The 144179-nt window shown below is 40.4% G+C and overlaps 5 protein-coding genes and 1 long non-coding RNA gene across 9 annotated transcripts; 2 read left to right on the plus strand and 4 right to left on the minus strand.

Moving 5' to 3' along the window:
* The first annotated feature begins 8061 nt into the window (after positions 1 to 8061).
* Positions 8062 to 65703, plus strand: LOC119731705 (agrin-like). Of its 3 annotated transcripts, none has more exons than XM_038204926.1 (31): positions 8062 to 8380; positions 9572 to 9607; positions 16945 to 17154; positions 25030 to 25254; positions 25637 to 25861; positions 26966 to 27172; positions 31681 to 31902; positions 33478 to 33684; positions 34831 to 35031; positions 35542 to 35835; positions 36757 to 36906; positions 39057 to 39065; positions 43041 to 43136; positions 43562 to 43723; positions 43852 to 43995; positions 44517 to 44750; positions 45120 to 45248; positions 45380 to 46372; positions 46635 to 46772; positions 47058 to 47259; positions 50128 to 50343; positions 51997 to 52226; positions 52994 to 53131; positions 54105 to 54351; positions 58041 to 58152; positions 58693 to 58809; positions 59399 to 59615; positions 60625 to 60730; positions 61489 to 61713; positions 62126 to 62229; positions 63058 to 65703. In XM_038204926.1, the coding sequence occupies exons 1-31, from the start codon at positions 8254 to 8256 to the stop codon at positions 63213 to 63215; spliced, it is 6081 nt and encodes a 2026-aa protein (XP_038060854.1). In that variant the 5' UTR covers positions 8062 to 8253; the 3' UTR covers positions 63216 to 65703. The 3 variants fall into 3 exon arrangements, with proteins under 3 accessions (XP_038060854.1, XP_038060852.1, XP_038060853.1); XM_038204924.1 differs by having other exon boundaries at positions 8063 to 8380; positions 47058 to 47277; XM_038204925.1 differs by lacking the exon at positions 39057 to 39065 and having other exon boundaries at positions 8064 to 8380; positions 47058 to 47277; positions 63058 to 63215.
* On the minus strand, positions 64574 to 81425 carry LOC119731706 (UDP-glucuronosyltransferase 2C1-like). Of its 2 annotated transcripts, none has more exons than XM_038204928.1 (4): positions 80392 to 81425; positions 69137 to 69359; positions 68469 to 68688; positions 64574 to 66240 (listed from the first exon to the last, which is right to left on the minus strand). In XM_038204928.1, exons 1-4 carry the CDS (start codon positions 81295 to 81297, stop codon positions 65979 to 65981), a joined length of 1611 nt encoding a protein of 536 aa, XP_038060856.1. In that variant the 5' UTR covers positions 81298 to 81425; the 3' UTR covers positions 64574 to 65978. The 2 variants fall into 2 exon arrangements, with proteins under 2 accessions (XP_038060856.1, XP_038060855.1); XM_038204927.1 differs by lacking the exon at positions 80392 to 81425 and adding an exon at positions 75237 to 76439.
* LOC119731711 lies at positions 69316 to 73577 on the plus strand. Its single transcript, XR_005271483.1, has 3 exons — positions 69316 to 69403; positions 72122 to 72182; positions 73499 to 73577. It is a non-coding gene; the product is annotated as an uncharacterized LOC119731711 (long non-coding RNA).
* A 1639-nt stretch (positions 81426 to 83064) lies between the features above and the next one.
* LOC119731707 (2-hydroxyacylsphingosine 1-beta-galactosyltransferase-like) lies at positions 83065 to 84195 on the minus strand. Its single transcript, XM_038204929.1, has one exon. It carries the CDS (start codon positions 84001 to 84003, stop codon positions 83080 to 83082), a length of 924 nt encoding a protein of 307 aa, XP_038060857.1. The 5' UTR covers positions 84004 to 84195; the 3' UTR covers positions 83065 to 83079.
* A 1458-nt stretch (positions 84196 to 85653) lies between these two features.
* On the minus strand, positions 85654 to 92640 carry LOC119731708. The gene is made up of 6 exons (XM_038204930.1): positions 92495 to 92640; positions 91370 to 91539; positions 90627 to 90686; positions 89900 to 90007; positions 89273 to 89404; positions 85654 to 87612 (listed from the first exon to the last, which is right to left on the minus strand). Exons 2-6 carry the CDS (start codon positions 91523 to 91525, stop codon positions 87352 to 87354), a joined length of 717 nt encoding a protein of 238 aa, XP_038060858.1. The 5' UTR covers positions 91526 to 91539; positions 92495 to 92640; the 3' UTR covers positions 85654 to 87351.
* Positions 92641 to 140506: 47866 nt separating this feature from the next.
* LOC119732352 (galectin-3-like) lies at positions 140507 to 142773 on the minus strand. The gene is made up of 3 exons (XM_038205810.1): positions 142675 to 142773; positions 141535 to 141666; positions 140507 to 141046 (listed from the first exon to the last, which is right to left on the minus strand). The coding sequence occupies exons 1-3, from the start codon at positions 142771 to 142773 to the stop codon at positions 140699 to 140701; spliced, it is 579 nt and encodes a 192-aa protein (XP_038061738.1). The 3' UTR covers positions 140507 to 140698.
* Positions 142774 to 144179: the final 1406 nt, after the last annotated feature.

The raw sequence follows: 144179 nt of genomic DNA on the forward strand, positions 1-144179 counted from the left end.
TGTCAAAAAAAAGAGAGGAGATTTGTGAAACTTACATGTACCATTTACACAACCATATTTTAATTCATTCATTCTATGTCCCGCCCCAACAACAAATTCACAAAAGTGTTTTTTTTTATCCGACAGATAGGCTGTTTGACTTCTTTTTTCTTTAAGTTCAAGGGCACATGGAGTGCAGTATTTTGTAGACCTGCTTTTTGGCAGTGCTCAAGGTTTTAAAAATAGTGCCTTTGAAGGGAAAGATATTTAGAATTTGGTGCCTAGTAGAAGATGCCTTTGCCTATGGTAGTATCGAAAACGAAGACCCCTAAAACGAAGACCAAAGACCCATGTTTTTGAGTGGGTCTTTGGTCGAGTGGAATTGGAAAAGTTTGGAAATGCTTCCCTATACTCTTTTGGGCAAAAAAAATATACAGTTTGCTTGGAGAGTAGAAATTGATTAAAAAAAAAAGCGTATCTGCATCTTTAATTTTAGTTTGTCTTCCATTCCTACAGGAAAGTTCCCATTTGTGGCTCGAATAGCAGTTGTGATATTGGGGTGAAAATAGTGCAAGGCCTACTTTTCATATGAGAGAAACCGAATCGAATACCCATAAATGGGTAGAGTTTGAAGTCATGGGGTTGATACATGTACATGCATCGTAATCCAATTTTGTTGGGCTATCCCCTGAGTGCCCACGTCCTAACAAGCCCACATTCTGACACGTGAACCTTCCAGATGGAGTAGGCGTTGAAATCTAACCTAGTTAGCCCGTTACCCAGCCCATTTTTTTACCCCACAGGACAGGCACTTGAACCCTTAGTAATTGTCCACAGAGTCCCACTCTGTCGCCCCTGAGTCCCACTTTGTCGCCCCTGTTTTGATTACAACCCCATGCCACAGTGTCCGGGCGAGCCCGTATTAAAAACCTCTCTAAGCGTTTGACGTCTTGATCTGATACAACTTTTCAGTCTTGACAGAGTCTGGAGTTGGCGTGATTCCTGTCTCGGCATTTGCCGCCTGTTGGCCTCTTCACCCCTGCATAAAAGAGTATTTGGTGTTACAGAAAATCGGTCCTTAAGAAACTTTAATTTGTTGGAATGTTGGTGATAAGGACATGCTAGGTTTCAGGTGGGCCGTAAGAACGAGGCTATTGTAGGAGCCTTACATGTTCATTCTCACACCTGTTCATTGTGATAGGTTGGACAATTGCAATCGATTCACTTCGGGTGAGAACAAACTTCATTTGAGGGTCCATACAAATATGTGTAGATCTGCACTTTTACATGTATCTGGAAATTCTGCCTGGGCTACTGCAGATAGTGGATTTCAATTGAAAAATAATATATGCTTTTGTAAAAGTAAAGTAAAGGGGACGAACCTGTGTTAACAGGAACGGAGTGCCCATCTGTCTTTCGTTAGCGATTGGGCCAGACTCATATGCTGCTGTGGGAGGATCACCACACCTCCTCCACAGCGAGTCTGTTACCTTCCCAGCATTGAATAATGCCGGTACCCATAACACCTGGGTTGAGAGGAGTAATTGAGGTAAAGCGCCTTACTCATGGGCACAACACGCATGGCCATGGCGGGGTTCGAACCCACAACCTCACAATCATGAATCCTGTGCTCCACTGCTAGATCACATGTGCCCTTTTGGACTGCTGTATTTTACATAAAAAAGGTCTGAAAACAGAGGCAATTAAACTATTATCTGAAGAAAAATAACCCTTCAAACCAGATTGTGTTATTTTTAAGTTGTATTCCCCGTGCTATGTCGAGTGTCACCCTGAAAAATAGTTTTGTTTTTCAGTAGCTATTTTCCTAGCAATATAAAAGTTATTCACTTAGAATGAGACATTGCACGAAAATGTAGAATTGTTTCTTTGCAAAATTTGAATTATCTGCAGTTCTTTCAAGATGGCTTCATATCTGCGTAAATCATGGGGCCAGGATGGGGCAAGGGAGGGCGCTTGCCCTCCCCGGGGGGGGGGGGGGGGGGGGGGGAACAAGGAAGGATATAAAGGGGGAAAAAGAGGTGTGAAGTCATATTTGCTATTAATTTATTGCACATTAACAAAATGGGCGTCTGCAGGGGTGTCAATGGGGGGTGGGATGGGAGTAAGTGACCCCGCCCACCCTCGAAAAAATGAGAAATTGAGAATATGCCAGAGAAAGTACAAGGATATTGGGGAAAAAACGTGCTTTAAGTTTATCCCCCCCCCCAAAAAAAAAACAAATCCTGGCGACGCCCATGACGTAAATGAAGCCATTTTCAGGAAGGTCGCAAACATCTATAATTGGAAAAAGTGGGTTTTTTTTCTTTTCATTAAAACAAAACATACAAATTGAAAATTGGTTTGGAGAAAAAAAAAAACAACTATTTTTTTTGGTAAGAGCACATGGTATTCAACTTTAAAGAGAAATTAGAAGGAAATATGTTTTGTGTCTCATGTGATTTCAGTCAAGTTTTTGGTCTCTTTTTTCCTCTTTGTCTTTCTGTGTTTTATTTATTCTGCAAATGACCGGCTGAAATTATCGCGTGTTGCTCACATGTGCACAACACGGAGATTAACCCTGCCGTGTTTATCTTGTATCGATCTTGAAGGAGCGGTCACTAAAAAATTCACAAACACTCCAAGTCAGTTATTCAAATACTCGCTGGTAAGCGTTAAACACTAAGCACGATGCAAACAAGACAGATCACGCTCCGCCGTGCATGGTGTGCGTGCATTCCAGCCTTAGTCTGGTCACAAAAACAAGTAGTGTCAGAACGCTGGTTCCATAAGTCCGAGTACTAGGACCAATATTGACATTGCGTGCGACACCCAATCCGTCGGGCATGTGTAGGTTGAGCTGAACAGAGCTGCGCTAATGGCACTTTGGCATGTTGAATGTTGTCATTATTCAGGGACCCTATAGGGTGCAAATGTTGTGCACTGAATGCCTATTTGAAATGCTCAGTAAAGCAGAAAGATTGAAAACGAGTGGTGTTTGACTCACGTTTTGATAAAACATGCTTGTACATGAATCACTATGTACATGTACAGTGGATGTGTATGCACTTGGGGATACACATGTACAATTCCAAAGTGTGCAATCAGTGGTGGGATTTAAATCCTGATTTTCTTTTTAAAGTCGGATTGAATTCTACTTAATATTCTATTTCGATTTTGGAAACCGGATGTTCGAAACCAACCTTAAAAAAATTAAGCCTTCGTATTTTTGTGACACAGACTAATTAAGTAAGCAACTGGAATGTCCATACATGTAGTCGCAATCTCTGATTGTAACTTGCTAGTGATCTATTGATTATATAACTCAGAGTAGCTGATTCAATGACTCCAAACTCGAGAATGATGTTTAATAAATGATGATCTTTTCCTAAAAAAATATCGGTTTAAGTGGTCAGAAATCGCCTCAAATCGTACCACAGAGCACCTAGAATCAACAAATTTTTGGGGCCCTTAAGCGGCCGGCCCCGAACCCCAAGCCGTTAGCAATTATTTGGCTTTGTGCTAACATTAGTTCTGATCAAGGTATGTCCCCCTCGTTGGTGTGAAATAAAAATAAAACCCACCACAAAATAAAGTTGTGGTAACTACTTTTTATAAAATATGTGTTTGTGTGTGTGTGTGTGAAAATATATACCATCCTGCAAGTCCCTTTAAGTCTTCAGTTTGATAGTTCATATCCCTTTAAGTTGCTTTGTCAATGGGAACTGATTTTTAAGCTGTGTGTGGTTTGTGGATTAAATCCAAAAATAAAACATTCCTATGGAGTTAATGGTGCCATACATCCAGTGCCGAGCTTTGTGGGCGAGTTGTCTGGTGTGTCACAAGGCAAAGGCCAAGGGTCTTGGAAAATAAGCAAAGCTTTTTCATGCTTTTGAATAACACATTTCTTTTCCGGTTTCTAAAATAATAATTGAAACTGATTTATCTCCCGTTTTGCACTACATACAGAGATAGTATGGAGATATCTATAAATTGTTTTGTCTTTGGTTTTTACATTTGGGTCATTCTATAAATTCGGGGTCTACTTTCATTTTCCTGTCGTTTTGATGTATATCTGACATCTACGATAATTCTCCTATGCAAACATACATTCTGTGCCAAGTTGTCCTTTCAGTCAAAATCAAAGTGGCTGTTTTCAACAGTTGAGAATTCTCAGCCTACATAAAGCAGGACCGACTGGCCGTGACTGCCAATGTAACTTGACTATACAACTTTGCTTTGACTGTGGGTGATTGATAAGCCAGCTGCATGCACCTAACTTGCCTGTTTTGTCTGTTCATGGTCTGTTGACTGCTTTTGACTATTCACAGTGCTTGCTTGACATACAATGATGATCTGACTGCTGGTGACTAGCATTAAAAGTATAGCAGGGGAAGTGGATGGAAATTTTGACTGTCTGTGACTGTTTAAAGCAGCGTAAATGCAGACATCCTTCAAAAATGATTGTGAATAGCTAGCTACATTACCCAATAAAAAATTGTTTGAAGTCGTTCTTAATGAAACTTGAATGACAAGGTAACAGGTACAGGAAAGATATGTCACACTTTAGACCCTAAATGTAGGATGACCCAAGTACGTTTTTGAAGGTCCAGAAAAATACAGGAAGTACCAATACAATAATTATGTACTCATTCTTAAGATCTTATTTAAAAGTCCTATGCTATTTTCAAGGGAATACTTTATGTTAAAATTTAATGTACATGTACACCATGTATCTATCGATGGAAAACTTATCTTTGCTGTTTAAAAGCATTTTTCAAATTGTCTAACTACAGAACTTTAATACGAGTCTTGCATCTACATAGTTCTCTGTTCTCTACAGGGCTGATGGAACTTTGGAATGAATTGTTGAGGGAAATTAGGAAATGAATCGATTCGCGTCTATCTTGTCTGTGATTTATCATTATCTTTTATGTCAGCAGAGACTTCAATTTTTTGTGAATGCAGATTTTTTTATGAATGGAATCTTCTGGTTGACTTAATGGTGAAGTGTAATGGCGCCCTCTTGTGGTGAAGATATGCTGAATAATGTGTAACGTCTGCAGAAATCAATGTGTGCACTACCTCTCACTAGCTTTATGAGCAGTAAAAATGAAATACCGCCCTCTGTGGTTTGAGTGGTTGTTGAAACAAATAAACTTGTTACTTTTCTTTGTGGCATTTGAGAAAAGTTCTTTAAGATTTGAAACGTAAAGCCCTTTGTCGCTTCTTGAGGTTTTCACCGGAAGCAATTTAATTGGAATGATGATGTCGTCACCAGACAAATCACAATTATGTGTAAATTTTTACAGACAATAAGTTCAAGGGAAACTTAGCCATTTCCAAACATATTCAAAAATAACTGGAACTTTGAAACATTTGACCATTCAAAACTTTCCATGGTACATCATTTTAGATCACAATTTATTTATACAGTAAATTTATACAGACAATAAGTTCAAGGGAGAACTTAGCCATTTCCAAACATATTCAAAAATAAACAGAACTTTGAAACATTTGACCATTCAAAACTGTCCATGGTACACCCTTTTAAACCTAGTCCCTGAAGCGCCCAGAACTACCCTGCCTATCACTCACTGTAAAATACCCCAGCTCTCAATGATTTTATAGACTCTTCAGTGAATTAATGTAATACAATGTACTATAGGTGCTAATATAGGTTTTCCCGGCCAATTTCCTGAAATGTTCATTCAATTCTGAAAGTCTGTCGTTAATTTTCGTCTGAATTTGAATGCCATTTCAATTCAACGAAAGTTCAATCGTTTTCATTGTCCGTGCATTCGGTTTTGAGAAACAGATGGCCAATTACGTTACCTGTGCATTCATTTACGCAAGCATACCTTTTCTAAATTGATTTCAGGTACAGCTAATTTGATTGACGGTTAATGAAAAAGAAATCCCTAATTGTATCTGGTGCCGATGGCATTCAACTAAAAGTGAAATAGAATGCTGAATGTGATTATATGTTTGAAATTGCCCTCTAAAAGTGCAAAAAGAAGTCTTGTAAACAAGTCTGAATGGACATAAACGAAAGGTGCTGCTCAATCACTTAATTGATTGAACTGAAATGGAATCGAATGCTCTGGTAGCGAAAATGAAATGTGTGTTCAGAGCGATTCTCAAATTCAGTCGAAAATGAATGACCGATTTTCACAAGTGAATGAATGTTGTAGGAAATTGGCCGGGAAACCATAGTTAAATAGACCAGGGAAAGATTACTTTGTTTTTTTACAAGTACAGATACGGCAATACATCGGAACAATATGTGGCAGGATACTTCTGTCATAAATTTGGTGTCCTTTGAGAATGCATCGATCATTTTCATCATTTTCCCAAATCATTCTCGGATACAAAACAAAACGTGGAAAGTGCATTATGTGTTTATGAAGTGAACTTTTTTTAGGAACATTTATTTTGGCAACGTCCTACTCCTCTTCAATATATGGAAAATATTTGACATCCCTTTTTGATTAATTTGATTAAAAAGTGAATTTCTTTAATCATTTATAATCAATTCCATACTTTTTCCGGACAACTGAGGGCGCTGTACTGAAAATATGCTTACTGAAAATAGTTTTTGAGAAAAGTTTGCTCATTGGCTTACTGCCATGTACTGACACACAACAAGGAATCACCAAAGAAAAAAACATTTTCAAAATTCTGGCAAATTTTGTTACTAAAACTACCTGTAACATGGAGGTTTTGCCTGAAATGACATCACACTTTTGCTCATGAATATGGAAATTCACATAAGCATAAAACAAAAAAGGCACAAAAATGCCCTTGAAATGGCAAAATGAAAATTGAAAATAGGTTTAAATGGGACGAAAAGTGCATTTAAAAGGATTGCATTAAGAACATTACATTGCGTTAGCGCCCTTTAAGATAACCAATATAAAGGCTGTTTGATGGCCTCCTTGGAAATGCTGTTCTATCCCAAGTAACACGTTTATTACCTCCGCTAAGGAGGTTATGTTTTTATCGGATTTGGTTAATTTGTTGGTTGGTTGCTTGGTTTGTCTGTTAACAAGATAGCTCAAAAAGTTATGGACGGATTTACATGGAAATTTCTTTAGGAAGTGATTCGGATCTGGGTCTGGATCCTTGATTTTTTTAAAGGATTCTTCACCATTTATGCGAGTATTTCTTTTGGGTGTACAGACAATATAGCAGGGAATTGTGTAGCCTTGGCTGAATTTTGCGCTCTCTGAGTGCTTTCGAGTTTCACCTGTCAAATTCCATCGAAAAATCCAATCACTCTTGCAGGATGTTTTGAAAAGAAGTCAAATTCAGTGAGTCCGTCTGAATATGGACGGCAAATCATTGCTGACGACTGTTAGTTTGGTCGTCCACCCATAGTCCACCCAAGTCTTAATAGTCGCCTTTCTCAGTACTTGTCCAGTCACGCTATCTTCCGCTTTCCGACAGCGGCCAACAATAACTCTGCCTAATATCCCACCGGTTTCCGTCACCTCATGAGTGCCTGCCTGGAGCCAGGATCAAGCTACGCCAAATAATAAATTTTTAAAAAGGAAGCGACCCCATGAACTTGATCAAAGAAAAAAAAATTGGGGGGGGGTGGGGTATTATAGAAAGCACCTATTGAAGATTTGTGCTGAGTCGTTAAGGATTACCAAAGTGCCTTAGTTACTGGGAACAGGCATTCAACAAATCAAATCCAATCTGAAGGTTATCAATAGAAGTTGGAACTTGGCCATATATGCACATTGTACTCTGGAAAATCTACCTGCCTTTTTGCAGGACAACTGGTATTAAACTTCAATACCGCGCTTTCACATGCCCGTGATAAGTCATATCTGAAGCTGTAGTTGACAGAAGTTTTCTTTTCTTTTATGTAAATTGGACTTGTTGACTTTGATAGATGGTGCTTTTACTCGCAGTTAGAAGACCCTGGGATTGATAGAACTGGTTTGTTTGTTACAGCACAAGGTTTTGGTTTTGTGAGCACCCCTGTTGAGCTGAATGGTATGATCCTTTAGCCGGGGCTCGCTGATCAGTCAACTTTTATCCCCATTGTGTCAATAGCTGATCCTGAACTTGCCATGGAAGCTTGCACAGTGTCATCAGCCCTGGATCGAAACTCGGTACGTTCGGGATTTACACAAGCATTATTACCATGGAAAACCCGGCACGTTTAAAATGTCCCTGCGAGTTACCCGGCCTTCACCCGACGCCTCAGCGGCTACCATTTGAGGACAGAATACCAGCGCTTTGTCGGAACCCACCCCCTCTACAATGGATGAGATAAAATGCGAGACGGTCGCCATTTACCGGCCAAGACAGGGCCCTCGGAGGATCCACATTCTGATCTTGGCGGTAGCTTGCCTCAGCGTTGTTTTTTCCCTGGTCATTCTTATCAGATGTATGTTTGTGTTCGCCTCTTTTTTTTTGTCTGTTCTCTCTGACTCTGTCAATTTGCTTTGGAGTGTTGTTTGTGCAAGATTCTATTAATATAAATCAAATCTTTTCTGACAGGGACTACAGCTGGGGAGTTTTAAGATCGACTATTAAGAGGTGATTCGGTGGCACGCATTTGTAAAAGTTGTTTGCGTAGGCTTACATACATGTATGCGGGAGCATCATTTTTAGGAGAATAATGAATGGGGAATTTGGACACAATGTTTTAAACACTGTGCACGACTTTTCTATGGAGGATGGAGATGGGAGAGTCTTTTTTAATATTAAACTGATTTGAAACTTGCCGGACTATCTCAGAGGAAATTTTTTTTTTGACAGTACGTTATAAACCCTACCCCAAAGTAAAGTTTTAATTACATACTTGTAGCATAACTAACCGCCCTGAATCCTTCAAATCCTCTTTGCCAAAGTGGAGGCATTTGGAGGATTGAAGTTACAATGTACATGGCAAAAGTGCGTTTTCGGAGAATGGACTTTGTCAAGGTCTTGGGCCAGACCTTGTATTGATTTTGCTCAGCCATGCATAAATATAGGTCTGGATTATCGCTACTGCTCCAGGATGTCACTGGCCAGGCCTCAATATATGGACAGTCAGTACCGCAGAATTTTGCAGGATTCAGGCAGTGGTCACCCCTCCACAGACCATATTCAAGAAATAATTGAGGAATTTGCAGGATTGAGGCTACATCCTAGCAAAAAGGCCGAGGGAGTTAGAGTTAGGCTAAAACATTGCAGCACCTGTTTCTAAAGATGAAGACAACATTATAGTAATTGATAAGTTGCAAAGTAGAACTCTTGAAGTATTTCTGCTGAGTTTCTGAAAGATTCAGAGATTTTTCTGTGGAGGGTATTCTGTTGTTAATCTGAAGTGATTGTATAGGATTTACAATCTGAATTTGTCAAATAGGAAATCGTTCCTGTTTGTTGCACGGTAATGGAAGTCAAGTGCCAGATACATGTACCGGTACATCTCATTTCGCAAGTTCCATTATTCTTACCATTTTTTACAGGTTCTTTTGTAAGAAAGTTATTTTTTCAAGCCAGAATTTGAGGTTGATTTCTTTTATGAAACACGGATAATTTTTATGGAGAACGATAGTAATGGATGAACTTTCTTCTCTTCACTTTTCTACAGATGTCCCATATGTAACAAGAGAACCGATTTCAGAAGGTAAGAGATTGACTTATTTCTCCTGTCTTAGTTTCTTAGAAAATTAACTGATACCGTATACTCATGAGGCTCTTTTCAATGGAGATACCATTCTCACGCTATTGTACAAAGCAACTGTCCCATAACGGATTATCTGGCCAATATAGCACAATGCTTTCCGCCATTGAATTATTATTGTTATTAATATTAATCATTTCTGGTAATGAAACCAAGGATTCCTCAAAAGCGACCTAGGCACTGTAGCTCACAAGCCTAAAGAAACCTATAGAGAGAAGACAGTGAGAAGAAATTACAGTTTTAGAGGTGGGAGGAAAAGCCTGGGATAATATTCTGAGGAAGACCCACGGAATCAGGCAGGGACTGAAAACCCAATCCACATATTGGCCCGGCCGGGATTCGAACCCGGGTCACAGCAGTGGAAGGTGAGGAAAGTACTGCTACGCCAACCCGACTCCTCTGAAGGGGGCCTTCATGATAGATTTGGGATTGGTCTGTATTTTAAACACCTTTTTTATGTTTATACAATGTACTTGAAGTTTATTGAAATATCCACATTCAAGTTTTTTCCTGTTGTCTCAAAAAAAAAAACAAAAAAAAATTGCTTTTAAACAAAATTTAATGAGGAAAAAAATAATGTGCTTGGCTGGTTTTAAACAAGTACATTTAAAACTGGCTTGGCATGCTTGGGGTCGGGACGTCGGCAACCAGGCCCGAAGCTGATTTTAATCGTACTTGTTTAATACTGTCCAAAACTACTTTAATCAAAATAACGTGACACACAGACATTAGACAGACAGACATCAGACAGACAGACAGACAGACAGTGTTGGATCTTTTAATGTAGGATGCTTTTTTTTAAACACCATGCACTCTCTAGCTGTGTTATGGTATGTGCCTCGCGCAAGCAACCGTAATCAACTCCTTATATGAAGATTGGCGCGTATTGCGCGATGTGGTGTAGAATGCGGCGGTGCCGGTGTAGTGTGAATTTAGGACTTTATGAAATACTGACTCATTGATAGTATTGCTCATGCTTTAGTAAAAGGATAAAAGGATACAGATTTCAAGAGTCCAAACTTCATGTGAGACCGGAAGCCCGTGTTTAACAACTGTTTAAAACCACCCGAGTGACAGGCTTTAGGAATGGGTAAACTGTCTTACGTATTGTGCATTCAAGATAATAAGCAAGGAAAGTAGGTCGAATGTATGGTATATTTTGTCCTTATTCTGCAATCAACCCATTTTGTGAGACTTTTTGCAGATTTGATTGAAATAGGTTACAGATCTCTGCGTTCCGTTTTGAGAGCATCCTGCCATGATAAATCAAGAAAAGATGTACACGTATCGCACGTTTCCTTTGAACCATGATGAAATGTGCATTAATAAAGTTGAGTTGCACTTTGCAGATCAGAATCCTATATTGCCTGATAAGTCTACTTTGTCAGTCAGTTTTAAACTTTGGAATCGTGACTTTTGCCAGCCGGACTTTAGTCGCCGAGCGGGGACGTTTCTTGCGTGCGTTAGGCAAAGAGGTCAATGTCTACCAAACTGACAGATAGACGGGGCCCTATCTTACAATGATTCCATGGGTCACAACGCAAACTTAATGACACACGAAATGTACACATTTTCCATTTAAAACTGTGTGGTCTTTGCAATGTATATTACCCCCCACAAAACAAAGATAAATTGAGAAACGCACAGAGGTCTTGAAGTCCGCACATTCCATTCTGGGCAATAATAACATTTAGAACTCGATCATTGCAACATGGTTTACTTTGCCGACCACAAAAGACTCCTTAAAGACTGAAAAATTAATCATTAAAACTCTGGAATGTTTCTGCGTAACAGGTTGTCAGTTGCTCGCCTATTTTTGTCCTTAAACCCTAATATGCAGGTCATGACATAGAGGTGCCATGGTGTCAGTATTTCAAAGTCCAACTGCTCCAGCACACCTCATATTCTAAAACATGTTCATTTTGTGAGCAGTTAAAAAACAAATACATGGAAACTGTTGAATAAAGTCTAGCATAAATTGCATTTTCTGGTGGAGCGCTGTGGCCTCATGGTCTGCAGCCGATTTCACGAAACTTTACGCAATGGTATAAGTCCACTTGCGCCACAATTTATTGCGCAAGTTGTGCAACAAATTATGGCGTAACTTGTGCAGTCATTGTAGGTGGCGTAATTGTGGCATAGCAAAGTTGAAAGTGAACTATTTTACCAGCCAATTGTGATCGTTGTGAAGCCTGTTATTGCACAACTTATCAACTTCAATACAAGATTCTAACAAGTTTGTGTTTGAAGTAAAATAATTACGATTTTACTCGTGACAGACGATTTCAAAGAAAGTCGGACAAAAACATTTTCAAAATGGCAAGTCGAGGTGCTTCCATGACTGTTTCATGAACAAACAAAATCATACACAAACAGCCGTCGTAAATGCCATTATCATCCTCGTCCAGTCGTCCAAGATGTTTAGATTATTTAAAACGTTGCGCAGCTACGCCAAGTTTTGTGAAATCTATTGTAAGTGCATTACGCCGCTTTGCAATAAATCTGCTGCATACAAAGTCCTATGCATGGCGTAAGTTACACACTGTTTCGTGAAATCGGCTGCTGGTGCAATGAATTCAAGATCTGTGGGTAATTCTGCAGGTTGTGGGTTCGAATCCAGCCTGGGGTCATGGTGCTTGTTTCCTTGAGCAAGGCACTTTGTTGCACATTGCTTCTCCCCACCAGGCATGCCAGGAGAAATGATTGGTACCTGTGTTGGCAGAGATGGTCATTGTGTTTGAATGAGCCATTTGCACAGTAGAAAATGGCTGCATCTGCAGGGAGCTGAGATGCTATAACTATAAGGAATGTTTTAAGGGCCCAGTGAGCTGTGGCAATAAGTAAAGCATTTTGATCTTTATTGAAAGTTATAGAATTACTTTTTAATATTCTAAGTTTCTGAGACATTGAAATCAAGTTTTGAGATGTAGTCTTGCATTAAACACAATTTGGTACACATTGACACCGCTGACAGAAATTGAACAGATTTGTTTGAGGAATATCTGCAGTCCGATTTCCCAGAGTTCACTTTCCACCTGTCCTGCCATACAATAACCCATCACCGTTGCTTTGCCCATGGTGACGTCGTTATGTCACCCTTTCCAAACAATGCCTAGCCACCATCCATGCCCCAGAATCAACACCATTGGAGTGATTCGACCTGGAAAAGCCAACTTTTTGCATGCCATGGGAACTCAGGTCTAACAGACCTACAACTCTCGGACATGAAAATAATTTTTTTATTCCCAGAGAGGGGTTCAAAGTTCCCTTTCGAATTCACTGACAGATGGTTGCAATATAAAAGCAGAGATTTGTACTGTGGAGTCATTCTCAATATCACTGTACACCATTTGCCATTTTTTGATTTTCATAAGAATTGCTTTCTATAAAAGTTTAAAACACATTACCGACAGCTGGTTGCAATAAAGATGTTTGCCGTGCAGTTGAAACTCCACTGTCGGCTTTATTCTCAATATATCATTGTTCACATCTGGCCATTTTATTTTAACTCCAAAAATTGGTTTTGGCACAAATCTTTAAAAACATTCCCGTAATCGATGCAATAACATACCGGTAATTGTTGAACCATTAAAAACTGGTTCCTTAGGATCTACATGTACATGTACATGTATATGAGTATCTACCTAGTTTATGCATAAAAATTTACATCAGTTAGACAAAACTCTATAAATTGTTCAAGGGAAGTTCTTTTTCCTAAAGACGGGCGTCCAAAGTTCACATAGAAATGACAAGAGGCATATGGTTGCAATACAAAAAAAAAAACAGAGTGGTGCTTGACATTAAAATATTATTATTTGTTAAATCACTAACAACTGGTGAGTCTGTACTATCGCTGAAGTTTAAAAACATGTATCAACGTAGTTTGTGCATTGAAGAATTTACATTTTATGGTAAAAATCGATATGCATGTGTACCATGCCAGTGAACATTTTGATGCAAGTTTTCAGGAATACAATTTGAATCATGTAGGTTTTCAATTTTTATTTGAAGTGACAGTCGTCGTTAATCAGCAATTGGTCTAGGCCCAATATAAAGTGAATGTAGTGACCTATTCCATTTTTGGTACCCCTACCCACCCCACCCCATACCACCCCCACCCCACCCCACCCCACCCCATACCACCCCCACCCCACCCCACCCCACCCCACCCCACCCTCCACTTCCCTTCCTGCAGCAACAAGAAAATATCAGTCTACTTTATACTCATACATTGTACAAGAACGTATGCATTTATCTTATTCCGATTCTACTGCAGAAAACTCTTCGATTCCTTCCAATTTCAAATTTTTACCCAATTAGCTCACGCATCACAAGTCGACCTATATTTCCACCTTTATCCAAGTGCCAAGTATTGAGACCGAAAAAGAAACTGCAGCGGAAACGAAAAAGAAACTCTGAAACCTCAACTATGGCTTTCGACATTTTCACAGCTTTGCTTTGCAGACCGCCACACGGAGAAGTACAACTTCTCAACCAAAGTGTCGCAAGCCAAACAGTGTAATGTGTGAATGCTAGCGACTCCATCTTCAAAAGACGTGTTGGGAAAGTGTCGGGAAAGGTTCCCCGTGGCGAGAGCCGACAGGAGAAAAGAAAATAGTCTTTTTCCCAAGCCGAATAAAAAGCCAAATTTTCACCGATCCAGTTTGTTCTCCAAAACGGCCCCCAACCGAACCGTGAAAAATCTGCGAAATCAGTTAAGTCAATACTTGGGACACAATGCACAAGTCGATCGCAAATCTTTTGACAAAATGACCTCAGAAAAAGAAAAAAAAAACGACGGAAGAAAAAATTCAAATCAACTTTACCAATATTGGTTCCCTATTCAGGAGTCTTAAGTTCCCCGCCCATTTTAAAGAACTTGTAGTTGAATAAAAAATTACCAATAAAAGCCCAATTTGAAGGAAAAACGACTTGAGCTGGATTTAGGCCCTTTTCAAATTAGAGGCTATTTAGCACGCCTGATTTGAGTTCTATAGCTTGGGGTTCTTTCAAGCCTTTTGGGGCAGAAGTAATCAGGGTTTTGAGGCATTGACCAGGGCACCGGTCGTGAATGGTCCCCTAAAGTTCCTGAAAAGCGCTGGGCTGCTTTTGACTCTTTGACAATTGTACTGTTCATAATATGGCTACGTATTTCTCACCTTGCAGTTTCTGCTACCTAATTGCACAATATTCTGTTAGGATTGCACATTGGTATATCCTGCAAATTTTAAATTCAAGGAAACGTCTGTGACATGACGGTCTCTGACATTTATCATTGAAAGACCCATGAAGGACAAAAGAAGTTACATTGTAGCTGAAAATACGTATGTCCTTGACTCCTTTGTCATAACAAAACGAAATATACAAAATAACAAAAAGATCACCTGCATGTATAAAATGGATACATGTACATGTACATGTACACAGTTAGTTGTTCCGTAGTTGTAGGGACCACAATCCTGATGAGCAATAGTTATATGTACATTGTAGAGTCCAAAAAAGCCAAACCCAAATGTCAGGACTATTGTTTTAGTGAAATTCTGCATGTAGCACTTTAAAAATTTAGGATATGAAAGCCCAATTCATAAGCTTTCTTTTAGTACAAGAATCATTCAAATCACTTATGTACTTTTGAAGTCACGAAATTTTAAACACAACCACCATATTAAAGTTCTGTCCACGGATCACAAGAAGGTAAGTATTCTTTCAGCAAAACGAAAACAAATCACATAGGGATGTGTGTAAATTGTTTTCGTTTTGCTTTAAAGAAAGCACCCTTTTTTGTGATCCGTGGACAGAACTTTAAAATGGTGGTTGTTTTTAAAATTCCGTAACTTGGAAAGTACATGAGTGATTTGAATGATTCTTGTACTAAAAGAAAGCTTATGAATTGGGCTTTCATATCCTAGATTTTGAAAGTACTACGTGCAGAACTTCACTAAAACAATAGTCCCGACATCTGGGTTTCGCTTTTTTTTGACTGGCCCTGTAGAGGAAGTTACGCCCAAACTTGCTGTTGGTCGTAAAAAGTACCGGGTAGACCAATGTTGTGTGGACCCATCAGCACTTGGGAAAAGTTCATTCTTTGCAGTGATCAGGTTCAACTTACAACCAACTCAGTTTGAACTTCAGTGAAAGCACTTTTCTAACAAACAGCAAAATGCAGGGGTGACACGAGGGAGTAGTGGTGGTTTTAGTGTTGTATGCCACCAACTCATACATCTGTATCAATGAGTGATTTATTACAGACTTTACTTGTTAGTCAAATAACGACCGAAAAAGTTAACTTCATCTTTAGCGAAGAAAACGTTAAATTAATCTTTTGTGTTTCAATAGAATTGAGTCCGTCCAGTTCAAACAAATGAATTGCAAACTTGATCCAAACAAGATGTGTTGTATGTCAGATGCTGGTAGATTTGTATCAAAGAGTGATATATTTCAGACTTAATCTGTTAGACAAAATAGGACCGAAACAGTTAAGTTCGTCTTTTACGATCATTGTTCCTTGCGAGTGTTGACATTTCTGAACCCATTTCCTGTCGGAATTCAAATGACTGGCCATCGCTTACCGAGCTTTGTTCAGGCGTTTGGCGGTTTACCCATTTACAGCAATGGAAAAGTGCAACCAGGGTTGTATGATCTTTGATGAAGAGCGACAGTTTTTTTTTCGTGATTTAGAAAACCTTTTCATGCATAGCGCAGTTGAATTGTCATTCTATTTTCAGATTTTTTTCAAAAAGTTTATCCTTACTCAACTGTTTGACCTAAAAATGTGACCTGAAACTATGTAATATCCCCTTGCACAGCAAGGGTCTATGATATTCACACAGATTCGGCGATACATTATGCAAAACAAGACTGCGTCTTGACCTAGAGTTTCTGCCCTTTCAGCGAGCGTCTTCAATCAGGTCTTCCGTAACCCGTTGTTGTATTACAAAAAGTCGGCAGCCAATTGACCAATCAACAGCTTAGTCCACATTTCTGATTGAAATGATGTCACAGCTTCAAAAGTCGACGCCAATTGGCTGACAACTTTGCGAATATGCAGCTTGAAAACTTACTGTGGCATCGCAAATTTGTGTCCCCATTCACTTTCGCGTCGAGTATAAACCGGTCTTCATAGTCCATCTATTGTCACTTGTTGCTGGACTTGTGACTGGACTTTATAACCAGACTTGTGACAGACTGGACTTCAATATTGGACCGCAATAAACAAAAATAATGGTGTAAATATTACTCATATTAAATTTTGGACTTGTCTTTCTCTTATCATTATCTAGGTCCCTGCGCTACGATCCTCTGCGCGTACGGATCAGTGTGTCGCGAGACGAACAATCAGGAAGCAGAGTGTTTTTGTTCCGAGGAATGCCCCGACCTTTTCTCTCCCGTTTGCGGTACGGACGGCGTCACCTACAACAATGATTGCTACATGAAATCATCGTCATGTCGACTGAGGAAGAAGATTACAGTAGCCTCATCTGGGCCTTGTGGTACGTATCATTATTGTGAGAGGGCACTATAACAATTAAAAAGTTACATACGCCTTGCTTTTCCAAAAAGTGTATTTTATTCTAGTTAACAAATTTTCGGTTTGTTTGTTTCAATTAAATGAATACTTAATTCTGGGCATCTGCAACCCTCTTAAAAATTGCTTTCAGTTGTTGCCTAATGAACCAGCCCTGCGAGAGACGAGTTGCTGTTGGGTCACAAATATTTGGTTTCTCTCAATTTTGTAAAGAAATATTTGAGTAAAACCAACGTTAGTGGATTATCTCATTTGATGTCTCATTCAAAGTGAATATTTTTGTTTAAATTGCTAGGAAATTGGAATTAAAAAAAAGGTACAAGTGATTGACTGAGTGATTCGGTGAGTGAAGTCGGTCAATCATGTGTACTTCATGCTTCCCCTGCCCATTCAAACGTGAGGCGGCCCACCTCGCTACTTTTATTGACCACCTCGCTCAATTTTTGCCAATATCACCACCTCGCTGCGAAGATTTGCAATAAAGAAAATACTAGTTGAACATTTATCATTTTGTGCAATTTATGAGCGTTTTCCTTGACCTTTATGTATCAAGAACTCACAATTTGAATGTGTAGATTGAATCATCGCCCATTCTTGTGAGCACTGCATTCTTGTCAGTTTGCAGAGTGCGTAAGTTTTGTTTCAATCATCAGTTTGAATTTTTACCACCTCACTCAGTTCATTAGCCAGGGGAAACACTGGTGAACTTCATGATGCTAGTGTTCACTAAAAGATGCCTATATTTTTTTGGAAGATGATAAATTTCTGTCTCAAAATTGTGACTGAAAACCTTCCTTCACTGTGCAACCAACTCAAAATTGTACAAGAACTGCATACAAGTCAACTTGATTGACACAGCCTGAGGTTAACCTTCCATTTGAGTTATATTACCCTTTTGCCCTTGGGGAATAACTTCATATTATTTTGACAGTGTTGAAATAATCCACTTAATTCCCTCACCCATTGATCTCGGCGTCGTAAATAAGAAAATTGGAAAATTGCTTTTGGCAAAGGTCAGGAATCCAAACAAGAGAATCACTTTCGCTACTTGAAGTTTCTTCAGGAGGGTAGGATGAAGACTCTTAAGATTTTTAGGGTTGGAAGGGGAAGGGCTGGCTTTGGGGTAAGGGGGCTTAGCATCTGCTCCTTTTTTTGAATATATTTTCTCTCTGCCCGCCCATTTTCAGATCTCCAACTGAGCCCCCATTTTCAGCCCCCCATTTTCATAAACATTCCACTGTAATTTCTGGAAAGTAAATGTTAGATACAGTTTATGTCATCTGGTCTCTGAACATCAACATTTGGAGAAGAGAGGAGTGTTTGAAGTCTTGATTTTGTTCTTTATTTGTTCTCTGAACTTGTTGGAGCGCAGGGTGTAGAATACCCCTGACCCTCCTCAATTCTCCTAAGTTCCAGGCACTTTTAGAGGATTTTGGGGATTGAGGGCACATGGACGTTTAGGACCGGTTGATTTTGGAGGATTGAGGATGAATGGTGTTTGAAGAGGAGCATTTTGGAGGATTGAGGCTGAGTGCATTTTGAGAGGCAGGACTGTCGGAGGATTTTGAAGGATTGAGGTACATGTAGTGGGTATCCTTCATTTGAACATAAGTCAAAATCTTAAAGGATTTTTGAGGATTGAGGATGGTTCCTAGCAGAAAGGGCCTGGGAGGAATTAGGGCTAACCTGCAAACACATTTTTTCTTTCAAGAGACAGAGAGATTATTATTTTATGTTTACCCAGATGCAGGGCCTAGAATACACTATTTGGGACCTGCCAAGAGAGGGGGGTGTCTATGCCTCCCCTGTCCCCCCCCCCCCTTGTTTGAATGTAAGCATCTCATCACATGATTCTCTGTTAAAAGAATCAAGTGCTGTTGTTGGTTTTGCCAAAAATGCCTATGGACCAGGAAAGTTTTCAACGTGATACATTAAGTGCCTGTAAAAGAGGTCATGACCTCTATCTTGATAGAGTTGTTGGCTAAGTCCATCACTGGTTCCCTTTATCCTTGATTGATCAGTGCAGTAATCCAGGGTTAAAATCAGAAAATCCTGTGTCTTACCAGCTGAAAAAGGAATGTTTACAAGGGTTTGCAGCCTTACGGTAGCAGGCTAGTGTGTCACTATTTTCCTGGATTTTAAGGTGATTTTTAGGGTCAATTTCAGGGACAAATGAACCGCCTTGAGGTATAGGTCATACAAGGTTAGCTATAGAGCCTTAAAAAAAACGCCCTTATGTCTGCACGGATTTAGACTGGAACTTTTAATGGAGTTCTAAAGTGCTTTGCAATTCAAAGGTCGGCCTGCAAACTTCAGTTCAGAAAAAAAAGTATGATTACTCCTATTTTTTTAACAGCTTGCCATTTCACATTTGTAGTATCCATTACGCAAAGTGCATGTTGCAGTACATGTACTTTTGTGCGTTTATTGATATCCCCGATCATGTGCAGTGCACTGTGTTTAAACCAGAAGTCTGCCCTAAAAAGTTTTGGCCTCTTCCATTATGTTAAGAGGGGTGGGCAGGTACATTTTTCTGTGGTTGAGGGGCTGTCAGTTCCTTTTGCTTTCTCAACTAAAGACATTCAATAGCACATTGTGTGAAATATTTTTTTATGCACATTGATTACTATAAAATTTGCAAGTAGTAACTCTTTTTTTTACCTATTTAATAACGCCTTTGTTACATTTTATTACATGTTATTTATTCATAAAACTCTAAGGGTGGTAGAGGGAGTAAAAAGTTCGGCAGTTTGGGGTGGTACAGAGATTATGGGTGTACCTGTTGCTCAAAGTTTAGCTGAATTTTGTTTTTAAGAAAGCAGTTCATTAATTCTGCCCTTTGTTCTCTACATGTACATGTAAAATGGAATTATAAGTCTGGCTTATAATTGACTGATTGAATAAGAGAATAAATATATGCTGGGCAGGTTTTAAAAAGTGTTAATGTGACCAGCTTTCATAGGAGTCAAAATTTCTTGTGACATGTGTGATACCAGAAAAGTGTTTAAGACCAGCCAGCAGTTGCAGCGTGCATTTTCGAATATCCGAATATTCGGTCAAACGCAGCTTCGAGTAATTGAATACTAAATTATTCGAAAATGGGCAGCCCTACAAAGCTAACAAAATGGCATTCATCACCTTTTTGGAAATAAATCTTCAAATATTAAATCACTGAGTTACATGTAACTCTACTTTATGTAATGGATTTTAGACATGTCATTTCAATAAGTTCTCCCATGTCATGTTCATGTACAAAGAAGCCGTTCTCTTTTTTGGTGGTTATAGCGTGCGAATCACCTGGTTTTCCATTAGATAGCCATGTCAGCTTTACTGTAGAAGTGTCGATAATACATAATTAATGACACGGAGATAACAACATGCAGCTAGGCATGCACGTACATGTTCATTGTCATGCACTGTATAACACTTTGAACTTTTCCCTTTTATGTACATTGCACGTTTAAAGGAACAAAAATGGACACGAAGTGCATGGTCGAGGAGTTACTGTTTGAAAAGGAATGAAATCTTTAAAGGGTTCATCTTAAAATCGAGGGGGAAAAATATAGAATTACATATTTTCCATCCTTAACATTTCGCAAAAGGCAAAATTTTCTAGCAACTTCTGATATACAGCCAAATGCCACAAATACTGATTCGCAAGAGTCATTTCAACAGTATTTGTACGATATTTCTTGCTGAAACCTCATATGTTTCAATATTCTGGGGTGTGCACTGGAATTGTGCACATACATACATGTACATGTAAATTGTAGAACAATAGGCCGTGCACAACGGCCAATTCAAGATCAACACATGGTCAGCCTCCACAGACTTCACAGAGTTTGTGTGTGTGTACAGAATACACGAGGGATTAGCTTGTTTAGATGTCACTGGGAGGCGAGTCCAGGCAATGTTTTAAGCCACCAGCAGTGCCAGTGTATAAAAACAGCCAGTGTGTGTTATCACGTCCTCCTCTGACGCGAACTGGTCAAGGGTCCATGAAGTGAATTTTTCTTAGGAACATATTTTGTGCAACTTTCTACTCCTCTTAAATGTATGAAAATATATGACAACCCTTTTTAGTTAATTTGGTTAAAAAGTGCACGTCTTTAAACATTTGAAATTGTCCATGCTTTTCCAGACAACTGAGGGCGCTGCTGCTGTAATCATTTTAGGAAGAGACTGTTCAGTTTTCGGGTTTTCTGTTGAAATTGTGAACCCAAAAATTTGTGAGAAAGCGTGCTCATTGGCTTACTGCCATGTACTGACACAACAGCGTACATGTATCACCAAAAAAATGGACATTTACGACATTGAAATATCCAAAATTCTGGCAACTTTTTGTGCTAAAATAGCTGTAACATTGAGATTTCTGTCTGAAATGACATCACACTTTTGCTCATGAATATGGAAATTTGCATTAGCACAAAAACAAAAATGGCACGAAAATACTCTTGAAAAATGGCAAAACGAAAATTGAAAATAGGGTAAAATGGGACACAAAGTTGCATTTCCAAGGATGGCATTAAACAAATTACATTGCATGGGCCCTTTAAAAAACTTGTATTCATGTTTATTGTTTTTTGGTAAAAGGATCAATGTGGTATAAGAATCATGTTCAGTGTTCTTTTGAAACTACCGCTTTGTCGGTTTTTCTGACTTCCTAACTTCATTCCCCAAAGCGGTTTATCAAATGAACAAATGATTCTGTGCATGTGCGCATGGTGTATGACTTAAGGTCTTAATACATGTACATTGTACATGTACATGTACTTCGTCTTATTAATGTGCAGTATTACATGTACTATAACTAAAGAGTACATTTGGTAAACCAGACTTGGGTGACTCAAATATTTCTTGAAAGCGCATTGAATAAAAAATTCTCCAAAAATTTCTAATGGTACTCAAACTTTGGGCAAAAGGAAGGTCATTTTCAAATTCCGAGCAGAATTTTTAGGAAAATTGAATAATGAACTAAAGAAAGGGAAAACGTTTTGAGTAAATTTTGTTACTTAATACAGCAGATTTTGGACAAAAGGGAATTTAAACTCGAGGCTTTTTTTCTTAAACTCCCACGCTGTTTTTGGTGTGTCGCAATCAAGCACCATTTGTACAAGAATTGGTGCTTTGTCCACCATTGTTACACTTTCTTCTTAACGTTTTGAGCTTTTTTTTTTTTTTGGGTAGTAGTGTGGGATACATGTCGTGTTGAAAAAAGAAAAGCCGGAGGTTTTCAAGCATTGTAAAGAATCTGGCAAAATAGTCAGGATCAGAGGTGACTTTGCCGCGATGAAACTCAAGCCCGGTGGTTTGAATCGCTGGCCACGGACCGCTGGGCATGGGTAGCGCCTTGACAATGACCGAACAGTAGGCGGCATTTGCCCACACACCTGACACAAGAAAAAGCACCCAGCGCGACGTGAAAGCAATTCCTTTTCTGCCCACCTTGAATCAGCTACCGTTTTTTTTAACACTTCCTTGTCTACAGGGTACAGATTATTACCGACATTGTCGGTGTACCTGACATTGTTCACTGGATCGGTGTTTAGAATACCAGCTATTGAATGGCAAAGTGCCAGCGTGTTTGGATAATTCCGAAACTTGAATATAACAACTCGTTTGTGGTTTTTCTTTTCTTTAGGAGTTTAACTGTTCGTTTTTTTCTGTTGCAGTCTAGTTTCGCTTTTAAGTCATCTAGTACCGGGACTTTATGCGTACATGTATACATGTATAGGGACAAAACATGCAGATGGCTCTTAGTTTATTCTCGAGTCTGATGCCATTGAATCTGGCTGTGGGATGAGTTTACTAGTGAGATCAGTGTCAGGGATTCATGAGGGATCGCATTTGGAGTTGAGAATGCAGACGGTCTGAGGGTGAACCGGCAGTGATGAAAGTTGCACGGCTACACGCATGACCTAGGCAGCGCAGTGTGGTATACAGTGACAGAATTGGATTTTCAAGTTGATGAATCTAACGACATGTCTGCTTGATCCTCCCGAACACATATGCGTTTCTAATCATCGGGGGAGAGAGAATAAGTCCACATCGGAATTCTGTCTGGAAGTAATTTTGTATCTCCGGACCGCGTTCGTTTCTCCTCATTCCTGAAATGGCGTTGTGATTCATCATTCAAACATCTTTGAACCATCTTCAGTTTTGGCTGAACTCTTAGTAGTTGTCATAAAAAGCAAACACTCAGACGTGTCGGCTTCGTATAAACTTTTCAGAATTTCCCATTATACACCAATAAATACACTTTTGGAAAATCCCAGTACCCCAAAACGACATCTTTTTCTTTGCAAGACGAATTTGGACTTAAACCTTTACATTGAAGTAACTTCTGCATTTGTTTTTGAATTCCATGTTGGAAACAATGAATTCTTTGTGAAATATAACCTCAACAGTTGATAAATTTGCTGCATGCCACATTTTGTTCTTTGTTTTGTTTCAAAATACTTCTCAGTGCAGTTTCAACGATTGTTATAGGTTGCTTTTGCATTCAAATATCTTTATGGTCGAGACATCGTGGCTGTATTTGCACAGCAGATATTAACCCTTATCACTTTACTGTGTAATGTGTGTATTTTGGAATATCGTCACTTCTCTAGTTTTTTATTTTACTTCTTCGCTTGTTGGAGTCAGTTTGCCGTTGTTGACCCAATGACAAACATTCGACGCCAGCGTGGGATCAAGTTTACAAGTACCCAGTTGGACTTTGTCTCTCTTTAAACTGTGAAAGGTTTTTGTTGCCCCACGTGCTACGAGACGGATTCGACTTTAGATTACCGTACACCTGGCGAATACACCTGTCCGGAAAACCCCACCCAGCGTAGTTTCGGTGTGGTCTTGATACAGGAGTTTCATTCTTCATCTGTTAAGGCTTCCAAAGGTTCGATACTAAAAGATTAGTATGCCCAACAAACAACGGAACTACCACAAGTGTGTGTTTTCCGTCACAACTTCCACTGCCAGCTGCCTATCAGGATCTTGCCATTCGAAAAAGAGATTTGAAGATTAAAATAGAAAATTCAACGGCTGGGTTGTGCATTTAAGGGTGTAGAAACCGGACCTTTTTCATAACATTGGCTTTGTTCAAAGGTACGGCCATCCTGTTTGCTACTTCAAATCTCCATGATATAAAATCTACATGATTTTGTTTTGTGGGTGTGTATTTCAACTCGCAAGCGGACAATTGACTTTCTTTCCTCGGTGGAAACTGGCAAGTTCATGGGATTAATAGGACGTAATTGAAACTGAGATTGTCTGAGTTGAACGGAGCACTTTTAACCTTTTGCAGCGGTGAAGGGTATGTCAAGCCTTTTCCCCTTGGTCGCTTTGCTCTTCTCTTCAGGCTTGCTCTCCCTGGAGAAAGACCCTCAAGGGAGTCTGGATTGTCGCTTCTCCGTCATCATCTTCATCTGGTGAAAGAAATCTTGCTTCCAGCATCTCAGAGATTGAAACATTGCTCAATCACACTGTCTCCAAGATTTTGGCAAGATACTGTACTCTTGTGTTGCCAGATTGTTTTGGAAGCAACCCTAATACTTTGCTAGTTAACATCAAGTGTTTCTCGTGTGATTCCTGGAATTTTGTTAAACCTGTACTTTGCATTGCCTCCTTATTGATAGGACGTCTTTAACTTCAATGTCCAAGACATTATAACATTGTGATCAATCTACAGTGAAGGATACAGGCAAATTTCTGCCCAGCTGTTATTTTGCCGTATACAGGCCAGACGTCTAGGAATTTCCTCGGCCGGTATTGGACAGCGATAGACGCGTAACCATGGAGACCCTAGCCACCACCGTTTTCACCACCCTCTGTCTTTTGAACCTAGATTCCACGAGCCTGTGCCAGAACAAGCAGTGCCCGTTTGGCGCCGAGTGCATGATCACCCCGGACGGCGCGTCGGCAAAGTGCGTGTGCTCGCAGGAGTGCGACGCGCTGGAGTACAACCCCGTGTGCGGAGGCGACGGGGTGGACTATCCCAACGAGTGCGAGATGAAACGGGCTAGCTGTCTGCAACGGAGAGAGATCCGAATCATCTTCCAAGGGAAATGCAGTAAGTTGGACAAAATTTCCATTTTTCCTTTTTTTTTTTTTTTTGATACAAAAGATTAAAAAAGTTTGTCGATTTCTATAAATTTGGGGTTCATTTTTCCCGTCCTGTTACATTTGTTTACAGGACAAATGTCACACTTTGGACCTATAAATCTATACAATGGCCCATATGGTACATGTATGTATAAAAAAATGTTAATGTTTCAGTAAAAAATTATACCTCATATTTAAAGTTGCTTGTGTTTTTTTGTCAGGAGTTTACATCCATTATGCATGTACATGTACAAGCTTCCATAAAATGCATGTACATAGTCAGGAGTGAATTAAGTTGTCCGTTATAAAGTTTGCCAGTAAATTGTTTGTTTTACAACTTTCTCTTTTAGATCCTTGCGCAACGGCCAACTTTGATCGTAACGTCGCTTGCAAACTGAACAGGAACCGTCAGCCAATCGCGGGCTGCGTCTTCGACTGCGAGGAGTTGCCAGGCAACCCTGTCTGCGCTTCGGATGGTCAGATGTACGAGTCGGAGTGCCTGATGAGGAGAGTTGCTTGCCAGTCTCGGTTTGAGCTGTCTGTCCATGAAGAAAGCTACTGCATGCCTGGAACATGTGAGTCTCATATCGAACACATTTTTCAGAATCAAATCATTGATTTTTTTCAGGGAAATAAGTTATCAAAAAGTGTGTGAAATAAGATATTATTATCATTTGTAATCCAGATATGGTTTTTGAGGTTAACTTCCAAAACATTTTCTAAGTACTACATATTCTGGGACCTTTTTCTATCTAGTTAAAATGCAGTAACAGCGACATGCATACATTAACAATTATGTTTTTTGGGAGTATTTCAGTCCAATGTTGAACAAATTTGAAACACTGGATTTGATTTTCACTGAATGCTGTGGAAATAGTCGATCACTATTCAAGCACGAGTCAAACACAAATCATCCAGTCTCTAGTCACGAGCTATTGAAATGAACTACATTGTATGTGACATTTCTTATTTTCCTTTGTTCATCCTGTTACTTACATTTGTATTAATTGACTTGTGATTGACCGGTTACTGACTTGTGACTGACAGGTGACTGACATGTGATCGTTTTATGACTGACTTGTGACTGACTTGTAACTGAGTTGTGACTGGCTTGTGAGTGACTTGTGATTGACTTGGGATTGACTTGTGATTGACTTGTGACTGACTTGTGATTGACTTGTGACTGACTTGTGATTGACTTGTGATTGACTTGTGACTGACTTGTCTCTGACTTGTCTCTGACTTGTGATTATCTTGTGACTGACTTTTCTCTGACTTGTGATTGACTTGTGATTTGACTTGTGATTTGACTTGTGATTTGACTTGTGTGATTAACTTATGACTGACTTGTGATTGACTTACCATGGACTGAATTAAACTTTCACTGGAAACTGTCTTTGAAAATTCCAAAATATAAGGCTAGACACAATATGAACAAACATTTTTACAGTCGCATTTTACTTAAGGATTTCTTTTACATACATGTACATGTACATATACAGGTACATGCAGCTTTTTGAGTACAGTACTAGATATTTTATTTTATTTTATTTCATGACGTCACATTTTTGGTGTCAATCAGTCATACATGTACCTGATTTTTAATCAGTGCATTGCTAATAATTTAACATAGTGATTTAGATGCAATGATTATGGCATCATTTTTCTCCAATTCTTAGCCCCGTGTAACAGCTTCCAGTGTGAGTTTGGCAAGTGTATCTTGAATCTGGAGGGTAGCCCCACCTGCGCATGTATCAGTAGCTGTCCTGACATCTACGTGCCTGTCTGCGGCGGTGACGGGGTCACATATTACAGTATCTGTCACCTTCAGAAGGAGCAATGCCTGAGAAGTGAAGCCATTCATGTGATTGCTAATGGACCATGCTGTAAGTATTCATATTTAAAAATGTGCACCTGTATATACATGTAGCTCCTCCATGTAGGTTTCCCAGCTATTTTAAAATGTTTATCATTCTAATTCACTGTTTCTAATATTCAAATTTGTTCATCACCATCGTTTGATTGCACTTGCATCAATGTTTAATTACCAGACAATTTGCCAGACAATTTCAAATTCAGTTCAAGCAAATTTAAACAATGAGCACACCTTTTCGTCCCAGAGTATTCGATTTTGTCTCGTCTATGCCAAACCTTGTTATTCAGAAATCAAAATCATCTAATTGATTTTTGATCTCTGAATGCTGCCATTCGGCACCAGCTTAGACAAATTTGATCTGTAATGACGAATATTCTCGACTCGGTGACTAAAGAGGGTGACCAAACTTTGAAATTGAATGGTAAATGACAATTGGTTTCGTTAAAAGCATATGAAATTTTCTTGGACGAAATTGAATGTTGGAGTTCGCGAATTTGAATGAAAAATGTTTTAACCCTAAAGGGGCCGGGGGGGGGGGGGGGGTGGATTCCGCCCCCCCTCAACATTTTCCGTGATAGCCTCTAAAAAAATTTTTTTCGCGACCCGAGCTGTTATGACTTTTTAGCCTCGAGCTTTGCGCATACCAAAAACATAAAAATCGGACCACGGGTTGCCGCGTAGCGAAAAAATTTCCGGCGCTACGCGCCGTGAAATCTGAATTTTCGCATATATGTCGTGTACACAGAGCAGAATTGCCATTCGTACATATGAATAATTAATTAGCCATAATTCAAAAACCCTTTGACCTATAGTCATGAAATTTCTTGGGTATGTTTAGGAAGAGTTGCTCTATGCATGTGCCGAGTTTCAAAATTTTTCGTCACTCGATGGCCGAGATCTTAGGGGGGGGGGGGGCGGAATCCCCCCCCCCCCAGCCCTGGCTGAGAGATGGTCAAAATAACCCAACCTACCGTATATTAGACACATGTAGGCCACATTTTTGAGCCAGTGAGGATGCTGTACAATGTAGCCATGCCATATTAGAGATACAGACGTGAATTCAAGGTTACGGCCCAAACTATAAAAGTTCAAAAATTACATTGGTGTAATCGCGAAGATCTAAATAAATTGACCAACAACTACGTTAGTGTTTTAAATCTTAGTAAGTGTACATGCAGCTCCGTGTGTATTGGATAGGCTATATTTCTGAGCAAGTGAGGTTTAACCGGCCTAACATTTTTATAATCTTTAATCTCGTGATTATAATGGACCATTTGTTTAGTAGAAACAAACTTTGTATTTTGAAGCTTTGTAGTGTACATGTTGCAAACCCTTAATGTCAATTTGGTTTACAAACTTTGCAAAATTGGCAATTTTAATTAGCTGTTTTTCCCTTCAAAATTAAGAAATGAATAAAATGGAGCACATTTTATGACAGGCATGCAACATTTCCTCAGATCCACTGATTTCCTCGTTTTTTTACATCACATGAATGCCATTGCAAATTGAAAAATACTGTACAAAGTCTTTTGTGGTATGTAATTTTCTCCTTTTTTTCTAAATTCCCAGTTGCATGCCTGTTATGATATCTGACTCATTTTGAGTCACATGTGTATAATTAGAGTCCTGAAGAAACAGGGTTTGTTATTATTCCATCCACCCTTTTGTCCATGGTTTACAACTTTAACCTTGTGGCAAAACCCTATTAAAATCTGTGGTTTTGGGCCATTAAAAGGTTCCAAAAGTGAAAGTATAACTTTGGAATATCCATTGAAACTATCAAGCTTTGTGCATTGTTGCATTAAAAATATCCCTAGGTGTTGAAATGGATGGAATACAGTGTAAAATGTTGTGGTTAAATCAATTAGGCATGAGATTTTTTACAAAAGTTATGAGTCGATAAAAAATTAGATTTTAAAAAGCCTGCAGTAGAAATACTAGATTTGAAGGTAGTTTTCTGAAAATTGAACATTATTACCATCAAAGAGTTTTCAAAGATTGTGTCCCATTGAACAAGCACAAAACAATATTTTTCATAAATACTTATATAATATTGATTGGCTTTGAGGTCGATACAAGAATATATTGCACGAGCTATGACAATATTGCACAAGTCAAAAACGAGTGTAATAATATTGTCATAGCGAGTGCAATATATTTTTGTATCCCCTCTCGAAAAAAACAAACATCCAATATTACTTTTTATCTATATCAGGCTGATTTGATTCGCAAGAAATACAATTCAAGACCCTGTCTTCTTTTCTCCTATTTAGTCAAACTATTTGAAGCTACCATTGTGATTATTGACAACAGTGCGAGTACACCTGGCCTGCGGCGCGCTGCGTGGGCATCCGTGTTCGACAGTACAGCGCGCTGTGCTTTGTTGACTGGTTGACAACTATTAGTTTCTACGCTCTTGATCGTGCGGAAACTTTCGAAAATGCCAGGAAGAAGCTTTTGAGGGCACCCAGACAATATCAAAAGTAACATTGTCTGCAATCCGGTACTTTTACTGACAATATTGCTGTCATCCGGGTACGTTTTACAAAAGCATGCAATACGTTGATTTATTTCAACCGCTGGAAGCCTGATATAAATAATAATGTCAAATATAACAATACGTCAGTGGATTGTGTAGGTTTGTACATTACTGGGAAGGAAGGGGATGGACAGATTTTGTGAGCACTATAATTATACCGAAGTCTTATATAGTGCACATATCTACCAACAATTAGGTACTCAAGGCGCTGGAAATTATGTCTATTATTAGAGACGGGTAAATGAAGTACATGAGAAATAATGAGAACCATTATGTAGCACCTTTATAAGGGTTTAACAAGGTGTTTCGGCGCATTAAGCCCTGAGCCACTGCCAGAAACACTGGGGCAAACCCCTTCTCTTAGCGATAAGTGTTACTGGGTTCTTTAACCTACGTTACACAACACACGGGACCTACGGCTTTATGTGCCATCCGAAGGACAATCAATAATGGTAAAGTGCCTTGCTCAAGAGCACAGGCACCATGTTCCCACGGTCAGGATTCGAACCCATGTACCACAGCACATGAGTCGTACACCGTAACCATTGGACCACAGCACCCCACTATAGGACCTTCACTGTCTCCATGTCCATGAACATTTGACCAGGTTGCAAATGACAAAACCATTCCACACAACTGTCATTCCAGATGTTATGGTTGACCTCAGTGACCCGACCTTTGACCTTATAACTCCCCAGCCACCTCACTTCCTGTACTCTAATTTGGTGTTGAAAGAGTTTCCGGTGTCTGTCTCTCTGGAGACCCATGATCTTGAAATAGTAGTTAATCCTGACTATTTAGAGAAACATTGACGCACTGTCCCTTGAGAAATGCTAGTAAAAGTCTTGGAAATTTTTGTGGCCATTTTACATCTGTTACTACTAATTGCAAGCTAAACAAGGAATTTGAACTTTTAAGATTGATGACTTTGTGAAAGAAATGGTAAAATTGGAAAACCGATTGACCTGTCCAAGTTTGTTTGGCTGCTTTCAATAGATTTAAATTTAGATTTAATGCAATGCCCCTGGAGAACTATTCCACTTTGGTTGATATTTTTCATGCAAATTTCCAGTCACTTTTGAAGTGAATTCTTAAACTCTATCCCTGTCACATTTTAAAGGTAGGGTAGATCTTTTTTTTTCATTTGAAGCAACCAAAGTGCTCATAGTCTATAGACAGGTGCTTAAGTAAACAACTAACTCGATGAAGTTTTAGCTCTGTGAATGCTGTATATTCCAAGAAAGACAATATTCTAGGATCTCGTTTTCAATTCAAAATTTGCAGGATTGAGGCAGTGGTGCACCCCTCCAAGGACCACATTCAAGAAATAATGGATGATTTTTGAGGATTGAGGCTGCATTCTAGCAAAAATGCCTGGGGAGTTAGGGTTAACAAATGCTCAATTAAGCCTTTCCTCTGTCTAGTAAAATTTGTTTGGAGTGCTGTGGCCTCGTGGTTAAGGGCTTTGGATTTGTGGTCTGCGGGTAATTCTGCTGGTTGTGGGTTCGAGTCGTGCCTGGGGTCATGGTGCGTGTGCCTTTGGGCAAGGCACTTTGCCACTCATTGCTTCTCTCCACCCAGGAGTAAATGGGTACCTGTGAGGGCAGAGATGGTTAAATTGTGTTTGAATTAGCTTCCTTGCGCCTAGTAACAGGCAGCATCAAGCTGTATAGACCTTTATCATGCTGCCACCATTTTAGTCATGTTCTTTGTATCCAATAACAGTACTGAATGATAATGCTTTCGTGCACAAAGGAACTAGACTATTTCTCTTTCCAGCCTCGCTTTGGTTACGTTGATTTGAATGGGGAAAAAATCATGATGGCTGCAACATGATTAGGGAGCTGAGATGGTATTTGGAATGTTTCATGGGCCCATGGAGCAGGGGTAATAATGATGTAGCGCCTTGAGCACAGTCCTGGTGGATACATGTGCTTTATAAATAACCACTATTATTATTCTTCATTTCTATGTGGCAGTAAACCAATCAGAAGGCTTGTGCAGTTCTGTCCGTTGCGCCTATGGTGCCATATGCCTGGTAGTCGATGGTAGCCCTACGTGCTCATGCGATAGGATGTGTACAGATGAGGACAGCCCGGTTTGTGGCACCGACAAAATGACGTACGGTAATGCGTGCTTACTGAAACAGGCTGCGTGTGAACAACAGAAGGATATTCAAGTCGAGCTAGAGGGTCTCTGCAGTAAGTATTGATATTTTCATTTTTAAAATAATAATTAAAGCAGAATATTTGTATAACGGATGTGAGATTTAATTTTCAAGATTTTTCCAGATTTGAAAAACAAGTTGTCAGGATTTTTCCCGATTTCAGGATTTTTTTTCTGATTGAAGGACGTTTCTAATCCCTTTTGAAATCTGGAATACCTGATGTTTTATCATAAGAGTTTTTTTAAAGGGTTCATGCAGAGTAATTGTTTGAAGGAAATCTTTGAAAAAGCACCTTGGTTTTCCTTTTAACTTTATTTTCAATTTTTGTTTTGCCATTTTCAAGGGTAGTTTGGTGTCTTTTTAGTTTTTATGCAAATACAAATTGCCGTATTCATGAGCAAAAGTGTGATGTCATTTCAGGCAGAAACCTCAATGTTACAGCTATTTCAGCACCAAAAGTTGCCAGAATTTCGGATATTTCGCTGTTGTTAAAAAAATATTTTCTGTGATGATTTGTTGTGTCAGTACATGGCTGTAAGCCAATGAGAAACATTTCTCTCAGATGTTTTCAATGAGCAAATTTTTTGGGTTCACAATTTGAACTGAAACCCCGTAAATTGAACAGTGTCTTTCTGAAATGACATCACAGCAACAGCGCCTCAGTTGTCCTGAAAAGCATGGAAAATGTTTAAAAAAGTGCACTTTCAATAAAATAAATCAAAAAAGGATGTAAAATAAAAAAAGAAAGTTAGTAGAGAATTGCACAAAATTTGTTCACGAGAAAAATTCATTTCATGGGCCCTTTAAAGGGAAGATACAAATTTGCAAACATCAAAAAACGAAATGACCAAATTATCATGAAATATCTTACTGGATTGGTAAGGAATGACGGTCTAAAGAACCTGTAAATTCGTGGCTCCTGGTGTGCTGACATTTTCAAGAAAACTTGTATTTTTCCAACGCTGGTCGGCCAACCAGCATTGGAGAATACTGACTTATTTTCAAAAATTGCTCCTAATTTTTCATATTTAGTTATTCCACATTTTCTTTGCAATTGATTTCACACCTGTGAAGAGGTACAAGCCTGCCAGACTGATTCTATGACCTTACAACTCCCCAAAGTCTACTAAGTGCTCCGTTCATCTTAAGTGGGGTCATGGAATAAGACTACAAGAACATGATTGTTTTTTTTTTTTTTTGGTTTTTCCAGCATCTACAAGCCCAAAAAGTGAAACAAGTCAGTTTAACAATATTTGCTATAACATTCTAATCCTCCAAATCCATTTATTTCTGAAAATTGCAGCAAAGGCAAATGTTGTTCATTCCCTTTAACCCATGTACATGTACATAGAAGTTATAAATCAAGAGCTGCAAAGCTTGATTTTTTGGGGGGCCTTGGGGCAAATTTGTACCACCTTTTACCCTTGTAGCTCTAGGGGCCTCGGTCGCCCTCAAACTATCCACCAATATTTATTAAAAACAATTTTCTCATTAAAGAGTACTATTCTGTATTCTTAAAGTGAAATACAATTGAATAGAATCGTATGCACTCAGGAACCCGCTTTACTAGGCTTGCATTGTCTTGTTTTTAACAAAAACTTTCCCGCAGATGGCTGCGAGTTCTACAACTGTGAGTTTGGCGCCATCTGTGAGATGGGAGCAAAGGGTCCCCAGTGCGTCTGCCCGGAGGAGTGCGTCGATTTCGACTCGCCGGTCTGCGGTTCGGATGACGTCACTTACCCCAACGAGTGCGAGCTCAACGTGCAGGCCTGTAAACGACAAGAAGTGATCACTGTGGTATCACAGGGTGAATGCGGTAAGTTTCCCATTGATGGATTCAGTTTGAAATTATCGAAAATCTAGAAAGTTATCTTGCATTGATTACTTTTCTTATGAACAAAGAAAAGACACATTTGAAGAAAAAAAAATCATCTTTTGGCTAATACACTCAACAAAAACAGAAAGTCCCCCCCTCCAATACTTTTTTGTCCAACTCAAAAACTACTGGGCACATCTTGCTCAAACTATGACTGATCAGTTTAGAAATTCTTTAGCAATCCAGCCATACTCTTTGTTTGGCCCAAAACAGTGATAATGTGTACGAATTTATGCAATTTATGACAAATGATACGGAAAACAGTTGCACTTTTGTATACGTGCAAGTTGAGGTTCACATTCACCTTGCACGCATACAAAAGTGCAACTTTTTTTCTGGTACCATTTGTCATAAATTACATTATCACTGTTTTGGGCCAAACAAAGAGTATGGCTTGATTGCTAAGGAATTTCTGTACTGATCAATCGTAGTTTGAGCAAGATGTGCCCAGTAGTTTTTGGGTTATAGACACAAAAGTATTGGGGGACTTTCTTTTTTGGTTGATTGTATCTGGAGATTGTGGGTTCCAGTCCAACCTTGGTTTATGGTGCGTGTGTTCTTGGGCAAGACACTTTTCACTCATTGCTTCTCCCCACTTGGGAGTAAGTTGGTGAGGGCAGGGATGTGAGGCTATGAGGGCAGGGATGGTTGGGTATTCAATCTAGCCGGTTGCATCAATAAGGCACCATCGAGCTGTCTGGGCTCTGTGCGCCAACAAAAGAGGGCACCCTTTTACCTAGCAATGATGTCCAAAGTGCAGGACACATATATTTAGCTGGTTTACGAGCGCGCACCGTTCCTTGTGTATGACGCACGTACACCAGGGGATTTGTACAATGTACACGCAGTGGCCGCGCTTGGCGGCAAAATATTGCAGTCAGGCAAGATGGCGTCGATCAGTCACCCCCAACTGTACTTTCTTTGCCGGTGACGGGGTACTTGTGAACGGAGCGGATACTCCCCAGGGAACTGAGATGGTCTTTGGAATGTTTACATTGGCTTGATAATCAGGGGTAATAATATTCAAATCAATTAAGTAAATTAGTCCATATTATTATTGAATGGGTAAATTCTTTTGTCTTTCAGTTGAGTGTGAGGGAGTCAAGTGTGAGTACGGTTCCATCTGCAACCGTGGCCAGTGTAGCTGTCCAACATGTGCGGATGTGCAGCAGAGAATCTGTGGTACCAACCAGGTTACCTATCAGAGCGTGTGTCATCTCAGAGCTGAGATGTGTAACGAGAGAATCCGGATTGCGGTGGCGTTTGACGGTCCCTGCGAAGATAGTGGTACAGTCCAAATTTTATACTGTTTAAAAAATGCTGATATAATTTGTATATCAAAAATTGCAGTTATTTCTCTTGTTAGGGGGTCCAAAAGTTTTCTTCATTTTGGTATTTTTTATTATTATTTCTTCCGTTATTTGTCAGTTGACTTCAAAACTGTGAAGAATCAGATGTTCTCACTTTTCTTTTTAAGATATGAGGAAAATGCTAGTTGGAGGTTTGAGTCTTTTAGAAATTCGTTGAAGGCTGATGTTTGGATTTGTGAAGTGTTGAAGGAGTTGAGAGATTTTTTTTGCTTTTTTTTTACATGGCTCTACAACCAAATTTTATGTGTCTTTAAAATATAAATGTTCAAATTCCATTAGAGATATTGTTTTTAATCAGTATTGTTATACATGTAGTTAATCAATTGGGCATATAAAAGATGTTTTTTTTTCGCAAGGTCAGTATTCGAAAATCAGATAATAACCCTTGGTTCAGAAGCTAACGTAAGTTGCAATTTGTCAACAACAGCTGAAATATCTGGTTCGGGTGCGGGCAACGACACCGATGTGGATCAAGAAGGAGGCGACGGGGACCGGTTAGACTACACCCGAGAGTGCGACGAAGCCATGTGTCAGTTTGGCGGGACCTGTGAATTCATGACCAACGGGAACTCCTACTGCTCCTGCATAATGAACTGCCCGGCCACGCGGTTACCGGTGTGCGGGTCAAACCAGGTCACATACGGCAGCGAATGCTTGCTAAGAGAAGCGTCTTGCGAACAGCAGAAACCCATATATGTCGAGAGCCAAGGATCCTGCGAAGGTAATTTCATTTCCTTGTAACTCCTTATTTGCATATTTAATTACCATATTTTTTTATAGACCTTGAGTGGTACATAGGATAATTTGCCTTTTGTGCAACTTTTCGGTTGAAGCCTAAAGTAGGTTGTGTAACAACTAAGGCCTAGTAAAAAATTATACCACTTTTCAAAATTTGCAAAATATATTGCAAATGGGAAAGAATGTAGCATCCTTTTTTATCATATATTATCTCAATGAAGGTCAGTTATTGCAAAAATGTTGAAAAGACATGAATCTTGGACTGAGAAACATTTCCAATTTTGTTAGAAAATACTTTGAAAATGCACTTGACTCTCCATAGACTTTGTACACAACCAAAGAAGTGGCGTCGGGATACTACATTCTTTCCCATTTGCAATATATTTTGCAGATTTGTCAATATATTGTCTATTTATTGGTTTCCAACAAAATTGTAGCTATGTAGAAATCTGGGTGACAGCTCCTTTTTAGACACAATTTTGTATCAGCAAATTAGTCGAGATAATGGAATCTGCCATCTTGGAAAATCTGCCTTCTTGGGGGGGGGGGGGGGGAAGGGGCCGCCTTTTTCAAAAAGTCGGGACGAGGCTAATTTTTTTACTCGACCTAACCTGTTGAGGTTTCAGCTCAGTGGATACTATACATTTTTCAGAAAACAGGCACGACGGGGAAAACGCATTCACAATTTTTTGGTCTCGTAACTGGATTCCGTTGCTAACGCAGCAATACTGTTTAGAAACCTCCTTTAAGGAAGTGCACACATATACATGTACATGCTCATTCCACATGAGAACACGGTTTATGAATAGTACTGACAATATCAGAGTTTTCGAGATGCTGCCATTCTCAGGTCAAAGGTCAAGTCCCATGCAACAGCACTCTCAATTATATCTGTCTCCTTCAGATGTTGAGATGGAGCCCTGCGACGGGGACAATCCTCTTCTGGTTCCCAACACCATGGAGGAGTATACCTGCTCGGAGCAAGGCGAGGAATGTCCCTCCGGCAGCTACTGTCACATCCATCCGCTCCGCAAGTTTGCAGTCTGCTGCCCAGGTAGGTTCTACACAGCTCCATTACTAGATAATACTCATTGCTTTAATTTTACCTTCAATATTGTCTCATAGGCATATATTGACCAGCTTTGAGGGCACTAGTGCTTGACTATTGCCCTGTCCAAAACAGGTATTGTTGTCTAAAGTCTACAGCCATTCAGTATAGCATGTCATTAGCCAAAATCTGAGCCAAGCTCCAAAATTCCCAACTTGGAAAAGGCTTTTGTTGCCCAAGGACTGTGAATGAACCAAAAGAGGGCAATATTTGCGGAGGGTAAAGCCAGAGGGAAATAGCGCCCTCTTGTGGTCACCAAGACGCCAAAACATGCCACTCGGATTTCATTGTCAAGATCATGCATGATGAATGCTAAATACTAGAAATCAACTTTTCTCACATTTTTCTTAATTACCTTATTTTAGTATTAAAAGTGACCAAATGCATGTATTCAGATGGTAATTTAATACATTAGCTGTTTTCATACATGTTTAGAATAACATTTTAATTAAATCATGCATGGTTTGTGAACTCATTACTATTTGTAATCTGAAAGATGTCATTTAAACCCAGGGGTGAAGTGGGGGTGGTTTGGGGGAGGGGTTAGGGTCAGGGAGGAGGGTCACAGTGGGTGCTGACTTGATGAAATTTCTGATATTAAACGCCAGTTCTTTCTGGCTTTTTTGTTTTACATGCAAGTAATGTATAAATTTCCTCCTCCAAACAAGCCGACAAAAATTTGCTGCAATTTCTTGAGTTTGAAAATTTGTGCCTTGTCACAGCAGTCAGAAAATGTTTTTTATTTGCAACCATTTGAATTTTTTTATTTAAATGATGGTATCCAATGATACTGTGTTTTTTTGTTGATTTGTGGATATGTGCACTGGTTGCCACTTCACAGCACAGCACTTTTTGTTTTTATGATTTTTATGTATTGGTTTGAATCAGAATCTTAATCGATGACAGAGATTTGTTTGGGAGATTTTCAAAATCTTGAACGTTTTGTTTCAATGAAAGGGCATCTTAAATCGTTCCCATATTTCCCTGGAATATATATATTTATAAAAAAAAAAAACATGCAAGAATTTAAGGTGTTTGCAAGTTACAAGTTATACATGACGAATGTAATTCAGGATTCCTGAAAATAAAAAATAAGATGAAAATGAAATCAAGAAATGTGTTGAATTCAGGAAAAGTGACTAAAAACTAGGTTTCTTGTCATTTCAAAGCTATTTTTTTCAACATTAAGATCTAATAGATATCAATCCATGGTTCATCCTTGGAATATTAACTCTAAACCCCAGACATTTATTTACATGAAAAAAATCATTACCTTGACACAGTTTCATTTTATAATTTTAACTCATTCCAGAATAATCCACTCATGATATTCTGTTAGCCAATCAGGAGTATTTGCCAGCTCCAAGCATGATTCTGATTGGCTGAAAATACTCTTGGTTCAAAGGTCACCATTATGTAATTATAACATTAACCAATCATGAGTGTTTGCCATGTTCAGGCATGATTCTGATTGGCTGAAAATACTCTTGTTTCAAAGGTTACCATCACGTAATTATAGCATTAGCCAATCATGAGTATTTGCCATCTTCAGGTATGATTCTGATGGGCTGAAAAATACATATACTTACTTGGGTCAGGGGTCACCATTAAAAATTAGCCAGTGATGAGTATTTGGCAGCTCTAGGCTTGATTCTAATTGGCTGAAAAATACATATACTTACTTGGGTCAGGGGTCACCATTAAAAATTAGCCAGTGATGAGTATTTGGCAGCTCTAGGCTTGATTCTGATTGGCTGAAAAATACATATACTTACTTGGGTCAGGGGTCACCATTTATAATCATGTAATTATCCAATTAACGTCATTAATTTCCTAATACAACGATTCACATGGAGCATAATAAACAGTAAAAAACCGGAATGTATGTGTTCATGAAATTTAACGAACTAACCAAATAATCATCATTTTTCCTTCCTTTTTCCACTTTTCTGGACAAATTTTGTGTCTTGTCGTTCTTTGCATCCTTCACCCCGTCATTTTGGACGTGTCGTTACTCGCATCTCCCCTCACCGTCACTGGAATGTTTCCCCACACACCGTTGGCCGACACCCATGTTGTTAATGTTGTTTCCATAGTTACCAGAGGTTTGTGTTTTCAGAGTTGTCGCACTTATTTGCGCTCAGAAATGGAAACTTGTGTGATTTGGTTTGGGTTTTTATTGGTCGTTAATGCTAGCATACATGTACATGGTGGTGTGAGGTCAATTTAACCCTAACCTATGTGTAACATTTTGCAAATCCACTGAAATGTCTTATCAGGTATGGATTATGAGTAAGGATGATTAGCCTCCCAAGGTATAATGATTATTATTGTTGTAAATACCTCACTTTTGAAAAAGACATCGACCAGGAAAAAAGTCCATGTTTAGTTAATGAATCATTACTTTACAAAAGTCAAACAATGTTTTAAACTAATTCTGTTTTTGTGGAGACAACTGCTTTCTGCCCCACAATCAGTATCGAAAATGTATGGACCGGGAACCATCTGCTCGCAAGGCAGATTGGTTGTGCCCTACATAAAATCTGTTTTCAGAAGTTGCAGAAAAAAGGGGGGTGGAGGAGTTTTTAGGTTTGAAAAAAGCAATTTGAAAATTTTATTACTGGAGACAAAATGGATTTGTTGAGGAGCGAGGGTGATTCAACTTTAATCTCTGAAGCGATGACCAAACAACTTAAGAACACAACGCGCATAATCAGGCAGTTTAAGGGCAGTCTATATTTCTACGTAAAGTTTCAATGCAAGGCAAATTTACACAATAATGGCGAACATTATTGATGATGTCATGAAATTCACCTTGCTTTTGCATGTGTGTGAAGTACACGTCTAAACTTGCCCTTATTCTGAACACAGCCGAACCAGTCCACAATTTTCCATTTCTAGGGTGTTTTAATTCATTTGTGTGGTTACATTTATTAACGCCATCATTTGCATCAGTCGTCTCATTGCATTCATTCTTTGTTCAGTCATGTTGTGCATATGCATGCAGTAGTTAGTAGTAATCCATGTACATGTATAAACACAATTTTGTTTTTCATTGTAGATAGGCTAATGTATAACTTGCATTGTCATTATGGAAATGGTATGTTTGTGGCTAAAGATATTTTGCATCCAAAGCGATATAAGCGATATACATGTAATTTACATTCATATTATTGTTTTATTTTGAACATTTTTTTCTTGTCGTCTGCCTGGCTATTAAACGCTGTACACATTTTGTGTGTCATGGAGCAGATGAAACTCCCTGTTGAAGTTTCGTAGTGATGCTGATATGCAATGCTTTAAATTGTCAAAGTGATTTTTTTTGGCTGTTGATGTAGCTAGTGCATACTGGTAGATGCTCTAAAGTTTGCTAGTGGCTGCAAAATTTGTTTGGGAATGTGTGAATGCAAGTTTAGATAAGCTTTGTGCTTTGGCAAAGTGCCACAAAATTGCTTGCTTCTGTTTGGTGATACAGGTAGTGGTAGATATTTCACTGTTATAAAAATACAGATCTAGTTTTGGAATACGGTAAGATAAAGTTGATGATAAAGTTCACAAAGTTTGAAGAAAAAGATTTTAAAGCTGTGGCATTAAGAAACCTTTCTTGAGACTTTTTTTGTTGGGGGGGGGGGGATGGAGTTGCAAATGTTAATTAAATACATTCACATAGATTCATTTATCTCCAAATCCAACAAAATTTGTAATTTTATTTACACTATAAAGATTTTTCTGACTTTTCTACCATCATGACCATGGAAGGTAACATTTGGGCAATTCCAGCGTTATGAAAGGAAGTGTAATGTCCGTAACAGAGCCAATTAACCATGATATCTAATGAATGATTCAGAGAAATGATCCAAAACTCCTAGTCTGTAATCTCCTGGACCATTTCTAGATTATTGATGACAAAGATTAGAAAAATATACCTTTAGGTTTATTCTCTGCGCTCTTTAACGATCTGTTACGGACATTACATAGTGCTGGAATTACCCATTTATCTGTTGACCTTGATTTCGAAAAAACAACCTACAAAGTTTCACAACATGCGATAACGATTGACTGTGAGAAATGCCTTCTGATGAAACCTCCACAACTGTCACAGCATTTTCAGACAATTGTGTCAATTTATTCATGCCATGTGTTGGCAGCTTTATAGCAAGAGTATTTGAAAAAAATTCTCTTAGAGGAAACATTCTAAAGATGAATTTCCCAATTTCTTTTTTATTGTCGGGTCACGCTACTGAGCAAAGATCAAAAGTTTTTGTGCTTCATTTAGAAATGCCAATTTCTCGAACTTGTAAAGGTAGAGTACATCATTTGCAGCTATCCAAAAAGTAACTGACAAAAATATTGTTGAAAAGCGTACTTGGTTATAGCAATGGCACTAAACTCCCTGTGAAATTATTCTTTCTGGCATGCTGTCATTTTGAAGAAAACAATAAAAAGTCATTTCCAAAGATGCGTCTGAAGATGCTTGTTTGGAAATTTCCGTTAGTAGTTCGTTTGTTATTTGGAGAAACTGTGAATAAGTGCATGAACTTGACACGACACACATGCACGCGCAGTTGCTTTTATTCGTCAGTTCAGTGCATGACATTGCGTAGCTGCATTGGCTGAATGAGTCAATAAAAACGTGTCCTGGACGCTGATTTCGGACGCAATTCAAAACATGACTTGGCTACTTTTGAATTGAAATTGAGATCCTAGACTATTGTTTTCTCAGAACATACAGTATTCACTGAGCTAAAACTTCATCTGGTTAGTTGTTGAGCACCCTTCTTCAGATTTTGAGCGCTTTTGTTGCTTCAAACAAACAAAATTCACAAATGACTAATGATGTGTTCTACCTTTGCCAAAAAGTAGAATCACTGGTGCCGTATGTACTTTGTGATTTACCACGGTTTTGGAAAATCACTTCACATAAATGTTAGTGCTATTCCAGCTATTGAAATCTCCTAAGAGTTGGTTGGTAGTTTAAGAAATCTGGGTTAGCATAGAGAGACGCTTATTCATCAACTCAGAATGCTTGGTAATGGGATTTTTATTCAGTCAGCCATTTTTAGAATAGATAGTTGGCTAGCTCATGTATAGACACATAGCTTTATTGCCGTTGCTATTTCTGGATTAAAAAGTATGCACTACAATGCCAGTATCATTGTTAAAACTTTGATGTTTTTCTTGAATAGACCTTTTGCATAGCAGCCATCTTAAGCCAATGCTCTTGTTCCAGTAGACATGAGACAGCCTCCAAGATGGCTGCCATGCACAAGTTTTTATTCAAAATTGCAAAGAAGATCAAAAAGATTTTACCAACAGTGGGCCTGTTGAGGATCAACATGTCCGCAGCTTATCTCAGATATTTTAAGGGCTCATGACAAGAATTTTACATGTGAACACATTTTGTGCAACTTCTACTCCTCATAAATGTATGAAAACTGTTTGACATCCCTTTTGGTTAATTTGATTGAAAAGTGCACTTCTTTAAACATTAAAAAAATGTCCATGCTTTTCCTGACAGATGAGGGCGCTGTTGCTGTGATGTCATTTTAGGAAGACACTGTTCAGCTTAGGTTTTTTGGGGTTCAAGTTGCTAACCCAACAATTTGCTCATTGAAAACATTTGTGACAAAACTTTGCTGGTGTGGCTAATGCAATGTACTGAAACAACAACGAATCTCCAAAGAAAAGAAAATTAACGAGAGCAAAATATCCAAACTTCTGGCAAATTTTGGTGCTGAAATAGCTGTAGCATGGTGGTTCCTTGACAGAATGACATCACATGCACCTCTGCTCCTGAATATGCAAATTCTCATTAGCATAAAAACTACAAACGCAAAATGTAAATTGAAAATAAGGTTAAAATGGGACACAAAGGGAATTTCCAAGGATTACATTAAAAATTCCATTGCATGGGCCCTTTAACAATAGTGGGCATGTTCAGATGTCCAGGGTGTGTTCACATGTCCACAATTTATCTCAGATAGTTATGGAGGTAAGTCCTAGGATGTAGAGGTATGTCTCAAGTCAGATGTATACACGTTGTCGCTGAATCTTACCTACAAACTGATTGACCTTCGCAGAGCAAACATCGCCCCCTGGCTGTGAGGATACCATGTATGGTTGCTGTCCCGACGGAATCACATCTGCCCAGGGATTCAAAGAAGCCGGGTGTCCGAGTAAGTCAAATAATCGTGTTCTCAGCGGTGGACTCCGTGCGCAAGTACCCCCTCAACGGTCAAAAAGAGGGAGTCGGGAGAGACCACTGTGAGGAACATTCAAATGCGCTGCTAATGTGAAGATGCTACGTGTTTGCACACATTTGGATGTAAATGTTTGATAAAACATAAATACACAAAGTTTGTCTGAAACCAAATTCTATTTTGCTTGACCTGAGTCCCTTCTCATACTATTTAGTTCGGCACAATTATGGACAGCCAGACTGCAATGGTTGTAAGACATCTTTTCTTATGGTTTCTGTGTTTGGTCTTTGACTTGAACTTGCCAAAAAGGTCTGTAAAAACTCTGGCTTTTCTCTTCTAGGTCAATTGACATGCCTGCTCTGATAACTACGATAATGTTTCATCTTCACTTTTCTTCGTAGGCCATTGCGACTGTAATGATCTTGGCTCCTATTCGCCGGTCTGTAACCCTAGCAACAAGCAGTGCCCGTGCAAGCCGGGTGTCGGCGGGAAAAAATGCGACAGGTGTGAGCCAGGATTCTGGGATTTCCGCGGAATACAGAACGGCAATATTGGATGCAGACGTAAGTTTAGTTATCGTGAAAAAAGTACGAACAAAATTAAATCATTAAACGAAGTGCCTCTCGTGTATTCAATTTAAAAAGAATTCCTGTGAACTGTTCTATGTCGTTTAATATCCTCCCTCACATAGCATGCGGATGTTCCAAAGGAGGCTCAGCCCGTGATGACTGTGAACAGATGCTGGGCAAGTGCATGTGTAAAGGCAAAGCTATGGGCATGAAGTGCGACATGTGCCCAAAAGGAATGGTGCTGGGTGCCGCTGGCTGTCAGGAAGGTATGTTATAACACAGACATGATAGAGGCTTTGTTGAAGTTTAACCACAGTTAAACCACGGTTAGCCATTGTTGGTTAACCATAATTGGTAAACCATAGTTGGTTAACCATAGTTGGTTATACTGTAGTTGGCTGAACCATAGAGCAGGAAGGTACATGTATGTTATAACACAGAGGCTTTGTGGAAGTTTAACCACAGTTAAACCACGGTTAGCCATAGTTGGTTAACCATAATTGGTAAACCATAAAACCATAGTAGGTTAACCATAGTTGGTTATACTGTAGTTGGCTCAACCATAGTGCAAGTTCAAGCGAGGACCATTAGTCGACTAGTGGTTGATTTGTGACGTAACATATGCCTGTGCACAACGCCTCTAGTAAAAATGATGATCAAAATGTCTGTGTCCTGGCTTCCCATGGTGCATTATGGTGTGAGTGGCTATTGGTAACAAGTGATGCAACCATGTCCCGTGGTCTCAGTTCCAATTTTCATCCCCTTAACTGTTCCATTTTTTTTGTAGTCGTAGACGTAGATGACTCTTCCAATCTATGCGAGCAGCTGCAATGTCGCTATCACGCCGCCTGCCAGTTCACTGCCGGGCTCGCCACCTGCGTCTGCCCAAGCAATTGCACCACGGAGTTTGAGCCCGTCTGCGGATCCGACGGTCAGACCTACGGCAACGAATGCCAGATGAAGGTGTTTGCATGCCGATTGCAGCGAGACATTCGGCTGTATGCTAGAGGAATCTGTAATTGTAAGTACAAGCTCTGTGTCATTTTTACAATTATTTTCTCCCTTTTTTTAAGCCAAAGTTAATTTATAAACATGTGTCCAAAATTGTATTCTTTGCAAAGTTGCAGGAGAATAAAATTTAATGCCAGATTTGGTATAGAATACATAGCCATTTAGAATAAGTGCTTACCTCATACGCATCCTTGGCTTTGGATGTAGTTTTGGGAGCATGGAATTAGAATCATGTTGTCAACATCTTAAAGTTGAAATTATCTTGGAAATATATGCCAAGTTGCTTAGGTGTGTTATGAAGTGAAACAGAAATGCTTACATTATGAGACAATCTCCAAAAGCGAGAAAACTGAAATGTCTGTGTGTTTTCATGTTAAAGCTATCATCATGACACCCATGACGATATCCCAAGAATGTCTGGATTCGGAGTTTGGTTGCTGTGACGATGGAGAAACACCCAAGAAGAATCCCGAAGGCGCAGGATGCCCGTTGATGCCAGGCATGACAAGTGAGTCCTTAAGCAGCTCATATAATTCAGCAATTTTGAAACATAGTGAGAAATAGTTTCCCATTGTTCATTGTTTTCATGGTAACTGAAGCCATGCTAACTGAATGACCTGATACTCATTGGTTCCACAGCTGCATCAGTGGTACCCAGCGTGCGACCAACGCCATCAGCACCCATCAAGCCTCAGCCTAGCGATGCAAGCGACACCTCAACAGACTCTGCCGTTGAAGTAACCACCCTTCCCTCACCCCCTGTTGAGGTATCCTCAGTTTCCGCATCTCCCTCCGAGGTGACAACCCTCTCCTTACCTTCCTTAGATACAAGAAGTTATACCTCTCCCCAGTCTGATGCCATCACCCTCCCTTCACCACCTCTACAAACCTCCAGCCAGCAGGTTATGACAAAGCCAGCTGAGGTAGAACCTAGCACAGTCAAATTAAGTAGCTCCTCAATGGGCACGAGCAAGGCAAGCGAGTCTGTATCCAGGACAAGTGAAGCATCATTGGAAAGCAGCTCAGCAGTGACACAATTAGCATCAGCATCTTCATCTAAGTCTAGTATGCCAGACTCTGAGTCGAGCACATCAGTCTCAGAAACAGGCAAGCCTGTTGCTGAGACAAGCATGCCTGAATCTCATACAATGCCTATCTCCAAACCCAGCACAAGTGCCTCTGAAGCTAGCTCATCAGCCTCCCAGACTTCCATGCCTGTCTCCGAGACAACCATACCTGTCTCCATGACAACCATGTCCGTCTCCATGACAACCATGCCTGCATCCCAGTCTAGTCTTCCACCCTCCCAGAGCTCTTCCAAGATGATGCCTCTCTCCAGTCCCAAGCCCGAAATCTCAGAATCCTCTCCTGCATCCTCCCCATCTACCCCATCCATGGAACCCTCTACAAGTCAACATCTTCCCTCAACTTCAGCTTCTTTACCATCCATCCCCAAGACAACTTCCCCACCCATGATGGCTGGTATGACACCTGAAGAGACCAAACCAATGCCACAGCCTCAGATGCAGACTCTAACCACCCAGTTTCAAGCCAGTCCGACGGACCCAACCACAGTTATGCCTCGCATCACTACAGAGAGTATACCAGAGTTGACGACACAACAGAAGCAAAGTAAGTGTATATGAAATAAAAACTAATATGTCCTGTCATTTGAAAACAAATCACATTGAGTTTCTTCAAGAAAAAGGACTTACTGGCAAAGCAGAATTTAAACCTGTAACCTGAGAAAAATAAACATGCGCTCGTTTGCTTAGCTTGTTAGAGTACCGTCTTCTGGAGACTGGGGTTGCAATCGGCCTTTCTTTCTTTGTTGACCCGACAAAAGGTTCTTTTCCAATAAATTACCACTCTTGTTATGTGCCTTTTACTTCAGCAACGGAGCCAGTGCCCATCTCTATTTGTGAGATGACCCCTTGTCTTCATGGAGGAACCTGCTTGGAGAAAGAGTCGGCTCCTAAGGGGTATATCTGCATCTGTCCTGTGGGAAGGGGCGGGCCAGTCTGCGAAGAAGGTAAGGAAAAATCCTCATCTAGGCACTTTCGGTTTATTCTGATGAATTCATATGAATTTCGGCATATGGTCTCATGTTTTTAGCATGATTTATAATTTTGCTCAGCACTCAATGGGAATTGTCTGCTTTTTAATACCCCTTCTGGAAGAAATGTGTTAAGTGTCAACATAGAGTTTGAGAGATGACAAAGCTCATTGGGTTGTTTGAGTCAAGATTGAAGACACTGAGAAGAACTGTTTTGAATTGCATTGACAACTCACACGTTCTACTGTAATTTTTTTGCAGCGGTGACGTTCCAGTCTCCATCTCTGTCCGAGTACTCCTATCTGGCCTTCCCTAAGATACGAGCCTTCTTCGATTTCGAAATCACTTTGGAGTTCCAAGCTGAGGCAGACCCTGAAGGTCTTCTTCTCTTCAACGGTCAAGACGATGTTGAGAACAACGACTATGTTTCCTTGGCTATCGTCAATGGGTCTGTTGAGCTAAGGTACAAAGTTGTACACGAGTAAGTATCAGTTTTTTCATTTCTTCACTCCACCGCCTCCACCTCTCAGTGTGCATGATGGCCCTCACCTACTACTAAGACTGCTGACTAATATGTTCGACTAACACCGGCAGATCCAGCTAACCACCGCCAGGTAAACTAGTCTGCCTTGTTTGGATATTCGCTTGCATGCTTCTTGTGCAAGTTAAGAATCCTGAAGATTGGTCGGTGGCAATAGGTCTCGTTCAAAGGACGTCATTTCCTACAGACCATCCACGTGGATCGGCATTTTGAGCTCGAACTTGCATAACGCGCATTGGCTGCGTCGTATTTTGAACACATTGCGAGCAACAAGCGCACGTGTTTGGAACATTTTTTATCACTGCGCAATGCGTGCTTGATTGCGTAAAAGATGCAGTTGCAGTTCTCCTTCAGAAATGGCCGTCGTTGAACGAGCCCTATTGCCAAATTAACTTAGTAAGACCCTACCCCCCTCCCCTGCACGGCTTTGCCAGAATAAGTTAACAATTTTGTTGCTTGTTTGAAAACGGAGATTGGGGCAAATTCATCAGTGTGTCATTTTTGGTCAAATACTTGCTGAAATCCTGGAGCAATTATCAGTCTAGAAATTCCCACACCTTATTTTATTAAACATGTAGCTTTTGACGGAACATATTGGCTTTATCACTATGCTTTGGCACCTGAAGCCGTTTGATTAAAGGGGCATTCAAGTGTCTAATTTAGTTGTCGAACATTTTTTTTGTAAATTCACATTCATTATACAGCGTGTGTCAATAAAAACGCAGGATTAGAAACAAAAATATTAGGAATATAAACCACCCCTATTCATCATAATGTTAACCCTCTTTTCAAAGTACCTATCCTTCTCTTTACTATGCTTTTTATCCCATCTCATTTGGACAATCCTGTCCAGAGATAGAGTACATTGAAGAAGGGTTATTAATTCCAAGCTGGTTTGATTTGTGAAATCACACATACCTAATGAAAGGTTTGAATTCAGTACAGGTGAAAGTATTTGTGGATCACAAAGAAGGACATGTGTGGCAGGATTAGGCTTACGTAATCTTTTAGTCCACAATCAATGTTATTAGTCAATAATTCATGATGCTTTGAAACAATGATAGTCCAGTTATTAAATTTAAGTGATACTTATCATCAGTTGTTTCAAAGAAAGTTTTGTTCTGGTTTAATTATCTTCAATGCATACCTGCATTGTACATAACTGGTCGTTGTGTTAAGGTCATTGAATCAGACCAACCCGCTTCAGAAAGGCTAATTCCACCAAACAAACATCTTGTCAAAGATGAAATTATGGACAAGCAAATCCTTATCAAATTAGGCACACCAGTAGCATAATTTTCTTTGAAAAAAAATCGCTTTGAATCCTGCGTTTTTATTGACACACGCTGTATAATCGTTCATTCAGGAACCATTCTTTCTCAAAGAGTGATTAAAAGCAAAGTACCTGCCAAAAAAATAAAAAAATACTTTGAAGTCAATTTTAATGATAATTGCATGGCAAATTACACAGGTCATGTGTAACAGGGACATAAAAAATGCCACATTTTTGGACCCCAGATTTATAAAATTACCCTCAACTCTTCATTCTGGTTTTTTGTGTGGAGAAAGCTTATTTTGTTCCCTGCGCAAAAGACCCAAGAAAGCCATACTAGTTCATACATGTGATATGGCATAGTGCGCATGCATGTTATCTGAAACACATAGGTTAAATTTGCAAGTTACGACAGTAGGCGTACGGCCCTGATTTGTTTGTATTTACTTCCTTTAAGTAAACTTAAATCCTCCTTGCTGGTTGGTCAATTCCATAGCAACAGTGACCCATATGACTTGATGTAATCTCTTTTTTTATTAAACTTTTACGGTTCTAACAATAATCATCATTAGACATTTGCATATCTAATAATGTTTATTATTTTAGTTTCGATAATATTGCTTGTCTGAAATCAACTGTTCAACATTTTCCATGTATCCAAATTTCACTCACTAGTATTAGTAGTGTAGTTTCTGTGTGTTACCATTTTTTACGTTTGTGCCATTCATATTATTGCAACAATTGACACTCTTGATCATTAGAATTAGAAAAACTGTTTTTTGCTAATCATTTTCACTGCATTTTGTATATATCAGTTTTCTTTTCAAAAAAAAGAAAGTAAAAAAAAAAGTCTTGTTTTAAAGACTTCGCTCATTTGTTGACATTGTTCAATTGCATTTCCATTTCATTTATGAAAAATCTTTCATAACATTTATCGATGGAAGCAATTTTTCAAATTTACGATTTTTACTTAAACATCAACTACACATTTATTTTTCAGCCAACTTTTGCACATAAGCACATGTAAATGAAGTGTTCTGCACTCAGTGGTTTGCTTGCTGCACTGCATTGTGTTACATTATATTTATTCACTCAGGAATCAATAAGACCATGGGCCGTATTCACGAGATGGCCATTTTTGTCGAGTTCGCAGAATGTATTTCATTAATTGTTAATTGTTGTATGGGATGGCGCCAGACTATTAATGCAGGCACTATGCAGCCTTGTTTTAGTGTCATTTTTTTTAAAAATATGGCATTAAACATTAGGGAATGTCTAATTACAAATTTTAAATTATTCGTTGAAGCAGACTGGAATTTATTGTAACTTAAGTTGCTTTCATTTCTCTTCGCAAGTTCCAAAAATTAAGATATTACCTCACTTTCAATTCAATATGGCCGACTCGTGAATAAGGCCCATTGGGTGCTTGAGTTTTTCGGGGGGCATAACGGCAGGTTTTAGAGCGGTTCAATGACTATTGCCTAATGTTCAATTTGTTCCCTTTTCCCCCTTTCGAGGTTTGACCTCGGATCCAGCGACGCTGTCGTCATCAGAAGCACTGTGCAGATTCAGCCCCTTCACTGGTTCACAGTGCGGGCTACCAGGGACAGGCGTGATGGTACTCTCAGCGTGGATGGCGAGACACCAGTGAAAGGAGAAAGCAGCGATAGGTCGATCGGTTTGTCTGTGACCCACGACCTCTTTGTTGGCGATGTGCCAGAGGATAAAGAAGCGTAAGTATTTTTGCATAATTTATCAACAGGTGAAAAAATCACGAAAGTAGAGGTACATTGTAAAATTACAAAATCTGTGCTGACCAAGAAATTCTTCATTATGTTATGAGTTTTTCTGTTATGATATGAGTCCCTTTGTATATATGAAAAACTCTCTTGAAAGTTGTATAGGGGAGCTTCCATTAACCGTAACAGAACTCAACTCATCAAACCCCAACGGCATGTTTTGTTGGTATCTGTCAGGATGGGTACAATACCCCAAAACTGGCAGTCTTTTACATTTGGGTTGGCACACCTCCAGAATCAAGTTTCCCATATGGTGTTGGAAGTTTTCAGGATAGGTATGGTTCCTAGTATATCATGTGAGGGAGTTGGGATTAATCTGACTTTCCATTACTCAAATATCAACGGTACATGTAAGCATCCTGCTTTGATGCTGTCATGCACGACCAGCTCAACAAAGGAACCAGTCTTTTGTTTTCAATGACAATTCATAAATTTAATATGCTTCAGGTAGCGATGCAATACACATGGGATTTATGGCCTACAATTTAAAGAAATGATGAAGTGGTGGGGTAAAAAGAAAAGCATTAATGGTTGGCCTAAAAAGGAAGCAGTTTGTATGTGAATATAATTGAAAGAACCTAGAACCTGCCTTGATTTTAAGTTTTAAATTTTCAATTTTAATAAAACATGGAATATTCAAACCCTGTGTACTTTATGGAGAAGTGAAATCTCATCAATGTTTATTTTTTAAAATGTGTACTTTGACAAAGTTTATCCAAATTTGATGAAGACTTGATTTTTCTACTCGCAAAACCACTGCATGTTCTCTATTAAGCTTTTCTGTCCGTCAGAGAAATACGTACGCAGAGAAAATGCATTATGGCTACACAACTGGTAAATGCACAGCGCAATACACACATGCAAAACAGACACATGGATTGTTGGCCTGACCTATACAATGGAATTTGTTCGATTTCATCAAACTTTTCGTAACGATGTGTCGCAGCTGCGACGCGTCCTGCGATCCATTTCATGAAACACGTCGTAAGTGCGAAACACGTCGTAAGTGCGACACGTCGTAGGTATATTTATAGCACAACTCGGTGACTGTTTTATGTATATAGTCAGCGTACAGTACATAGTCGTCTGATATTCAACAAAGAGTCAGATCTCAGCTCGAAATTTGGTAAAACGTAAAACAAAATGGTGGCTGTGCAATGCAATTTTGAAGGAAAACAAGCTCTCAGTGGACTGTATAGCTACTTTGAAATTTCAACTGCAATATTCCAGTCTTATTCATAATCATTCAATAAATTTTCTATTTACAACTTTACACACATTGCCTCAGTATTATAATCTCGTTTCTGTCATGTTTATGGCATTAAACTGGCTTAGAAAGGGACTCTTCATATTTTGTGATGACCACTAGACACGTCGTAACTTGCCACGAGTTTTAAGTCGTTGCCAAAGAACTTACGACGCGTTCAACACATTGCAACTTTTGTGAAATGGATGATACGATGCATCACGAGTTGCAACGTGTTACATGTCGTAACTTGAGTTGCAACGCATCGCAGCGCTTATTGAAATCAGGTGCTGGATATTTAATGAGATGACCCCTTAACACCACTTAACTCACACTTACAGGATTTATAAAGTTGCCGGTACCACCAAGGGCTTTGTAGGATGCATAGGTTACCTGGAAGTCAAAGGTAAATCCTTAAAGGTCTACCATCCCGGTGGCGACATCCTCTACGGAGCCAACATCGGCGAATGTGGCAATGACCCGTGTGTGTCCATGCCGTGTCTCAACAACGCCACGTGCGCCCCGACCAATGCTGAACAGTTTGAATGCGACTGCATGGGCGGTTTTGTGGGTACGTTTGAAAATTGGGCTTTTGTAATTTTATACTTAAACCAGGGAATTCTTTCAAGCACCACTATGGCCTCAGTGAACACGTATAACCTTCAACAGTCACGACGAGAGAGTTGGGGAGACCATTTGATGGGGCACTCAAACGCGTTGCCAAAGGTACCCGATACTCAAGCGCAGACCTCACCAGTTTGTGCACATATACAAACACTGAGTGGCTCAGAGTGGAATGGGAGGAATAGTATTGCAAAGTAAAATCTGAACTTGAAATGGAAAGGTCCAGATTTTACCGAGCGATGATATTCCTCCCATTTCACAATTTAAAGCCACTCAATATTTTTTTTATATAACAGACATGTAGATCATTGTCATTTGATTTACAGTTAAAATGAACTTCTATTTCAATACAAAATTGGTGGGAAATGTATTTCCCTCTTCCAAACGACCCCTTCATGAAATGTTTGAACCCAACGCTGTAGCTACTGGCTCTTGGGAACAATACGCGCTACGCTCAACGCGCACACCAGCATGCATTTGCACACAAATACCGCATCTACTGTTCAGCAATATCTGCCTGTCGATCCAACAGTGTGCATTGACCAATTAGATCACGACTTTTGGTCAGGTTACCACAATAGCTCGGGCAGTTTGGTTTAAAGCATTGTGAGAAATGGTCACAAACCAAGCTTGGATGTAAATTGTGATTGACTTTGTTGTGATTGTTGTCTTATTATGTGCTTTTGCTGTTTTTTTTTTGTTTTTTTTGTCTAGGTCCTCTATGCGGTGACGTCTTTGTAGATCCATGCGAGGGCAATATGTGCTTCACTGGCTCTACCTGCACATCGTTACCAGAGGGCGGTTACAGGTGCGACTGTCCAATGGGATGGCGCGGTGACATGTGTGATAGGCGTAAGTAGCCAATCATAGGTTTGAATTATTTAGCTTTGTCTAGCAGTAACAGGTGTATACGGGAAGTAGATTCAGTGTCTCAGTTGTCAAGTGGTTAAAATGACATCTGCTCTAGCAAGCAGGAAGTCTCGGGTTCGATTTTAATCTGAGTAAACTTGGTTTTCATAAGCTTGTTTACGACAAACCACCGAGTATTTTAGTGCTCATGTTGGTCAACGGCTATCAGGAACAGCTATTGGTTTTGTTCAGATTTTTCTTTCTTTCTTTTTTCTTTTTCCACTGTTAGTAGGTTTTGTACATGTTTTAATTTTACTAGCCACTTTAAACTTCTGCCAATCCTATCAACTTGAAACTTTAATAGTGCATGCATCATCATTGTCTGGGAATGTGGATAAAATAGAATTTTGTCGTGATGACATCATCAAGGATCATATGACATCAATTAAAGTAGGAGGTCATGGGTTCGATTTTAATCTGAGTAAATTTGTACACTTGTTTTTCATAAGCTTGTTTATGACAGAAACGACTGAGTATTTAATGCTCAAGTTGGTCAACGGCTATCAGGAACAGCTATTGGTTTATTTCAGATTTTTTCTCTTTCTTTTTTTCTCCTTTTCCAGTGTAGATTTTGTACATGCATGTTTTAATTTTACAAGCCACTTTAGGAACTTCTGCCAACCTTATCAACCTGAAACTCAGCACATGCATTGGCATTGTTGGGAAATGTGGAAACGTAGAATTTCGTCGTGATGACATCATCAAGGATTATGTGACATCAATTGAAATGTTCTTTTCTAGAGTCGTATAACTAGTGAACTGCGTGATCAATTGACCTTTGGGGTGTTACTTGCAAAAATTTAAAAGAAGTTATGATGATGTCATTAGGTGTGACGGGAGATTGGATCTCACAGTGGCTGAGAATTAAGCAATCACTCAGCACATTTAGAACTTCAATTTTCGACTTTTCTTCCAGAAAATAAACCGGAACCCGGTGGCCCGTTCATTCCCGGTTTCGACGGCAACTCTTACCTTGAGCTGCCTAGTCTGATGGCCCCGCGTCACATTACGGTCGAAATGGAATTCCTGGCGACCGAACCAAATGGCATGCTATTCTACAACGGGCAGAGTACCAATGGCAGAGGCGACTTCATCTCTCTGAACTTAATGGACGGATATCTGGAATTCAGATACAATCTTGGATCCGGAACTGCCAAAGTCAAGTATGTCTTTTGTTCTTTTTACCCATTCTTTTTATATTTTTGGCTCTTTGTCATCATATGTTTGCATATTCGCATTGACTCATTGTTTGCATTATGAAACTTGACGCACAGCTAGTCAGTTTAATAGCATCCAAGTTTAATAATACAAACTTTCAAATTTGCAAAATTGAAACTGTTTAACAATTTATATCTGGTTTTTTTCCATAGGTATTTGAAGATGTGAAAAATAAAATATTTTTTTACTGCTTTCCGTTCATTGTTAGAGGTGTTTTTCCCAAGAATTTTTTTATACCAGATTTTGTTAAGATGTTGCTGTTTCATTTGGTTTTGGTAAAGTAGTAAATAATCTGATAAAACTGAAAAAATGGCAGATATAGGCTTTTTAAACGAGGCCATTAAGAATGATTATTTAAAGTCTTCTTTTCTTGTTCACGGGTAGTCCAATGTTGGACACAGATCTGCATATTATAAGGTAATGCGTGTTGTATTGCATGTTGAATACCCATGTGCTGTGTTCTTTACTTGGGTTCACATATGCTGTTAGGCTTGAAGTTTACTAGTAAATGTCCCCTTGACATGAATGGACCCTTCCTGCCTGTCACTCAGTCAATCTGTCTGTATCAACCAATTAGATCATGGCTTTTAGTCAGGTGACCACAGTCGAAATCAGTTACAAGCACTGTTAGAAATGTACACAAACCAATGGTGGGCAGGGCTTGACAGTGCACATTGACCAATTAGGTCATGACTTTTGGTCAGGTGACCTCAGTAGCTTGATCAAACTCAGTCACAAGCAGTGCGTTCGATTACTTCCCCTGCGCTTACTTGTGCAAGCGCGACAGCATTCGATTTACCTCTCATGTGACTTCTTGCGCTTACTCGAGCCTGGCCCAAGTAACTGACTCGCCGAGCCGGTTACATGGGTAAGTATCCCATAAGGCCATGCAATGTCCGAAACGGGCTTCCACGTGCACGGAGCATAGAGCTACAAACCCTATGTAGCTGTATGCACGGAGCTACGAGCTACGGCTACTGGGCGTGGACGTGCTCTAGACAGTTAAATGATTCGGATGCAGCCTGGGAAAAAATGTTGCAACCTGATGCCACTTCCGCGATTGTGTACAAAGTCTATGGAGAGTCAAGACAATTGTCTAAGTTCTAACAAAATTGGAAATATATCTCAGTCCCAGATTCATGTCTTATCATCATTTTTGCAATGAATGACCTTCATTGAGATGATTACGAAGAAAAAAAGTGGCGGCAGGTTGCAACATTTGTTCCGCCTTTGTAATGTCAAAATTCAACTTTCCAGCCATGAGTGGTGCGAGGGGGAGGGGGGCAAGGGGGGCGCAACACCCCCCACCCCCCCCCTCCCCCACCCGCCCAGAAAAGCCAAAAAAAGGAAGGAAAAAAAAGAGAAAACAAGAAAAGAAAAAGAGCTGAAAAGTCATATTGGTGTAAATTTAATGGGTGGGGGGAGCAAAATGTCCCTGCCCCCCTCTAAAACTGATAAATCGAGGATAAAATGTTGAGAAATAGAGGAATTTTGTGGGAAAATATGTTTTGCCCTCTTCTGGAAATGGGTTACACCCGTGCAATAGTTGATTGTGCATGCATATTTTACCTGTGCGCGAATACGTGCACGCTTGCTAATGCCTGCTTGCTTAAGAGCAAAACTAGCGGCTGACCTATGATGATGAATGGACCAGTAACAATTTGGCTCTCGCTCATGAATATGTATGAGGTAATCTACACTATATTTTGACAAGGTCAGTACCTGCATTATTTTACCACTTGAGGAAATCGTTTTACCACGAATCTCTGCCACTCTGCAACCCTTACGAAACTAAAGTAAATACGTTAGACAAGTCATAAAGTTTTATCATACCTGTACCTTTTTTTTCCGGAAAGAATGTATAGTATCCAGACATCACTTCTTTGGTTGTGTACAAAGTCTATGGAGAATCGAGTACATTTTCAAAGTATTTTCTAACAAAAATGGAAATGATTCATGTCTTTTCAACATTTTTTGCAATGACTGACCTTCATTGAGATGATGTACATGTATGATGAAAAAAGTGGCGTCAGGATGCAATATTCTTTTTTTTTTTTTTTTTTTTAATAAACACTGTTGGACTTCAATATGGCTTTTGCCATTCAACTGATGCATTAATTTTTATAAACACGGTACACTCAGTGTTGTCCCGAGTGATTTTGAGAAAAAAAAACTACTCGGGTGGGAATCGAACCGAACTTGACCTCCTGCTTACTAGTGCAGACGTCTTACCACTCGACCATCAAGCTTGCCGGGGTCAGCTGGCTGGTTCGAATCTGATATAGCAGCGGGTACCGCAGCCAAATTTACGAACTGTTAAACAAATGGCAATGGAAAGACGGTGCATTAAAAAAAAAAAGCGGAAATACCTATTTATGTTGACTGCTGTGATGTGGGATATGACGTTTTGTACAACCGAGGGGCACATAGCACCCGAGGCGAAGCCAAGGGTGCTATGCGTCCCGAGGGTCCCTTGGATTCTTTGGATTGTGATGTAAAAATCACGAAAACAAATGGCAGTAAACACAACAATCGTGACAATCTAACGGCAACTCACATGCATGTCGCGTGCTCCAAACAGCTGATCGTCTGCTACCTCGCTGCTCCCACTCATGTGTGAAAACATGGTGAAACTAGCGGGGGTACCAACGATGCAAGCGTTTCACACCATACGTACGTACCGTACGTGCAATGTCATAGCACACTCCCTGTGGGATATCATGTACGTGATATCCCGCAGGGAGTGTGCCATGACTTTTTATAAACTTAACACGTGATTGTTCTTGGCCAATGAAAATACAGTATTCAAGACAGAAGTATAATAATGCTAGTTTTATCTCTCCTTTCCAGAATTTGTAAAGCTAGTTGAATTCAAGATTTTTATTTGCTCCTAATTGGTTGTAATTCTGTTGCGCTGTTGTCCCTTGACCTCTCTCTGACAAATGAATATGCATGCATGAACTGAATATGGTTGTCCCTTTTGCCGCTCTCCCAGTGAGTGTTGATCATGTGCATGCAGAATCCTGATAACTTTCAAAGCAAGACAACTTGTCCTTTACGACAGCACAAATTGCAGTCTTTTGGGCCTTTGTGACTAGCGTTGGAATCGATGCATGGAGAGAGATCAATAGTGATGAGAATAGCCTTTCCAGGTCAAAATTGTCAGACTATCGCTCCGCGAAGGCTGCCATGTTTGAATAATGCAATTGGGTCAGCTAACAGCTATTGACCAATCAACAGCGTGGTGTGCAGGGTTACATGAAATTTGCCCGCATGATTTATCGAAGTTTATACCAGAGCTAACCAAGCTTGAATGTCAGTGTTTCCCGTCATGTCTGAGCAAGTTCAGGCGCAAACAATAGTTAACCATAGTTCAACTAACTAGGCTCCGACTACGGATGCTTGGACTACTCTATGTAGCCCATACAGGTCTCGGTTGTAACACTGGTTTAATAGTCAGCACAACTAGGACCAAGAAGTTTTGTGATGACATTTCAATTAGATGCGTTCGCACATTGCTATTAGTGCGCATGCGTAAGTTACGTCACGAATCAATCTCTAGTTGACTAATGGCCCTTGCCCGCCCAGATTTGTCCGTGTTGACAGTTTGTGTGAATTGTTTTATTTTTGGCAGGAGCCCCGAAAGAGTCACCCTGAATGAATGGCATCGTGTGGAGGCCACGCGAATGAACATGGACGGCATGCTGTACTTGGATGGACAGATGGTTGCTAAGGGAGAATCCTCAGTAAGTTAAATGCTTCGACAGATGATATTAATTCAGCAGAAACTAACACAATAGCACCTGTACTACATTGTGTTACACTGTATTACATTGTATAACATGGTATTTATTCTCTGAAGAATCCATAAAACTGTACTTTGCTGGGGCTGTTTTGGCCATTACAAGGACTAATTTGTCTACTTCTAATTGTTATCATCCTTTTTTCACTTCTCTATTACATTTTGATTTTGTTGTAATTTGAATGCGCTATTGCTGTGATGTCATTTTATCCATTCGCTTTACAGTTCAGGAATTGTACATTGTAATTGCTAACCTACATGTAACACTGTACCAGTGTCTATAATTTGCAATTTGACAGAACTCACATTTACTGGTTGCCATAGATTTAATAAACAAGGTAACCCCTCCCCCCAAAAAAAAACAACAAAAAAAAACACCCCAAGAAAACCAAAAAAAACACAAAAATTGTCAAATTTTACAAAAAAAGGTGAAATTGAAGAAAATTGATTGAAGTTGATTAATTTTTCATTAAAATTTTTCCAGGGATCAGCAAAGCAGCTGAATCTCAAAAAGAGTCTGTTCATTGGAGGCACTGACAACTTCTCTCAGTTCTCTCGGAAGGCGGGGATTACCGATGGCTTTGTGGGCGGCATCAAAATGGTAAGAATCCAACATATTTCTTGGAGTTTGCTTCTACAAAAGAAAATTGCACAGCAAATTTCTACGCTGAGCACAAAATTTCAGACGGGAACCAGTCACAAGCAATGTACATTGCATGTTTTTTTGGCTGGTAGCCTGTTTTGTTTGCTAAGCAAAGATTTTCCATGGCACAGCTCATGGAAAATTGGCAGTATTTACTGAAGTTCATTTAGAACCATCAACTTTTAAAATATCTTACCAGCAACTTAATTATTTAGCTTTATGATTTGTATCGTTCCAACTATTGAATTTGTTCGAGTACATCTGCGTAGAAATGATATTCTGTATGTTGCAGGTTTGAATCGTACCTGGGAAAATGTCTACAAATGTGTACTCATTGAATAATATCCAAAGTTTCATGTTTTAATAGATAAAATAGATGGTGTCTTTAATTATAAACAGCCAAAAATGTTGACCCTACCACAAAATGTTAACTTCGACACTGATATTCCTAGTCTCTTTTCATCATCTTTCTGTAGCAAAGCTGGCAACAGATTTGTAAAATTGGTCCCCTGTTTGCCATAAAGTTTCTTGTTGTTCACAATTGTAGTTTGCTGTCGACCGCGAAGAGATTCCTGATCTGGTTGAAGCCTCAATCAGTCAAGCCAACATCCAGGGCTTCGTTGAGCATCCCTGCGTCGGTCGGCCCTGCATGCCTACTTACATCTGCCTGCCAGAGGGCGAGAGCTACTCATGTGTCTGTCCTGCAGGGATGGAGGAAATGGATGAGCGATGCCTTTCCATGGAAACATCCACGGCTAGTGGAGGTTTGTATTTTCTACATTTTAAATTTCGGCTGCATCCAAATTTCTTTGTCTAGTTTGTCTAGGTCTTAAACCATCAGAAGTATGTGGAAACATGCTGACAATTGACCTATCGCCGTTTGCGAGTTAGCCACGCCCCTTAGACAATCCTATAGAGTTTTTGTACACTGAGTTTTGTTTGTCTCAGATTTTGCGCGTTCCACGTCCATTGTAAATCATGTAATTGGACAATATTTCACAAGCTGCTTTGACGCAATTCTAACACGATTCCACTGCGATAGGTCAATAGACATAGCCATAGGTCTTAACTCGGGCATTCAAGTATTCCTACTTTTGCCTAGTTGTTTTTTATCTTACTTTTCCTACTTTTTTTTCAAGAAATTCCAACCTTTTCCTGCTTTTTCCTCCTTTTTGTCCCACAACTATGAAAAATGAAATGTCATTGAACATTTTTCATAAGAGTGTTACACACTGTCATGTGTAAATCACACAATGAAGGGCTTGGGCGCAGGAGTACTGCAATTGTACTTCCAAGAGCTTAGTTGAGGATGGAGCACAAGTGTTGTGAGTACAGAACATGCCAAATGAGGATTATGATGCTGTGGATATGGGTGATGAGTATCAACGATAACTACTCCTGAAAGCCTCCAAATGTCCTACTTTTAACCTGATTTTGTTCTCCAAAGTCCTACTTTCGTCCTGTTTTCTTTTTAATTTGATCCTACTGTTCTGCTTTTTCACATGGGTCTGTTTAAAAGCCTGCTTCACTCCTGTTTCAGATATGGCCTTATGATTTATCAAATTCTTGCTGAGCCCGGTGTTCTTTTCTCAGAACAAGAAAACAACGGTTATCAGCTACAGTGTAATGTAGTGTGTATTTGTTGTGGTTTGTTAACCACTAATTGTTCCATTAGCTGTTAATATGCCACCTGGCTATTTTGGAATCCAGTATCCTGCTTTCAGCTTGTGAGTGAAATATTTGGGATAACATTTGGATGTTTGATACTTTTAGATGATATGATGGTTAAGAATCCAGCCACGGAGAGGCAGGATACCAATGCACCGGTGTCCTTCGACGGGCAGAGTTACTTCAGTTATCCCAACATAGCAACGCAAACGTAAGTTTTTGTCAGCAGAATATTTTAGCCACAAATTGACACTATATTGCTATACTGAATACTTGCTTATAATGCGCACTCCATTGAGTTCTGAATTTGTAGTTTATTACAACAGGTTTCCCAACCGCTCTGGAAATCGGAGAAATCCTTGAAAATAAGTTTTGATTATCCCAGTCAGGAAAAAATCACTAAAAAAGGAATATGTGATGCGATCAAGCTACATGAGTCGTTTGTCGACCCTGGTCAATTTTTTTTTACAGATTTGAAAAGAGCACAATCTCAGTATTACTGCTGTGAAAACCGCATGCTGGTACCATCTTTAGTTCAAAAATATGGAAGTCGGAACACCTGGAGATGTGATGAAGTGATGTGATGTGATGAAGTGGCCCTATTTTGGCCTGTATCTCCATTCGCATCACATATACTAACAAAGTTCATTTAGCCTACCAGCTTTTTGTTTTGTAATACCATAGCATTAACTTAATTATCCAGCTCTATGATTTGTGCTTGTTCCAACAATCAATATTTTGTCGGTACATCTGGTGAAAAGTGATATTCTGTATGTTGCAGGTTTGAATCGTGCCTGCGAAAAATTCTGTAAAAGTGTAATCGTTGAGTAATATCCCAAGTTTTATTTTTTTTTTAAATAGATACAATAGGTAGAGCCTTTCATTTTAAACAGCCCAAAATGCTGAGACTATCACAAAATGTGAACTTCAACACTGATATTCTAGTCTCTTGTCATTATCGTTCTGCAGCAAAAAAGCACAGATGACAAACATCATCAAGCTGCGGTTCCGGACATCACAGCAAACTGGCTTGATGCTGTATAACAGCGTAAACAGTCGCAGCGGCGACTTTGTCGCTGTTGCCCTAATAGACGGCAGAGTGGAGTTTGCTTATAACCTCGGAGCCGGTGTGAAAAGAATCGCATCTGCCTTATCAGTCAGTGACGACCAGTGGCATACTGTCATTGTGTCAAGGCAAGTTCATTAGCCATGTGTTTCTCCATTTTAAAATTACAATTACAATAAAGCGGTTTGCTTAGGGACACAAGCACCATTTCCTAATGGAAGCTTACCATTTTTCTTGTTGGGTCGGTGTAATATAGAACAGTAGCATACTTGTCATAATCTCAAGTCAAGTTCATTAGCCATGTGTTTCTCCATTGAAAAATAAATTGCAGCAAAGTGAATTGCTTAGTGACATAAGTGCCATGATGCTTCCCCCCTCCCCTTTTTTTTTTGGGGGGGGGGGTCTTTAACAAGACGGTCTTCGACAACATAATATCCTTTTTAGTCTAAATAAAAACAAAATGAAAAAAATCAAAAATTAAGAAAAATGTTCTAATTACATTCTTGCATAAATAACAAACTTGTGTTTTTCCCCCAATAGAACACAACGTGAGAGCAGTATTCAAGTAGACGATGAAGCGCCCTCACTAGGCACATCCAAGCCAGGGGCGTCATTCTTGAATACGGATGGAATCATGTGGATTGGTGAGTTTTGTGAACTGTTCGCGTTGGAATCCAACAAGAAGAGACAATTGTATGAATTTGTAAACATTACCCCCCAAAAAAAATTGGTGAAAGAAATATTTCTATTGCAAAGTTCAAACTGACAAATTCGTGGCATAGCACGGTCGTATTTATGGGGGGGGGGGGTAAACATTTCTTGAAAAGGGCACTTGCACATCTGTGGTGAAATGTAGACACGTCTTTTCTCCGGACACTCGGCCTCCTTAAAATAAAAAAAATCTTTTTCTTAAGAATCAAGAAATATTAATTCTTAAAAAGTCTGACTTTAAACTCGTTTTGTGGTGAAAGGTTACATTTGGGCTTGTATATTGCCTCACAATTGTGATGGGATCAAGCTAAATGAGTCGTTTGTCTGGAACTTATCACATCACTTCATCACATCTCTTCGCGTTCCAACTTCCATAATTTTTTAACAAAGGATGGTACCAGCATCCGGTTTTCACATCAGTAATGCTGAGTTTGTGCTCTTTTTAAATCTGTAAAAAAAACAATTGACCAGGGTCGACAGACGTCTCATTTAGATCGCATCACAAATAGGGCCACTTATCACATCACTTCATCACGTCTCTTGGCGTTCCGACTTCCATAATATTTGAACAAAGGATGGTACCAGCATCCGGTTTTCACATCAGTAATGCTGAGTTTGTGCTCTTTTCAAATATGTAAAAAAAAACCCAATTGACCAGGGTCGACAGACGTCTCATTTAGATCGCATCACAATTGTGCTCTTTGACTGCATTGATCTCTTATCCTTAACACCTGATGTTCCGCATCTTTCTTGTTTCTCAGGCGGGCATTCAAGTCTCCAATCCAACGTTCCGTTTGAGTACAGAACGGGTTTTCAAGGCTGCATAACGGAGGTGGAGTTGGAAGAGAACAGTCTACATCTATACGACGACGCAAGAGAGGATAAACCATCGTCATTCTGTGACTACCCTGAGGCATAGCACAAAGCACGTTAGAAACATTTGAAGGAAAGAGGTGTTTTTATGAAGACAAAAATAGTCACAAGTTGTACATGTGTGTCATAAGGCCTTCTCACACTATCAGTTCGCCTACCCGAGAAAAACATGGATCCACCATGAGCGAAACTTGGTACGACTGAAGATGAGTTGACATTGCATAATACACCATAATGTACACAGGTCGACTGTAGATGTTGGATTTTGTACCTGGTTAAAAACACTCAACCTTTGTCCCAACCATTTCGTACGTGAAGAGTGCTGGACCTGTGTAGAAACTGTGTTGATTCTTGCTAGGGTAAAAGGTGGTGCGGTAATCTCTGGGTTTGACCGCGGTCTTACACTGAGATTTTGGATAGTGTGCAAGGCCTTATAGGTTTATGCTGCGATATAAGTAATGGTGCCCAATTTTGATGTTTGTATTGGCTTTCGATTCACAAATGCACTAGATGTTGTAACTCATCTCCAATTATTTTGATGCAGGAAAATGACAAACCGTAGAATGTTGTTCATTGTCACAGGTAATGTGACATGAAACACTGATATGAAACACTGATATGCACCTTGTAATCCGCACCCTCCGTTTTTTTGTAAAGTTACTAGAATATTTATGTTGATTACTTTTGTATTGACCAATGTGTATAGCAACCTTAGTACTTAAATATCAAAGCAGTTGTAGATTTGTACAGTACAACTGCCCCTTGAATTTCTTTTTTTATTATAAAATTGTCCACAATGGTGAAGTGGTGTATTTGAGTGACCATTGACGATTGAATTATTGAAGTGGATTGATCATGACCAAAAATCTACACAGTAAACCACTGATTTGAACTTTTAATTTTTTTTAACCAAAAGTATTTTCTTAAAAAATGTGGTGCTTTTGACGTAATGTATATTTTAAGCTGGAGAAACAAGAGATAGAGAAATCACTTAATTCAACAAGTAGAAAGGAAACGATATTTCTGATGTTTTGTCCGAGTAACTCTTATGGAAACTTTAAGAATATTTTCTAGGTATGTTTTGCAAGACTGATTTTTAACTTCATTTAGTCAATCAACTTTTCTGATGAATATTAATTTGTTGTGCGACATTTGAATTTTTCTTACAAATATCCTGAATTAGCAATATAAAACAAAAAATACATTGAGTTTCTTTTCTATCTGTAAATGATTTTTAATTTCCGTTTGACTTTTATTTTTTTTTAATATGTGCTAATTAAAATTGGGTAATTTGAATACATATCTCCACATTATATCATACATTTTTATCAGCAGAACGAAAATATTTAAAGTTCATTTATCTTGCACCACAGTCTTTAAAACAAAGATACTCCACATCAGTCATTTTTTTTCTATTCTGTAGTTTGGTGCATTTTAATTGAGCACTACATGGCCACTAATCAGTTAAAAGAATGATTTGATTTTAAGGATTTTTAAATGTGCATAGTGCAGACTTAACATTTCGAGTGATTAAAAAAAAGGTTGACTACGTGTATCACTTTAAATTGTTGTAAACATAAGCAATTTTCACTGTCCAAGAAATGTACAGCAATAAGCTTTTTTATATGTAGTGTAGTTTGTACGTCCTCTGTCTTTTAGCTAGCTATGTCTTTATTCACATTTATGTACACAATAGGTTTATTTAATATTTATTTGAATGCTGTTTTTTTTAAAGCAGACAAATCTTTCAATTGACCATTGTGAACGCAATGTTATTATTGTGAGAATTACAGGACCGGGATCGTCTTTCTAGAAACTCGACAGACTGAGTTTGTATTGAAATCTTGAAGTTAATACAATTTGCTACACAAGATAACACAACACACCCTGTATTGTAATATACCTACTTATCGTTTTGCAGAGTTTCAATTCGTCTTATCAGTGATGAATAATACCAAATTTGGCCTTAGTCTGCGCTACGGTGGTGAAATAGCTCAGCAGTCATAAACACTTTCAACTGGATAGGCCAAGTTGTGTCTTCCTGATACATCACATTAGAAAACGTATAAGTGTTGTTAACATTGGTGTCAGCGGTGGGATGCGCGCTTAAATATACGAGAACTCAAGAGGGCAGTTCCTGCTATCAATGACACAGTCGATCTTGTCTTTGTAATGACATACATACTGTACTATGCATTTACTGTAGCCGGCATACCGAAGCAACTTCTTATTTTTTTTTTGGTACTAAGCATGTAGACATATCCGTTTTCGCGCTCAGCGAGCAGTTATCAAGTTTATCATTATTTATATATTGTGTAAACTATTTAAAACAGTGCGATGGATCCATTTCGTCCACTTTTCGTGGAACACTCGCACTCAATCTTGTTATTTCTATGTATAACAGAAATTATGCAAAAAAATCGATTTCTTTAAAAAGTCAATATGAATTTAAAGCAAAGGCTGTCTGTTATTTTGTACATAGTCAATTCATTGTAGAAAACCAAGGTATTCCAATAAAATCAACTTAACAAAAATTGGCGGTGTCCGCTTTTGATGCTACGGGTATTCGTTGTGTAGTATAAAAATAGTGTTTAAGGGAACATATTACTGAGTATGAAGCAAAATAAATTGTATCGGGTAAGGTCCAAGCATTACAGGTAAATATTAATTAATTAGGCCTACATCAACAATTCTATTGGAATCTATTAGACGAAGCTTCCAATGAACTTAATTAATTTTGTACGTATCCACTAACATAATAAAATATTGGTACATTTTTTATTTCCCAACTCCCAAAAAGTGGAAACCATTATTGACCAGCCACTTCGACTTTTCTCGAACAGCACGTGTACTTGATGCCAACTATGATCGCTATGACTATCACAACATTGATGGCTAGGACGTCCAACATGAAATACTCGATAAATGAGAGCTGGAGGGCACGTGGTTTGAGATGCTGGGTGCCATGTTTGATCGCGTATTCAATCCAGTAGGCGGTCTCGTCAACGGGGGACATTCCACTGACTCGATCCTTCGCTATCTGTGACATGATCACTGCCGTGTCTTTGTACCTGTGAACACCAACAGAACGGGGTGTAAAATGTTGCTGGTAACGGGCCAGGTCTTCCGTTTGTTACTGGTGGGTACTGGTAATATCATCTGTGCCAGGCACTTATGGTTTTGGTTTTTAAATAATATGTTATGTAATACAGGTACTGATGCGGGTTGACAGTAAATGGCAATATAATAGAGCATGAAAGTTCGCCCCTAGTGGCGCGCTTCCGGCCCCTTGAATACGATAGTTAAGGTGCAAAAAATATAAAATGTGCAACTTTTTTGGGTACATTGATTTAAGAAAATCACCCTCGAAAACTGGCATCTCAACTATATGGAAACTGAAAAATCGCCTGACGTGAAAGAGAAATATCGTGCCAAAAATTGACCTCTCACATCGAAAATCTAAAATACATGTGGACTGGTGGAGTGGAACTCGGTGTTTTCGTGTCGTACAAAGATGAAACTTATTTGTGGCGGTCATTGGGTGAAAACTGACCTTTAATAGGAGATAAAATGTCTTATAGGACACGATTTTTTTGGGATAAACTTGAAGGACTAATTATCATTTACAAAGAAATCTAAAATGACCGTTGAGAACTGTATTCAAGCAAGCCCGACTAAATCTAGAACCCATCGGCTGTAGGGTGGTAAATCTTCGCGTCACCATTTTCGTTTTCACACAAATCGATGTGCCAAACAACCGTGATCGAACAAGGATACCTCAGTACGAAAATACCGGATGTGAAAGGTCGTAAGTAAAATTCGTTTTTAGCCATCTCCAACTGATTTCTCATCATTTTTTTCTCGTGGAGTACCAAGATGAAATTCCAACATGAATGTTTCTTGGGATGAATACGGTTAGAAATAAAGTATAGCAAGAGAAAGGGCAACCAGATGTCTGGAAGCTCAAAGACAAAATGACGTACTTTCAGGCTCCATTCTGATGGAAACGTACTTGAACGGAACTTGGACTGTTCGTGTTCATATCTGAACTTAAACGCCAATTTGGGAACGTCGTCTTGAGATTATGTTTCCTTGTCAGCTTTTTCTCAGCTGTTATTGCTGTTGAACGCGCATGCGCTCGTTCAAATACTTTATGATAAACAAAACATATTTGCCATCAGCACTGAAAATATCTGCCATGAAAAATAGGTTTAATACCAGCCATGCAATGTGATTATTTGTTTTAGCCAGCTCTTAGATTTGTTGCTGGTGGGTAGTCATGTTTGTTTGAAATAAAGCATTAAAATAATATAGGGGATGCGGGTTGCCGGCAAATTTGGCACTGTTGCCATGCTGCAACAGAAGGTTTAAACAACTTGAATTGAAGTTTTCGTGTTCAAATCTGAACGCCTGTTTGGGAACATCGTGTTCCTGTAAGGTTAGGTTTTCTGGCCAGCTTTTTAACTGTTAACAGGATGTTGAAACACGCATGCGCAATTTCCAATAATATTCCCATGTCATGGAGTTTAAAGTAACAAATACTTGCCAGGCACTGGGGAAAACAATAGGTTTCAAGCCATTGTAGTATGCAATGATATTTTTCTTTTTTCCCCCGAGTCTCACTTTCTTTGCTTTCAGATACTCTCGTAAATAGTACCATTGGGAGACACGTAGGCGTTATTATACTGTGACGGACAGTTATGCAGTACTTTTGTTGTCATTGCTTTCGGGCTCCGGCGGAGTGGCTTCTTTTGTTGGGGGACGCGGGAAAGGGTTGGCAAGATGCCGGGGTCATTACAAGTACAATTGTATTCATTTGCTGAGACTGTATGGTTTTTCTATGCTGGGAATGTTCAGTTGTGGTACTGGTATGGTATAGCAGTGTGGCAGTGTTGACCACAGAGTTGTTGTGCTGAATAAATAAGAGTTTCTTCAGAAGTTGGAAATCCTATGTGGTTTTCCTTTTTTCTTGTGTTTGGCCGGACTCGGAGGACAATTGCCCAATAAGTTCCTGGAATACAATACCTTTGGGAGACGTGTGGAATAGACATTTCAATTAGGCAAGATCAAGTTGCTCGTGGTTCAGTAAGTAAAAATACCACAATTTGTGGGGGTAGTAAGGGAAAATTGGGGTGAGGGGTCATGAAAGTCGAAAACAAATTGTGTACAAGTCCATGGGAATGTATCCCTAGGGTACAATTTTCGGTTTATATTTGCTATTTTCTGCTCGTAGCTGCACCAAATGTGCCCTATAAATAGCAGGCACTTTTCGTTTTCAAGAATTTGGACCAGGGCATACCTTTGATTTTGTATGATTTCGGTGATGGCCTCGTAGAGGGTTGTGTCCATGAGGTTCTTGATGTCCACCTTGACCGCCATCCCCCTCGTCCGGAGCCGGACGCAGTTGTCCCCCTGGTCGCCGAACACGGGCACGCAGACCACCGGCACTCCGTGGTAGACGCTCTCGTGAAGGCTGTTCAGCCCACCGTGTGATACGAACGCTCGCACTTTGGGATGGGCTGGTGAAAAATAATAATATAATGCCAATTAGTAATTACATTTTGTTTGTATCCCCTGTCCCATTCAATAGTGTTGCATAAACACACAAAATATAAAAAGTGTAAGACAAAAAATCGGAGGATTGCATAGTCTGCCTAGACGTCCACAGAAAAAAACCAGATTTTTTCCATGAAAAAAACATACATTGACATTTTTCCAGTCGATATTTCTTAATTTTTTCGAAGAACTGACAATACCTCATTAATGCTAGAATTCAGTGCATGCATGAGAAACCAGCCAGAGCTTAATGCTTTAACCAAATGCACTATGGAACGTGTAGTTCATGTCATCGGATTTTAGTTTTCGTTGTTCACGTGTGTCATGTGTAAGCCTAAAATGTGTTGAAATAAAGAGCTTCACTTTTGTGTTTTTTTAGTCTGTGATAGATGAAAAAATGTGATTTCGCACCTAACAGGTCATTTTGGGGTATCCTCGCCACTATGAGTGTGTTGTTTCCGACGGCAGAGGGCGCCCTACCGGAGAAGGCCCAGACCACTTTTTGCGGCAGGAGAGACAGGCTGGTTGCCATGGCTTGGGACTGTTGCTCCGTAAGTTGAGAGGTAATGAGGGTTCCCATGGTAACGACGACCAGACCAGCTTCACCGGAGCTGTTGGCAAATACATCTAGTTCCTGTTGTGGCAGAAAAAACACGAGACAGTTATCGGGGTTTTTCGGTGAGTAAACTTGAGATTGTTTTGCACGCTGTGCTCCGTGACCCGTGACCTCTATCTGTACCATTGCACGTGTAGTGCTTTTGAACAAAAAATGGCGCTAACGCGGTGCAGTACTCCGATGCTTCCCCCGCTCAGGCTTTCGCCGTGCAGTGTTGCTAAACCTCTTGGATGACGAGCTTTAAATTCATTCAGTGAAAATGTTGGTACCATCACCGAACTTGCTATAAAGTATTGAAATCTAAGTTATTTTATTTTGAAGGGGGAAAAAAAAATGAAACGACGCCCGCCAAAAAGGTCGTGTCCGGAAATTGGGCACAACATCGAAGGTTCGTTTATTATGGCGCACTTGAACACATCCCAAATTGGAAATGGCCAGATAGTTGACGATTATGAAAACCAATTATCTCCACTCACATATAATGTAGGCCTACATGGTTGTCGCAAAATGATTTCCTAAATATTTTTCGGTGGATTTTGACAGGATAAACTGCGCACTTACGAAACCATTATACTAAAGGGGCAATTGCACAGTGCCGGACGTACATTGTGGACATTTAACAGTGTGCATAATTATGGTTATAATCTTAAAGTGGATTTTAATGCTGCTTTAATGCACCACACTTATCAAAAAGAAATAATTCATCCGACTTTTTGCAGTACAGTATGTCCCCCAAAAAATGTCTGTCTGACTATTTTTAAAATAAGTACAAAACCATAAAGTCAATTTTTCTATTTTTTTTTATTGTGCAGATACTCTTCACCCTTGGCCTAAACCCCTATGAGTTTCATTGAATTTCCATCACGCCTAACTGCACAATGGTCAATTGATCACAACAACATTTTTGGACGCTGTTGACAAGTTCCTTGCCTTAATCAATTTCAGTGCTGTGTTATGTAAGCTGTGTAAAATCTAGTCCGAAAATTTGGGACTCTCAATACTGTGTATGAGAGTCCCAAAACTTAAGGTATTGAAAACATGCAAAACAAGAAAATATATAGACTGGCACCTTAAACAACCAGTCAAACAAAGCTTCAGTTCTGCATCAATCAACCGGCCAAAAGAATTTAAGAAACGTGGCATAAGCGGGAACTAGTCTTAATTTACTACACATTTCTCCATAGTCAAGCCACCAGACTATTGACACTGAATGAAGAGGTCAGTCTTTTCAAATAGTTGGACCATGGTTGGACATGTACCAGTCTAGTATTTAGCCCCATTTTGAAATCACTTGACTTCCTTCTCATGTGCCAAATATTGAAGAAAAGTCTCCTTAAAAAATTGAATTGAGTCTGCAAACTTGGTTGGTGACATACTGAGGACATTTTCTTTGCCCAGTGGAATTTTTGGAGAAATTTGCTGGCTAAACTGTGAGTAAAGTGGGCCTGATTTAGTTTTGCACGTTTCAGAGCACTCCAGAGCCCTGTCTGTGTAAAATCCTGCATGTTGTAAAAAAGGCTAAATGAATTGGGATTGGAATCATTTGCCCTTGAGCATTAAACTGAGGTCTTGCCATGATGACTGATAGCCAGGCAAACGATTCTAGTCCCAACCGCAGCCTTATGGGATTGGAATCATTTGCCCTTGAGCAATAAACTGAGGTCTTGCCAAAATTATGACTGATAGCCAGGCAAACGATTCTAGTCCCAACCGCAGCCTTTTTTTCGCATGGCGTGAATGATTTTACACAGCTTTATACATAACACAGCACTAAAATTGACTGAGGCAAGGAACCTGCTCACAGTGTCCAATCATGTTAATGTGATCAATTGAAAATTGTGCAGTGATGCATGACTGAAATTCAATGAAACTCATAGGGGCAATTCCACGGTTACTCACGTTACATTTTTGATGTACTTTTGAGTTTCCTTGGACTGTAATTACCTTACTGAAAAGGTTTAATAACTGTTATCCCCATGGTAAATAGAGTAGACCTAGACCTACCTAAGCACCAAAGATGACATCCAGAAAATTGGCTACTCACGTTTCGAAAATGTAATGTGAGTAACCGATTTTTGGGGTCTTGTTTATCATGCATAACACATTTTTCTGGATGTCATCTTTGGTGCTTAGGTAGGTCTAGGTCTGCTCTATCTACCATGGGGATAACAGTTATTAAACCTTTTTAGTAAGGTTATTACAGCCCAAGGAAACTCAAAAGTACATCAAAAATGTAACGTGAGTAACCGTTGAATTGCCCATAGGGGTTAAGGCCAAGGAAAAAGAGTATCTGCACAATCAATGATTTCCAAAATTGACTTAATGGTTTTGAACTTGTTTAAAAAATAGCCAGACGGCCACCTTTTTGGGGACATGCAGTGGTGGACAGGACGTAAAGGCCCACTAAGAGCTAAAAAATATCATGTTTCCTTTGCCTGAAAGCCCGATTTTGTGGGCTATCAGCTTTACTTCTTGTTGCTATTGAATTGGCATATGTTTGTATGTACATGTAATTATGTTATAAAAATATATTTAAAATAATTATAATAAATACATATTTAAAGTAATGACTGCTGTATACTGATTGGTTAACTGGTCACAAAAGAAATCGATTTTTTTTAATAGGGAGCAGGTAATTTTAACACGATCTTAGGGTTGGACGAACATGACCATATTAGGGGGTTGAGCTCTCATCACATTAGTGAGTGCAGCCTATTTTTATTTTACAATTTTATCGAGTTAGTGAATTTGATGATTTTTTTTCGTGTTTTCGATTTCAGCCGTATTTTGACGCAGAGGAGGCACGCAGTTTAATTTGGCATGCACTCGGGACAAGTACAGGTCTGTATGGTCAATTCTCTGCTTTCTTCATGTTGTCAAATGGGACGTTCCTGAAGTGCGGCCAATAGGGCTACAAAACGCATTTTCCGAATTATGTTAATTGGAAAGAGCATTGAATAGTAGGATAAAAACGTCCATACAACATATCCTTTTAAATTCATTTTTGTGTTGTTCTTGCGAGAACCATGCCAGAACGAATTTCGGGGGTCACAAAATTGATTCCGAAAAATCGAGCTGTTCATGCTGGTTGTAAATTCTGCCGCACAGTGGTTTGCATTCTGCGGAAGAAACAACAATCCGATAATGTGTACACAGATATCATGTTCACACACACAGCGTGTGATTAGAGACGGCTTGAAATACGTGTGCTTATGCCACAAATATCCGATGTAAAAAACGGGGGTTTGAGAAGTGAATAGAGAATCACCGATGCTGATTGGCTCGTTAAAGTGAATCGTACCTTTACTTTATTCATGTTATTTTTTTATACCGCAGTGCGGGCGACGTACCCGAACCACACACATATTAAACAATATGGAGCGCTTGGAAAAACGGCTGGTAGTATGTCACTTTGTTAAAAGGAAAGAAAGAAAATGATTACCAGCATATTTACCAATAATAGGGTTTTCTACGAGGATTAATATACAATTAATTAGTATGCAACAATCTGTTTACATTTCCTGTTACGCCGTGCAAATACCTGCAAAAGTTGAAAAACGTGTGCTTATGCCACAAATATCCGCCGCGTCCGATGTAAAAAAACGGGGGTTTTCCTCGGGAACGGTAATACATTAAGTTAGTTTCCTTTCTACCAGACATTTGAAATGGGTTTATAAGTAAACAATCCAAAACATGAAATGTTCGGGTATTTTAGGCCGTAATGTTCCTTTAACATGATGATCGACTTAACCCATTACCACTTGGTACCACATTGTATTACATTGTGTTTATTCACTGAAGAATCAATAAAGCCATTGAGTGCTCGGGCGGTTTTGGGCGCTACAGTGACTAAATGTTAATTTATTTATGCATGTAAGCCCAGATATGGGCACTGATTACCTTTTCTTTAAATTGCAAACATGCCAGCAAATGTTTGCACATTGAAATATATAAAAAAAAAATTAAAACAATTGAAAAGTAAAACAATAAAAGAAACATAATTGCTCGGTGCTGATTGGTTTACTAATGACACAGAAAACGCTTCACTGCGTTTCATTCACAACTGCGATAATACTGTGGTTCATTTTGCCTAATTTCAATACAACCCGCAAATTGAATAAATTAAGAACCCCGATCACTTAATTTGTTTTAATCAGATCCGTTCTACGGTGTGCATACGTTTACCTCAATGAGTTGACTCGGTGGACCGGTCAGAACTCCCCCTACAAACCTGACGTGTGATGGTAAAGGTCGAACGAAATCAACAAGAAAGTTGGAGCTAAAAATCCACATTTCGGCTTCCGGAATGAGTTGCTGGAACGTGACATCCGGTCTCAAGTTGTGCCTCTGTTGAACGATTTCGAAGGTTTGCAGAACAAGTTTGTTGTAGAAGTATCTCACCAGATGGTACATCAGTGTATTTTTGAAGCGCTGGCGGAAAGTCAATTGATCGGGAAATTCGCTGGTACGTTCGGGAACATAGGCGGGACTGACAGGGTTACCAGCGAATATATCATGTTCCGAGGGTACCATCGACGTCAAGCCAAAGTGGATAAAGGGGATAGAGAGTTTTTGGCTTAGAAGAACGTAGCAACGGAAAACGGTATCCCCTACAATCATGTCGTAATTTGAGGCGCTCAATTTTGCGATAAGTTCGGTATTTTCAGGATATCGTCGCAGAAACTTGCGTTGAGATCGAAAATTGTGTGATCATCCTGACCTGGATAATCTGGTGGAGGTAGTTCATCAATGACGTCATTGGGAGCACAGCCGCGAAGGGCACTTCGAACATATTTGTCTATGTTGCGGAGCAGTGTTTCTAATGAAAAGGATCTCTGGACGGGAATGATGTCCATATTTGGCGGGAAATCTCGGCCATCCTTACCGCTGTCGTATGATTCCTGATCGATGGAGACAGTCACGTGATGCCCTCTTCGAACCAACGACTTACTAATCGCAACGCCCGCTGGGTAATGACTACCAATACCTCCTGCAAAAACGTAAAGGATTCTGCTGCCTAAAGCTACTGCACGAAAAAGCACGATATGGCCCGACAAGCAGCAAATCAGAATCAGATACAAGGCTCCCATTTCTAGTGCACTCGAGGTTTACTGCCGTTGCACTTTGCAATTCAGTGTCAAAACACAGACTATGTAGACCTAAGTGAGCATGAGTTCCAAGACAAAGCAAATGAGAACATACTTAGTGTCTTAGCTTTAATAAGCAAGCATGTATTATGCATTAGACTTTGTGTGAGAAATGAATAGAGAATCGCCGATGCTGATTGGCTCGCTAAAGTGAATCGTACCTTTACTTTATTCATGTTATTTTTTTTACCGCAGTGCGGGCGACGTACCCGAACCACACACATATTAAACAATATGGAGCGCTTGGAAAAACGGCTGGTAGTATGTCACTTTGTTAAAAGGAAAGAAAGAAAATGATTACCAGCATATTTACCAATAATAGGGTTTTCTACGAGGATTAATATACAATTAATTAGTATGCAACAATCTGTTTACATTTCCTGTTACGCCGTGCAAATACCTGCAAAAAGTTGTGGTGATTTAAATAGTGTCGTGGGGAGTGTGGCCTAGTGGTAAGGGTTCGTGACTCATGATCAGAGGGTCAGGGGTTCGAATCCAGCTAGCTGCTGGCCATTATCTTGTGTCCTTGGGCAAGCCACTTCACTTCCGCTCGCCCTCTCCACCCGAGAGTATCAACGGGCACCGGTATTAGCTGGGGAGTAAATTGCGATGGATTAGCATCCCATCCAGAGGGAGTAGAAATATCTCAGTCACTTCATGCTACTGAAACTGGAGATGTACGCCGGCCTGATGGGCCACATTGGCTCGTAACAGACTTTACTTTACTGAATGATGTGCTTATACTTACCTCAATGAGTTGACTCGGTGGACCGGTCAGTACTCCCCCTACAAACCTGACGTGTGGTGGTAAAGGTCGAGCGAAATCAACGAGAAAGTTGGAGCTAAAAATCCACATTTCGGCTTCCGGAATGAGTTGCTGGAACGTGACATCCGGCCTCAAACGGTGCCTCTGTTGAACTAGTTCAAAGGTTTGTAGAACGAGTTTGTTGTAGAAGTATCTCACCAGATGGTACATCAGTGTATTTTTGAATCGCTGGCGGAAAGTCAGCTGATCGGTAAGTTCGCTGGCGCGTTCGGGAACGTAGGCGGGACTGACTGGGTTACCAGCGAAGATATCATGCTGCGAGGGTGCCATCGGCGTCAAGCCAAAGTGGATAAAGGGAACGGAGAGTTTTTGGCTTAACAGAGCGTAGCAAAGAAAAGTAGTATCCCCTACAATCATGTCGAATCTTGAGGCGCTCAATTTTGCGATAAGTTCGGTATTTTTCAGGATATCGTCGCAGAAACTTGCGCTGAGATCGAAAATTGTGTGATCATCCTGACCTGGATAATCCTGTGGAGGTAGTTCATCAATGACGTCATTGGGAGCACAGCTGCGAAGGGCACTTCGAACATATTTGTCAATGGTGCGGAACGTTGTTTCCAGTGGAAAAGATGCCCGGAAGGTTATGGTTTCCACATTTGGCGGGAAATCTCGGCCATCCTTAACGCTGTCGTATGATTCCTGACTGATGCAGACAGTCACGTGATGCCCTCTTCGAACCAACGACTTACTAATCGCAACGCCCGCTGGGTAATGACTACCAATACCTCCTGCAGACACGTAAAGGATTCTGCTGCCTAAAGCTACTGCACGAAAAAGCACGATATGGCCCGACAAGCAGCAAATCAGAATCAGATACAAGGCTCCCATTTCTAGTGCACTCGAGGTTTACTGCCGTTGCCCTTTGCAATTCAGTGTCAAAACACAGACAATGTAGACCTAAGTGAGCATGAGTTACAAGACAAAGCAAATGAGAACATACTTAGTATCTTAGCCTTAATAAGCGAGCATGTGTTGATGCATTAGACTTTGTGTGAGAAGTGAATAGAGAATCGCCGATGCTGATTGGCTCGTTAAAGTGAATCGTACCTTTACTTTATTCATGTTATTTTTTTTATCGCAGTGCGAGCGACGCACCCGAACCACACACATATTAAACAATGTGGAGCGCTTAGAAAAACGGCTGGTAGTATGTCACTTTTTTTAAAAGGAAAGAAAGAAAATGATTACCAGCATAATTACCAATAATAGGGTTTTCTACGAGGATTAATATACAATTAATTAGTATGCAACAATCTATTTACATTTCCTGTTACGCCGTGCAAATACCTGCAAAAAGTTGTGGTGATTTAAATAGTGTCGTAGGGAGTGTGGCCTAGTGGTAAGGGTTCGTGACTCATGATCAGAGGTAGGGAGTGTGGCCTAGTGGTAAGGGTTCGTGACTCATGATCAGAGGGTCAGGGGTTCGAATCCAGCTAGCTGCTGGCCATTATCTTGTGTCCTTGGGCAAGCCACTTCACTTCCGCTCGCCCCTCTCCACCCGAGAGTATAAACGGGCACCGGTATTAGCTGGGGAGTAAATTGCGATGGATTAGCATCCCATCCAGAGGGAGTAGAAATATCTCAGTCACTTCATGCTACTGAAACTGGAGATGTACGCCGGCCTGATGGGCCACATTGGCTCGTAACAGACTTTACTTTACTGAATGCTGTGCTTATACTTACCTCAATGAGTTGACTCGGTGGACCGGTCAGTACTCCCCCTACAAACCTGACGTGTGGTGGTAAAGGTCGAGCGAAATCAACAAGAAAGTTGGAGCTAAAAATCCACATTTCGGCTTCCGGAATGAGTTGCTGGAACGTGACATCCGGCCTCAAACTGTGCCTCTGTTGAACTATTTCGAAGGTTTGCAGAACAAGTTTGTTGTAGAAGTATCTCACAAGATGGTACATCAGTGTATTTTTGAAGCGCTGGCGGAAAGTCAGCTGGTCGGTGAGTTCGCTGGCGCGTTCGGGAACGTAGGCGGGACTGACGGGGTTACCAGCGAAGATATCATGCTGCGAGGGTGCCATCGACGTCAAGCCAAAGTGGATGAAAGGAACGGAGAGTTTTTGGCTTAGGAGAACGTAGCAAAGGAAAACAGAATCCCCAATAATCATGTCGTAATTTGAGGCGCTCAATTTTGCGATGAGTTCGGTGTTGTTCAGGATATCGTCGCAGAAACCTTCGTTTAAATCGGAAAATGTGTGATCATCCTGACCTGGATAATCCGGTGGAGGTAGTTCATCAATGACGTCATTGGGAGAACAGCCGCGAAGGGCACTTCGAACGTACTTGTCTATGCAGCGGAGCGATGTTGCCAATGACAATGATCGTTGGAAGGGAATAATGTCCATATTTGGCGGGAAATCTCGGCCATCCTCACCCTTGTCGTATGAACCCTGATCGATGGCTACGGTCACGTGATGTCCTCGTCGAACCAACGCCTTACTAATCCCAACGCTCGCTGGGTAATGACTACCAATACCTCCTGCAGTCACGTAAAGGATTCTGCTGCCTAAAGCTACTGCACGAAAAAGCACGATATGGCCCGACAAGCAGCAAATCAGAATCAGATACAAGGCTCCCATTTCTATTGCACTCGAGGTTTACTGCCGTTGCACTTTGCAATTCAGTGTCAAAACACAGACTATGTAGACCTAAGTGAGCATGAGTTCCAAGACAAAGCAAATGAGAACATACTTAGTGTCTTAGCTTTAATAAGCGAGTATGTATTATGCATTAGACTTTGTGTGAGAAATGAATAGAGAATCGCCGATGCTGATTGGCTCGTTGAAGTGAATCGTACCTTTACTTTATTCATGTTATTTGTTTTTACCGCAGTGCGGGCGACGTACCCGAACCACACACATATTAAACAATATGGAGCGCTTAGAAAAACGGCTGGTAGTATGTCATTTTGTTAAAAGGAAAGAAAGAAAATGATTACCAGCATATTTACCAATAATAGGGTTTTCTACGAGGATTAATATACAATTAATTATTATGCAACAATCTGTTTACATTTCCTGTTACGCCGTGCAAATACCTGCAAAAAGTTGTGGTGATTTAAATAGTGTCGTAGGGAGTGTGGCCTAGTGGTAAGGGTTCGTGACTCATGATCAGAGGTAGGGAGTGTGGCCTAGTGGTAAGGGTTCGTGACTCATGATCAGAGGGTCAGGGGTTCGAATCCAGCTAGCTGCTGGCCATTATCTTGTGTCCTTGGGCGTTTTTACCAATTATAGGGTTTTCTACGAGGATTAATTATTATGCAACAATCTGTTTACATTTCCTGTTACGCCGTGCAAATACCTTCAAAAGTTGTGGTGATTTAAATAGTGTCGTCGGGAGTGTGGCCTAGTGGTAAGGGTTCGTGACTCATGATCAGAGGGTCAGGGGTTCGAATCCAGCTAGCTGCTGGCCATTATCTTGTGTCCTTGGGCAAGCCACTTCACTTCCGCTCGCCCCTCTCCACCCGAGAGTATAAACGGGTACCGGTATTTGCTAGGGAGTAAATTGCGATGGATTAGCATCCCATCCAGAGGGAGTAGAAATATCTCAGTCACTTCATGCTACTGAAACTGGAGATGTACGCCGGCCTGATGGGCCACATTGGCTCGTAACAGACTTTACTTTACTGAATGCTGTGCTTATACTTACCTCAATGAGTTGACTCGGTGGACCGGTCAGAACTCCCCCTACAAACCTGACGTGTGGGGGTAAAGGTCGAGCGAAATCAACAAGAAAGTTGGAGCTAAAAATCCACATTTCGGCTTCCGGAATGAGTTGCTGGAACGTGACATCCGGCCTCAGACTGTGCCTCTGTTGAACTATTTCAAAGGTTTGCAGAACGAGTTTGTTGTAGAAGTATCTTACCAGATGGTACATCAGTGTATTTTTGAAGCGCTGGCAGAAAGTCAGCTGATCGGTAAGTTCGCTGGCGCGTTCGGGAACGTAGGCGGGACTGACAGGGTTACCAGCGAAGATATCATGCTGCGAGGATACCATCGACGTCAAGCCAAAGTGGATAAAGGGAACGGAGAGTGTTTGGCTTAACAGAACGTAGCAAAGGAAAACAGTATCCCCTACAATCATGTCGAATCTCGAGGCTCTGAATTTTGCGATTAATTCGGTGTTTTTTAGGGCATTGTCGCAGAAGATTTCGTGCAGACGGGAAATTGTGTGATCATCCTGACCAGGATAATCCGGTGGAGGTAGTTCATCAATGACGTCATTGGGGGAACAGCCGCGAAGGGTACTTCGTACGTACTTGTCTATGGTGCGAAACACTGTTTCCGGTAGAAATGATGTCGGGAAGGGAATGATGTCAATATTTGGCGGGAAATCTTGGCCATCCTCACCCCTGTCGTATGAAGCCTGATCGATGGAGACAGTCACCTGATGTCCCCGTCGAATCATTGCCTTACTAATCGCAATTGCTGATGGGTAATGACTCCCATTGCCTCCTGCAGTCACGTAAAGGATTCTGCTGCCTGAAGCTTCTCAAAGAAAAAGCGATATGTGAACGCAGAAGTAGCAAAATAGAATCAGATGCAAGGCTCCCATTTCTAGTGCCCTCAAGGTTTATTGCCGTTGCGCTTGCATTTCTGTGGCGAGAAGACGGACTATGTAGGCCTAAGTGAGCATGAGTTCCAAGTCAACACACTCAGTGTCGTAGCTTTAATGAGCGAGAATGGATTTTGCATTAGCCTATGTGTGATAAGCCAATAAAGAATCATCGCTGCTACTGACTGGCTCGTTAAAGTGAACAAAAACCTCGGCCTCAGTCATAAATACTTATATGTCCACTCAACAATTCGCCAATACCCTGATGCATTCTAAGTGCCCGAGTCCCAGTGCCGAGAAGTAGAAGGTTTTGAAAAACGGCTGGTAGTATGTCACGTTGTTGAAATGCTGGAGGGAAAAGTAATACCAGCATAATTTTCAATAAAGGGCATTTTACAAGGATAAACATACAAAAGATCCCGCAAATTTTCTTTTACGCTTTATAAATATAGTACAAAGTCAAGCTGTAGTGTTTATAAAGAAGTACTTGAAGTATTGCGTGCTAATACTTACCTTATTTAGTTGACTCGGTGGACCGGTCAGTACTCCCCCTACAAACCTGACGTGTGGTGGTAAAGGTCGGGCGAAATCAACGAGAAAGTTGGAGCTAAAAATCCACATTTCGGCTTCCGCAATGAGCTGCTGGAACGTGACATCCGGCCTCAAACTGTGCCTCTGTTGGACGATTTCGAAGGTTTGTAGAACGAGTTTGTTGTAGAAGTATCTCACAAGATGGTACATCAGTGTATTTTTGAAGCGCTGGCGGAAAGTCAGCTGATCGGTGAGTTCGCTGGCGCGTTCGGGAACGTAGGCGGGACTGACGGGGTTACCAGCGAAGATATCATGCTGCGAGGGTACCATCGACGTCAAGCCAAAGTGGATGAAAGGAACGGAGAGTTTTTGGCTTAGAAGAACGTAGCAAAGGAAAACAGAATCCCCAATAATCATGTCGTAATTTGAGGCGCTCAATTTTGCGATGAGTTCGGTGTTGTTCAGGATATCGTTGCAGAAACCTTCGTTTAAATCGGAAAATGTGTGATCATCCTGACCTGGATAATCCGGTGGAGGTAGTTCATCAATGACGTCATTGGGAGAACAGCCGCGAAGGGCACTTCGAACGTACTTGTCTATGCAGCGGAGCGATGTTGCCAATGACAATGATCGCTGGAAGGGAATAATGTCCATATTTGGCGGGAAATATCGGCCATCCTCACCCTTGTCGTATGAACCCTGATCGATGGCTACGGTCACGTGATGTCCTCGTCGAACCAACGCCTTACTAATCCCAACGCTCGATGGGTAATGACTACCAATACCTCCTGCAGTCACGTAAAGGATTCTGCTGCCTAAAGCTACTCCACGAAAAAGCACGATATGGCCCGACAAGCAGCAAAATAGAATCACATACAAGGCTCCCATTGTGCCCTCGAGGTTGACTGCCGTTACTTTGTAGACCTAAGTGAGTGTGAGTTCCAAGTCAAAGCGAATGAGAACCCACTCCATGTCTTAGCTTGTATAAGCGAGAATGGATTATGCATTAGACTAGCCTATGTGTGAAACGAGAATAAAGAGTTATCGCTGCTGCTGATTGGCTCGTTAAGCATACTGAACAAGACCTTGACTGTAGTCATAAATATGTATCTTTCCACTCAACAATTTGCCAAACCCCTATGCGGCTCAGTGCCCAATTCACAGTGCCGACTGAGATATGAGGGTTTCTAAAAAAAACCGCTGGTATATTTGTCACGTTGGTAAAATGCTAGAGAGAAAATCATTACCAGCATAAATTGTAGAAGTGTCTTACGACGTTGAACTTATAAACATATACTACAGAATAATGTAAATTTCCTTTTGCGCTTGATAAATACCGAGCCTACAAAACTTGTATTTTTTTTTTTTAGAGCCCCTCCCCCTTTACGCATGGCGTCCACACTTGTTCCACCCCCCGTACGCATACGCATTCCGGTGTACAGTAAACATGTACCAGATATGTATGAACATGTCCATGTAGTACGAATGCGCTATGCTACCCGGCTAATTGAAGCAGTTTTTTTATTGGCGATTTTGTAGTTGAGGTTCTTGAACTTACCAAACTAGTTATAGCGACATTTAAAACCAACAAGAGTGTCATGAATAGAGGGCAGGGTTTGATTTTTTGTTGGAAATTTTTGGGTAAAACGATGACGAAGACGACAAAATGCAACACGAAAAAAAAAAGATGGCGATCACCGCGACGCACCGTAATGCGCCAAAACCGCGTTGATTCACATTGCATGAACTGTAAAATGCGTACGAAAATCGCATTTTCGACAGAAAGATACTGTTCAAATTCCAAACAATTATTGTCGTTAGATTTAAGAGAATTCAGCTTTAGTTTACGGAATTTGTTTTGAAACTATCAAAAACTCTAGTGACTCTAAGTACTCGACTAATGCCCGTATCACAATCGACTTTGTATCATGTCGCTGGCTCTGAAGTTTTAATATGACCTCTAAAAGGCGTCGGTCGGCTGGCGGAAGCTGACACTGGGAAGATTATCTAAATGGTGGGGATGAAGTGTATGTGTTTTCGATGCATAAAAGCTGGTCCTGGTATACATGTTGGTATTCATTATGAGAAAATACATTTATTTTAAAGACAATTTATTGAAAGCTAATTTTTGCTCTGCGTATACGTACGCATTGACTGCGATCCCCTCCCTCGTGTATGTACGCATGGTGTACGCAATGTTAACATCAACCCCCCCCCCCTCCCCAGTCCATGTAATAGACCCATGACGAATGCCATGGATCTATTATGTGATCTGATTCGCCGATTAATTAGGGAAGACCCCGCCTCTTGACCTCCCAGATTTTGACCAATCAGCGGGCGCTTTCTATATCAGGTCTTCGGTCATTCACCCGTATACGCGTCATAGACAATGGATTAAAAAAAAAATGCGTAACGCGCTCTGTATCATGTTATGCGACAATGCGCCCGGCTGTTGTTGCATTACAAAACACTGCATTCGAATTGACCATTCAAACCATTTAGTCCTGATTTTACGAAATGACGTCACGATTTAGTAAAGTCGACTCCGATTGGCTGGCGCGCGGCTTGTATATATGTATATCTAGACATAGCAGACGCTATACAGGAGTCTTGCTCCGTGGATAACGGGTAATACTCAGACTACCCCCCCCCCCCGTGCGTATACTTACTTTATAGACGACCCCTTACCTCAATGAGTTGACTCGGTGGACCGGTCAGAACTCCCCCTACAAACCTGACGTGTGGTGGTAAAGGTCGAGCGAAATCAACGAGAAAGTTGGAGCTAAAAATCCACATTTCGGCTTCCGGAATCAGTTGCTGGAACGTGACATCCGGCCTCAAACTGTGCCTCTGTTGAACTATTTCAAAGGTTTGCAGAACGAGTTTGTTGTAGAAGTATCTCACCAGATGGTACATCAGTGTATTTTTGAAGCGCTGGCGGAAAGTCAGCTGATCGGTAAGTTCGCTGGCGCGTTCGGGAACATAGGCGGGACTGACAGGGTTACCAGCGAAGATATCATGCTGCGAGGGTACCATCGATGTCAAGCCAAAGTGGATAAAGGGAACGGACAGTTTTTGGCTTAATAGAGCATAGCAAAGGAAAACAGTATCCCCTACAATCATGTCGTAGCTTGCCGCTCTTAATTTTGCGATAAGTTCGGTGTCGTTCAGGATATCGTCGCAGAAAATTTCGTTCAAATCGAAAAGTGTGTGATTGTCCTGACCTGGATAATCCGGTGGAGGTAGTTGATCAATGACGTCATTGGGGGAACATCCGCGAAGGGTGCTTCGAACATATTTGTCAATGGTGCGGAACGTTGTTTCCAGTGGAAAAGATGCCGGGAAGGTTATGGTTTCCATATTTGCTGGGAAATTCCGGTCATCCTCACCCCTTTCGTATGAATCCTGATCGATGGAAACGGTCACGTGATGTCCCCGTCGAGCCAACGCCTTACTTATCTCAACGCCCGCTGGGTAATGACTCCCAACACCTCCTGTAGTCACGTAAAGGATTTTACTGCATGAAGCTACTCCGATACAAAGCAAAATATGGCCCGACAAGCAGCCCAATAGAGTCAGATACGAAACTTCCATTTCTAGTGCTCTCGGAGGTTTACTGCCGTTGACCTTGCCTTTCAGTCTCAAGAACCCGGACTGTGACAGCAAACAAGCCGACAAAGTCAAACCTGAAATGATCACAGGCCAACCTGTTCAAATTCCTAGCTACATGAACTAAAATATATTCTGCATTATATGAACGAGAGCCCATAAAGACGCGCCATTGACTGCCTAGTCAAAAATGGTTTGTGACTAATTTACATAAAATAAGGTCTAGTTATAAATGTATGAATATGGATTTTTTCCACTCAACTGTTCGCCAATATCCTCATGCGGGCAGGTCAAAGTGCCCGAGTCCTTGCCGGGAAAACTGCTGGTAATACATGTGTGTCACGTCGTTGAAATACCAGCATAATTTTCAACTATAGAGATTTGACATTGTCTTAAGAATCAGTTATATGTTTATGTGGCCTCGTGGTTAAGGGCACTGATTCGTGGTCTGCGGGTAAAGCTGCAGGTTGTGGGTTCGAGTCCTGGCGGGGTCATGGTGCGTGTGCCCTTGGGCAAAGCACTTTGTCACTAATTGCTTCTCTCCACCCAGGAGTAAATGGGTACCTTTGAGGGCAGAGATGGCTATTGTGATTGAATTAGCTTCCTTGCGCCTAACAGGCTGCATCGAGCTGTATACTCCCCAGGGAGCTGAGATGGTATTTGGAATGTTTCATGTGCCCAATGAGCAGGGGTAATAATGATGTAGAGCCTTGAGCACCAGTCCTGGTGGATACGTGCGCTTTATAAATAACCACTGTTATTATTATTACTATTATTTATGCCACAAAAATACCAGGGAAAATATGAAGTTCATACTTGTTTGATTTAAGCATTTATTAATTTGAACAACTGCATCCTTTAGGGTAGTCTATGTTATAGACCACGGCGAATGTCATGGTCTATTACAGCATTTGGTTCCGTGGATAACGGGTGGTACTCAGACTACCTTTAGGGATCAATAGATTACAAACGCATTGGCAAGTTACTTCCGGTTTGATGACGTTATATAAAAAAGTGCTAAATTTGTACTTGTTTATTTTAGAAAGGTTATGCTAGATAAAGTGAAAAGAACTTCTGGAAAAGCTAATTCGCACGTATGTGTGAATGCATTCAATATTAACACGTACCTGACGTCCGGTTTGATGACGTCACAGCATAAGACATTATTTTGAAATTCTCCCTACAATAACATCCAGTCTGATGACGTCATCATCGTTAATCGTTGTAATTTGGTACTTTATAACGCCATGATGACATCGCAATTTTTGTCACATCTTTGGACACCGATGATGCATGTTTGTGCAAAGTTTCATCTTCATCCATTATCCATTAGAGAGATTTGTGTGTGTGTTAAGTTTCTCTGAGCGTCCTGTTCCTATTTTCATAGTAAAACCTTTTTTTTACATATAAAAAGAGAGCGGACGATTATTTAATAGTGTCTCTCAGACGATCAGTGTGAAACTTAAACAACGTAATGGATGGTTGATAAAGGTGTGTGGGAAGAAAACGTATGACCAGAAGCGGGCGCTCTCACCACATTAGCGAGTTATTTATTTCACTTTCCTAAGTGATAAATATTTTGTCGTGGTTGAGAAATTGATGACTTTTTTTCATGTTACTTTCGATTCTAGCTGTACTGCGCAAAGGAAGAACGCAGTGATTTTGATATGCACTGGACAGCTACGGGCCAACATTTACACTAAAGCAAAGTGGAGGTGCAGATAAGCCAAGCTACATGTGAGTACGAAGATTTGTTTTTATACCTTCTTGAGCTATTTATTACGCCTGTATAAAAGCAAGATGCAAAAACGATAAATATAAACAGAAGAATTCATTTCAATTAACCATCATGATTAAAAACATGAAATTCTACATCCCGTGCCTTATAACAGTTTAAAGACTTAAAAAAATCCACAAAACAACTTACAGTCACTTACAAAGAGAAAATAAACTATTTCAATAATTTATGTTAAAACATCGATCCATTTATACAGAAGAATTATTTTTGGGGGTCTTCTTCTTAAAACGGTAGCGCAAAATAACTTGCTTCTTAAGAGAATTCATAAAACTGCATTCATGATGAAAGTTATGATGCAGTAACCAAAGACTCATCATAAACTGCGCCGGGAGTGTTTCAAATCGCTATTTTTTAGACGCGAGTCGTAACGGTTTTACTAAAAATGACAGTTATGGTGTGCGTTCAATTGGTTAAAAACGGTTGGAAGAGGGGAAAAACGATATTATGACTTGCAAAAGTAACTAATAACTCTGCGTATGCGATAATAAAATGCTAAAGAGTTTTACAAATTATACAATGACCTTAAAAATAGTAACTTTAGCAAATTATAACACACTTTTTCACACTTAATACAATGAAGGCCGAAACTACTATCCGTATTCCACTACATTTCTTTTTGATCTTTGCGTTTTTAGTGCAAAACACACTTAAAGGCAGTGTTTTTATGTAACTGTCAGTTTCAAAGACGACGAAAACACATGATATGCTACAAAAAAAATATTACATAAAAGTGCATCTCATTAAATGTTTTGCCTAATTATTTGGAAGGTCCCCGAGGTCTCGTGGCTACAATTTTTTTTAAAGATAAAACAAACTTCCTAATCGCAATGCAATGATAAATTTCCCTGGGGGACGATGAGTTCCCATAATTTGTTTTCCAGTTTTTTTTTCGTACGGCCCTGCAATTCAAAAGTTTTGAGATCGTGGTTTACAAAAAACTGGTTACCAGAAGCTTGCAATATTTTGTTAAGGGGGATGGAAGGAGTAGTTTGATAACAGGTCCAGTACAGCTGCTTAAGCCCTTTACATTTCTGAGCAAATGTAGGTTTTATATAATGTACTAATTATTAGTATGCTGAAAACCAATCACAAGCAATAAACATCTACAGTTTTGCTGGTAACCTGCCTTTGCTAAAGCAAATAATTCTTACTAGGCATAACAGCTCCATGGAATTTACCCACTGACCTCTATACTAATTGAACTGGCTGCAACAAACTGGCCAATGCACCTTGAAGCAACAGATCCGCCATCCTGGATCCCCCAAAAATCACTTTCTTCTATTGTTTTATTTCCACTTCAAAAACAAAAACTCCCGTAATGATCAATTATTCTTTGGTTGTTGACCTCTCTATAAAGATTGATTCATTCCACACACAAAAACTGATCAGAAAATACAATTCTTATTTTCGCGCCTTAACTCTGCAGAAGAAATCAAATTGCAACTACCTGTTAAAATAATCGCGTTAAGGCAACTACGCATGCGTCATGGTTGACCCAAGATGGCAGACGCTGCTTGGCTGGCTTCGTTTTATGTTTACACTTCCGGTGGTCCGCCGTGCTTTTCTTCCGTTGGTGGAGGTGCAGCGTACTGATCCTGTGCTGGCGCGGTGGCGTACTGCACCGGTGCCTGCTGCTGACCCGCGGCGTCCGGCGGCGCCTGACCTCCCGGGCCCGCGTATTGTGCCTGCGCTGGTTGCGCTGTGTATAGCATCTGCACTGGCTGACCGGCGTATTGTGTCTGGAGAGGCTGGGCCGGGTACTGTTGCCCGGCTGGGTACGCCGCGGCATTGTAAACCTGTGTTTTCGGTAGGCAGGAAAAATCAATACATTGTAGACATTTCCGTAGACTTGGCACAACCCACTTTAATGACACTTAACCCTGACTTCAACTATAATCTAACTAAACTGTGTATCAGGTTTTGGATTAGGAGAAATCGATTTAGGCTATTTGCGACACTAAAATTATGCCTAGAAGGTACAACTTTTTAGCGAAACGTGTCTCCCTTATGGGCCATTTGCGAGCATATCGAGAGTTTTTGTCATTCTTATTGGACCATTATTTGGCAGCCCTAAATTTGACTGCGCTTGTCTGGAGATTATGCGCCTGTCTCCCCCCCCCCCCCCCCCCCCCCCAGCCGCGCTGCCCCAGGCCCGATGTCAGGGTTTGGTCACGTTTTTCATGCCTCCATTTTTCGACCCTAATTTTATCAAATCTGCTCTTAGGTAATAGCCCAAAATCTAGGGAGATAATCGTCGGCTACATTCGCACGATTCCACCGATTTTTAAACTAGGCGGTCTCTTTTTTTTACAAAAAAATTGTAGGGTCACTTTTTATGCAAATGACTCGCGTAGAAAATTTTGAATTCCTCATCAATCGAAAATTGCGCCCGCTGTCGGTCTTATTGCGCCATTCGTTTATAGCGTATGTCTAGCCCCACTCCCACCCCCACCACCACACCAAAAAATAATAGCAATTAAATACTGTTTAAAATGTGCTCATTTATTCATAAATTCGTAAAGTATAATATCCAAACGGATTGGATGTTTCCAAAGTATCTTTCCCACTTGCAAAAGTTCTTTCTGAAAGCCCACTCAAGCCATTGGAAACACACTCTCGTAGAAAATGGTCCGGTTAACTTATTCTTTATGATGGGACTTGCGGTTTAGCGAAGTCAGTTGAGTGCGATCGGCTGGCTTATAGTAAGGTTTACGCACAAAATCCCGGCCAATGAGGTTTTGCATAAAATAGTGGCCGGCCACTTTTTTGACGTGAGTGTGCTGGTAATGTCAAAAAACATTGTTGACATTGGCGTACTGGAAAGGCAATCACTTAGTGCGCCCCAGCCCCACGTGTGTATGCCGGAGATTGTCACTTAAATTTTGCCCGAGGGTGGGGATTTTGTCACTTCAAAAGTGACAATCCCCACGTCTTTGGTGGGGCAGCCCGGGGGAGGGGGGGGGGGAACAATTGATAGGCTCATTATGGTTTTACAGTGTCAGTGTGCGTCCAAGCTTTCATATTTCAAATTCCCTCTACTGCCGTAATCCAGCCAACTTGTAACTTCAATATTCTGGTTCCCTGAAAAACACTATTTTCTGACGTCATCAGGTAGTCGTCACATAGAATGAACTCTAACGCCGCAAAGCCCTACCTTATCGCGTGATCGATTCAATGAATGCAGCATATTCAGGACTGACAAATAAAACCCAAAACCCAAACAAACCAAAACAAATCCAAAACAAACCATAGGGCCTACAACCATTTTACAATTATTTTACGCCAACACCCCCTAGCTATTCCGTTTATCAACCAAACCTTGTTGAGAACCTCGGAAAAATTCGGAATGGAAGAAAACCGTCGGTATTGATCATGTCGTATTCGCGTTGACCTGACCTAAGATTCGCTGATAGTCTGGATCTGTTGGTCTGGTACCAAGACGAGAATTTAACGTACCACAGTAGTAGATGGCGTTGGTCGGGGGGCCACCCTGAAGACCCGGAATGAGTAGACAGCAGCCACGATGCAAACCACGCCCTCTAAAAGGGCAACGATGATTGAAATACCGTCCACCACTATATCAAGGGCCTATAGATATGACATAAAAAAACCCAATTTGGTATTAACCCTTTACATATTTTTGTTTACATATCTATAAGTCACGTTTAGTAAAGTCTTTCTCACTCACAAGTAACATCCAGCTCTATCACATAAGCGGAATTGTTAGTGAAAGTTATGAAAAATATAATGGACTGATCTGATCCCATATTTGGAATGTTAACAGACAGACATTGGATGTTCTGTAGAAGATATTCCAGTTTTCCTATAATAATTTTAAACGATTTTATATTGGCTTCAGAGCTGCCTTTCTACAGGCTTCAGAGCTGCATTGTTTTTTTTTTTTTTTTTTTTTTTTTGGGGGGGGGGGGATTTGAGGGTATCTTTGGGTCCATTCCCAGAAAAACGGACTCACTGTCAAAAAGAAAAAAAGGAGAACAAATGGGGGTGGGGCTGGGGAAGCAGATTTCAATTATGATGCGCTAGTAAGGAATTTAAATTTCTTATTACATCCGTCCGACTTACGAAACTATGGGAGCTCGTGGAGTCGATTCCGGTGACTATTGCCAATAGGATTATAACGACAAGTGCGACAACTCCTCCCAAAATGTTCATCACCATACTCGCAATCGCCTGAAATAACCCCCAAAAAAGAACCCCCAAAACAACCATGTTAATTAATGAACTACGAGAGGGAACAGGGTTGTCCTTCACAACTTAGGACTTGGAAAAAAAAGGGTTACTTGAAAGAAAAAAAAACATAATACCGAGGACCCGAGCCCAAGTACTCGGTGGTTTTAATGTTCACTTTTGGGACATGTCAAGAAAAAAGTTCCAACAAGTCCAAACAATACTAGCAAAATGTGGAAACCATTTACGGGTCCTCGGTAACACAAAGTACGGGTCCTCGATCGGTAGTACACTAAAACTGGACGGGGTGCGTTCACATCTTTATTTGTACGTGGAATACATACATCCAGAGCGAGCAACACGTAGGCCTAAACGGAGATTTTTTGTTGTCCTCAGACGTACATGTTTTGTCGAGAACACTCCTCGGACGTAAATCTGTGTGCTTAGTCTATGGGAAAGTGCAATGGTGTATTATAGGAACAAAGGGAATCACAATGCCTTGATTATGGTCCTCAGACGTAGTGGCAATAGAGTACGACGATGTGCACACGTATTGCGCGTAGTACTAATTTAGCAACAGTTTAAGATGCCGTATTTGATATTTGCTTCAATTTGTACTCACCACTCCCCGGTTCTTGGAAACTCCGGCAATTATTCCGAGAATACCCGCAGGAATGAAGAACTGTAAATAAACGAATCACTGCGTCTATCAAAGCACGTGGTATACATTAATAATAATAATTACTCTATTTGCTACAATAAGGCGACTTTCCATCCCGGAATAATAATAATAATTATAATAATAAGTTCATAATTTATCCATTTGTAAGGCGCAAATTCCGAAAATTGGACTACATTGCCCATGGAAGTTGTTAATATTTCTTTTATGTCAGAGCAAAAAGAGGATCACGAAATTGAGCCTCTAAAGTACAACCATTTCTTTTCATTGATAAAAGTGCATCTTTTATTAGTGTGTTTGGTATAGTGTGAATTCCATACAAGTGGTTAGTTTTGCGTAGAATACCGCGTGCGTTGCTAGAACGAATACTTTGCCACACTAACAAAGTTTCTTGAAAGATAAACATATAAAAACAAACGATATTTGTTCATGATAGAATACTTATTCCAAACAGTTTTGCTCTATTTCCTTAGGCCTAACCCTCCTCGTGGGAAGTCGATTTCCAGAGCAGTATTATGTCAAAACCCTTTAAACCCTGCAGGTCAGTTTCAAGTTGAACTAGAGTTGTGAAATGCAGAAGACGCACTAGGAGGGTCAACTAACCGTTCAGAAGAACAAGTGTAACATCATTATCCTTAGTTTTCCAATATACTCACTAAATTCACGTATGCAATCGCTACACTTACCAAAATGCTTCCCCAAACCTCTGGGCCGGCAAAATCTGTGGCGGTGTAGTAGACCCAGATCCACGATACGCCCCAAAGACTGGGCAGCACTATCCCATCGATAATGTGTATCACCCCGAGCGTGACCATGGCACATTTATACTCGTTCTCTGCCATCTTGGAATGGACACCTGTATACCGATGATAAAAAAGGACAGGAACGAGTGTTGTAGTCGAACCCATCACAAGCAAATCACAAGTCCAGTCCATTGCTTTTGCGTGTTTGTCAAAGGCAAACGTGGTTAAAAAAATTAATGCGATTCTTACCAAATTAGTATTGTGCGTCAATAATAGATTGTTAATGATTGACAATCAAATGAAACAACGTTATATTACTCTTTGATATTCCATGATATTAATAATGTCAGTTTTGGATCAGCTATTTTGAAGTATGGAAGAGGGACATTTTTCCCTAAAAAGTAGGCCCGTATTAGTTATAAATTATATTTTCAAATTTGGTAAAGAGGTCCATCACAAGTCTGGTCACAAAAACATCATAAGCCCAGTCTCAATAAGAAACTGCTGGATGACTTATAACGGACTTGTGACAAGAAACGCTAAAGTTAATTCCTCTACTCAATAAATCCCAATCGACGAATTGTTTAATCGATCGATCAATTAATCGATTAATCAATATAACAATCCATTTACTTATCAAAATTGTTCAGTCGTTTTGTATGGAGAAATGTTTACTTGTTCACCGCCATCTTGGATTGAACACATAACCAGAACGCACCGGCAATGTTTGTTTCATTCTTGTATCTAATCAATTTCTATTGATTGAAGTGATTGTCAATTTTGATCAGTCCATTCAGCGATAAATCGACTGTTTTTAACCAAAAAGTGCTCAAGATAATTGCAAGTACAGGATGGTGCTTTTACAATCATATAAAAAAATACAGAAAATCCGGAAAATTCATTGTATGCAATGATTCAAGCCAAGACTGAATACATAAACTGACCGACCGGTGGACCAGCCATACCTAATCAATTAATTTTAGCCATTCAATATACAAGTATAATGTTAGTGTAAACCGAACATGCGATGGTCTGTGTTTGAAAACGAAAAATACTGAGTGATTTTACCAGTGTCGTCCTGAGAAGTAATTGCTGGAAGGCTAGAGATCCACCGACTGGTTTGAGCGCCTGCTGCCGAATTTTGCTGATCATTGCTGCAAAAATGCAACTCTGGCAACAATTTTACAGTTGATCTGGTACCTGCGTCACGACAAACAGAGTGACCAATGTCGATTAGTGGTCGAATAATTATAGACACGAAGGCACTGTGACCCCTTCCATTGCTTGTTTGTCGAAGGCAAACGTTGTTAAAAAAGGTGAAAGATTAAAAGCGATCCGTGCCAAATCAGTATTGTGTGTCAAGGATAGAATGTTAATGATTGACAATAAAATGGAAAATATTAGTCACAATCGATATTCCATGACGATATCAGAACTGGGGTCAATTATTTCGGGGTCAAATATTGTGCAGGGCGATTTCTTTCCTAAAGAATAGGCCTAATTGTTATAAATTACATGTCTGTTTTTTGGAAGAAAGCCTCTCTTCTAAAAGAAGGAAATTTGGTAGTCCTTTCTTACCGAGTGGCCTTCGTCCGATAGTGTCCGCTATGAAGGGCGCCCCCATAGAGAGATTTTGTCCGTCCCCGCCCCCTCCCCGCCACACTTACACCCACACACAGACAAGTTTGCCTGCAATCTGGTCCCTCTTTTGTTTGTACTCAAACTGTTTATGAATACCTCCCATATGTTTCGTACAAATCGCGAAATTGGGGACCTTCGGGAATTGGGGACCCTATTGTCTTTCATTGTTCAACGTCCCCTATTGAATGCAGAAACAAACTCACCTGCACACCCCAGTGTTTTATTATGGGGCTGGGGGGCTAGTAAAAACCCTGTCTACATTTCAGCACGAATGCTACAGATATTGCCCCCCCCCCCCCCACTGTAACATGCAGCCCTCTATGGTGAGACGCTGAGGCACATACCATAAACCAACAGTTATTAAAGGTTTTCACTTCACTCCTGTAATAACCACAAAGGTATCTGTCACCATCTTCTGGTTGTCGCATACATTGGTCGGGTCATGTGCAAGTCTCAAATTAGGTTATGGGATGAGCTTTTCGATGAGGTTTTCTTATGTTGATGGCATCTATCCTATTTTTGAATGTATTGGCATCCGGTGCACTTCTTGTGCCAAGATCAAACAGGCTCCATTCTAGGATTGTCTTAGGGTAAAGAGAGTGACGGTGGCGGTCCTTTTTTTTTTGAAGTGATGACATTACATTTGAAAGCCCCTGTTTGTCTGGTTTGATGGCGATTTGTAGAATTTTCAGATGGAAGATGGCCCATGATTTTGGCTGAGGTTATTACATGTGTTTCTTTATAGATGGCGGGCGAGATCGAGCAACAAATCTGGCAGCTTTATGTTGAATTCTCTCAATCCTGTCCCTGTTTGATTTGTGTTGTGGATCCCAGATGGCAGAGCAGTATTCCAATTTGGGTCTGATCAGTGATTTGTAATCTCTTGACTTGGTACGATTGCTCCAATAGTAGACATTTCTCTTCAATATCCCCAGCATTTGTATTAGCTTTGGTTGTGATCTGCTTAAGTTGTACATGTATCTGACCCAGCATCGATGAACTCTTGAGACTTTGTCCTCTCAAAAATGATATCACTGAAAACGGTTCGTCCCAAATTATCACAGTTTTTGAACTTGGGCTTAATGATTAACCAGAACTGGACATTGCACAGTCGTATCGGAGTACAAGAGTCTACTTGTTAAGCCTTTGTTGACATCATTAGCCTATATTCCTGCAGAGGTATCTTAGTCTAGTTCACCGACCACATGGCGATCCTGATGCCTCATACTAGGATCGTGGGTCAGGTAACTGTCACATTCAAAAATAGAACATTTTGACGCAGCAAAGCTCCGCCCTCGTGTGCATTCTCGAGTGCATTCTCGAAACTAGACTTGAAATCAAGTCGTTAATTGGCCGGGTTTAGTTCACCAGCTGCTCCATCGCGTTAACGTCCAGGGGTTGCGTGTTGTGTTTGGGTATCACATGCAGGAACGTTTCGTGCAGATATTCTCGGCCCCAAAAAGCGCGGACTTCGATTCCAATTAAAAACTTGAATAATGTGAACTCAGGTTTGTACATACCATAATGTTGACTGCTACCAAAATTGGACAATCTGATTAGATTAGAATCAGGAGAATATGAAGATGTATATTACGCCTGACATTCAAGAGTCTCGGTGCACGTATATGTACACGTGACTGTGCGGTGAATGCATGCAACACAGCCCGGAGCGAATCAATCAGGTCGGAAGCTAATTCGTGGGTCGTACGGTATTTGAGGCATCCTTTTTATATTCTTACTCGAAAAACAAGATATTGACATTAAATTTTCGAATTTACCACCGAGTGTACTATTTTTAATGTAAATGGTTCGAAAACAGAACAAAAATAAAGAAGTGTGCATGCATTGATCAAGCAAGCGAAAGATATCCCCACTCTAATAATGGATGCTTCCCCAGCAATACGGTTGGCTATAATTGGCCCTCACTATGGATACGTAATGCCATGGATTTCGCTGCCCGAATAAACGATTAGCCATCCGAAATCATATTGGTCAAAGCCATCTCGAAACACAACGCTTAAAGCAACGTTAAAATTACCCGCGGCATGTAGGTACGAAATCAACAAAATAAAAACCTGAGTAATAGAGGGGCAAAAGAGGGGCAAGAGAGAGAGAAAGAGATAAAGCGAATAAAAACAGTTCTGGAATTGCAATGTTTTTGTTTTCACAAAATAGTTTGCCTTGTTTTGAATACTTCAAAAATATTTAGAAATACAACGTGTGAACAAACAAGGCTCTTATGATCGGGCAACTAAAGGTAAAAAAAACCCAATTATTGATTCAAGGAATTCCTCAAAATTTCACAAATTTTAAAGAAGTAAAATGATGTACAAGGAAAGTACCATAACGTACTGTAGAGAATAACAAAACAACATCTAGAGACTACGAAACAAAGCAAAAGTATTATAAGTTCCTTAATTTTCATATATCCACATACACTCATTTTAACAGCTCGTTTTGTCTATTTGAAATAATGTAATCTTAGAATTAATACACTGTAACGCACGCCTATGCCTGGTCCTTTTTCGTTCCGTCGTGGGCCAAACGCAAACAAAAATGTTGTGCAATATGAAACCATGTAGGTAGAAGCTTCAGCATCAGCATCTTTACTCGATGTTCTTTCACTGAACTCATGCAGTATCTCATCTATCTGCCCCTGCATGGCTACACAACTAACAACAGAGTCAACAACTTTTATACAATGTATTACGTTTCACCCGTCTTGGCGTCTGGCAAAACCCTTCCCGCGTAACTAAACCAAAGAACCCGGAGCAGTCTATTTATGATAACAACGTCTTAGAAAAACAATATCAGCTTATTTCAGTTCATGTTCTTTCGCTAAGCACGGGAGCCTGTTAAGCTTAGAAAAAAAACCACTTAACCAAAACAGGTTACCCGCAAAAGATTTTTACTCAGCTACATAAATTTACCAAGCCATATTGTCGGCTATAGCTCTATGAAATTGGGCCCAGCAGGACGCATAACACGGTGCTTAGTACTTCTGCTCTTCGGGTGGTGGGTACTGGACCGGGGCGCTTGGGTACTGCCCCTGGGCAATCATTTTCCTGTAGTCTGGTTCCCTGACTCCATATAAGAAGAAACAGAGCAGTTTACATACATTGGGGAATTGTCAGGTCAGCTAGGGAACCAGTATAGCTGGCTTGTACCCGTTCATAGGTGTGTAATCGATTGCAAACAAGTGCGATGGTCAATTGGGTTCAGTATTTGAAAAAAAGCCAGTTGTTTCCAACTCTGGTCGGCCGACCAGCGTTGGAAATTGATACAAAAATACCCCTTTTTTTAAAATGACAGTATACCAGGTGCCATGATTTTATAGGATGCTTTACACTGTCATTCACTAACAGTCCAGCAAGGTATTTCAAAATGATTTGGTAGTTTTATTTTTTGATGTTTGCAAATGTTGTATTTTTTTAGCTTTTTTAAGTTGGGCCCAGGACACATTACACAGTGCTTAGTACTTCTGCCAGGCTTGGGTTGGTGTGTACTGCCCTTGGAATGTGGTGCCTGGGTACTGCCCCTGGGCCGGGCCTGGATACTGCCCCTATTCATCTATAGAAATTGCCCTGTGGAGACCTTTACAATGTTTTGTTCCCTATTGTGTGTGTGTCTCCACAATGATACAAATTTGTAGTCACCCAGACGCACTCAGTCTTTTTTTACTATACGCCTGAGGACAACTATTGTGTTTTCCTTTGTCCCTCTAATATAACACTTTCCCAATAGACTAAGCACATAACCGTACGATCGAGGACCGGTTTTAACAATAGGCACCGTCGTCCGAGGGTCAAAGGCTCCTTTGTGCTCCATTTGTTGTCTGTCCTCGAGCGTAATACAATACAAGAGCACACAGACGCACACGGACAAGTTTGCCTGCAATCCGGTCCCTCTTTTGTTTGTACTCTAACTGTTTATGAAGACCTATATTATTTCGTACAAATCGTGAAATTGGGGACCTTCGGGAATTGGGGACCCTATTGTCCTTCATTGTTCACCGTCCCCTATTGAATGCGGAAACAAACTCACCTGCACACCCCAGTATTTTATCATGGGGCTGGGCGACTGGTAAAAACTCTGTCTACATTTCAGCACGAATGCTACAGAAAGTGGGCTCCCCCCCCCCCCCCCCACTGTAACATGCAGCCCTCTATGGTGAGACGCTGAGGCACATACCATAAACCAACAGTTATTAAAGGTTTTCACTTCACTCCTGTAATAACCACAAAGGTATCTGTCACCATCTTCTGGTTGTCGCATACATTGGTCGGGTCATGTGCAAGTCTCAAATTAGGTTATGGGATGAGCTTTTGCGATGAGGTTTTCTTATGTTGATGGCATCTATCCTATTTTTGAATGTATTGGCATCCGGTGCACTTCTTGTGCCAAGATCAAACAGGCTCCATTCTAGGATTGTCTTAGGGTAAAGAGAGTGACGGTGGCGGTCCTTTTTTTTTGAAGTGATGACATTACATTTGAAAGCCCCTGTTTGTCTGGTTTGATGGCGATTTGTAGAATTTTCAGATGGAAGATAGCCCATGATTTTGGCTGAGGTTATTACATGTGTTTCTTTATAGATGGCGGGCGAGATCGAGCAACAAATCTGGCAGCTTTATGTTGAATTCTCTCAATCCTGTCCCTGTTTGATTTGTGTTGTGGATCCCAGATAGGAGAGCAGTATTCCAGTTTGGGTCTGATCAGTGATTTGTAAGCTCTTGACTTGGTGCGACTGCTCCAATAGTAGATATTTCTCTTCAATTTACCCAACATTTTTATTAGCTTTGGTTGTGATCTGCTTTAGTTGTACATGTATCTGACCCAGCATCGATGAACTCTTGAGACTTTGTCCTCTCAAAAATGTTATCACTGAAAACGGTTCGTCCCAAATTATCACAGTTTTTGAACTTGGGCTTAATGATTAACCAGAACTGGACATTGCACAGTCGTATCGGAGTACAAGAGTCTACTTGTTAAGCCTTTGTTGACATAATTAGCCTATATTCCTGCAGAGGTATCTTAGTCTAGTTCACCGACCACTTGGCGATCCTGATGCCTCATACTAGGATCGTGGGTCAGGTAACTGTCACATTCAAAAATAGAACATTATGACGCAGCAAAGCTCCGCCTCGTGTGCATTCTCGAGTGCATTCTCGAAACTAGACTTGAAATCAAGTCGTTAATTGGCCGGGTTTAGTTCACCAGCTGCTCCATCGCGTTAACGTCCATGGGTTGCGTGTAGTGTTTGGGTCTCACATGCAGCAACGTTTCGTGCAGATATCCTCGTCCCCAAAAAGCGCGGACTTCGATTCCAATTAACAACTTGAATAATGTGAACTCAGGTTTGTACATACCATAATGTTGACTGCTACCAAAATTGGACACTCTGATTGGATAAGAATCAGGAGAATATGAAGATTTATATTACATCTGGCATTCAAGCGTCTCGGTGCACGTGTATGTATACGTGACTGTGCGGTGACGTGAATGCATGCAACACAGCCCGGAGCGAATCAATCAGCTCGAAAGCTAATTCGTGGGTCGTACGGTATTCGAGGCATCCTTTTTATCTTCTTACTCGAAAAACAAGATTTTGACATTAAATTTTCGAATTTACCAACGAGTGTACTATTTTTAATGTAAATGGTTCGAAAACAGAACAAAAATAAAGAAGTGTGCATGCATTGATCAAGCAAGCGAAAGATATCCCCACTTCTAATAATGGATGCTTCCCCAGCAATACGGTTGGCTATAATTGGCCCTCACTATGGATACGTAATGACATGGATTTCGCTGCCCGAATAAACGAATAGCCGTCTGAAATCATATTGGTCAAAGCCATCTCGAAACACAACACTTAAAGCAACGTCAAAATTATTATCCGCGGCATGTAGGTACGAAATCAACAAAATAAAAACCTTAGTAATAGAGGGGCAAAAAAGGGGCAAGAGAGTTGTTTTTGTTTTCACAAACTGTAGTTTGCCTTGTTTTGAATACTTCTAAAACATTTAGAAATACAACGTGTGAACAAACAAGGCTCTTATGATCTGGCAACTAAAGGTAAAAAAAAAATTATTGATTCAAGGAATTCCTCAAAATTTCACAAATTTTAAAGAAGTTAAATGATGTACAAGGAAAGTACCATAACGTACTGTAGAGAATAAGAAAACAACATCGAGAGACTACGAAACAAAGCAAAAGTATTATAAGTTCCTTAATTTTCATATATCCACATACACTCATTTTAACAGCTCGTTTTGTCTATTTGAAATAATGTAATCTTAGAATTAATACACTGTAACGCACGCCTATGCCTGGTCCTTTTTCGTTCCGTCGTGGGCCAAACGCAAACAAAAATGTTGTGCAATATGAAACCATGTAGGTAGAAGCTTCAGCATCAGCATCTTTACTCGATGTTCTTTCACTGAACTCATGCAGTATCTCATCTATCTGCCCCTGCATGGCTACACAACTAACAACAGAGTCAACAACTTTTATACAATGTATTACGTTTCACCCGTCTTGGCGTCTGGCAAAACCCTTCCCGCGTAACTAAACCAAAGAACCCGGAGCAGTCTATTTATGATAACAACGTCTTAGAAAAACAATATCAGCTTATTTCAGTTCATGTTCTTTCGCTAAGCACGGGAGCCTGTTAAGCTTAGAAAAAAACCCACTTAACCAAAACAGGTTACCCGCAAAAGATTTTTACTCAGCTACATAAATTTACCAAGCCATATTGTCGGCTATAGCTCTATGAAATTGGGCCCAGCAGGACGCATAACACGGTGCTTAGTACTTCTGCTCTTCGGGTGGTGGGTACTGGACCGGGGCGCTTGGGTACTGCCCCTGGGCAATCATTTTCCTGTAGTCTGGTTCCCTGACTCCATATAAGAAGAAACAGAGCAGTTTACATACATTGGGGAATTGTCAGGTCAGGGAACCAGTATAGCTGGCTTGTACCCGTTCATAGGTGTGTAATCGATTGCAAACAAGTGCGATGGTCAATTGGGTTCAGTATTTGAAAAAAGCCAGTTGTTTCCAACGCTGGTCGGCCGACCAGCGTTGGAAATTGATACAAAAATACCCCTTTTTTTTTTAAATGACAGTATACCAGGTGCCATGATTTTATAGGATGCTTTACACTGTCATTCACTAACAGTCCAGCAAGTATTTCAAAATGATTTGGTAGTTTTATTTTTTGATGTTTGCAAATGTTGTATTTTCCCTTTAAGCATTGTCGGGGCAAAGCTTTTTTAAGTTGGGCCAAGGACACATTACACAGTGCTTAGTACTTCTGCCAGGCTTGGGTTGGTGTGTATTGCCCTTGGAATGTGGTGCCTGGGTACTGCCCCTGGGCCGGGCCTGGGTACTGCCCCTGGGCCGGGCCAGGGTACTGCCCCTGGGCCGGTGGACCTGGGTACTGCCCCTGGTCTGGGGCGCCTGGGTACTGGCCCTGGTCTGGGGCGCCTGGGTACTGGCCCTGAGGTGGCTGAGCTGGGTACTGCATTTGGACTTGTGCTCCCGGGTACTGCATTGCTGGGTTGTCTACCCCACCACCACTATAAACCTGTGTATCATTGGAGATATAACAAACAAATCAGTGTTGTTCCTAGTGTGGCAGTCGAGTCCATCACAGGTCCGGTCACACGTTAATCACTCGTCCGATCACAAGTCCAGTCACAAGTAACAAGGGATTAACATAGGTTCGCCTTTATTAGAGTTCATTTAAACAAGTTGTGATTTGACTATGGACGGGAGGACTGTGAAGGAGTTGTGATTGACCGTTTGGAATGGAGTGGATTTTTGTTTTGATACCCATATCATGGAAGATCCCAATACTTCGGTCTTTGATGGATGCGTATCCGAGTTGACGCGAGCCCGCCCCTGGTACACTGCAAAAACTGCAGTGTTAAAATTACACCATTTGTATCTAAATGGGACCATCTGGTGTTAAATTTTACTGGTGTTGTCCTATATAGATACCGAATGGTGTTAAATTAATACTAATTTTTGCAGTGTAGCATCAACTACACCTCATTGTATTCAAAGCAGCGTGGATTAAAATGTTTCATGTTTGTTTACGTAATGCACATTTCCCTGACCCTGGCCCTCCACCGCTGCCCCTAGGTCTTATGTCGGAGCCTACTCACTTTTGTCCCCCAAGGGATGGGAGCGAATTCTGTCACTCGCCAGCATTTGGAGGCTTTTCCCCAGGCTGGGGATTTAGTCACTTCAAATTGGCAATTTCCACATGTTTGGTTGGCCAGCCCGGGGGAGGGGGAGAACAATTGATAGATGCATAACTGCATATCAGCGTGACTTACCACAGGAGCAACCTGCATTGCGGCAACTACGTCGAGGATGCGCGAGGAGTACAAACCCGCAAGGAAACAAAGAATCACCTCCAGAACACCGAGTACAGCGGTGGCAATTGCTAATCCCACAGCACCAGCGTCCTGAAACACACACGACCAAAAATTATTACCCCTAGTTGAGAGCACGCTAGACTGCCCTCCATTGTCCTTCAGACGTCGAATGTAGGGACCGGTAGCGGGTAATAGACTTCGCTCGTACCGCGCCCTGGAAACGGGACGCTGTGATACGCCGATGAATTCACGCTCTGATTGGATAGATTTTGCATGACCTGTGACCTGCAAGTCGTCACAGCCACGACCCAGCAAGGTTCCAATCGGCCGTTAAGACGAGTCATCACTCTTTTATTCTCATACATAAATGTTTTTTTTCGTTGAAAAGCGTAATAGAGTAGGAAAATCTGTAAAATGGGTAGGTTTTGTAAATTTCAATCCTCCTCACTTGCTCATGCTCCGTTTGGAATTCACGCTGGTTGAAATTGCATATTATGTGACGCTCAAAATTTTGTCCACATGGTCCGCAATGAAAAAGAAATTACATCCGGTATGGCATGATTCTATGGAAAGGTTTCGGATAGCATTTTAACGTAGCTGCAGCCAGATGCTTTATACATAGGTCACGATAAATTACCCAGAATGCCATCCCAACTTCCTTCACAAGATTATGAGAAGTTCATCAGCGTACCCAGCGCCCTGATTGCAGGGGGGGGGGGGGGGGGTTACGAGCTAAGTGATAGACTAGGAGTATAGTCATTAGGAGACTCCCTTCTTATGTATGCAAAGTATATGCAGGACTAGTCTTCGAACATGGTCCATTTCCGCCACCCACTGAGCCGATGAAGCGACCCAAAAATAGGTGGGACTGTTCTATGTCTAGTAAGTTTAAGTCCAGTTGCCTGGTTTCAACATCGCCTGTCTCAATTGTCCATCAATTATTTGAAAGAATGTACCCATGCGAAACAGCGCTCTCCTAAAATAGACCTTTCTTTTGTTTGTAAACATTGGCGCCATTTTGTATGGGCTGCCGTAAGCGCATAAATGGAAGCCGTGGTTGGCCATTACTTTTCCAGAAACACGTCCTCATAACGCTTTCAAAACATTGTAAAAATGCATGTGTAGGAATTACGTTGTAGGTTTGTTGACAATATGCATTTATTTTTAAGTATCAAATATAGGTTTTCCCAGCTAGTTTCACACTTTTATCAAACGAATTCCCTATATCGATACTTTAATTTCGTCCCCGATCATCGCCAAGCTCACTTCTCAATTTGAATTTCAAAAAACCACCACTAGATTTCATTTAAGGTGCAGTATAATTCAAATTGTTAACATACCGATTCGTCCAAATTCTCTTAAATTCGTCTCGTGAAAAAAAATCGGCGTTGAATTGACAAAGCAAATTCGTTTTTTGTCATTCATTTTCATGTTGTTATCATTACATTTCGCTTCTGGTGACTGAAAGTGCATACGATTTAAAAAAATGCGCCCAATCTTTGGACCTATCTAAACAATTGTGCAAATTAATTAAATTTTAAGTTTAACAAATAATTACTTATAAATGAAAGAAGTTAGCTGTAAGTTTTGAGATTTCTTTGACAATTAACATTAAAATCAGAAATGGAATTTTCACAATATGCTCCTTGTTTAGCATATGGAAATTAAGCATTGACATCAAACACCTTTGTAATGTTGCTCTTTGATATATGTATATGACTGAAGCAACAGGAATAAGGGATGTCTATCAAAGAGCAACATTAAGAAGGTGTTTGACCTTATAGGCCTAATGCTTGGTGTTCATGTCATATTGTGAAATATCAATTCCTGACTCTAATGTTAATTCTGAAACCACAGAAATAAAAAATCATACCTTTTACAGCTAACAACTATAAGGTAATATATGTTGAAATTATTATTGTTTTAATGCGCACAATTCTTCAAATAAGTTTAAAGATTGGGCGCATTTTTTAATCGTATGCACTTTCAGTCACCAGAAACGAAATGCAATGACAACAACGTGAAAATGAATGACAAAAAACGAATTTGCTTTGTCAATTCAACGCCGATTGCTTCACGAGACGAAATTCAAAGATTTTGGACAAATCGGAATGCTAACAATTTGAATTATACTGAACCTTAAATGAAATCTAGTGGTGACTTTTTGAAATTCAAATTGAGATGTGAGTTTGGAGATGATTGGGGACGAAATTAAAGTAGCGAAATAGGGAATTCGTGTGATAAAAGTGTTAAAATAGCTGGGAAAACCTATAATATTGAGGTTATCTGTAATAACTCTTTTACGTTTTTGCTGTGTTGGACCTTTCCTAGTTTCGCAACCCGTGGTTGGCAAAATGTACTGCCAAAAAGCGTAGAAAGGTCTTTGTGTCCAGCATATTTAAAAAAATCAAAGCTCATTGTGGCCTAAATAACACGTACATTCTGTTAAATGCCAAGTCATTCCTTTGCGTCAATTAAAAGTTTCATAAGCTTCGACGAATGCTAGATATAAACCGGAACTCTTCCATAATCCAATACCCCGACTAGAAATAATTCTAATATATACCAATCCTGTACCATTTAAAATGTAACGTAAGTTCAATAGAAAAACCTCTCCCGTTAATTGCTTAAAGATAGAGTGGACCATTTACAGCTATCCAAAACTTTAAGTAAAGACACTATACTCCCTGGGAAATTACTCCTTCTGGTATGCTGTCATTGAGAACGGAAGTATAGGTCGATTCCAAAGATGTGCCAAGTGTGACATTTTTGAAAATTTCCGTGAATCCGCTCCATGCGTTCTAATATTGTAGTTGGTTTGCAATTGGGCGAATTCAGGAAGGGTTAAAACGGCTGAATGGCAATAGTGTCTCGGATGCTGATTTCGGGATTGTGTCACGAGAGGGCGCAATTCAAAATGTGACTCGGTAATGTTGGAATTGAAATCGAGAACCAGAAAGTTATGTTTCGGTTTGGTCTGTTTTCTCGAAATATACAGCATTCACAGAGCTAAAACTTCATCAGGTTAGTTATTAAGTAGACTTGACTCAATCGGAATTGCTTCAAGTTGGTATCTTAAAAAATAAGTTTAAAAAAAGTCACGAAAATCACTCAGTTTACATCTTTCCAGAAGCACGACAAGGTACACTTCAGCACGCCTTCCACTTCAGTGCCGTTGTGGAAGGTAATTCTGTCCCCCGGTAAAACTGTCCGGGGGACAGAATTACGTAGGTAAAAGTGTCCTCCCCGGCCCGTTAATTCTGTCCCCTCCAGGTAATTTTGTTCCCCCCAGGTTTTTTTGTCCCCCTCTTTTGAAACCCGGAAGGCCAGTTCTCTTTATTGTTTTTATGAATTCACTGTAAAGGTATACATTTTGGACTTTTAGTCTGCTATGCCCTTCATAAATATATAATAATATTTAATTTGGTCTATTAGATGATACGTGAACACAATGTTTCGATTTGGAGTACGGTGAAATCTATCGCGATTCTACCGCGATAGGTCAATACAGCGGCGATGCATGGCGACGGCCCTCGTCTCATTGATACAACGCCTACTTGGATTGGGCTGTGTTCCCATCATCATAGCACGTAACGAAATTTCCTATTGGATGAACTTCTATTGTAGAGGGAGACGCATTATGTACACATTGTGATAATCACTGCCACATATCTTGCAGCATGTACTGACGTGCACGACACGCTGCTGCTCTCAGTACATAGTACATACTGCATTTTTACCTGGAGGGGGCAAATCTACCTAGGTAAAAGTGTCCCCCGACACATTTACCGGGTCACGAGCCGGTAAATGTGTCCGGGGGACACATTTACCAGAGGGGACAGAATTACCTGTCACACCGTTTAACGGTGCCGCACACTGTATGTGCATTGTACAATACGCGTATTATACGTACATGGGTGTGAAAATACAATGTATTACATGTTCGTTTTTAACATGATGGTCCTGATTCGACGCATGAGGGCGCGCTATACTGTACGGACGTACGTATGCGCTATGCTTGGATTTACTGTAGGCACAGACCGAGCGCAACCAGGACTTGGGCCAAGTCTAGTTGGTAAACAACTGTCTTGCGATTGCGAGCACTTTTGTTGGTTCAAACGAAACAAACGCACACAATTACAAATGGTCTACTCGGTTTATACGAGTTCAAATCCTCCCAAAAAAGTGTCCTAGAGATTTTAACTTACACTGTCGGTTGCTATATTGGTAGAGGCGATGAGAGCAGCAGTGACGATGACTGCGGTCGCGGCAACGGCCCCCAAGCCGTTGAACATTCGACATACCCTCGCCTTTCAAAGGTAAAATATAAAAAAAAAACAATCATTTTGCCTTGTAGAACTAGAGTGTATTCCATGTATGTTAATCTTTCAGAGCAGGTCTACAAAATGGGGGAGAATTTGTTGATGGTGTAGCGCTTCTCATGAGCACTTGTTATCGTTCATAATAAAATTAATTCCTGCTAGCTACATCTCTTTAAAAAAAAAAATGCAATAAACTCAGTGTAACTTTATTGGATCTGTCGTAGTTACGTTGCTGGGCGAGTAACTGGATTACTCGAGTACTCGCGAGTAATTTCAATGCTACTCGTTCTGCTCGTGGTTTTTTTATCTACTCGAGTACTCGTCCTGCATGGCGTGAGTAGAAGCAGGTACTCGCGAGTAGCAATTTAGGGTTTAATGTTCATGGCTTAATACGACCCGTGTTAACAGGGAATCACTCCCTCTATACCTGTCTCTCCCTAGGATTCCATTTTGTCCAAACAAAAAAATCAACTCAATCGTTAGCCTGAGTGTTTTCACGAAGGGACGAATCAGGCCAAAAACCATATTTTTTTCAAAATTCTTTTTCCGGCCGAAACCGATTAAGTGAACAGCAACAAACGTTTTGGTGAAGATTTCTTTCGTGTCAAAATCAGTTTAAATCAGCAAAATCATGACAACCAATGTGGGGAAAATTTCACCCGAATCGTATTTTGAGTTTTGACGAAGAGACAATTCAAAGTCTATTACGTTGTTATACGGGGCAAAACAACGCGCGTAGAGACGAATTCGCGCAAAGGCTATGGGCAATGGGTTTTGGCAATTTGCCAAAACAACAGGCTTGTGGGATTTTGAGTTTTCACGAACAGACAAATCTCTATGGAGATTAATCACTCCGCAATTAATTGGTTTTTTTATACTGTACTTGTTACATCTTTGAAGTTTAAGATCGCAGCTTTCTATCTGTATCAAAAGTAAGTCAGCATGTGCTCCAAAAATAGACGAAATCTTTATTTTAAAAAGTGACCAATTGAAAACCCGGGTTTTTTCAAAACCACTGTTCGACAACCCGTGGCCCAATTCGTCCCTTCGTGAAAAAGCTGACGAAATGACCCAAAACGTCGTTCAGCAAGGATAACTCAGTACTTAAGAATGTGGTGCGACTTGCACGCTATTTTCTTGTTTTTCTGCTTTTATGGGAATTCGGTTTACTTCTCACGAGTACTCGACTTCACTCGAGCAATGTCTGCGAGTACTCGAGTAGAAAAATCCACTACTCGCCCCCCTAGTTACGTCGAACCAAATCATTCCAATCATTAGAATTAAGTAGGCCTACCTAAAACTTTCAACGCTTGATTCAGTGATACAGCCAAATATCGGTCGTTGCTGTCATCCGGAATGGTTCCAAGCTACTCGAAGGAATTTTATTTTTAAAAAGTTGGCTTGGCTTAAACATCAATCCATTCCTGTCGACCTCCTTGGTCGCTCCAAACACTCCAGTTGCCAAAGAAAAACCTGATTTTAAAAATTTGGGACTCTCTACTGTGTATGAGAGTCCCAAAACTTGAGGTATTGAAAACATGCAATACAAGCAAATAGACTGGCACCTGAAACAACCAATCCAACAACCTTCCAGTACTGCATGCATCAATCAACTGTGCAAAGAGAAACAAATGGCATGTCTGGTTCTAGTCTCTATTGCTACACATTTCCGCGAGTCAGCTACCACACTAATCACAATGAACGAAGAGGTCTGTCAGTTGGACCTTGGTTGGACATGTACAAGTCTAGTCTTTAGCCTCATTTTGAAATCACTTGACTTCCCTCTCATGTACAAATATGAAAGAAAGGGAACAATCATTATGGATACATTGGTAACGTTCCAGTCCAACCTCGTCCCCAGTGCTTACTTTATTTCCAACCGCGTTTCCAATAGTAAACCCTGGATAGGAAACTTTCTTCCTGTATCCTGATTGGATACCGCAATTGGCTAGTAATGGATTTTTATTGTGTACTTGGTGCTATATATTCACAACGTGCAGTACGTGTTTTCACGATCATTCGTCCACGCCTTCTTGAAAATACTAATTTCCTTTCCAATTTGCTCATATTAATATGAAATATGATACTGCATGTTGTCTCGATAAGATCGTAACAGTTTGATTTCAAAAATCGTGTTTTCGTAACTCACGCCGTGCTCGCGCTGCTATGAATTGACTCTGTTTTTACCCCAGACACCGCATACAAAAACAAACGCTAATGTGTAACGCATATCCAGGCACCAGACTGTTCCTCATTTGCATACGTGTGCAAAAATCTTGCACATGCAAATGATCCAATACCAGGGTGAGAGAGCAGGTAGTGGTGGGCGCGTACTGCTCGACACCCTGGGGACGAGGTTGGTTCCAGTCTTACTTACCGCTACATCGTTGCCACTGCTCGCCATTATTCCAGTTATTCCGGCCGGAATCAAGAACTGATGAGGGAAATGAATTTGGGGAATTAAAAGAATATATATATTTCAGTGCCGTAATGACGAAAGGATAGCATGTTCGTCAAGTCAAATCAGTCAAGAAAGGATGTTCATTGCGCTCGTTCGGTCAGTGTGGTGTGTGGGCTAATGGTCAGGGTTGGTGACTCGTTATCAGAGCAGAGGTTTGAATCCAGCTGCTGGTAACAATGTTGTGTCATTGGGCAAGCCACTTCACCAAAACTTGCCTCTCTCCATATCCGGTTCGTTAGTGTGACGTCATCTCAATTCAACCATGCGTACTTCATACGGTGCAGCCGTGCAGCATAGCACGAATGAAACTGGAAGCTAGCGCACCTCGAGCGGTTATCCAATGGGCACTGTAATCAGTGGTGCGCGCACGTGTATGACGTTTTTACTAACGAACCGGAGAGTGGAATCTGGAAACTAGAATTAGAAGCTTTTACTGCGGTGGTGTCACGCTCACGCGCATGCTGCGCGCGCATTTTGGTATTCCTATTGGTCGAAGGAGCCCAGAGTGCAATTGTTCTACCTGAGCGCGACTCGCGCGAGCCTTGCGCCATCGCAGAAAATGGCTGCCGCCAGATTTGTCTAGAAATATGGGTATCGGCACTAGCTGGGGAGTACGTGCGATGAACTAACATGTCATCCAGGGGAAATACAAAATATTCTCGGTCATTTCATGCCGAGGAAACGTCACCGCGCGGAGATAAACCCGATGGGCCTTTTATGGGCCATATTGGCCTGCTTGGTGGGCCATGTTGGCTCGTGACAGACTTTACTACTAAACGTTCAGTCAGTCGGTCGGTTGATTCAAGAACCGAACCTGAAATACTTACAACGATACCACCCCACACTGGTGCGGCATATAAAGATACATAACCGTTAAAGAGCCACCCAAGGCCCCATAGAATAGGCAGCAGTAATCCATCTATGATGTGAATGATACCAACTGTTATCATCGGACACTTGTAGTCGGCCATCTTGAATTTTTTCGGTCAGCCCTCAAACTATTTCGAAGCTCTGATGGTATTTCAATATACAACGTGTCCTAAAACGGAAGAAAAAGAAACCGGAGTTTTTGGGTGAATAATAATTGCTCAATAATTAATAAATACAGGGTGAGTCAAAAAAAGCGAAACCCAAATGTCGGGACTATTGTTTTAGTGAAGTTCTGCATTTAGCACTTTTAAATCTAGGATATGAAAGCCGAATTCATAAGCTTTCTTTTAGTACAAGAATCATTCCAATCACTTATGTAACTTTCAAGTTACTGATTTTTAAACACAACAACCTTTTTGAAGTTTTGTCCACGGATCACAAAAAGGTAAGTGTTCTTTCAGCAAAACGAAAAGCAATTCACATACGGATGTGTGTGAATTGTGTTCGTTTTGCTGAAAGAACGCACACCGTTTTTGTGATCTGTGGACAGAACTTTAAAACGATGGTTGTGTTTAAAATTCAATGGCACCCGAGGGTTTACAAACCCATGGACCCAATCACGGCAGGCAACAATTGTTTTGTTTTACCACGGTAATAGATTCCAACCGTCTGAAATTGTGGGTTTCCTCCAGTTGACGTGCAGTAATCGCGGAATTAAGTATTATTGCATGTGCAATACTACCAAAGAGTCTATATTTCATGGTGTCGGATATGCACGTTACACCGGCTAGTGTCCGCAACCTTTGTACCTGACTCAATGTTTCACTGACTTCATACTCACCTATTGTCACCTACGGATTGGACATGTTTAAGCTTAATCCTGGTCAGAAAAAAAAACTTGAACAAGGATTCCCGGTTATATTATGAATAATATTATGCATGAACATTTCGTCGAGTGAATAGCCCTTCTGACGGAGCCGATTGAATAGAATTGTGTGCGCTCTGGGACCAATTTTACTGAACTGAACTGAACTTCATTTCATCTCCTAAGTCACACATTCACAGTTTGGAGCTACGGATATCCACGCTTTGAAATTCGTGATAAACCGTGGGAGTACCGTACTCATCCCGAGTACCTCCGTGGTTATCCGCCATCTTCCTTGAGTATTCGTGGAGGGGCTACGGAACTTTTAAGCTGTTCCAAAGTTCCGTGGTGAGTCTTCATGAAAATCAACCGTGGGGCATCCGTAGGACAACTGTACTCATTCGTAATGTTATTCGTGGCTAGTCTTAAATATTCTGAGAGATTCGTAGCTCATTCGTGGTAGCGATCTCTACGATTGTGCTACAAACGTTCTACGGATATGCTAGAATTCTGCTAAGGTTGTACTACGAATTATGTATGCTTTATGCGTATGAGGGTCTTGGTCATCGCGCATTTTGGTATCCCTATGAGCTCCGTTCGCCAACAAAGAGGGAGCCCTTTTACCTAGCAACGACGTCCCACGAGCGGGACATTTAGCTGGTTGACGCGCACCGTTCCTTGTGTGTGACCATCACGCGCATACACCATAGGAAGTTGTACTATGTACACGCAGTGGTACGGCCGCGCGTCACAGCAGAATCGCAGTCAGGCAAGATGGCGCCGGTCGGTCACCCCAACTGTACTTTTTTGTCGTTGAGGGGGTACTTGTGATGGCAGTCAAAAACGAAATGAAACGAAAACAAATTTACGACGACTTGTCTTGTTTCTGAGATATTTGGTCACACCTTCACCATTGCCAACTATCTTTATTTTGTTCCTCTAAACATATCAACAGGTACAGTGGGCAGCAACAAAAAGATGATGGCCAAGTGTATAGAATAAGTCTGCGTTGTCTACCTATCCCAATGTTCAGTAAGCAACACACGAAGGCTTAACGGTAAGAATCATTTGCCTCCATGCATTCTGTCTGTGTTCAGTTATAACATACACCACTCAAAATACAGAGAAAAATGTTGAAAAGCTAAACTTTTTGAAGGCCATGTTCAGTGAATATTACACTAGTATGAACAGTGTGCAACCGTGTACAACCTTTTGATACACGAAACACGATTTGCCTTCTCTTTCATCTCCAAAAAATCAATCCATTGACTGATCGTTGCAAATCACATATTAGGTCTACATTTCATAAAATAACAGCCTAAACCGCCTTTGTCTTTAGCTCCATGAACACGTCCGCTATGCTAAGGGCTGCATAAGCGTTTGAGTTTGTATTGCGATTGTTAGCGAACAAGCCTCAAATTATCCGAAGGCCAAATCGGACATTACGTATCGAAGAATCAACTGTGAATGAAGCATGTATTTACCAGTGGTGTCCGGAGTTGTTAGTGGAGGAAAGCCAGTGGTAGACTTCATCTCCCAAATGCTGGTTGAACCGCTGTATCTAATCGAACACAACGCCCAACCAGTAATTTAGGCACGGTTGATCAACCCAATACTAAACGCTCAGGGTTCCACATCCTGGACTCTAAGTATATTTACCTATGTCTCTATACACATAACATAAATAGCGCAGTTTTTGATAACATTTTGGTTAATGATTAACATAGGTCATGTTTCTAATCCTCATTGTGCGCACGCATGAGTGTTTAATAGTTGACGAAAGGTGAACTTTCGTCACAATCCTGTTTTTTTCCCTAAAAGAGGATCTGCAACATTTCAACAGACCAAAAGGTCAAAATGCAATGTATTCTGTACAATAATAACCGGGATATGCGAGTTTTCAAGCAACACGAGTAGGCTATGACTTTTACTGATCACCGCCATATTTGTTTTCCTAATTGAGTCCTTCTATAAATTTGGGGTCCACTTTCTTTTTTGTCCATGTCACATCATGGACATCTGTATGGTTTTAGGATTCTGATACACTCCTTAATGCAGTTGTCCTCCAAGAGTCATTCTTAAGGATACCTGAATGATTATGAGAGTGATTATGAATACTAAACTACCTACCCAACGAATAAAACAAATTTTGCACCCGTGGGCTGACAGGCTTTGTATACAATGACAGTTCTAACAAAACAATAATCATATACCACGGAAACAACCGGTACCACAAAAACATCCAGGTGCCACAGAAATAATCAGGTACCACAGACATATCCAGGTACCACAGTAATATCCAGGTACCACAAACACATCCAGGTAGCACAAACACATCCAGGTACCACAGTCACGTGTACATACAATCAGATTGAAGGGAACGATTGCTTCGCATCATGCATTGACTATCAGCAACTTTCAATTACCTTGTCCAATTTGAAAGGACTTTTAAGTAGAATTTAAAAGTGACTAGGCCTACATCAACAGCCAGCAGAGGATGTTAACACATGATATTTATAATGCAAAATAGAAACATCATTATGTAGTATCATTATGATAACAACGTTTTAGAAAAACAATATCAGCTTATTTCAGTTCATGTACTTTCGCTAAGCACGGGAACTTGTTAAGCTTAGAAAAATACTTAGCCGAAACAGGTTACCCGCAAAACTATATCATACAAAGTAAGAAGCCTGTGATTGGTTCTTTGTTGATTTTTACTCAGCTACATAAATTTACCCAGCAATATTGTCGGCTATAGCTCTGTTTTTGAAACTGGGCCCAGCAGGACGCATAACACGGTGCTTAGTACTTCTGCTCTTCGGGTGCTGGGTACTGGACCGGGGCGCTTGGGTACTGCCCCTGGGCCGGTGCGCCTGAGTACTGCCCCTGGTCTGGGGCGCCTGGGTACTGGCCCTGAGGTGGCTGAGCTGGGTACTGCATTTGGACTTGTGCTCCCGGGTACTGCATTGCTGGGTTGTCTACCCCACCACCACCGTAACCCTGTGTATCATTGGAGATATAACTAACAAATCAGTGTTGTTCCTAGTGTGGCAACAACGCGTTTATCAACTTTTCGGAGTGAGATTCACAGGCTACGCATAATTGAGCATAATTTACCGTGTGGAAGGGTAAAACCCGCATGTTGTAATTACACAAGCGATGCAATAATGTTTTGGGGTTTAAATCAGTAATTGTTTAAATTTACTCAATTATTTTACCCAACAACTTTACTCAACAAAAATTTACACTATGTTTTTAGAGGGTACCAGCCAATGAAATTTCCCAAATTTAATTCCTTGGTGCAACAACATTGCTTGTTCGTCTTTTCCCATTCACAAAATCATTCGAATCGAAGACAGAAAGATGAGTCTTCAGTTGCCTTCAATTGTTCGTTTCGCAGTCCCTCCAAACAAAAGAGATCAATATTTAGGGTAGGAATAAGCCAGGCAGAATTGTCAGCATGTTCTATGGAAGACCTATTATGAAGTCTCGAACTTTGTGACGAACATTTTAACCATGGCGCACTAGATGGACAGGCAATCAGTTTAGGGCGCCTCATCCATGCATGTTGGCAATGGACGCAGAAATTCTGGCCCCAGGGTGGGGATTAAGTCGCTTCAAATTGGCAATTTCCACATGTTTGGTTGGGCAGCCTGGGGGAGGGGGAGCACAATTGATAGATGCATAACTGCATATCAACGTGACTTACCACAGGAGCAACCTGGATTGCGGCAGCGCCGCGCAAGATGCTCGAGGAGTACAAACCCGCAATACCACAAAGAATCAGCTCCAGAACACCGAGTACGGCGGTGGCAATTGCTGCTCCTATAGCACCAGCGTCCTGAAACACACACACGACCAAAACTTATTACCCCTAGGTGAGAGCACGCTAGACTGCCCTCCATTGTCCTTCAGACGTCGAATGTAGGGACCGGTAGCGGGTAATAGACTTCGCTCGTACCCCGCCCTGGAAACAGGACGCTGGGATACGTCGATACATTCACGCTCTGATTGGATAAATTTTGCATGACCTGTGACCTGCAAGTCGTCACGGCCATGACCCAGCAAGGTTCCAATCGGCCGTTAAGACTGATTCATTACTCTTTTATTCCCATGCATAAATGCTCTTTTTTTTTCGTTTAAAAGCGTAATAGAGTAGGAAAATCTGTAAAACGGGTCTGTTTTGTAAATTTCAATTCTTGTCAGTTACTCAGGCTCCGTTTCGAATTTACGTTGGGTCAAATGGCACATTATGCGACGCTCAAAATTTTGTCCACATGGTCCGAAATGAAATTAGAAAAAAGAAATTACATCAGGTATGGCATGTTTTTATGTAAAGTTTTCGGATAGCATTTTTTGCGTATTGGCTAACGTAGCTGCAGCCAGATGCTTAAGTTGGTATCTAAAAAAAGTAAGTTAAAAAAGTCACAAAAATCACTTAGTTTACATCTTTTCAGAAGCACGACAAGGTACACTTCAGCACGCGATCCACTTCAGTGCGTATAACAATGCGCGCACACTGTATGTACATTGTACAATACGCGTATTATACGTACATGTGTGTGTGTGCATGTACAGAACATGTGCATACATGTGGTGCAAAAGTTGGATTGCTGCATCATTTAAAAATAACATGTACATGTACGATTTTAACATGATGGTCCGGATTCGACGCATGAGGGCGCACGTCATACTGTAGGCACAGACCGAGCGCAACCTAGACTTTGGCAAAGTCTAAATATTTAGCAACTGTCTTGCGATTTCGAGCACTTTTGTTGGTTTAAACGAAACAAACGCTCACAATTACAAATGGTCTACTCGGTTTACGAGTTCATATCCTTCCCAAAAAGTGTCCTAGAGATTTTAACTTACACTGTCGGTTACTATATTGGTAGAGGTGATGAGAGCAGCAGTGACGATGATTGCGACCGCACCAACTGCCCCCAAGCTGTTGAGTATTCGACATGCCATCGCCTATCAAAGGAAAAATATATAAAAAACAATAATTTTCGGTACTTTTTACTAATTAGACCACGAGCAACAAGTAATATAACTCAATTGCGTCAACAAAATTTTGCCTCTAAAGGGGGGGGGGGGCTGTGCAATAGGGAGACAGTTATGTGTCTTCATATTAAGTGATATGTTTCCCTATTATCGAGATAATGATGCCTATGTGTCTCCCCAATAGTACATTTAGTTATATAAAAGAAAGCTTATGAATTTGGCTTTCATAGGCTAGATTTAGAAAGTGCTACATGCAGAACTTCACTAAAACAATAGTCCCGACATTTGGGTTTCGGTTTTTTTTACTCGCCCTGTATGTTAATTGTCCACAGGCGTTTTGTAAAACACGACTGTGTGTGTTACGCGAGGGAGTGCTCTTACTTACCGCTCCACGATTGTTGCCACTGCTCGCAATTATTCCGGTGATTCCGGCCGGAATCAACAACTGATGAGGGAAATGAATTTTGGGAATTAAAAAAAATGTGTATTTCAGTGCCCGTAATGACGAAAGATAGCCATGTCCGTCAAGTCAAATCAGCCAAGAAAGGGTGTTCATTGCGCTCGTTTGGTCAGTGTGGTGTGTGTGGGATAATGGTTAGAGTTGGTGACTCGTGATCAGAGCAGAGGTTTGAATCCAGCTGCTGGTAACAATGTGGTGTCATTGGGCAAGCTTTTTCACCCAAACTTACCTCTCTCCATATTCGGTTCGTAAGTGTGACGTCATCTCAGTTCAACCATGCTTACATCATACGGTGCAGCATAGCACGAATGGAACCGGAAGTGAACGCACCTCGAGCGTTTATCCAATGGGCGCTAGTAATCAGTGGTGCGCACGCGTGTATGACGTTTTTATTCAATGAACTTTGCATACCCTCTTTGATGCTATTTATCATATTTAATATTCCAAATGCCACTTTTTCATGACCCAAGTCTAAATAATTCAAAACAAGTGTATTTTAAGTATTATTCTACAGCATGTCTAATTGAATTCAGACCCCAAGGACAATTTTGTTATGACCTCTGATCTCCATTTCCCTTTTTGAAGGGCAGACAGGGGCGCAACAGAATACAAGAGGTACATTGGACAAGAATCACAATGTAACAGTGACCAGTGGGCTTGGTAAAAAGGTTAAAACTGTGGTGATCCAAGTCCATCTAGATACCACAGAGAGTAATAAGAACACAAGAGTGACTATTGGTAGACATTTTATATTTGTACATAATTCTTTCCCAGTCGCATCATGTTGCGTCTGCCAATTGAAAAAGGAAAATGGACTTTACATGTCACCCCAAAAGTTTTTGTGTGATTTGAATTCATTACATGACTGTATAATACTAGGTGCATTACCTTTCTTTTGCAATATTGAGGCTTGGATCACGAGAAAAAGGCGTTTTGACGAATAAATATGAAAAATAGCAAAAAATAAGGTATATAAAGTTCACTGACCTATCAAAGGGTACAAAAGGTCAGATATGATGTCTCCATATCTGAAAATTCTGTTCAAGTCGCAGAGAGCCAACATTTAGATTTGGATCATGAAATAGTTGGCTTTTGAATAATAAATATTAATTAATATATATAATTTGAGAATACAAAGTTTATTGACCTCTTGAAGGTCATCAGAGGTCAAATATGAAATGCCCTACCTAATGTAAACAAAAATCAGCACGAAAACCTACTTGGTTTTGAAAAAGTTGGGGTTATATAAAGAGTAAATCATAAAAACGATAAATATGTATACAACGGTCATTGACCTCTGGCAGGTCAATAAAGGTCAAATATTGTTTTTGCTTTCACATCTGATCTGTATTTTCATGGCCTGAAGACGTATGACATAGACTTGGGTCATAGGAAAGTGGTGTTTTCAAGACCAATTGTTGTAAATAGTGCATGTAAAGGTCATTGACCACTCAAAGGTCACCAGAGGTCAAATATGAAATGTTTTCACATCTGAAAATTTTCTTCATGGCATTAAAGTGAATGTACATCATTGGCTTTTGCTGTAATTTTCAGAAATGGAGTATTTGAGGGGTTAGTATTTTATTTATCAAATATTGTTACACTGACATGTTTGAAGTTTTGTGTTCGAAAATGTTGGAAAAACCACGAAAAACAAAATTGTTCAAGTAGTCTGGTTCCCTGACTCCACTAAAGATGAAATGGATCAATTTATAGTTGCCAGAAAATTGTAAGGTAAGGGAACAAGTCTAGCTGGCCTGCATCCGTTCATGAACATGTAACCAATACCAAACAAAATTTGGACTGAAAAAGGGGTAAATTTGGAGCAGTAGTTGAAATATAGTTGGGTTTTTCCAACGGTGGTCGGCCGACCACCGTTGGAAATGTATACAAAAATTCCATTTTCTTGAAAATGACTTCTCACCAGGTGCCATAATTTTACAGGATGCGTTAGACGTCATTTACCAACATCCTAGTAAGGTAAAACTTGGTAGTTTTATTTTTCGATGTTTGCAAATGTTGTATATTCCCTTTAAGAACCAACGTGCGAAGTTTCATGCTTTAGTCACAAAGTGCACAATCGTATCTTTTTATAACAGCCCCATTTTAAGCCCCTGTCACACTTTTGCGTATCCCAATTCCTAATGAGTTCCTTGTCAAAATTTTTCAATATGCAGCCGTACGCTCAATTAACGTCGAAATGTTTTGATCACTTTGACTTATGTGCGACGCACATCTTGCGTACAAGTAACGAATTCAGCCCATCCATTGCATATGAGATGCGTATGAGTTGCGTATGCAGTGCACAACATTACTTTTCGGGCTGCGAATAGTTCAGTATGCAGTGCGCATGCCGAGCGTATTCCGGACGCACCCGACTTATGCTGACCGCATGCTTGACGCAATTCTGAGCGTATTCCCGCCGCATTTCCGCCGCTCGCCATTCAGTGTGCGTTGCATCTGCGCTGCAAGTACGCTATGTATACGTCCAATACAGGTGGCTCATATGCTGACGGGGTGCGTCACGAACACATAGTGTACTCGTATCGCACTCGACCGATGCGGGACCGATTCGCTGCGTATTTATAACTTATGACCTGCGTAACAGCGTACGCAGCGTAGTTTTGTGCATGCCCAAAACTATCCTGCGTACTGGGCCGTACCATGCGTATATCTGCGTACATAAAACCTACACAAAACGATAGAGATGCATATGAGGTGCGTATTGTGCGTACGACTGCGTATGAAAAAAAATGTCAATGCGCAACTCATAAGGAATTAGGATACGCAGAGGTGTGACAGGGCCCTAACAGGGTTGATCAAAAAACGAAACCGAAATATTACTGCTAATTGCAACAGAAATAGGGCACATGTGAATCAAAGGGAGATATCCTCTGTTAGGGTTGAATCTCCTCTTTAAAATGATACCCTGATTACGTAAATACATTCACGGATGACTGAGCAGTGACCAGTGTTATGAAAGGGTTTATTTAGAGACTTGCGCCACTTTTCAATTGTGGCATTCATTGGCCTTAATCATTACATAACCTTAATCATTACATAACCTTCTTAAAATTAGCAAGTGGGTGAGGACAAGATTGCAGTTTCTTAAAACACATTCAGGCGTACATGAGAATGCAGCTTACAAGAGAACAGCGAGTTTTTGTTGTGTCGAAGTGGTTGGAGACGGGAGCCTTCAGCAAGTGGCAGTTGCTTTTGCTGAAAACTTTCAAGATCTTCCTCTTGCAGCTAAGACAACGATTTGGCGCAATGTTCGCAAGTAAAAGAGTGAGGGAACCAGCTTAAACTTAAGCAAGGGAAGATCTGGGCGACGAAGAACTGGGCGCTCACCCGAAAACATCAATGCGGTCCAGCAGGCCCTGCAACAGGGAGAACGCATCAGCCAGAGATGAAATGGTCTAGGACTGCCCCCAGCCACATTCAACAGAATTGTGAGGCTGGATGTCCGGTGGTACCCTAACAGAATTGTGAGACGACATCAACTGCTTCCTGGTGATCTTCCGAGACGTCTTAGGTTTTGCCAGTGGATACTTGACCGTCCAAACAGATTTTTGGAAAATCTCATCATCGGAGATGAGGCTGCCTTTTGCATGAACGGAGCCGTGAACACGCAGAACGTCCGCCAGCATGCAGCATTGCATCACCCACCGGCGGATTTCACTTCTGACAAAAGTTTCAATCGTCAGAAATTATGTGTGGATTGGAAATGTGAGGGACATGTTTAATTATGTAAATAACACTGTGCGAATAAATATTAAGTTTACATGGTGAGATCTCTTTTCCCCCACCCGCCTTGATTGGCAACCATAGCCTTTCACTCTGTGACAAATGACACCACAAAAACCACAATTGAAAAGTGGCGCAAGTCTCTAAATAAACCCTTTCATAAAATTGGTCACTGCTCTGTCATCCGTGAATGTATTTACGTAATCAGGGTCATTTTAAAGAGGAAATTCAACCTTAACAGAGAATATTTCCCTTTGATTCACATGTGCCCTACTTTTGTTGCAATTAGCAATAATATTTCGGTTTCGGTTTTTTTTTATTCACCCTGTATACTGGAGATAAACCCGATAGGCCCTTGATGGGCCATATTGACCTGCTCGGTGGGCGATGTTGGCTCGTGACAGACTTTACTACTAAACGTTCAGTCAGTCGGTCGGTTGATTCAAGAACCGAATTTGAAATACTTACAACGATACCACCCCACACTGGTGCGGCATATACAGATATATAACCTTCAAAGAGCCAGCCAATGCCCCATAGAATAGGCAGCAGTACCCCATCAATAATGTGAATGATACCGATTGCTATCATCGGAGTCTTGTAGCCGGCCATCTTGAACTTTTTCGGTCAGCACTCAAAATACTTCGAAGCTCTGATGATTTTTTTAATATACAGCGTGTCCTGAAAAAAAAACCGGATTCGTTTGTAGAAATGCAGAATCCACAAATAAGCTAAGCTTGTGGGGTATAGATCTCGAGAAGAACATTAACTGGGACATTCCACAGGATTTTAAACACAAACATCATGGGTGTAACAAAACATTGGGAATGTAAGGCAAACAATGTTCAGTTTGTACGTGTATATGGGACGCTTGAGTTTAACACAACGGGAAATACTTATGAGTCATTTCGTGTAAATACTTCATTTAAGTGTCCACGCTCAAAAAAAAATCGAATTTTTAAAAACTTTGTGGGATGAAAGGACTTTGGGAGCAAGTAACCAAAATAGACTTTTTAAACTTTTATTTTGCTGCAAAAATTCATTTTTTGCGTTATTTTCAAAGGTCATCAAGCCAAACTGCGAAGTAATGTAACAAAAGTAACTAAATCACGACAAAGTATCATCCTTACCCTAACAAGAAAAAAATAGAAACACTTCTGAAAAATCTCCTTTACATTATTTTCAGGCCCTATAATACAGAATGTTTTTACAACTAGCAAAAATGCATTTTTACCCCATTTTTATCCCTCCAAAATGGCACTTGCCAGGGCACTCAGAATAATTTCCCTACGGCTATGGTTAGTTCAGACATTGGTCTTTTCATATCTGGTGAGAACATTTTGGGTTATTGTATATCCTTTGTGCAGTAGCGCTCCAAAAATGGTAAATTTCATAAAAACCTTAAAAAAGTGTATTTTCAGTGTTTTCCTTTGTTTTGAGTAATAACTTGTATAATTGGTATTGTTCATGAATCAAGCACATTTTCACAAACAGAATCAGACTGTGTATCATTTTTAGACCAGTGGATGAATAGTAGGTCGTGTACTCTCCCCCCCCCCCCACACACACACACCCACCTGGCTAGGCCCTGCCCACTCCCCCTTGCCACCGAATTTTGAACTTGTGTGTTGCATAACGAAACAAATGTAAATAAATAATATGCAAGTGAACACTTTAGAAATTACTTAGACTTCCTTTTCACAGCCTCCCCTTCCCCCACCCTGGGGCCATTGCTTGGGCTTGAGTGTGACCACCCACCAATAACTTTGCTTTGTCGGTAAAATCATTGTCACATTGGCAAATCTCATGTGTTTGCAAGCCGCAATGAATAATAATGGCCATATCCATTGTCCTCTGATTGAAGTGCATTCATTAGTTAAAATAATGATGTCTAGTCCTCTCCTCCCAGCTAGGCCTTGCCCCTTCCCTTGCCACCAAATTCAGATTTTGATGGCTACTTATATTTGCCTACATTAAAATTGTAAATAGATATCAATTTGCAAGTAAACCTTTCATAATTTACACCAACAGGCGTACCCATCTCACAGCCCACCCCCTGCCACCCCTCTTCCTACTCCAGTGCCCATTATGAGCAACGACCTCTCCCCTCCCAAAGAATTCAACATGTATTATTGTTGAGGTTACATATTGCCTTGCGGAAAGTCCACATATTTATATGCACTATGTAGGTTTGGCTATTTTTTTGTCAAGGCGGGAGTGGTTTGGAATATCTGGAAAGCGGGGGGGGGGGGGGGGGGTGTAATATGGATACATGTAAATGGTACATGTACATAATGCTGTAATTTTTTTCACGAAATTGCATTTATTTTATTTTTTTCAATACAGAGAAGAGATATGGCGATTACGAGAGCAAATAACTCATATTTTTATATTAAAAAACATGTACTTTAAAACAACTATCACTCTAGTGAAAACTCAAAATGGCCTCTATTTTGATTGATTGAATTGTCTTGGCCCTACGTGTAAATATGGTCAGATCGAGCACATAAAAAGTCGAATATAGTACCGTTGTGGGTGCTGCTATGCCCTCCAAAATCGTAATTTTGTAATCAGCCTGACATTTTGAGTCGCTTCCAAACTGTCATCAGTAGTCAACATGGCAACACTTCTGTGGTGCATCCATTGTTGCATGACAAGCAATTTAAATGTATTGGTGCTTATAAATTACAGGGCTTTTTTGTACACAAGCAGGAAATGTTTTGTTAATGTGTTAATTAAAAAGATATCAACTTCCCCACCGAACCACAAGTGCTTACAGATTTGAACCCTTTCTGGCGGGTATTTGGGGGGGGGGATTGAAAGGGAGGGGTACAGCACACTGTGATCCCCATGTTGATTCGCATATGCTTTGACCGATTTTCCCACAACTGATTTGTCAGGAAAATATTGGTTGACCATTACTCTATAATATGGCATTCTTGGTTCTATTGCTGTTACCACTAGCGGTGTTTTTTATATATTTTTCCAAACTCTTGTCTAGATAACATTTTGGGCATAATTTTTGTATTTTTTGTGTAAACATTCATCCCAGTCAGGCAATTGTATGCATCCATTGTCAATGCCATAGGGACTATATACTTACTGATTTTATTCCAAAAATGTGTGGGTTTTCAACCCGAATTGGCAAAACTCTCTTTTAAGCTTTGGGAGTGGGGTTGGCAGGGAAGGGGCTAGCCGTGAGACGGCTGTTGGTGTAGATTGTAAAAGGTTCACTTGCAAATTATTATCAAGTATTTACAATTTAATTTAGGCAAATACATGCAGAAATCAAAAACTGAATTTGGTGGCAAGGGAAGGGGCGGGGCCTTGCTGGGAGGGGAGGACTGGACATCATTTGAATAATAGTGCACTTCAATCAGAGGACAATGGATATGGCCATTATTATCCATTGCGGCTTGCAAACACATGAGTTTTGCCAATGTGACAATGATTTTACCGACAATGCCAAGTCATTGGTGGGTGGTCACACCCCACCCTCAACCCCAAGCAATGGCCTCAGGGTGTGGGAAGGGGAGGCTGTGAAAAGGAAATCTATTTTATGTATAAAGTGTTTACTTGCATATTATTTATTTGCATTTGTTTTGTTATGCAACATACAAGTACTAAATTCGGTGGCAAAGGGGGAGTGGATGGGGCCTAGCCAGGTGTGGGTTGGGGGGGGGGGGGGAGTACACGACCTACTATTCATCCACTGGTCTAAAAATGATACACAGTCTGATTCTGTTTGAAAATGTGCTAGATTCATGAACAATACCAATTATACAAGTTATTACTCAAAACAAAGAAAACCACTGAGCATACACTTTTTAAGGTTTTTGTGAAATTTACCATTTTTGGAGCGCTACTGCACAAAGGATATACAATAACCCAAGATTTTTTTCACCAGATATGAAAAGACCATTGTCTGAACTAACCATAGCCGAAGGGAAATTATTCTGAGTGCCCTGGCAAGTGCCATTTTGGAGGGATAAAAATGGGGTAAAAAAAATGCAATTTTGCTAGTTGTAAAAACATATAGGGCCTAAAAATAATATAAAGGGAATTTTTAGAAAAGTTTCTATTTTTTTCTTGTAAGAGTAAGGATGATACTTTGTCATGACATAGTTACTTTTGTGATATTACTTTACAGTTTGGCTTGATGACCTTCGAAAATAACGCAAAAAATGAATTTTGCAGCCTCAAAATTGCCCCAAAATTTCCAAAACACATAATGGCCCGTAACCATGGCAACGGGCAAAATATCGGTTTAAAATGTCATTTTGGTTACTTGCTCCCAAAGTCCTTTCATCCCACAAAATATTAAAAAAACAAAAAAAAAACATCGATTTTCTGAGCGTGGACACTTATGAAGTATTTACACAAAATGACTCTTAAGTACGGAGCTTTTAAAGGGACATAGGTGAAAAAAAAAATTGAAAAAATCCATCGTAAGAATGAAAACAAATCTGCGTTCTAACGCAAAAAATCTGCGTGCGAACGCAAAAAATCTGCGTTCGAACGCAAAAAATCTGCGTTCGAACGCAAAAAATCTGCGTGCGAACGCAAAAAATCTGCGTTCGAACGCAAAAAATCTGCGTTCGAACGCAAAAAATCTGCGTTCGAACGCAAAAAATCTGCGTTCGAACGCAAAAAATCTGCGTGCGAACGCAAAAAATCTGCGTGCGAACGCAAAAAATCTGCCTGCGAACGCAAAAAATCTGCGTTCGAACGAAAAAAAATCTGCGTTCGAACGCAAAAAATCTGCGTGCGAACGCAAAAAATCTGCGTTCGAACGAAAAAAAAAACTGCGTTCGAACGAAAAAAATCTGCGTTCGAACGAAAAAGCTGTTTGCTGTTTGCTGTAAGCTGTTTGTCCTCCCTGTGCTGCCCCACCACTTATGTGGGTGATTTTTGTGGGTCAAAACATTCTTTGCCCTGGAAACTGTTGTACCAAACATGTAAAACGTATCAATCATGAGCTGACTCATATCATGCTCTTGTAAGTGCAACAGTTTCTCCACATTTAACTGGTTATCCATGGACCACCAAAAAACATGTCGGGCTAGCCATGGCTATCAGAATAGCCCGACATGTTTGTCGATTGCTATGAGTATGAGTAGGAATCAGCTAATTAGTGAATCCCGTATCTGAAAGTGAGGAAGCAGAAAGTACATGTACATGTACTAGTGTTAGACTAGTAAAATAGGCTTATTGAAAGCCAGAAATGATCAAACAATATATACATGTCAGTCGCTTCTAAAGTTTGGAACTATTACAAGGATTAGGAATGAACATTTATACTGTAAAGGATTTGTGGATAGACAAATTTCTGAAAATCACAATGACGACCAGTTATATTTATTTACCTGAAAAATTTGAAAGATAATTATATAGCCTTTTTTAATTATTTTTTTAAAACTTGCCTCACTTTATAAAAAGAAACCAAAAAGGCAAATTACTTTTAAAAATGTCTCATAAGTGTGTTGCCTCAGCATAGCATAATGGGTGGGACTGATGGGGTGGGGGGGGGGGGGGGTTGTGTTGTAGCTAGTATTGTAACAGGATAGGGACTCTTAAAAAAAGAAGGACAATTAGCTAGATCTTCATTGCAATGGTCAAACGTCATGACCAACTAACAGCAAGCCCTAGTAAGACCGTTTGAAAGCTCATAGACTGCTTTAAGACCTGTTATTGAAATCCCTGTACTTGGGCCACGGACCTACATTGGGCACATATGTCATGCATGTTGGACCTGAAAAAACGTGACCAAATCACCCACATAAGTGGTGGGGCAGCACAGGGAGGGCAAACAGCTTACAGCAAACAGCAAACAGCTTTTTCGTTCGAACGCAGATTTTTTTCGTTCGAACGCAGATTTTTTTTCATTCTTACGATGATTTTTTCATTTTTTTTCTTCACCTATGTCCCTTTAAAAGCTCCGTACTTAAGAGTCATTTCGTGTAAATACTTCACATGTGTCCATGCTCAAATTTGTTTTAAAAAAAAAATCGGTTTTTTTAACACTGTTATGAAGTATTTACAGGAAATGACTTTTAAGAGTCATTTCGTGTAAATACTTCATATAAGTGTCCACGTTCAATTTTTTTTTTTTTTAATTCTTTGCTGGATGAAAGGACTTTGGGAGCAAGTAACCAAATTAAACTTTTTAAACCGATATTTTCCCCGATGATTTGACCGACAAAGCCAATTTATTGGTGGGTGGGTGTGAAAAGGAAGTCTATGTAATTTCTGAAGTGTCCACTTGTATAATATTTATTTACATTTGTTTCGTTATGCAACACACAAGTTCAAAATTCGGTGGCACAGGGGGAGTGGGCGGGGCCTAGCCAGGTTTGAGTGGGGAATGGGAGTACACGACCTACTATTCATCCACTGGTCTAAAAATGATACAGAGTCTGATTCTGTTTGTGAAAATGTGCTTGATTCATAAACAATAACAATTATACAAGTTATTACTCAAAACAAAGGAAATCACTGAAAATACACTTTTTCAAGGTTTTTGTGAAATTTACCATTTTTGGAGCGCTACTGCAAAAGGATATACAATAACCCAAAATTTTGTCTATTGTTGTTACTTGCTCCCAAAGTCTTTTCACCCCTCGAAGTTTTAAAAAATTCGATTTTTTGAGCGTGGACACTTATATGAAGTATTTACACGAAGTTACTCTTATAAATTATATGTCGGGTAGAGAAATAACAATACTGAAACTATGTTGGTCAAACACGAAATTAAATGAAAACAAAATGGGCTGACCTTGTCTTGTTTCTGAGATATTTGGTACACTTTTACAATTTCCACCTATTTTATAGTGTCTTTATTTTGTTCCTCTAAACATATAAACAGTTAAAGTGGGCAGCAACCAAAAGCTGATGGCAATGTGTATAGAATACGTCTGCGTTGTCTACCAATCCCAAAGACACACCCGCGGGCTTAGAGGTAAGGATCATTAAGTGCTTTCCATGCATTCTGTTCGTGTTCAGTAATAACGCCACGCACAATACAGAGAAGAATGTTCAAAGCCTGACCTTTTTTTAAGTTCAAGCTCAGTGAATATTACACTTTTTGAGAAAACAGTGTGCATCCGTATACAACCTTTTGATACATGAAACACGATTATGTCTTCTGTTACATTTCCCAAAAAATTCAATCAATTGACTTCAATTGACTGCAATCGACTGATCGTTGCAAATCACCTAGGCCTACTTTTCTTGAAATGACAGCAAGCTAGATGGAACAATTTCACAGGGCGCTTAGGCTAGTAGCAGTAGAGCCTACGATTTTTAATCCTGTTATTAGCCCTCCATCCCTGCATAGTCCTGCGCGTACTAGGTTGGTCGCATGACACACCCTAAACCTCCGTTGGTTTTAGCTGCATGGTCACGTCCACTATACCAACGGCTGCGCTCTCGTTTGAGTTTGTATTCCGATTGTTTATAGTGAACAAGACTCAAATTATTCTAAGGCCCAACCGGACATAATGTATCGAAGAATCAAATCTGAATGAAGTATATATTTACCAATGGTGTCCGGAGTTGTTAGTGGAGGAAAGCCAGTGGTAGACCTCAACTTCCAAATGCTGGTTGAACCGCTGTCTAATCGAATGCAGCACCCAACCAGTAATTTAAGCACGGTTGATCAACCCAATATTAAACGCACAGGCCTCCGCATCCTCCATTCTACGTACATTAGTACATTAACATATATCTGTATACACAGAACATTCAGAGCGAAGCTTTCGATAACATTTTGGTTAATTATTAAAATAGGTCGGGTTTATAAATCATCATTGTGCGCACGTATGAGTGTTTAAAAATTAATGAGAGGTGAACTTTCGTCACAATCCTGTTTTTTTCCCTAAAAGAGGATCTGCAACATTTCAACAGACCAAAAGGTCAAAATGGAATGTATTCTGTACATTAAACTGGGATATGCGAGTTTTCAAGCAACACGAGTAGGCCTACGCCTTTTACTGATCACCGCCAAATGTGTTTTCCTAATTGAGTCATTCTAATTTAGGGTCCACTTTCTTTTCTGTCTATGTCACATCATGGACATCGGTATGGTTTTAGGATTCTGATACACTCCTTAATGCAGTTGTCTTCCAAGAGTGATTCTTAAGGATACCTGAATGGCAAATGGCTGACGTGTTAAGTTATTAATCAGGGACAGATGGATGTCACGATTTGCACCCTAAATTTATAGAAAGACCTCATTTATACGTTATTCGAAACATGGGTTTGAAGTGCAGGGGGTACTGTTCACTATGAAAACATCGATATGTATTTGAGTGTGTGTTTGTGGCCGTGCTGATAAATTGGCAGTGTTTCATAATAGTCAGGTGGCTTATTGGCGGAATCGTTACCGACTAGTCCACAGCGCCAAATTTCCAGACTCATATTCGAGTCACCAAACTCCGAGTCCGAGTCACCTCTTCCGAGTCCGAGTCCGGAGTAACATTGAATACAATAGTGGAAGTAAATTAAAAACACTGCTGAAACCTCACAGTGTAAATGTTTCCATTTTCAGAGCTTTTCTCTAATTTAATGATCTGGAAACGCATGTATTATATAATACGTCCAATAAGGCCAGGCGGGATAGTCTGATGTCAAGCACTATCAAGCTTGAATTTACGCAATGTCAAGTGTGGACGCTGGGGTACATGTTTCCCAGAAGCACGCGTTGTGCATACAAAATACACGTACCTAGCTACGTTTTTTTTCTGCACCGCACATACTTTATCGGTCACTCGGGAGACGATCGTCTTCAAACGGTCGAGTCCCGAATCATGCTGGTCGAATCCCGCTGGTCGAATCCGAGTCCAAATTTGAGACCGCAGGGTCGAGTCCGAGTCATTTGTCATCGTTCTTAATATCCATATCCCCATCATTCAGTTTGTTACTATGAACCCTTAATGGCTGCGCTTTTAGCAATCAACAACATTCAATAATCATCACACATAACAAAGGAACGGTATTTTGCTATGGTGACAAGGTTGCATTCTTCTTACATAATTGTTCCATAAAATTAATAACCTTAGTAATAGAGGGGCAAAAGAGGGGCAAAATAAAGAGAGAGAGAGCGAATTAAAACAGGCCTGGAATTGCAAATTTTTTTCACATTAGTTTGCCTTGATTTGAATACTTCAAAAGATTTGTGGATGAAAGAAATACAACCTGGTAACAAATAAGGCTCTATTGATAAAGCAACTACAGGTAAAGAACTAATTATCGATACAAGTAATTCCTCAAAATGTTACAAACTTTAAAGAAGTAAAATGATGTTCGATTAAAGTTGTACCATAACGTACTATACAAAATACGAAAAACAACAACGAGAGACTACGAAACAAAGCAAAAGTGTTATAAGTTCCTTAATTTCCGTATATTTATATATATTTATTTCAACAGCTCGTTTTGTCTATTTGGAATAATGTAATCCTAAAATTAATATACTGTAACGCACGCCTATGCCTGGACCTTTTTCGTTCCATCGTGGGGAAACGCAAACAAAAATATTGTGCAATATGAAACCATGTAGGCCTAAGTAGAAGCTTCAGCATCAGCATCTTTTCTCGATGCTCTTTCACTGAACTCAAACAGTCTGTTTTCTGTCTGCCCCTGGCTACACAACTAACAACAGAGTCAACAACTTTTATACAATGTATTACATTTAACCTGTCTTGGCGTCTGGCAAAACCCTTCCCACGGAACTAAACCAAAGAACCCCGAGTAGTCTGTTTATAGAGCCTATTCCCGGGGCTTATTTCCGGAGGTGCACCTCACTAAATTGCACAATCATACAGCTTCTAGAGCGTTCGTTACAGTACATATAGACTAATTTAGCAAAAATTGCGTCTGAGATTAATAAAATATCATAAAAGAAAAACATGGATATGAACTATTGTAAGCGCTTAAGGTAAGACAAATTTAAAAATCGTAATAAACATTTTCGAAAAAGATCAGCCTGGTAATGTCAGTTCATACTTCCAGCTAACAGTTTTTGTGTGTGTCCAGCTCACACGGTTTGTGCCTTAAAAAGCGACTTTTTTTGCACCCGCGGGCTGACTGGCTTTGTACAATGACAGTTCTAACAAAACAATATTCATATACCAGGGAAACATCCATGTACCATCAAAAACAAACAAACAAACAAACAAACAAACAGGTACCACAAAAACAGACACATCCAGGTACCACAGTAACATCCAGGTACCACAAACACATCCAGGTAGCACAGTAACATCCAGGTACCACAAACACATCCAGGTAGCACAGTAACATCCAGGTACCACAAACACATCCAGGTACCACAAACACATCCAGGTACCACAAACACATCAAGGTACCACAAACACATCCAGGTACCACAAACACATCAAGGTACCACAGTCACGTGTACATACAATCAGATTGAAAGGAACGATTGCTTCGCATCATGCATTGACTATAAGCAACTTTCAAGTACCTTGTCAAATTTGAAAGGACTTTAATTAAGTAGAATTTAAAAGTGACTAGGCCTACATCAACAGCTAGCACGGGATGTTAAAACATGATATTTATAATGCAAAAAAAAAACATCATTATGTAGTATCATTATGATAACAACGTTTTAGAAAAAAACAATATCAGCTTATTTCAGTTCATGTACTTTCGCTAAGCACGGGAACTTGTTAAGCTTAGAAAAATACTTAGCCAAAACAGGTTACCCGCAAAACTATATCATACAAAGTAAGTAGCCTGTGATTGGTTCTCTGTTGATTTTTACTCAGCTACATAAATTTACCCAGCAATATTGTCGGCTATAGCTCTATATATGAAATTGGGCCCAGCAGGACGCATAACACGGTGCTTAGTACTTCTGCTCTTCGGGTGCTGGGTACTGGACCGGGGCGCCTGGGTACTGCCCCTGGGCTGGTGCGCCTGGGTACTGCCCCTGGGCCGGTGCGCCTGGGAACTGCCCCTGGGCCGGTGGGCCTGGGTACTGCCCCTGGGCCGGTGGGCCTGGGTACTGCCCCTGGTCTGGGGCGCCTGGGTACTGGCCCTGAGGTGGCTGAGCTGGGTACTGTATTTGGACTTGTGCTCCCGGGTGCTGCATTCCTGGGTTGGCCACCCCACCACCACTGTAAGTCTGTGTATCATTGGAGACATAATTAATAGATCAGTGTTTTTCCTAGTGTGGTAGTCGAGTCCATCACAGGTCCGGTCACACGTTAATCACTCGTCCGATCATAAGTCCAGTCACAAGTAACAAGGGATTAACATAGGTTCGCCTTTATAGGAGTTGTAATTTGACTGTGGACGGGAGGACTGTGAAGGAGTTGGGAACGACCCTTTGAGATGGACTGGATTTTTGTTTTGATACCCATATCATACATGGAAGATCCCAATACTTCGGTCTTTGATGGATGCGTATCCGAGTTGACGCGAGCTCGCCCCTGGTACACTGCAAAAACTCTGCAGTGTTAAATCTACACCATTGGTATCGATATGAAGCCATCTGGTGTTAAATTTTACTGGTGTTGTCCTATATAGATACCAAATGGTGTTAAATTAATAAGGGGGAGCACAATTGATAGATGCATAACTGCATATCAACGTGACTTACCACAGTAGCAGCCTGCATTGCGGCAGCGCTGTGCAGGATGCGCGAGGAGAACGTACCAGCAATACCACAAAGAATCAGCTCCAGAACACCGAGTACAGCGGTGGCAATTGCTGCTCCTATAGCACCAGCGTCCTGAAACACACACGACCAAAAATTATTGCTCCTAGTTGAGAGCACGCTAGACTGCCCTCCATTGTCCTTCGGACGTCGAATGACTCGTTCCCTCGCCCTGGAAACAGGACGCTGGGATACGTCGATACATTCACGCTCTGATTGGATAGATTTTGCATGACCTGTGACATGCAAGTCGTCATGGCCATGACCCAGCAAGGTTCCAATCGGCCGTTAAGACTGATTCATTACTCTTTTATTCCCATGCATAAATGCTCTTTTTTTTTCGTTGAAAAGCGTAATAGAGTAGGAAAATTTGTCAAACGGGTCTGTTTTGTAAATTTCAATTCTTGTCAGTTACTCAGGCTCCGTTTCGAATTTACTTTGGGTCAAATGGCACATTATGCGACGCTCTAAATTGTGTCCACATGGTCCGAAATGAAATTAGAAAAAAGAAATTACATCAGGTATGGCATGTTTTTATGGAAAGTTTTCGGATAGCATTTTTTGCGTATTGGCTTACGTAGCTGCAGCCAGATGCTTAAGTTGGTATCTTAAAAAGTAAGTTAAAAAAGTCACAAAAATCACTTAGTTTACATCTTTTCAGAAGCACGACAAGGTACACTTCAGCACGCGATCCACTTCAGTGCGTATAACAATGCGCGCACACTGTATGTACATTGTACAATACGCGTATTATACGTACATGTGTGTGTGCATGTACAGAACATGTGCATACATGTGGTGCAAAAGTTGGATTGCTGCATCATTTAAAAATAACATGTACATGTAGGATTTTAACATGGTGGTCCGGATTCGACGCATGAGGGCGCACGTCATACTGTACAGACGTACGTATGCGCTATGCTTGGATTTACTGTAGGCACAGACCGAGCGCAACCAAGACTTGGGCCAAGTCTAAATATTTAGCAACTGTCTTGCGATTTCGAGCACTTTTGTTGGTTTAAACGAAACAAACGCTCACAATTACAAATGGTCTACTCGGTTTACGAGTTCAAATCCTTCCCAAAAAGTGTCCTAGAGATTTTAACTTACACTGTCGGTTACTATATTGGTAGAGGTGATGAGAGCAGCAGTGACGATGATTGCGACCGCACCAACTGCCCCCAAGCTGTTGAGTATTCGACATGCCATCGCCTAACAAAGGAAAAATATAAAAAAAAAAAAAATTTCGGTACTTTTTACTAATTATACCACGAGCAACAAATAATATAACTCAATTGCGTCAACAAAATTTTGCCTCTAAAGGGGGGGGGGGGGCTGTGCAATAGGGAGACAGTTATGTGTCTTTATATTAAGTGATATGTTTGCCTATTATCGAGATAATGATGCTTAGGTGTCTCCCCAATAGTACATTTAGTAATATAAAAGAAAGCTTATGAATTGGGCTTTCATAGGCTAGATTTAGAAAGTGCTACATGCAGAACTTCACTAAAACAATAGTCCCGACATTTGGGTTTCGGGTTTTCTCTACTCGCCCTGTATGTTAATTGTCCACAGGGGTTTTGTAAAACACGACTGTGTGTGTTACGCGAGGGAGTGCTTTTACTTACCGCTCCACGATTGTTGCTACTGCTCGCAATTATTCCGGTGATTCCGGCCGGAATCAACAACTGATGAGGGAAATGAATTTTGGGAATTAAAAAAAATGTGTATTTCAGTGCCCGTAATGACGAAAGATAGCCATGTCCGTCAAGTCAAATCAGCCAAGAAAGGGTGTTCATTGCGCTCGTTTGGTCAGTGTGGTGTGTGGGCTAATGGTTAAGGTTGGTGACTCGTGATCAGAGCAGAGGTTTAAATCCAGCTGCTTGTAACAATGTGGTGTCATTGGGCAAGCTTCTTCACCCCCAACTTATCTCTCTCCATATTCGGTTCGTTAGTGTGACGTCATCTCAGTTCAACCATGCTTACATCATACGGTGCAGCATAGCATGAATGGAACCGGAAGTGAACGCACCTTGAACTTTTATCCGATGGGCGCTAGTAATTAGTGGTGCGCACGCGTGTATGACGTTTTTATTCAATGAACTTTGCATACCCTCTTTGATGCTATTTATCATATTTAATATTCCAATTGCCACTTTTTCATGACCCAAGTCTAAATAATTCAAAACAAGTGTATTTTAAGTATTATTCTGCAGCATGTCTAATTGAATTCAGACCCCAAGGACAATATTGTTATGACATCTGATCTCCATTTCCCTTTTTGAAGGGCAGACGGGGGTGCAACAGAATACAAGAGGTACATTGGACAAGAATCACAATGTAACAGTGAGCAATGGGCTTGGTAAAAAGGTTAAAAATGCGGTGACCCAAGTCCATCTAGATAACACAGAGTGTAATAAGAACACAAGAGTGACTATTGGTAGACATTTTATATTTGTACATATTACCAACAGTCTTCTTTCCCAGTCGCAACATGTTGCGTCTGCCAATTGAAAAAGGAAAATGGAGTTTAGATGTCACCCCAAAAGTTTGTGTGTGATTTGAATTCATTACATGACTGTATAATACTAGGTGCAATACCTTTCTTTTGCAATATTGAGGCTTGGGTCACGAGAAAAAGGTGTTTTGACGAATAAATATGAAAAATAGCAAACAAAAAAGGTATTTAAAGTTCATTGACCTATCAAAGGGTACAAAAGGTCAGATATAATGTCCCCATATCTGAAAATTCTTTTCAAGTCACAGAGAGCCAACGTTTAGATTTGGATCATGAAATAGTTGGCTTTTGAATAATAAATATTAATTAATATATAAAAATAGAGGATACAAAGTTTATTGACTTTAAGGTCACCAGAGGTCAAATATGAAATGCCCTACCTAATGTAAACAAAAATCAGCACGTACCTAATGTAAACAAAAATCAGCACGAAAATCTACTTAGTTTTAAAAAAGTTGGGGTTATATAAAGAGTAAATCATAAAAACGATAAATATGTATACATCTGATCTATATTTTCATGGCCTTAAGACGTATGACGTAGACTTGGGTCATAGGAAAAATGGTGTTTTCAAGACCAATTGTTGTAAATAGTGCATGTAAAGGTCATTGACCTCTCAAAGGTCACCAGAGGTCAAATATGAAATGTTTTCACATCTGAAATTTTTTTCATGGCAATAAGAACCAACGTGCGAAGTTTCATGCTTCAGTCACAAAGTGCACAATCGTATCACTTTATAACAGCCACACTATACAGGGTTGATAAAAAAAACGGAACCAAAATATTACTGCTAATTGCAACAGAAGTAGGGCACATGTGAATCAAAGGGAGATATCCTCTGTTAGGGTTGAATCTCCTCTTTAAAATGATACCCTGAATACGTAAATACATTCACGGATGACTGAGCAGTGACCAATTTTATGAAAGGGTTTATTTAGAGACCTGCGCCACTTTTCAATTGTGGCATTCATTGGCCTTATTCATTGCATAACCTTCTTTAAATTAGCAAGTGGGTGAGGACAAGATTGCAGTTTCTTAAAACACATTCAGGCGAACATGAGAATGCAGCTTACAAGAGAACAGTTTTGGTTGTGTCGAAGTGGTTGGAGACGGGAGCCTTCAGCAAGTGGCAGTTGCTTTTGCTGAAAACTTTCAAGATCGTCCTCCGCAGCTAAGACAACGATTTGGCGCAATGTTCGCAAGTACCAGAGTGAGGGAACCAGTTTAAACTTAAGCAAGGGAAGATCTGGGCGACGAAGAACTGGGCGCTCACCCGAAAACATCAATGCGGTCCAGCAGGCCCCGCAACAGGGAGAACGCATCAGCCATAGACGAAATGGTCTAGGACTGCCCCCAGCCACATTCAACAGAATTGTGAGGCTGGATGTCCGGTGGTACCCTTACAGAATTGTGAGACGACATCAACTGCTTCCTGGTGATCTTCCGAGACGTCTTAGGTTTTGCCAGTGGATACTTGACCGTCCAAACAGATTTTTGGAAAATCTCATCATCGGAGATGAGGCTGCCTTTTGCATGAACGGAGCCGTGAACACGCAGAACGTCCGCCAGCATGCAGCATTGCATCACCCACCGGCGGATTTCACTTCTGACAAAAGTTTCAATCGTCAGAAATTATCAGTGTGGATTGGACATGTGAGGGACATGTTAAATTATGTAAATAACACTGTGCGAATAAATATCAAGTTTACATGGTGAGATCTCTTTTTCCACCACCCGCCTTGATTGGCAACCATAGCCTTTCACTCTGTGACAAATGACACCACAAAAACCACAATTGAAAAGTGGCGCAAGTCTCTAAATAAACCCTCTCATAAAATTGGTCACTGCTCAGTCATCCGTGAATGTATTTACGTAATCAGGGTATCATTTTAAAAAGGAAATTCAACCTTAACAGAGAATATTTCCCTTTGATTCACATGTGCCCTACTTTTGTTGGAATTAGCAATAATATTTCGGTTTCGTTTTTTTTTTTATCCACCCTGTATACTGGAGATAAACCCGATAGGCCCTTGATGGGCCATATTGACCTGCTCGGTGGGCGATGTTGGCTCGTGACAGACTTTACTACTAAACGTTCAGTCAGTCGGTCAGTTGATTCAAGAACCGAATTTGAAATACTTACAACGATACCACCCCACACTGGTGCGGCATATACAGATATATAACCTTCAAAGAGCCAGCCAATGCCCCATAGAATAGGCAGCAGCACCCCATCAATAATGTGAATGATACCGATTGCTATCATCGGAGTCTTGTAGCTGGCCATCTTGAACTTTTTCGGTCAGCACTCAAAATACTTCGAAGCTCTGATGATTTTTTAATATACAGCGTGTCCTGAAAAAAAAAAAACACCCAAGAGAAATCGGAGTTTTAGGGCGAATTGCTCAATAATTTATTCGGATATGCACGCTACACCGGCTAATGTCCGCATCCTTTGTACCTGACTCAATGCTTCACTGACTCTCTCACCTATTGTCACCTATTGATTAGACTTGTTTAAGCTTCATCCTGGTCCAAAACAAAAACACTTGAACAAGGATTCCCGGTTGTGTTTACACAAAAATGTGAAAAATATTATGCATGAAAAGTCCTCCAGTGAAAAGCCCTTCTGACGGAGCCGATTGAATAGAATTGTGTGCGCTTTGAGACCAGCTTTACTGAACTGAACTGAGCTGAACTGAACTTTATTTCATCTCTGAGTTAGCACAAGTATACAAAGTAATAAGCAGATAATGTATACAATGTTAAGTGGAATTCGGCAACAAGAATATTTTTGGAAGCTTTTACTGCGGTAGAACTCACGTGCATTCTGCACGCTTCTTAAAGACGAGGCGCACGCGCAGTTTGGTATCCGTATTGGCCGAAGGAACCCGCAGTGCGTGCGTACTACCAGAGGGCGACTCACGCGAGTCTTGCACCACCGCAGAACATGGCTGCCGCCGGTGTAGCGTGAATATTCGACTCCAGGAACTGTGGACTCGTTTGTAGTATTGCGCAAGCGTAAACATGGTAATAGCCTATAAATAGGCCTATTTATATGACAGTGACCTGTCATGTGCGAGGGATTAACCAATAATTGGAAAAAGGAGTCCGATTTTCATAGGAGTCGGACTTTTATATGACACCGGATTTGTTTGTAGAAATGCGGAATCCACAAATAAGCTAAGCTTGTGGGGTAGGGATCTCGAGAAAAAAACATTAACTGGGACTTTCCACAGGATTTTAAACACAAACATCATGGATGTAACAAAACATTGAGAATGTAAGGCAAACAATGTTCAGTTTGTACGTGTATATGAGACGCTTGAGTTTAACACAACGGGAAATACTTATAAATCATATGTTGGGTAGAGAAATAACAATACTGAAATGATGGTGAAAAACGAAAATAAATGATAATAAAATGGGCTGACCTTGTCTTGTTTCAGAGATATTTGGTACACCTTTTCCATTTCCACCTATTTTATAGTGTCTTTATTTTGTTCCTCTAAACATATAAACAGTTAAAGTGGGCAGCAACACAAAGCTGATGGCCAAGTGTATAGAATACGTTTGCGTTGTCTACCAATTCCAAAGTCCAGGAAAAGACACACCCGCGGGCTTAGAGTTAAGGATCAAGTGCTTTCCATGCATTCTGTTCGTGTTCAGTAATAACGCCACGCACAATACAGAGAATAATGTTCAAAGCCTGACCTTTTTTTAAGTTCAAGCTCAGTGAATATTACACTTCTCGAGAAAACAGTGTGCATCCGTATACAACCTTTTGATACATGAAACATGATTTTGTCTACTGTTTCATTTCCGAAAAAAATCAATCAAATGACTTCAATTGACTGCAAGTGACTGATCGTTGCAAATCACTGGGCCTACTTTTCTTGAAATGACAGCAAGCTTGAGGGAACAATTTCACAGGGCGCTTAGGCTAGTAGCAGTAGGGCCTACGATTTTTAATCCTGTTATTAGCTTTTTTGATAATAAATGGGTTGGTAACTTTTTTTCAAAATAAAAGCAGTGTGCACCTTTAAAGGCTGAAAATGGCCTGCGTGGCTACTGCAGTAGTTGATTATTCACGTAAGCCTCAAAACATCCTACTTTAAAGTGTTTCACTTTGTCATTTGGTCTTGTACAAACGACGGTCCTACATCCCTGCATGGTCCTGCGCGTACTAGGTTGGTCGCATGACACCCTAAACCTCCGTTGTTTTTAGCTCCATGGTCACGCCCACTATACCAACGGCTGCGCTTGTGTTTGAGTTTGTATTCCGATTGTTTATAGTGAACAAGCCTCAAATTATCTGAAGGCCAAACCGGACATATGTATCGAAAAATCAACTCTGAATGAAATATGTATTTACCAGTGGTACTGTCGGGAGTTGTTAGTGGAGGAAAGCCAGTGGTAGACCTCAACTTCCAAATGCTGGTTGAACCGCTATCTAATCGAATGCAGCGCCCAACCAGCAATTTAAGCACGGTTGATCAACCCAATATTAAACGCACAGGCTTCCGCATCCTGGATTCTACGTACATTAGTACATTAACATATATCTGTATACACAGAACATACAGAGCGCAGCTTTCGATAACATTTTGGTTAATTATTAAAATAGGTCAGGTTTATAAATCATCATTGTGCGCACGTATAAGTGATTGAGTCATTCTAATTTAGGGTCCACTTTCTTTTCTGTCTATGTCACATCATGGACATCTGTATGGTTTTAGGATTCTGATACACTCCTTAATGCGGTTGTCCTCCAAGAGTGATTCTTAAGGATACCTGAATGGCAAATTGCTGACATGTTAAGTTATTAATCAGGGACAGATGGATGTCACACTTTGCACCCTAAATTTATAGAAAGACTTCATTCATACGTTATTCGAAACATGGGTTTGAAGTTCAGGGGGTACTGTTCACTATGAAAACGTCGATATGTATTTGAGTGTGTTTGTGGCCGTGCTTTTAAATTGGCAGTGTTTCATAATAGTCAAGTGGCTTATTGGCGGAATCGTTACCGACTAGTCCACAGCGCCAAATTTCCAGACTCGTATTCGAGTCACCAAACTCCGAGTCCGAGTCACCTCTTCCGAGTCCGGAGTAGAAGTAAATTAAAAACACTGCTGAAACATTACAGTGGAAATGTTTCCATTTTCAGAGGTTTTCTCTAATTTAATGATCTGGAAACGCATGTATTATATAATACGTCCAATAAGGCCAGGCGGGATAGTCTGATGTCAAGCACTATCAAGCTTGAATTTACGCAATGTCAAGTGTGGACGCTGGGGTACCTGTTTCCCAGAAGCACGCGCTGTGCATGCAAAATACACCTACCTAGCTACGTTTTTTTTCTGCACCGCACATACTTTATCGGTCACTCAGGAGACGATCGTCTTCAAACGGTCGAGTCCCGAATCATGCTGGTCGAATCCCGCTGGTCGAATCCGAGTCTAAATTTGAGACCGCAGGGTCGAGTCCGAGTCATTTGTCATCGTTCTTAATATCCATATCCCCATCATTCAGTTTGTTACTATCAACAACATTCAATAATCATCACACACGACAAAGGAACGGTATTTTTCTATGGTGACAAGGTTGTATTCTTCCTACATAATTGTTCCATAACATTAATAACCTTAGTAATAGAGGGGCAAAAGAGGGGCAAAATAAAGAGAGAGAGAGCGAATTAAAACAGGCCTGGAATTGCAATTTTTTTCACATTAGTTTGCCTTGATTTGAATACTTCAAAAGATTTGTGGATGAAAGAAATACAACCTGCTAACAAATAAGGCTCTAATGATAAAGCAACTACAGGTAAAGAACTAATTATCGATTCAAGTGATTCCTCAAAATGTTACAAGCTTTAAAGAAGTAAAATGATGTTCGATTAAAGTTGTACCATAACGTACTGTACAAAATAAGAAAAACAAAATCGAGAGACTACGAAACAAAGCAAAAGTGTTATAAGTTCCTTAATTTCCGTATATTTATATATATATTTCAACAGCTCGTTTTGTCTATTTGAAATAATGTAATCCTAAAATTAATATACTGTAACGCACGCCTATGCCTGGACCTTCTTCGTTCCATCGTGGGGAAACGCAAACAAAAATGTTGTTCCATGTGAAACCATGTAGGCCTATAAGTAGAAGCTTCAGCATCAGCATCTTTTCTCGATGCTATTTCACTGAATTCAAACAGTCTGTCTTCTGTCTGCCTCTGGCTACACAACTAACAACAGAGTCAACAACTTTTATACAATGTATTACATTTAACCCGTCTTGGCGTCTGGCAAAACCCTTCCCGCGGAACTAAACCAAAGACCCCAAGCAGTCTATTTATAGAGCCTATTCCCGGGGCTCATTTACGGAGCTGCACCTCACTAAATTGCACAATCTTACAGCTTCTAGAGCGTTCGTTACAGTACATATAGACTAATTTAGCAAAAATGGCGTCTGAGATTAATAAAATATCATAAAAGAAAAACATGGACATGAACTATTGTAAGCGCTAAAGGTAAAACAAATTCAAAAATCGTAATAAACATTTTCGAAAAATATCAGCCTGGTAATTTCAGTTCATACTTCCAGCTAACAGGTTTTTTGTGTGTCCAGCTCACACGGTTTGTGCCTTAAAAAGAGACTTTTTTTGCACCCGCGGGCTGACTGGCTTTGTACAATGACAGTTCTAACAAAACAATAATCATATACCACGGAAACAACCAGGTACCACAAAAACATCCAGGTGCCACAGAAATAACCAGGTACCACAGACACACTCAGGTACCACAGTAATATCCAGGTACCACAAATACATCCAGGTACCACAAACACATCCAGGTACCACAGTCACGTGTACATACAATCAGATTGAAAGGAACGATTGCTTCGCATCATGCATTGACTATCAGCAACTTTCAAGTACCATGTCAAATTTGAAAGGACTTTAATTAAGTAGAATTTAAAAGTGACTCGGCCTACATCAACAGCTAGCACGGAATGTTAAAACATGATATTTATAATGCAAAAATAGAAACATCATTATGTAGTATCATTATGATAACAACGTTTTAGAAAAACAATATCAGCTTATTTCAGTCATATACTTTCGCTTACCACAGGAACCTGTTAAGCTTAGAAAAAAAAACACTTAGCCAAAACAGGTTACCCGCAAAACTATATCATACAAATTAAGTTGCCAGTGATTGGTTCTCTGTTGATTTTTACTCAGCTACATAAATTTACCCAGCAATATTGTCGGCTATAGCATAGGAAATTGTGCCCAGCAGGACGCATAACACGGTGCTTAGTACTTCTGCTCTTCGGTTGGTGGGTACTGGACCGGGGCGCTTGGGTACTGCCCCTGGGCCGGTGCGCCTGGGTACTGCCCCTGGACCGGTGGTCCTGGGTACTGGGCCTGTGGGCCTGGGTACTGCCCCTGGGCCGGTGGTCCTGGGTACTGCCCCTGGGCCGGTGGGCCTGGGTACTGGGCCTGTGGGCCTGGGTACTGCCCCTGGGCCGGTGGGCCTGGGTACTGCCCCTGGTCTGGGGCGCCTGGGTACTGGCCCTGAGGTGGCTGAGCTGGGTACTGTATTTGGACATGTGCTTCCGGGTACTGCATTCCTGGGTTGGCTACCCCACCACCACTGTAAGCCTGTGTATCATTGGAGACATAGTTAATAGATCAGTGTTTTTCCTAGTGTGGTAGTCGAGTCCATCACAGGTCCGGTCACACGTTAATCACTCGTCCGATCATAAGTCAAGTCACAAGTAACAAGGGATTAACATAGGTTCGCCTTGATAAGAGTTCATTTAAACAAGTTGTGATTTGACAATGGACAGGAGGACTGTGAAGGAGTTGTGATTGACCGTTTGGAATGGAGTGGATTTTTATTTTGATACCCATATCATACATGGAAGATCCCAATTCTTCGGTTTTTGATGGATGCGTATCCGAGTTGACGCGAGCTCGCCCCTGGTACACTGCAAAAACTGCAGTGTTAAATTTACACCATTGGTATCTATATGGGACTATCTGGTGTTAAATTTTACTGGTTTTGTCCTATATAGATACCGAATGGTGTTAAATTAATAAGGGGGAGCACAATTGATAATGCATAACTGCATATCAACGTGACTTACCACAGTAGCAGCTTCCATTGCGGCAGCGCTTTGCAGGATGCGCGAGGAGAACGTACCCGCAAGGAAACAAAGAATCAGCTCCAGAACACCGAGTACAGCGGTGGCAATTGCTGCTCCTATAGCTCCAGCGTCCTGAAACACACACGACCAAAAATTATTACCCCTAGTTGAGAGCACGCTAGACTGCCCTCCATTGTCCTTCGGACGTCGAATGACTCGTACCCTCGCCCTGGAAACAGGACGCTGGGATACGTCGATACATTCACGCTCTGATTGGATAGATTTTGCATGACCTGTGGCCTGCAAGTCGTCACGGCCATGACCCATTAAGGTTTCAATCGGCCGTTAAGACTGATTCATTACTCTTTTATTCCCATGCATAAATGCTTTTTTTTTTCGTTGTCAAACGGGTCTGTTTTGTAAATTTCAATTCTCGTCAGTTACTCAGGCTCCGTTTCGAATTTACGTTGGGTCAAATGGCATATTATGCGACGCTCAAAATTTTGTCCACATGTTCCGAAATGAAATTAGAAAAAAGAAAATACATCAGGTATGGCATGTTTTTATGTAAACAAAAAAAACATTTTTTGCGTATTGGCTAACGTAGCTTCAGCCAGATGCTTAAGTTGGTATCTTAAAAAGTAAGTTAAAAAAGTCACAAAAATCACATAGTTTACATCTTTTCAAAAGCACGACAAGGTACACTTCAGCACGCGATCCACTTCAGTGCGTATAACAATGCGCGCACACTGTATGTACATTGTACAATACGCGTATTATACGTACATAACTGTGTGTGTGCATGTACAGAACATGTGCATACATGTGGTGCAAAAGTTGGATTGCTGCATCATTTGAAAATAGCATGTATATGTACGATTTTAACATGATGGTCCGGATTCGACGCATGAGGGCGCACGTAATACTGTACAGACGTACGTATGCGCTATGCTTGGATTTACTGTAGGCACAGACCAAGCGCAGCCCAGACTTGGGCCAAGTCTAGTTATAAAGCAACTGTCTTGCGATTTCGAGCACTTTTGTTGGTTCAAACGAAACAAACGCACAAAATTACAAATGGTCTACTCGGTTTACGAGTTCGAATCCTCCCAAAAAAGTGTCCTAGATATTTTAACTTACACTGTCGGTTACTATATTGGTAGAGGTGATGAGAGCAGCAGTGACGATGATTGCAACCGCACCAACTGCCCCCAAGCTGTTGAGTATTCGACATGCCATCGCCTATCAAAAGTAATATATAAAAAACAATAATTTTGCATTGTAGAACTAGACGTTAATCCACGTATGTTAATCTTTGTTAATGATTAACAAATGTTAATGATTAACGTATGTTTATCAGAGCAGGTCTACACAATGGGGGAGAATTTGTTGATGGTGTAGCGCTTCTTATGAACACTTGTTATCGTTCATAATAAAATGAAATCCTGCTTGCTACATCTCTCTTAAAAAAACTGCAATAAACTAAGCGTAACCTTATTGGATCTGTCGTATTGATAGCTGGGCGAGTAACTCGATTACTCGAGTACTGGCGTGAGTAGTTTATGCTACTCGTTCTGCTCGTGGTTTTCTGATATACTCGAGTACTGGCGTGAGTAGAAGCAGGTACTGGCGAGTAGCAATTTAGGGTTTAGGGTTCACGGCTTAATACGACCCCTGCAATCAGGGAATCACTCCTTCCACATCTCTGCCTAGGATTCCATTTTGTCAAAAAAAAAAATCAACGAAATCGTTAGCTCTAGTGTTTTCACGAAGGGACGAATCAGGCCAAAACCATATTTTTTTTCAAAATTCTTTTCCGGCACCCAGTGGCCCAACTTCGTATCTTGGTGAAAAAGCTGACGAAATGCCCAAAACGTCGCTCAGTAAGGATAACTCAGTGTTTAAGAATGTGGTGCGGAACCCAAACCCCCCAAAATATATTTTATATTTAAAAAAAATAAGTAGCACCACAAATAATAATGACTGGAAAGCCAATTTCACAAACTTCTTTGACATAAAAAAAAATTGAAATTGCTCAATCCGTTCAAAGAATATCACCAGTTAAACGCAATGACCCTAAAACCGGTCTCGTCCAAAAAAAATGTATTGTGTGTTTTGACTGTTTGGAACAACAAAGAAAATGATACAGAATACTTGTTTCAACAACTGTCACCAACTGTAATACACAATATCTTTATTAACAGCCCTGTTTAGGCAAAAAAATATGATTTATGAAATCTCCTCTTTTTTTTTTTTAAAGACAGGCTTCCGAAAGGGTTTTGAGAACTATTTTTGGCGAGCTGCGAAGCAGATGCGAGCCTATGTAATACCAATTTCCGTCCGTCTGTCCGGGCGCCCGTCCGTCCGTCCGTCCGTCCGTCCGTCGGGCCGTCCGTCCGTCCGTCCGTCCGGCCGTCCGCGTTCAGATAAAAATGTTGAAGTTTTTGGTTCTAGTTAACTTCGGGAAAAAAATTAAATGCAGTTGTCATGTATCATCTTTATAACTTCAGTTAGGTTCATATCATTGCAGTAAATTTTATGATTTTATTGAGGAATTTTAATTCAAGGAAATGTTAAAGTTTTTAATTGTTACATGTACATTGTACATGTATACTGGTATAACATGTACGTGTGTGTATACCGGT

The sequence above is a fragment of the Patiria miniata genome, unplaced genomic scaffold, assembly GCF_015706575.1.
Source record: "Patiria miniata isolate m_02_andy unplaced genomic scaffold, ASM1570657v1 HiC_scaffold_24, whole genome shotgun sequence".
Classification (NCBI taxonomy): Eukaryota; Metazoa; Echinodermata; class Asteroidea; order Valvatida; family Asterinidae; genus Patiria; species Patiria miniata.

What these genes read in the sequence shown, in the direction of transcription:
- LOC119731706 (XM_038204928.1), bottom strand. Translation starts at nt 81,297, where the DNA reads ATGGGAGCCTTGTATGTGATTCTATTTTGCTGCTTGTCGGGCCATATC. An exon ending in CACCGAGTCAACTAAATAAG is followed by an intron (nt 69,360 to 80,391) that starts GTAAGTATTAGC and finishes CTGCCACAACAG; the next exon opens with GAACTAGATGTATTTGCCAA. An exon ending in GAAATCATACAAAATCAAAG is followed by an intron (nt 66,241 to 68,468) that starts GTATGCCCTGGT and finishes TGGTGTTCACAG; the next exon opens with GTACAAAGACACGGCAGTGA.
- LOC119731705 (XM_038204924.1), top strand. Translation starts at nt 8,254, where the DNA reads ATGGATGAGATAAAATGCGAGACGGTCGCCATTTACCGGCCAAGACAG. An exon ending in CATCTTCCAAGGGAAATGCA is followed by an intron (nt 25,255 to 25,636) that starts GTAAGTTGGACA and finishes TTTCTCTTTTAG; the next exon opens with ATCCTTGCGCAACGGCCAAC. An exon ending in CATACTGTCATTGTGTCAAG is followed by an intron (nt 61,714 to 62,125) that starts GCAAGTTCATTA and finishes TTCCCCCAATAG; the next exon opens with AACACAACGTGAGAGCAGTA.
- LOC119732352 (XM_038205810.1), bottom strand. Translation starts at nt 142,773, where the DNA reads ATGGCATGTCGAATACTCAACAGCTTGGGGGCAGTTGGTGCGGTTGCA. An exon ending in CCAATATAGTAACCGACAGT is followed by an intron (nt 141,667 to 142,674) that starts GTAAGTTAAAAT and finishes TGTGTGTTTCAG; the next exon opens with GACGCTGGAGCTATAGGAGC. An exon ending in CAATGGAAGCTGCTACTGTG is followed by an intron (nt 141,047 to 141,534) that starts GTAAGTCACGTT and finishes AATGATACACAG; the next exon opens with GCTTACAGTGGTGGTGGGGT.
- LOC119731707 (XM_038204929.1), bottom strand. Translation starts at nt 84,003, where the DNA reads ATGGAAGTTTCGTATCTGACTCTATTGGGCTGCTTGTCGGGCCATATT.
- LOC119731708 (XM_038204930.1), bottom strand. Translation starts at nt 91,525, where the DNA reads ATGGCAGAGAACGAGTATAAATGTGCCATGGTCACGCTCGGGGTGATA. An exon ending in TTTCCAAGAACCGGGGAGTG is followed by an intron (nt 90,008 to 90,626) that starts GTGAGTACAAAT and finishes GGGTTATTTCAG; the next exon opens with GCGATTGCGAGTATGGTGAT. An exon ending in CCACGAGCTCCCATAGTTTC is followed by an intron (nt 89,405 to 89,899) that starts GTAAGTCGGACG and finishes TCATATCTATAG; the next exon opens with GCCCTTGATATAGTGGTGGA.